Below are 143,447 nucleotides of genomic sequence, written 5' to 3' on the forward strand. Positions count from 1 at the left end.
TTGGGTCATTTTTTTATAGATTATTTTCAGAGTATCTCCACTGAAAAAGATATACTCAAACAGCAGAAGAGGTTTTGAAATGGTTCTGTTGCACAAACACTGAGTTACACAGTGATCAAAGGGTTAGTGCATAACTGTAACCAGCATCATTAACAATTCCCTCAAATACAAATTTCCAAGCTTTATACTAATAAAGACAATCCACAAGTAATTCACACAGAACATTCACCAATGTCAAACTGCACAACCATGAACTGAAAGGATCCTAGGTATGGTTCCTGGACTGCTCCTTCTTGATAACACAGGGCATCTTTGGCCATGGTACCTGCTGGCCAACTGAACCCATGATGTTTCAGCTCTTGTCATTTCAAGTAGCTTCCTACTTCAAATGCATCTATGGCTTTTGGTTTAATTGCAATAATGATAAGCTTAAAGAACACTTGTATTTGGCCCTATACTTTGTAAAATGGCCTGACTAGGAACATTGTCAGAGTTCATACACAGGTACTTTTAACTCCTGAAGTTTGCAGAGAACAACTTTTGCATTCAATAAAAACCTTTTAAACATAATGAGGGTGAGATATAGCCCATTGCTTCAAAAAATCAGGCTGTTCCAAACTCATGGGGACTATTGCAAAGCAAAACCATATATTCCTCAAATATATAACATGAATTTTCATTGGTATCCATGAGAACTCCAGCTCTGGCTCCAGGACAATAACAATAAATATGCTTTGTCTTTCTTTTCTGCAGTTGCTCTGAGAATCTCAAAGTGCTCAATAAACATGTATTGGGCATTAAACATGTATTAGGCCTTTCAATGCCCTGAGAGGTCAGTTTTATTAGCCTTATTTGACAGATGGAGAATCTAAAACAGAAAGAAGCATAATTTTAGGAACTCAAGAGTCTTCACTTTTAAAGCCCTGTTCTAGTTACCTCTTTCTTTTCTAAAGGGTTGAAAGTGCCCGATTCTCTGTATATGCAATATCAAGGCCCAATTTTCCTCTTAATTACACAGGTACAGCTACAAATGCACTAATTTACCTGACAGGGAAATGTCTGTTCAATTAAAAATACTGAAATGGGCTAGGTATATCACACAAGGCCAGAAGGACCAATGATTGTACATTTCATTTGCATCTGTCTCCACTGCTAATACTCTTGCACTAAACATATTTACACATGTTGATAGATTTCCTCCAAAATGGGGCTTCCATGCTGTCACAATCATACAGCTTTCTCACACTCAGGATGCAAGTTCAGTTCTTAGTTACAGATTTGGTACAAAGTCTTCTGAAATAGCCTCCAAAATTTTAGTCCTTAATGTTCTGCCTCCAGTTGCTGGTGTCTTGAAACTAGAATTGTACCTGGCTTTTGGATTCTCTCTCATCTCAAAATAAACACCAGACTGATTGAAAAGGCCACTTTTCTAAGCCCCTTGGCTGAAAACATGGGTGGACTTCAGTTCACTGACAGCTTCAACCCCGTTGTTATTTGTTTCTCCTTCCATCTCCCAAGTGATTGCCTCCCAAGGGGCTGTATGGGAGTAAGAGAAAGAAGAAATTTGGCCCATGGGGGGGGGGTTTTGAATGCTATATTTTTTTCTCCTGACAACTGAGGGCTAAAATTGACCCCCAAAAACATATTATAAAGATATCAGACCCAGGCTTCTTCATCTTCCTCCGTGAGCCACATTTTGACTTCACTCAGGGATGACTTTATCTCCAGATTCCCAGCCTGGGGGGAGTCACTCTGTTCTGAAAGCCAAGTTTCCTCCTCAGACCCAGCATTTTCTGTACTGTCTTTCCAGGTGCCAGCCAGGCTTCCCTGACTTGTCCGACTCTGGTGTTTTGAGCTGTGAGCCTTCTCCTGGTCTTTAGCTCTGACTGTCTTTTGTGCCTGTCGATGTGCCACCGGAGTGGGGATTTTGGATGGCCGCTTCTCAGGTCTGTTGTCCCTGCGGGGGCGGATTTTGGGTCTCAGCTTGAGCTTATAGATGGATGGCACTCGTTCAGGCTTTTTCAGTGCCCTCTTGGGCTTCACTTGAGGCAGTTTGGACTTTTCAGGGCCACCTGTAGGGCTTTCATTGGATGTTGCCTGTGGGGCTGTACCGTTTCTGTGGACATCTGCAGATGCTGAACGTCTTGTTGGCTGTTTCCTTGACCCACTGTCTCTGATTTCACTGGATGCATCCTTCTTAAGGCAAGTCCCTTCAGACCCTTGAAGCTTTTTTTCTTGGTTTTCATCCATCAGGAGTGAGGTTGCCTGAGGAGAATCTTCCCCAGCCTGCTTTAGTGGCATTGCAGCAATCCCATTCTCCACATCCACTTGGTGAAGTGTCTTGTGGCCCTTGGAGAGTTCATCAATCACATCATCATAGTGCAACACAGCAGGGTGCCATTTTGCCTCTCTGCTTGGCACATAGACACCACTACGAGGCACACCCTCACCACAGGAAAATGTGTGCCTAGAGCTGGCAAGGGGACAGAGAAAAGGTGTAGCAGACTTCCAGCGTCTGAGGTCACAGACAGCAGTGTCACTTGCTAGGCTGCAGTCTGGTGGAGCCTCATCTAGCCAGCTCCTCTCTAGATGGTGGTTTTCAGCAGGAACAGCCTCTAGCTCCTTTATGTTGGCTAAGATCTCGTCCTCTAAGCTCCTGTAGAGTGCCTGCTCCTGGGCCAAATTGATGGGCAGAGGTGTATACACGTGCTCCCTCTCCCCTGGGTGGCTCACTGAAACTCCCCCACTTACACTACTGTTTTTAGTGTTTCCTGCCACTTCCTCTTGCATTGATTTGGCACATGGAGGCTTGTCTTTCCCCTCTGTGTCTGACTGACTGGCTCTGTCCCCTGGGCTAGTGGAAAGGCTAGTAGATGACATCTCTGGTTTGACTACCCTACAGCAGTGCCTGTGACCCTGGCAGCTATCCTCAGCTTTGAGCACTGCCCTGCACTTGTAGGGAGCAGGAGCTTTTGCTGTGACACTGGCTGGGGCTTTGCACTCATTGCTGAGATGGGGCTCCCCCTGGTAGCTTTTATTAGGTGTAGGGGGCCTGCTGAAGGGAGAGCCAGCTTTTACTGGGATCTTTGTTCCACCCTCCATTTTTTGCACATAGCCCATGTGTTTAATGGGAGAAGATGACTTCACAGCCCCAGAGTCCCTTTGACCATGTGTAACACTTCCTTCCAATTGTCCTTTAAGACTCTGTGTAGCTTTCTTGGCATCCCGTTGCGGGAAGGGATGAAGGGCCTTGACTGGGCTGGAAGAACGGACTGTACCAGGCAAGTTCTTGACACCTTGTTCCCGTGGCTTGTGACCCTGTGGGATATATTTCCCTCCATTCAGGGCACTTTTTGAAGACTGAGCTGAGCTGTCCTTGAGTACTGTCATCTGGGTCTTGGATTCTGTATATCGGGCTTGTGCCAGGCACTCTGGTTCTTTTCGATGCACCCCAGGAGTTCTTCCAGACAGCCTTCCTCTCTGTGGCTCTGCAACGGTTTCTGAGACACCAGAACTGTCCTGTTCATGTCTGGTTGGCTGGGAGGGCATGGAAACATGAAGTGCATCCCTCCCATACTGAGTAGAAGAGCTCTGTCGGGAAGGAGGCCTTTCTTCAGCAAGCAGCTGCTTCCGGGTAGGTGTAGCAGACCGCTCCCTTGTCCTGCAACATGAGAACAAGCATCACTCCAGTGTGGCAATTGCCTCTAGCCCCTGGTGAATTCATTCATTGCTGTGGGTGTCAAGACAGTACTGAGCTAATGGGCAGCATGAGGCTGTAAAAGCTCCTTATTATTGTCTTTCAGACATATGCTACAGTAAAATCCCTGTTATCCAGGATTTTACTAACCAGCACAGTCTAATAACTGGAATTTCTGGCTGGCCGGACATAGCGGGTGGGGGGAAGCATGCACGTGGTCACCACCGCCACCACCCACCACGCTGTGCTGTCGCCGCTTCACGTGCAGCCACCCCCCACATCTGGGAGGAAACCTGGGCATTTTTACATTACTGGCACCCTGCCATTCCCCACTCACCCTGGATATCAGGGATTTTACTGTATAACCATTTCCCCTATGTGTAATATGTGCAGAGGCACTGGCACTGTCATTCTGGTACCAAGGCTTGTTGCCCTGGGGCCCACAACATCGGCCTTCAAAGTGGCTTAAATGCCTTTTTGAACGGGTTTAATGGCATTGCTGTTTACACCTTCAGCAGCGTATTACATTTTAAATGACACTCTGAGGTGTTTTAGTTTGCTACCCTAAGGAAGTGCAACAGCCGTGGGGGGAAGCACTGGGCTCCCCGCAGCTCAGGGACTACTCGGCTTGCCAGCAGCTCACCCCTCCCCCTGCTGCCAAAGAGGCAAGTAAGGATCGGGCTCCCACCCTTGTGTACACACCCTGGGGGTTTAGTTTGGTTTAAAGCTGTTAAAAACCCACTTTCAATTTAGGGATAATTAAACCAAATTAAACCCCCATGGCATGCACAAGCACCCCTTGACAGTGCATGTCTTCTCTGGGAGAGACTGACAAGAAAACCAGAGGCTACTTGTATATGCCACAGGGGTTTAATTCAGTTTAGTTTTCCCTAAATTGAAACCATGGGTTTTTAAAAACACTGGTTCAATTTGGGGAGAATTAAACTGAACTAAACCCCTGTGGCATGTACATAAGGGTGGGGGCCTGATCCTTACTTGCCTGTTTGGTGGTGGGAGGAGTGAGCTTCCGGGGGAGTTGAGCTATCCCTGAGCTGTGCGGTGGGGGGGGGGGGGGGGGGGGGGAGACACAAGACCAGGTGGCAGGCAGGCAGGCTCCGAGGAGAAAAAAAAAATCAGGTCATCACTTTTTCTGTTGTTGTTCAGTGGAGCCTGCCTGCACGGGCTGCTGTCGGGTCCCACAGGCCCTGAACTGCGTGGGGCCTCCCAAGCCCCAAGCATGTTGGCTTCCAGCACCCCATGCACAGTTGCATTTTGTTAGGTATGAAACTAAAACACCTTGGAGGGATTTTATCTTGCTATGTACGAAAGTAATTTAAAGCGGAATACACCATTGAACAACAATGCCATTAAAGCAGTGAAACAGCAAACAGCAATGCCATTAAAGCAGTGAAAAAGGGCATTTAAGCCACTTTAAAGGCCAATTTTGTGGTGTGTACAAAGGCCCAGAGACCCCAGATGCTAGCAATCATACTGAAAACAACACCAGGTGCCGTGAGTCACATTTTGATGCTCCTGAGAATGCTGCCAGAGGTAGTGTTAGCACATGCTCCAGCCCAGCAGAGACAAAGGCACCTGTATCCTGACCTCTCATCCATCCCGTTACGCCTAGGACATCACACAGACATATCAGGCTACCTCCACCTACTAACATACAACCCTCTGCTCTTTCAGAATTAGGATTCATTCTCCAGGACTGTCCATTCACCTCAGTCCTGATATACAGTATCTCCAATATTCAACTCTTGGGGTCTCACCGAAGCAAAACCCTAGAACAGGTGAGTGACTCCCTCCAGCTGATCCCAAGATGACACTGATAGGCACTAAATAAACATGAAGTCAGCCTGAATCAGGCCCACTGGGGTGGAAACCAAAGGAAAAATTGAGAGGCACGGGGGGTACCACAGTGTGTTCAGACTAGAGAGGCCTGGCTAGCACTAACAGGCAGTGTTCTCCACCTTCCTCCAATGTCAGCTGCTTTTTGGTGTCAGCAACTACTATCAGCTGCTCAGCACAGCATCCTTAGGAGCTGGGCTGAAATGAAGCCCAAGATCTGTCACTAACATCTCTTCATTACCTGGCAGAGGGGGCTTTCCTGGCTTCTGATTGCTCCTGAGGGGTCCCGAGTCCTGAAGTCTTCTTGTTGGCGCTATCTGGCGATGAGGATGAACAAAGCTTCTTACTGGTGCCAAGGCTGCATGGTGTGTAAGTCCTCCACTCCACTGGGGGTAACGGGCTTTGGGATCTGCTGACAATCAGGGTTGGCTGAGGCTTGTTTGAGTGATCAGTCTTGGATGCCAGACAGACCTTGATCTCATGTTGCACTTGCATTGCCTGTAGCCTCTGAGGACTCGCCATCTTTAAAGCCTGCTTGTGAGCTGTGAAGAGACGCAGAGTCTCAGCACAAAGACAAGCACCTTTCTCCACATTGCTGTGGATTAATCTTTTGGAATCATGACACCTGGTGTAACAGGCAGCGTCTGCCACGTCCCATTCAGCTCTGAACCCTCTAATGCCATGGAGACTGGGTGGGACTTGAGTTTATACCAGCCTTGTCTAAGCATCATGTTGCAAACCTCTTGTGAACAAGCATAATGAATTAGAAAACACAGCAAGACTTTCCATGTGGGCTTTCATTCCCCCAAAAAACATTTCTGAGTTGTAATAACAGAAAACCTGACTGTTTCCCATGATTTCTATTATCCAAGTCTTCAAAGGGAACAGTTACTCTGCATCCCAGAACTGACTCCCTGAGGCATTCAAAATTGCAAAGTATGCATAGGTGGATCTAGGATTTTGAAACAGGGAGTGCAATTGGTGAGGTGTATCATGCCATATAACAAAGCACATATTTTTTTCTTGGTAGAAAATAAATTAGAAGCTTTAATAATATTCTAGGGACCTAGGGCTATATTATTCAGTTTAACATTGAAGCAAAAACATCTATAACTTTGTTGGAATGATTTTAAAATAGTCTGGATGGCTGTGAAATAGAAGTTACCAGGAGCAGCTACCAAAGAGCTTGATTAGTGGAATATCAAGATCATTAAAAAGGAGGGAGGGTCATTAACATCTCTGCAATGAAGACTTCAGAAGGAATTTGATAGATTTTAATGAGCCATGAATTTACTTGATGTTTTTGCTGCTGCCTGAGCATAAATGCTGCTGCCATTGGCGACACGTAGGGGGTGCACACAGGTGCACCCCCCACCGAGACTGGTTGCCGCCACTGGTGGCACCAGCAGGTGGGCAGTGCTTGCCACCCTCTCCCCCCCCGCCCCGACACCGCTTTGGGCACCTGCGGCAGGTCCCTGCTTGGCCCACCCTTGCCACCGACATCACCATGGCTGCCTGCAGGCAGTCCCTGCTTGCTGCCGCCTCTGCCTGCCAGTGGTTGCTGTGCCCCACCCCCCAGCCTCAGGTTGCACAAAGCATTCATGGCTGCTGCCACTACCAAGCAATTGGTTTTAAACTTTGGGTGGAGCAGGAATCAAAGTGGGGAGGTGCAAGTGCACTAGGGCATCCCCACCCTCCACCCCCAATTCACCCTGAAAGAATGTGAACTGAAACAAACACTGCACTGGGGTAGGACTCAGTGGGATTGCACGTGTCTCTTCTGAAATGCTAGTCTGACCTCTAGTGGCCACCAATAGCTTTAGGCGAGACAGTGTACCACAACCCTAGCTTTCTTAGAGTCTTCTCTGTGTTTAACAAGACATCTGACTCCTGCTACCAGAGGACAGTGGCCATCATAGAGGACAGTCCGGTTGTCCTCTGCCCTCTATTGATACGAACCTAGACGCCTTTACGTCCTCTATTTTTCTCTTGAAGAGAAAAAAAGAAGACATAAAGGCGTTGGGTTTCGTATCAATACAGGACAGAGAATAGAGTAGCAGAAAACGGGAATGTCCTGTATGATGGCCATCTACCAGAACCCAGAAAACAACGAGACCCACCAAAAATGTGTTGTGGCACCATTTCAGCCGCTGCATTGTTTTCCACTCTGTATAGTAGGGATTGGTGAACCTAGAGGTATGCTTGGATATGCTTCTCCTTACTTTACTGTGTTGTTTTTTTCCTCATTTGACTCTGACTCGTGTAATCCCCTGTTAGTGAAGGCCCATAGTCCAACCTAATTCCAAGAGAAAGTGCCCCCCATCCTCCATCCACACCTGAGGTTGGAAAAATGGAGTTGGCACATGTGGAGACTTACACAAAGAGGTGCATCGACAAGGATCGTGCTTATCCAAGTAATGTTCCAGTGTGTCCCAGCCCCCTCCAACCCGCACCATCACATGATTCCGTAGGATCTGAAACAAATAAAGCACCCATGAGTGGTGAATCTCCATGATCTGTGCAAGACATGAGCAAAACATGTCACCATTCTACTGTTTACTTCCTCAGTGTGCTATGTGTGGCATTGCCCATGCACACACAAAAGCCCCAGACTGTGCACATGTGCATAGATACATGAGTTCATGCACACATGTGGCACATTTTCACAGTATAAGTAGACTCTAGTCTTCATTGCCAACAGCAAGGCAAGAAGGGAGGCTGTCTAACACCAATGCACAACTCTACCAGTAGGGATAGAAGAAACTATCTCTCTTTGGTTGCCAGATCACTTATCCCAAGCAGAGGGTGTGCAGGATTCTCAGCACCCAGCAGCTCCCAGCATGTACCCAATGCACTGAGCTTGTCTGAACACCTGGCCCCAGTTGTGCAAGTGCTCAGCCTTTCTGCAAATTGCAGTATCAGGGACCGAACTTGATAGATGCAATGTACCCTCAGTTCCTGATCATTTCATTGCTCAGCATACCCCAGACTCTGTATTTTGCTTTGTAACATACAATACATACAGGCAAACACATGCACATTTTTGGTTTGCATGCCTCCCTATGTGTGCACATGCAGCCATACCTGTGGTTGCATATGTACATGCACAAACAGCTGCTCTTACCCAGCTATACATTACATGTAGATAATGAGTAAAAATCTCACTTAGTCCAAAGGACATTTGCACACATTCGAATGAACAGGAAGCAGTGGAGGACCATCAACCTTGAGGCCATCACCAGCGTTATCTGATTCCTGCTTTGGAAAATACGCAGGGACTCAAACATGGCACAAGGACAGAGCCTGCTCCTGCCACATCTTATTCCAGGAGAATGTCTCTGGAGACCAGAGATTACCCCTGTCATTGCAAGATGCATGTGTAGGTCAGGAGGATGCACAGTCACCTGGGTGGCATCCCTGACAGTATGAGAGGCGTCTGGGGGATAACATCGGTGAGTCCCACAACAAAGGGTAAAAAATCTGAGGACCTTTGATCACAGTTTGCAGGTTGCTGCACATTCACATAAACAGCTATCAAGAAATGTATGTGTGTATAGTGTATACATTCACCCAGCAGCTATCAAGAAAAAACCCCTTCCCCTCAGGGGAAACTTTAGAGACCTCCTATATAAGACATTAGATTAAGCAAAAGGGAGGGAAGGGCCAGCTTGCTAGCAGCCTTTCCTGTCCTGCAGTGTCTGCAGTAGTGTGGAAAGGTACCAGATAGCCCTGGAGCCTGGGGTCCTGTACTCATCTGTGTGGCACAGGCAAGGTCCGCTTCCCTCACACTCCCCATCTATATGCTTTGGCTCTGCTCTTGAAAGGAACAGAAGGAAATCCATCCCCCGGAGGCCAGTCAGTCCAATAAGGGGATCAATTGCAGTGGTGGGCTTATCCTAGCAGGAGATGGAGTGACTCACTGTATACAGGGCACAAGAGACCTACAGTACAGACCTAGAGCTTTATATCACCACTGAACTGCCCAGTCCTACTCAGGGTGACAACATGCCCTCTGTATTGACACATCCCAGCTTTTGGGATGGGGCCAAACACAATCAGATGGGTAGAATCTACATTTGAAGAGCTCCTATCAGAAAGACCCAACATTTCAGCAACAGCAGCTAGCAGCAGGGTTCCCCTCCTACCTGAGAGCAGTTTAGAGCTCCTGGTTCCATCTAGGCTGCAAGATTTTCAGGAAAGAGACAGTCTTTCACTATACACACATACAGCACTTAGCACAAGGAGGCCCTGATCTCCCTTGGGCATACCCAAATACAGTTCTGTTAAAAATGATTGAAAATCTACTTTGCATAATCAATAAAGTTCTTCCTGGAAACCCCATGATAACAAAGTAGTACACATACTTTTCTCTTGTCGTAATAGTCTCTCACTCAGTGTCCTGTCTGGCAAGGAGGCAGAACCATGAAACTCAGCTGGATCTTGACTAGGGAGAGCAGGGCAGCATTCTGGGAAACTTCAATTCATTGCCTGGCCTGCTCTAACTAATGTAGCAGATATATTCAGTACGTACAGAGAAAAGAGACCTGAGGAAGGCTGTGGCAAAGGAAGTACCTGTTTGAGGCAGCCAGTAGATTAGATTACGTTAGTCTGCACTGTCCCTTTAGCATTTCCCTTCCAAATCTTTAGCTGGCTGCACTACGCCCCGGTGCTTCAGTAGCTCTTGTGTCATTAGCCCAGCATTGCTTCACATAGCGTCCATATTTCCCATCCTCTTGGGACTGTGTGCAGTGTGTTGCAGACAGGGCCTGAGAGGAGGAGTGAGGGGGCGTGCTGTAGCTGCATCTAGATCATTGCCTGCTTACCTGCCATGTGGTGCCTGCATTGCTGTGCCTCCTCCTGAGTCAGGTTTTAATCCCTTAGCCAAAGTTGGCAGCAGTCCTCCTGGTTACAGAGGGGATAATTCTCTTCTTATTTCTCATATGCAGAAGCCACCCTCAGCTCTTCAGGCCTTAGAATTAGCCAGTGGGCTTTATTGATCTGGCTTAACAAGTCTGCCAAAGCAGTGGTGTTGCCCAATGGCTGCTTAAGACGTCCTCATCATCTAAAGATGAGTTAGGCCAGTCTAGAATGGCATAGGGTACATTCACACTGCAATTGACAGTAGGATTTAAAAGGGGGTAGACAAACCCTTGCTGGCTTCAGTCCAGCTACTTCAGGCAACAATAGCAATATAGTGGCATGGGTGTCACCAAGGAACCTTTGTATATGCCCACTGTCCCCGGTGGGTTCATACTTAGGTTGCTGCCCTGCACTGAAGCCTGTGGTTCTGTGTCTTCACTATGGTTACCTGTGTTGGAGAAATCAAAGCTTTCATCTTATATTACACCTTTGCTTGCAATATAGACATATTTGCAAGCAAAAGTGTTAACAAATTAATATCACAACAGCATCTTGAAAGCTGGACTTACTCTGACAAAAATGAGGGTGTTTGAATCTCCCACTCGGTACTTCCCTTCTGACACCTTGATCATAGAGAATTGGACTGGGCAGGTGCATCGGCTCACAAGGTGCTGGACCTGAGGAATGGAAAGCAAACTATTCTTGGTCAATAGCATTTTCTTCTCCATAGGCAGCCTGGGATAGCTCTATAGCCTTGGAGAAGGTATATGGATAAGCTCCCTGGGCCCACTTGCTATAATCAGTGAGAGAGACAGAGTGCCTCTGCTTATCCAACATCCCATCAGAACCACTTGATCGTGTAAATGGAGTGGGAGTCCTGCAGGAACAGCTTGCTGCTGCTGCTGCTGCTGTTGCTGTTGCTGCTGCTGCTGCCTTCTTGGGATTCGGTCTAAAGATCAAGCTTATGGAAAGTGGTAGGGAAAGGATTTCCTCACTTCTTGGTCTGGTTATCTCTAGGAACAAGAAGAGCAGAGGTCTCTTCATAAATAAAATGCAACAGGAAGAGGGAGAAAATTTAATGAATATTTTCCATCCTCTAAAATAGATTTGATTCAGGATTGGGTTGAAGATCTAGGAAGGCATGAGTTTGAGCCATGCTGATCAGACCCTCTGTGGTCTATGAGGGCCCAGCTGAGGGACTAAAGAAGCTGGTTCCTCTTGTGCTGTTCCTTTTGGAGTCATGGTCCCTGCCATCTTCTAACAGTGCTGTAAAGTGCTAGGGTACCCAGTCTTTTGCATATGGGAGCCTATAGGTGCTCTTAGGTTTGAAATGCTTATTTGCAAAGAAATAAGAATCTCTCACATGTACACGTTTTGCTTTGAACTATATAGACAACTACCACTGAAACTGCTCCCAGACAGGTCCTCCTGAAGTTCACCCCTGGATTAAAGAGTGAGTATAAGGAAGATTGACCCCCAGTGCCAGTGGGTTACACCATTCCAGCTCTCTTACCATCTGGTCCAGGTTCTTGAAGTCACAGGGTTTTCTCTGGGGTTTGGGAAGTGGAGTGTTCTCTGGGGGCAGGTCCATCTCCTCACGGATCTCCTCCTCAATCTCTTCCTCCATCTGGATCAAGGTGGGAGCACTCATTCCGAAGCGAGAAGCCCGGCGGGCCACCTCTAGCAGGCACAGCACAAAATTCTTCTCATTCTTCCTCAGCACCAGGTCCTCAGTCTCAAACATCAGGACCTCTTAGGCATAGGAGTAAAGGGATAGAAATGACAAAGTAAGTAAAATGGGCAAAGCAAGAGAAGAAGAAGAGATAATAGACAAGGGGAAAGATGGAGATGGCAGCACAATTGATAGAGCAGCAATGCTTTAGTTACCCTTGGCAAGAGCCTGGTGTTTTTCTGGTGTCAAAGCTGGTGAATTCTCTCCCCTGATGCAGCATATAGGCACTGTAACCATCATGTCTGTCTGCAACATGGTCCCAGAGAACATCCAGTCATTGCAAGATGCTTGATTAGGTTAGAAGGATTCCCTGCTCCTGATATGCCAAACAAATGGACATTCATACCTATCTTATAATGTGGGCCTGAGGATGTTTAGTCTGGCTAACAACTTGAAAAGAAGATGACTTGATTGGGATAGACAAATGCCTTCTTGGTGAAAATGTCAGGCACTAAAGGGATTGTTAATCTCACAGGGAAGGGCATACAAGAATCAATGGTTGGAAGGTAAAGTCCAACACATTCAATTTAGAAATGAAGCAATCATTTTTAACACTGAGGTGATTAACCACTAGAACAAACTCCGCAGGGAAGTGGCGGATGTTTCATTGCTCAATGTCAAATCAAGAATGGGTGCCTTTCTGGGAGATGCTTTAGTCAAACACAAGTCACTGGGCTCAGTCCAGGGGTAGCTGCTTGTCATTTCATGCAGGAAGATCAGATTACATGATTTCATGGGCCTGGTGAGTTTCAGACAGGACACTGAGTGAGGGACTATTATGGCAAGAGAAAAGTATGTGTATTACTTTGTTATTATGGGGTTTCCAGGAAGAACTTTATTGATTATGCAAAGTAGATTTTCAATCATTTTTAAAAGAACTGTATTATGGGTATGCCCAAGGGACATCAGGCCTCCTTGTGTTAGGTGCTGTATGTGTGTATAGTGAAAGACTGTCTCTTTCCCAAAAATCTTGCAGCCTAGATGGACAACACGATATACAAGTGGGATGTAGGGAATATTAATGGGTTCAAACTTCTTAATGCCCAACATATGAGGCAGCACCCCAGCTGGTGGCTTAGCCACAAAGCCCATCCTCCCTTTTCTCCCACTTTTCTCCCTTAAGATGCTTCATCTCAGATCTGAATATTCATGATACAGTTTCTGGTTTGTGCTTCATTTAGTAAAAAGGGAGGCAGAAACTCTTGTGATCCAGGCTCAGGCCCAGGAACATGCAGACTCAGGATCTTCTAACTTCTACTTTGTGACCTTCATCAGGTGACTTCCCTTTAGTTTCTCCTCTGTTAAATCTCCTCTGTTAAACAGGCATAATAACAAGGGTCACAAAGCTAAATTAACAGTTGCAAGATGCTTCAAAAGCCTTGGCTCGATGCTGGATAAGAACAAATTATTACTAGTGTAAGAAAAGTCACTGCCAAACAAATGGTAGGAAACCAGGTTAGAAAGGAAAGAAACTGAAGAGAGCAATCTGGATCTTCCCTTACCTTTAATATCCATCTCCTTCCTGCACCACTGGATGAAGTTGGACACATTGTCCCTGGCCTGGAATGTGCCTGGCTGGGCAGACTCATTGCAGGTAACCTCAGATCTGGGCAGCTGGAGCTTGTGAGCCAGGCCTGGGTAATCCTGGTGGAACTCCCTGGCCACCCGGGTGACATTGTTGGCATGAAAGCACAGCACAGAACCGGTCTCCAGCACCTCCAGGAAGGAGCCAACGTCAATGTCCAAGCTGTAGAGTTCCTTGAGCCACTCAGCCAGGTCCTCCTTCATGGCATAGAGATACTGCTCACTGGATTTGTAAGAGCGAATGCTGCGGACTGTGGCCCCCTGGATCCCAGACATCTTGCCATGAGAGGGGGCTAGAAAGAGACACAGAGCAAGGGCACTGGAGATTTCCCTGTGTGACACTTAATAGCCAGACCTTTGATATGATTCCTGACTTACCCAAATATGGTTAACTTCTACCTTGCTGTCTCCAGAGCTGCTTCTCATAAGCCTACCCCTGCTCCCTGCATCTCCATCGCTCTCCCAACGTGAAAAGGACACTCCAGAATCATGTTCAGACAGCTGCAATATTTTTCCTTGTTCCTACAGTTCTTACAGGATCACAGGCGACAGCAGCAGCAAAGCTTCTCTCAGTCTCTTACTCATTGCGATCAAAGCCACAAAGCAAATTCCTCTAGGCAGAGAAAGTTCCTCCATCCATTGCACATGCAGCCGGCCACTCTGCTCCTCTGAGCCCAGATCCCTGAGGGTGTCTTGTTTCCTCTGATAGATGGTGCTGTCCTTACTCCGGACACAGCATACTTCCTGCCCCAGACCCCTGGGTCCTGCCTGCAGTGGGTCCACTTTGCTCCAGGACACGCACTCCTTTCCTGGGAGCTGGGCTGTCCCCCCACACAACACCCTGCCTCTTGCTTTAACGAGTTGGGGACTTCTTTCACTCTACCAAGAGCTGCCACTGCTTCCTCACCCCCAGCCCCAGGGAGGTGTCAGCAACCCCTCTCTTTCCCCACTCCCCAGGCGTGGTTGCTGGAGCCAGCTATGATTCTAAAGGGAAATCACCCCTCCTGGAGAGCCTAGTGTTTTGTTTCCTTCCCTAAGTGCTGTTCCCTTCTCCTTGGTGACAGAGACTTGCTACAAACACTCCCCATTAACTCTTTGGACTGCTGGTCTGCCAAAACAAATGCTCTTTGCTCCTTTTTTTTTTTTTCCAGTAGTGACCAATTCAGGCCACAAGGTTTCAGTAGCAATCTGCATCAGTTCAGGAACATCTGGGTCTGCAGTAGTGGTTCTGAAGCATGTCTGCTATTCATCCCTATCCTAGAACCACAACGTGTTTCATCCCAAAGCGCTTCACAACCACTAATGCATTGATCCCCATTTTCCTCCCCCTGCCCTGTGCTGTAATCATCATTCCCATTTTACAAACTGAGGTACTGTGGGGGAAGCAATTTGGTCAAAGTCTTACTGGGCGTGTCTACAAGAGACATTTACTGAGGAGCTGACTGATTACTTCCACAGTAAATGTCTCAGCATCTACACATGCACCCCTATTAGGGTGAAGGAAATTAATAAACTCCACATCAGGTCATACTTGTACATACAAGTCCTACTCAGTTGCAGAGTTTTTTCATGCGCAGCAGCACACGTGTAGACACTGACCCAGCTGGCTAGGGCATGAGAGTTATTCAGTGGCTCACCCCATGCTGAAGCACCCTCATGCCCCAGCCCACCCCTCCACAGCACATTAAGCCCACTCGGAGCAGCCTAGGGCTGGTAGACTGACCCCCTGGGTCCTCTGCCAGTTAAGACTGCTCTGACCCAGTTCAGTGTGCCGTGGTCCAGGGGCACATGTAAACAGTGCACTCAGGAGCTTCCTGGGAGCAATGAATTCCAAAGCAATAAGCTCCAGAGTTTATTGCTGCACATTAATGGCACATGTAAATGTGCCCACAGGGAATCAGTGACAGAGCCTGGAGGAAGGAGTATCCAGGGGCTTCTATAGACATGCAGCAAAGCTGCTCCGACGTGCTGTAAATCCAGTGCATTGGAGCAGACTCGATTAATCGAGTCTGCTGGAGCACGGAAATTAACATGCTCCAGCAGCCTCCAGCATGACTTGTTTGATGAGCTTTACTTCAAAGCACCCCACCGCCACTTTTCAGCGTGGGGACGCTGATACACGTGATGCTCGGTAGCTTTTAATTAGCACCCCCTGCCTTTCAGAGCACATCTATAAATGCCCCGGGAGTCCTAACCTGCTCTAAATATTAAGCAGCCTTGATTAAACTACATTAAATCCATAGAAATATAATTAGGTCAATCAAAACACAGAGAATAACTGAAACTAGAGTTTGGTCCTCTGGCTCAAATGTAAAGAGAGCTGGATCCTCCACTTGTTTAAATCAATCCACCTCCACCAGGATCAGTAGAGATGTGCTGATTAACACCAGCTCTGGTTCTGGCCCAGAAACTTTTGAACCCAGACAGCAGGACGGTTGGGTCCATCTGTGTTTAGCAGCATCAGAAGTCACATATTCCAGCAGAGGCAGCAACTTAAGACTTGCTGATATTGCAGGGCACAGATATTTTGGTGTTTGTTTTCTAATCCCATGGTGCCGTGCTGCCCTATTGCAAGCCCTGCACTTTTGTGCTGAGGTGATACTCCATTATGTCACGCCCTCCTGTCATGCATGGACATAGATAGCATCACGTGGGGACAGAGTCCATCAGAACCGAGGGACGCTGCTCTGGAAAAGTGGCAAAGTAGCCATTCTACCAGAAAACAGTGAGGACAACCACTTCCCTAGCTGTGCCTGCCTCCTTACAGAACCTAAGTGTAACAAGAGCAGTGGCTTTGGCACTCTCATCATCAGACTGGTCCTCGCACAGTAACCCAGGTGATCTCAGTGCTTGGATAAAGCTGTTCGGTTCTCTGGGGATTTATAATTCGGAAGGCTATAGCAGAACACGGAGGGCTTCACTTCCCCCTGCCTCGCTGTGGAGCGCTTACATGGATGGAAGCTCAGCCAGAGGAGCTCAGAGGAGGCGCCAGATACACTTAGGTGGCCCTTCAGAGTGAAACATTTTCCTCCCTGAAACCTAACTGAAGAGGTGGCTACAATATTAGAGTGGAGTTCACATGAAGCTGTTACAGGACTCGGGCTGTTTCAAAAGAGACTGCCTTCAGACAGGTCATTGGGAGGTGGAATAGACCCAGGAGGAGTAAACACAGGATAGACTAACTATACGTGACTGGATGAATTTTACTTCATGACTGCTCCTGCTCCTATCAATGTGTCCACTGTTCTCCAAAGAAGAAAGACTGGGCCCTTCAGGCCTAATGCCAGAGAACAAGCTGCCTCTCCATGATCATTTTGCCTCAGAGTCCCCCGAAAGTTGGATTTGTCTAGAACTAACCTGGAGAATCCTTGCCGTGTCATAATAAATGAGGTAAATGGTGCTGGTGACTTGGGTTGTCTCTGAAACAAGCAGCATATATTGCAGCAGGTGAGATTCACCTCATGGGCCTTCTTCTAAAGTGCCTTGAAATCTGGTCCTCAATCTATGAACAGGAATTAAAAATGGTAAAGCTACATGACTGAGAGGGTGTGGGAGCAAGGTTAGGGGCTGTGATGTCCTTGACTACAGCCCAGAAAGGGGGCAGGGGGTAGAGATGCCTTCCCCATACTGCTTAACTCTGCGATAGACTTGCACTTTGCTCCTAACCCTGCACAACTCTTGTATTAATGCTCTTAAATATATTCCACTATGTGCGTGTGGCACCTTGAATGCAGCCATTTTAATTCAAGATAAATCTCACAGAGCAAAGGGGCGGGTCCAGCTGCCTCTGCTCCAACAAAAATAGGTTGAGGTTTTGCTCAGAGTCTATACTCTTCTTGCTCCTCCCTTTTCTGCTTGGAGGAAAAGGTGAATTCTAGTGCATCCTTGCCTGCCCCATGATGAAAGGAAGAAAAGACAAAGTCATGAATGAGTTTAGAGTTTAATGGTTTAGTGCTACTTGTCACATACTAGCCTGAGCAAGGAGTGTTCCTGGGATCAGCCCTCCATTCACCAGGATGGAGTGGGTTGTGTGGAGCTTGCAAACCAGGGAAGGGTATATGGATTTGGGTGATTTGCTGCCTACCCCCTGGGACCTGGGCAACATTAAACAATGTAACAATCAAAGACCAATCTGCCAGTTTCAAGCTCCTCCTGCACCATCCTCCTAATATTTGGGAAGCGCATTTTTAAAATAATTTATAATATACAAATTTAATTTATAAATATGTTAATTCAAAACCTTGGTCCAAATCATTGACATGCAACTGTTTCCTCAGCCTTCTCCACCTTTAAAGCCAACTCCATCTTGTTAAATTTTGATTGAAGCCCATAATGTTCTAGAAGGCAAAAGCACAGAGCTGAAGAACTAAGTTCAGAGGTGATGGTCTTCCACTGGGAAAGCTCTGTTTTAAGATATTTAAAGCTCAACAGCCATCAGCCAAAGCACCCCTACTGCTAGGCTAAACTGAGATAAGGGAGGAGAAGTAAGGGTTGGTCTTTGACTTTACACCAGTGCCCAGAGGCTTTTTATGGTCAACACAGGTAATCACCATCCCAAGAGTTGAAAAAGAAGGCGCCCCATCTGGTCATCAGCATCACTGTCAAAGCAGGAAGTTTGGGTATAAACATGCCATCCACTATAACCCCAAGTTCATTTTATATTGTTCTTTGCTTCTCTCCTGCCTTTCCAGTAGAAAGGAATATATATTCTTGGTGGAGAAAAGAAGAGATGACAGAGGAGGAGGTAGAAAAAAAGGAGGCCAAAGGGCTGGAAGTCAGAGATGAGAGTGGGGAGGAAGAGAACATGGTTTTTTCCGCTCCACTGTCACCTCACATGTCAAGCATGGAGCAGGTCCAAGAGCCAAACAAATCGGAGGAGAGCTCATTCTGGACTTGGCTCTCTTCTTTCAGTTTCCTCTCTGGACTAATCACCATAACAAACAGGTATAAGCATAAGGCAAGGGTTTTTATGGATGACATCTTTTATTGGACCAGTTGCATGGTTTGGATAAATTTAGACAAGCTTTCAAATGCAAAGCAGTCTCCATCAGGTATAAGCATGATAAGCATCCTCATCCTCTGAAACCAGGGGCATACACTCTGGGCACACACTCTCCTCCTTTAGCCTCTAGGCTAGTATCCTTTCCTGAGGAAGAAGCGTAGAACAGGAAAGGAAGCCCTGTCCATCAGTGCTGTTCCTTCGTCGGCAGACAGGTTCACAGCTGTGTTGTTTTGAGGGCATCTGTTTCCTAATATTAAAACACAAGATTGGATCCAAGTGTAAGAATTTTGGAAGTAGGTTAAATTTAGCCTTAAGACCCTTATCCCCCAGGACCATGAGATCTGCCATACTGGATCAGACCACTGCTCCACAGAATTCTGGTTTCCTATTGCACTGATTGGATCACTGACTTCTTTTCAGGTACTCTAGCATACTGTTCCCAAGTGCCCAATGCTTCAAAGGAAGGTATGTATCCAATCAATTGTGCCATGCTGTATGAGAGGACATATTTCTTCCTTAGCATGGCATAGCTGTTGCCTGTGAAGCAGAGACATTAAAGTCCTCCTCTCCCAGGTTGCATAATGAACATTCCTAGTGATTGCGGAAATATCCTGCCATTTAAAAAAGATGAGTCACGTTGTCACCAGGAAAGCGATGGCCCTGGAACATGCCAGATGTGGTTTGATTTCATGATCAATGCCAAGACATCATCTGGCACAGTTGCAAAGAGAGATCAATTGCATGGAAGAAGCCCTGAGGCCTGCTCCATCACGTATCCTTTTTCTGTCCCAGGAAAAAGCCTCAGCAAGAGCCTATCTGTTGCCTACTGGACAAGAGGAGGTCACCAAGCAAGATGTGCTCTGAGTGCAAGATCTTTTTCTGCAGAAAGTGTGAGGTTTTGCACTACAACCAATGCTTCATAGAGCATTCCATCTTGGGGCACACCAAGGAGGAGCTAGGGAACAGGGGCTTGGGCATCATCCAGCCCATCCTGAGTGCAGGTGAGTTGGGCCAAGAGCCAGGGGGCTGGGACTTGGCAGTTGTGGACCATTGCTTAGCTTAGCAGGAGCTCTTGTACTGCAGTGATGTATCCAGGGCTGGACTTAGGTATGCAGAGGGTTTGCTGGCTCTTCAGATCAATAGCATAAGTCTTGATGTCTTGTCCATTCATCTTTTCTGAGTCTCTTCCCCTCATTTTATTCCCTTTGTCTTGCTAAGAAGGGGAATTAAGGCCAGCGATTCTGTTAAACAGATTAAAAATCACATCCTTCCCATGTGCAGTTTCCAACCAGCCTACCCATAGTGCTCCCAGAGCAACAGGCTCCTCCAGCCAGCTGGCTTTCCCCTGCAACAGTATTGTGCCCAGAGTCCAGGTAGCCTCCAAACAACTCAGCCTGCGCTGGCTGTCCATTCAGCTCTGCTGAAGGATGATTCGAGGGAGGAACATGGATAGGTATCAATAATAGGGTAAGGCAGAGACACTGGTTTGGTGCTGGCTTCTCCGCTACTACAAAGAATGGTGTCTAGGCAACTATACCGACAGGAAAACCCCTTTGCCACCACACACCAGGTCTCCATTAGAGAGCTCAACCTCCATAGTAATGCACAGGTATCATGGCACCTGCCACATAAGGTAGACAAGCCCAGAAAGCTTCAGCCATTGACAATTGAATGGTGGAAGGAGAACAAAAGATACTACATTTGCAGTGCAGACACCCCGCCGCTGCTGCGCCAAAGAGTGATTTTTCTTTTGTCCCAGATTCCATCAACTTGGCTGCAGCTGCAGGGGGACAGAACATGAAGAAATAAGGAGAAAATGAAATGGATCCAGTTGAAATTGTCTGTGATTTTATGCCAATATGCAGAAGTGGGGCAAAGATGTATCATTGTGGTAGGACTCAGTGTCATCAGTATTCATTATTAAAGAAGGCCACAGAGCTGCTTCCATATTGACCTGTCTACTTGCATCATGAGCTCAGTGACTTTCCTTAGCCTGTGAAGGCGGGGACAGAGAGTGGGGAGACTTTCCACCAGGGCTAGTTACAAATTCATTATTTCCTGACAGAAATTTGCGCTTTCAGTTCATCTGTATTTTGCAGAAAGTTTCAGTTTTCCTTAAAAAAAAATTATTTTCCCTGAGAAAATGAAAAATCAAAACCAGTTTTGCCTAACATGCATTCTATTTTTAAAAATTTTACTAGTGTTTGAGTGAAACAAAAAATATTCCTCAGCTTTCTCAACCAAAACATTTTTTTCAGTTTTTGGCCACCCCAAATTTTGGGGTTTTTAAGGGTTTTTTTGGGGAGGGGGGAAGGGGGGGTTGTTTGTTAGTTTGTTTTACAAAGATTGAGCATTTTCTGTCTAAAAATATCCTCTCTGCCCCCAACATTTTCCAGCCATTGCTGCTGTCCAATGCCCAGCAACAAAGGAGAAAAAGAATATGAAGTTTTCTCCTATCTATATCTCCCCCCTTCTCCTTTCACTTCAACATATGACCATTACACCATACATAATAATAAAGGTATTATTAAAATTGTGTCAGCAGCTGAAAAATACGATAGATTCTTTTTGAACTGAGAGGATGGGAGAGTCCTTTCATGTGAAGCATGTAGACAAATGCCAAAGATGGGGAGTGTTTAGCTGGGCTGCCCCAAAGCTCTGTAATGAGGAGCTGCAAGATGAGAGTGGGTAAGGCAGAGTCTATGATGGAGGAAGAGTCATTGGAAGATGGCTGGAGATATATTGAGACCAACCCTATATTGAAATGGCCTGTGCTGGGGGCCTTTGAATCCAGCTACTGGAAATCTATGCATTGCCTACAGTGGACTTTGGATCAGGCCCTGTGCAATGTAATAGCGTTTTATCATTTCTGTGAAAGGCGCCCTTCAGCCTACATTCACTGCTATAATTCCTCTCCCTTCCCAGGAGGCTAAACCCCTCCTGGTGGTCTGAAACCCTGTTGCACATGTGTAAATGCTTGCTTGCTTGCTTACCAGGCAGATTGAACGTTGGTTCCCTTGTGGGAAAAGAAACAACAGCTTGGGCTGTCAGCATCTGGATGGAACAGACCTGGTTCTCAAGAGACAGAGCATGAAACAAGTCTTTTAAGACTGCAGGTAGTCAGCCTTCATTATCTGAAGCCACATTCAAACCACACACAATTGAATTCCAAGGCTTTTTCAATACATCTGAGTTCAATGCAAGCCCTGTGGGAATTAATATGATCAGCCCAAAGCATACACAAATTAATTAATCCCCCCATGTAGTCATGTAGTCATGATTGGCATAAAAAACAGGAGATTTTTTTTAAGTTGGGTCTTTTCTATTTGCACCTTTACCATTTGTACTTCCCCTTTTAAAGCTTCCCTCTGCAATCACAAGATCTATACACTTGATTCCTAATTCCTTTTAAATGAAAAGTTAAATTCCAATATAATCATATGACTGAAGGAGCTGGGACTTTGAAGGACCCCCCACCACACACAATATATAACAAGAGATGACAACAGTGGGAATGTGACTAGTTACAGAGACATATGATGGACAATGTCTAGGTCACTCACTACAAACAGTCTATGGACAGTTTCAACACCCAGGACACAGATTTAAGCCTTACTTGTTCTTGTTGCATCACTGTTGTAAAACTATTCCCGTTACCTTCAGGGTTAAGAACCCGAGGCAACCATTTTATGAAGACTCATGCCTTGCTGGCTAGCATCATTTTGGGGGAGGAGGTCTGCGCAGCTCAGGAATCTCAAATATTCCCACGGGCTCAGGAACGCCTGACATCCCATCGTAAGGAATGCTGTCTCTGACATACCCAGAGAGGCGAGCAGTGGACGAGAAAAGGTCTATTGTAAGTCAGGCTCCAAAGCAAGCCATGTAGCAGCTTGGAGCTTGTCATGTTGTTTGAAGTATGAACGCCACCTTACTGAAAACCCAAGTTACGATGCAACATTAGACTAATACGGCTACAACCTACACCCCTGAATGCAACATAGAAGGATCTTCAGCAGTCATCTGAGGTGCTGCTAGCCAGCAGGCGCCCTGGAGCTGTCTACCCTATCCAGTCCCAGAGTGATTCCCTGTATCTTCCTGTTACTTTGTAGACCTCTCTCAGGGATTCTGCTGTTTCTGTCTCTGCTTCTCCACCTTGATGAAGCCTACCTATGTTGAAAAGCATGTGTATGGTATCAAACAGCATTTGTAGCCCAGCAATAAAAGAAACCCCGCAGCAACAAATTGTGGCATGCAATAAAGCAAAAACAATATCTCATGGCAGAAGAGATTTCCATGTAAAGCTCCACAGGGTAACTGAGTGACGGAGAGGGGAAAACGAGATTTAAAATATTATTACACACATGCTGGCTGTGTCTTTTGACACAATGGCTTTCCTTTGAACTTGTGTGCCCTGGATCAGACCTTCTCCACAAAAGCTCCTAAGAATCGTCAAGAGCCGTTTGAAACCTTCACAATGTTTGTTCTCAAGGGCTACCTATACGGATAGACCAGTACAGCTGCAGAGGCCATCTTCACTCTCCTCAGAGCAAGTTTCTATTCATTTTTGAGTCCAGGTGTTTATCCTTGTCCTGTGGCTGTCTCCACTACAGCATTGTGCTGGTACAACTCAGGCTCTGCTGACACAGCTCTGTGTGGGCCCATATTGAAAGCCCCTCTGTCAGCAGTTACTCCACCTGGCAGCATGCAGGAGGTGCATGTAAGGATTGCCACACCTATTGCTGGCTGCTGTGGTGCCCTCAGGGGCATCTCATGCACTGGCAGCCTGCTCCTTGCACGTGGAGCTCTACAACGATGCCAGAACTGCACTGATGTCCACTGCCAGAACTTCTGAGATAGGAGAGCCTAAAACATGACCCCAGCTCATAGGACGAAGCATATACTGCAAGAGAAAAATGAGGCATCTACTCAGTCTAGCAATGCCACCAAAAGGATGAGCAGGTTTACTGCTGTATAGCGGGCCCTGAATGGCACTGCCTAAAGCAAAATCATGGATACAATCACAGATCTGGTGCCAAAAATAAATCTCATCCCAAATGACCCCACTATAAGTCTTGGCCCACTCTCTCCTAGGAGCAGTCAAGAGTCTAACAGTCCCCATAATCAGAATCATTGAGGTGTACAAATGACGGCACATACACACCAACCTCTGACCCAGGCTGGAATCAGCCTCTGAAAACATAGTGTTTACTTTCACTCTTAAAGTCCATTTACTGGTTTGAACAAAAATGGAAGCATCAGGAGAGCTGGGTGCTACTCCCAGCTCTGCCACTGACTGACTGTCTGGCCTTAGGCAAATCACTTTGCCTTTCAGTGCTCCCATTCACCCCACATGGAAGAAGAGCACCACAATACTTACCTACCTCACAAGAGTTGCAGAGATTGTATATTAGGTGGCAGATCCTTGGAGAGAAGATGCTAATCATTGGGCACCTATACATGTGACAGCTCTGCTCCAACGTGTGCTAATTAGAGTGTGTCAGAGAAGACTCAATTAATCACATTTTAGTTAAAGCACCCTGCTGCCATTTTGAAGTGTGGGATGTTGAATACATGTAATGCTGTGGATGCTTTAATTAGAGCAGCTCATTGTCTCTAACCCTGACTATAGCTCAGTGTAACAAAGTGCATGGCTCAGGGGCTGGAGCCCAGCTGCAGGGGGATAATAACCTACCAGCTAAAGATTTCTGGGTCAGCTGACAGAGATAATTGACTGGGCTCAGAGGAAGTTAAAAGCTCCCAGGAAGGGAAGCTGGAGGTGGGGACTTAGGGAGAAGTATAGGGTTTGTGTTGTCTCCTTTTGGTCTGAGGAAAAACCCAGTGTTTGATTTTGTGTTTGTTCTTTGCACCTGCACTGGTTTTGCTTGCTGTGGTGAGAAGCTGTCTGCATGTATAATAAACAGACTGCAAAACTCTTGTACTAGAGGTGATATCTTTTATTAGACCAACTAAATAGTAGCAAAAAAAGTCTTTCTTGGCAAACTTTCTGGTCCAAATGCCCTTCTTCGGGCAGAGGCGAGTTCAAAGGTTGTGAAAGTTCTCCCAGGTACAAAATAAACTTCATCTTGCACAGGAGAGGTAAAGGATGGTGTGGTTCTCCTGGGCTTCAAAGTCCATTTGTGAAAAAGTTGCTCTGTGAATATGCATGAAGTTTCTACCTGAGAGAACTTTTACAATCTTTGAACTCTCTTCTGCCCAAAGAAGGGTGCCTGGACCTGAAAGCTTGCAAAGAAGGAATTTTTTTGTCTACTATTTAGTTGGTCTAATAAAAGATATCACCTCTAGCACAAGAGTTTTGTCTGCTTCTGCTTTTTTAGACCAACATGACTACAAGCTATATCTCTAATAAATGGACTGGCTTTTATGAGGAAACTGGCTCCTGAGTCTGCCTAAGGGAGTGCTAACCTGTTATACTCAGCCTTGGGTAAACTCCAACACTGCTTGAGATACTATTTGTCCTTCAAGTAAAACAAATCCAAGCTACCACCAGGAACATGCTATTTCATTAGTAGTTCTCTGTTTGATTCCTCTGCAGGTGAGGGAGCTGCTATCCTTTTTGAGTAGCAAGTGTGGCCTGCCTTCCCAGCCTCCTTTATTTGCATAAATATTTTTTCCCTCACCCTTTCTTAGCCTTGACTGACTCCCATCTAGGGTTCCCGTGCAAATCATACTGTCCATGGAGGTGTGTTGGGTTGGGGATGGGGCGGGGGATCATTTGAAGTAGGTGGAGTCTGTGCAGGAATGATTTTAGCCAGCCTGTCCTCTGCCCACCTTGTGTGCGGTTCTGCAGCTTGTACCCTTTGTTGGGTAGAGTTTTACCCTCCAGCATCCCAGCACCTCAATAGACAGCAAACAAGGAACACCGCTGGCATGTTGCAGCATGAAGAAAAGCAAACAGGAGCACAGGCCCCTTTCTTTGTCTCTCCAGAAAAGGGTGGGAGACTGACTGCAGGGCCAGAGCTGGAATGTGCTGGGCTCTTAAGGGGCCAGTGCTGCCGTATTAAACCAACTCAAGGGAATGGGCATCACACATGAACTCTACCTGGACACTCAGGAGTTAATTCTCCATGCTCTCTACACCAGCATGGGGAAATCACAATCAAAGCCTGGAGATGTCCCTGCCAGTTGGAGTGGAGCGGGGTCTGCAGATCTTATAAGGAGACGGACCCCTCACTGGGGAACTGAGGGAGTTCAGCACCTGGCAGGATGCTGCCCTCATTTAGTATAAACTTTGATGCAAATCCCAGAATGCTTTGCAGCATTCAATTTGCTCTTCAGTGTTGTTTCTAAAGTGGGGAAGGTTGCTAAGCAGGCTGTGGCCACTGATAAGAGGAGCCCACAGGAAATCTGCACAATCTGTCAGTGCTGTTGCAGTTTGAACAAAGCTGTTTGTGATACATCCGGATCGAGTTGCTGACAGGCAGATGCCACCATCAAATCAGCCGGCAACTTCCCCACCCAGAAATAATGTGTTTTGTGTGTCATCATTTTGAATGCTGAGTTTCAGCCTTCATTAGTACACAGCTGTGATATGTACCCCGCGCACACCACTAACACAGCCGACCTGTCCTCCTGCTGACAGCTATCTCTTAGGACATGCGTAGCAATACCAACCCTAATTATTCAAACAAGAACCAAACCAGACTCCCCTTTATCACCGCTGCCAGTCACAAGATTGACTTTAAATCCATAAAATAAAATAATAACCCCTCAATTCGGGTCCTTTTTACTTGCCATCAGTTTTTGAGGCCTTCCAGGCTCCCGCCGGTGAGTCTGGTCACATTTTCAAGCTTTTCACTGCAACCCAGAGGTAGCAAGGAACTAGGGTGCCTATAGACATGCAGGGAGGCTGCTCCAATGTGCTGTAATTACAGTACATCAGAGAAGACTCCTTTAAATCAAGTCTGCTGTAGCATGCTAATTAGCGAGCTCCAGCAGCCTCCGTGGGTTGTGCATCAGCATCCCTACACTTCGAAGTGGCAGCGGGGGCACTTTAACTAAAGATTGTTGAATGAGCTTGACTTGAAGTGCTGCTGCCCCCATTTTGAAGCACGGGAATGCTGATGCATGAGATGCCATGGGTGCTTTAATTAGAGCATCTCCACCCCCCAGCACGTGTAAAACACCCTAATTTTCTTTTAAATAAAAGCCAAGATGCTCACTAAATCACATGACTGCAGAAGCTGGAGCTTCAAGGAAGACACAAATGATTGTGAGAGCTAGCTGTACAGTAAACTAAGGGTCCCATGTTGAAACCTATGTAAGGGATCTGGATACCCATGTCCCATTGATTCTTATTTTTTTTACACTGGCTTTCAGTTACTGGGGTTTGCAATGTGGGTAATCTGAAAGATTACCTTGTTCCTCAGGATGTATTGGCACAGCTGCAGGGAGCACAGAGGTTCAAGCTGGGTCCACATAGTCAGGGTTTTCTCTGCAAGGGTTCCAGGACTCTGGGACTTGCTCCCCCACCAGAGTCCAAAATAGTTCAAACCTGGTGATCTTCAGGGCGCAGCCCTTTGCCAAAGATGTATGTGAGACTGTTCACCAGAGAACCAAGGGGCTCCCATAATGAGGACAGGAGCCTCAGTGCAATCTCTCAGCCATGGACTTGCTTTGCTGACAGACAGAGGGAATTACCCAGTGGGAGGAAGCACAGTGCCTACATGTCATTGCCTGGTTCTGTAGAAACATGTAGAGTATTGGCTGATCCCCCTAACTCCCTCCTGTATCCACCCTTGTGACCCACCCACATGGATTCAGGATTGATTTACAAATTCAGGGCTACATTCACATCTCCACAACTCACAGGGGAAGGAGGACACAGCCCCAAAGCTCATGACTGTTGTGGAAAATTTCGGACCTTTGGTCACCTCAGCTCAAAGAACTGCTGCTGCTAGTCTGCCTGAGTGAAGCAGGGTATAGCTCCTACTACATAGCTCAGGAATGCTCCAGGCCCTGCTCTTTGGGACAAGGGGAAGGTCAAGACACCACCCCTCCCTTCTCCACACAAAGCCCTTTTACTCCAGGAAACAGGCATTTGGCTTTTCTCAGGAAAATGCTGCTTTACTGTTAAGTGCTTGAAAGTCCAGGAGTGTCCTCTGCTGGAGTGAAATGGGAGCCAAGGCAAAGCACAAGAGCAAAGCAGAGCAGCGGCAGATAGGAGCTGGTGGCTTGGAGTCAGGAGGGCGCTTGTACACATGACGATCGTCACCACATACACATGACAAAAATTTCCTTTGCGTGGCTTAATAGTATTATACATTATGTGTGCGCAAGATTTGGGGGTTTCAAATGAATTTCCAATGTTGCAAACTAATCCCCATGTAGTTTAGTTTGCAACATTGTTACTTGAAATATTGCAGCCTTTAATCTGACAGCTCACTCTGAACTGCTCCGCTGAAAAAAAAGGATTGGGCCCCTTGACACTTCTCCTTGCAGTAGGTACCTGTCTACCGCAGGCACGCTGAATGCAGAAGTCCCAAGGGTCCCATTCCTCCCCCCCCACACTGAGGCTGCTCACTTCTCCCACGGCCAATTAAAAACCCACCATTTCAATTTAGTCAACATAGAATAAAACCCTGAGAACTAAATGCCTGTCACATGTGTAAGTGCCCACAGAGACCTCCAGCGTGGGCATGAGGCAGGGCTGCTGCAGGTGTGGAAGCAAGACAATACAGAGGGTTGGCTGACCTTTCACAGCAGGCCCCACACAGATCCCATGTACCTCCCCAGAGACATTCAGCTCCCCTGGGCTCAGGGGTCAGCACAGCCACAAACTGCCCAAAAAGCTAACAGAGAAACATGCTTACAGGCCCTCTGGGGCACAGAAGCACATGCTGCTGCGTGACTTCTGCCATGGAAGGCCAGTGCTATTGCTCTGGCTTCCTGGGCTATCTAGGCCATGACATGTTGGTATGCAGAAAGGATGTCACTTGTGAAGAGCCTCCAGGCATGGGCCTTCTGCTGCCCTTAGATGATACCTTCTGCTAGAATAGTCCTGGCTAATTCAGAACCACAACCAAAGACATTTCAAAGGTATTTTAATAGGTCTGTGCAGTGTTTTATATGACAGTATAATCTTGCAGTTGTACAGTCAATCACACATCCCCAGGCCCACTCATTGGGACACTCTCTCTCAACATCCAAGCTGTGCACAACTGCAGCCTGTAGGCACCCATATGTGGTGCCTGAATTACATGGCAGCAAATGGATGCCCATCTAAACTGATGCTGTTTGAGCACTCATGGTGCTCTGGCCAGGTCCCTGAGGACTGGAAAAGGGCCAATGTGGTGCCCATTTTTAAAAAGGTGAGAAGGGATGAGCCGGGTAACTTTAGGCCAGTCAGTCTTACCTCTATTCTTGGAAAAACACTGGAAAAAATCATTAAAGAGTGCATTTGTGAAGGCCCAGCGGGGGAAATGATGCTGAAAGGTAACCAGCATGGGTTCGTCACAGGTGGATCCTGCCTGACAAACCTTATAGCCTTTTATGACCAGGTAACACACTGCCTTGACACTGGAGCTGAGGCAAATGTCATCTACTTGGACTTTAAGAAGGCCTTCGATGCTATTTCGCATCCTATTCTCATAGGGAAGCTACCAGGCTGTGGAGCGGATGCTTACACAGTCAGGTGGGTGGCAAACTGGCTTAGGGACCGTACCCACAGAGTGCTGGTGGAAGGGTTGTTTTTGGCCTGGAAAGAGGTGGGCAGTGGTGTCCCACAGGGGTCAGTCCTTGGATCAGTATTTAATATCCTCATCAGCTATTTGGACCAAGGTGTGGAGAGTAACCTGTCCACGTTTGCAGATGACACCAAGTTATGGGGCAAAGTGGGCACAGTGGAGGGCAGAGAGTGGATTGAGGCCGATCTGGACAGGTTGGGTCAATGGGCAGAATGAAATAGGATCCAATTCAACAAAGACAAATGCAAGGTACTCCACCTAGGGAGAAGGAATCCCCAGCACACCTATAGGTTGGGGGATGACCTCCTCCTCTCAGTGGCTGAGAGGGATCTTGGAGTCATAGTTGACTGCAAGATGAACATGAGCGGACAGCGTAACAAAGCCAATCGGACCTTGTCATGCATTAGCAGATGCACGACCAGCATATTGAAGGAGGTGATGCTCCCCCTCTACGTGGCACTAGTCAGGCTGTAGCTGGAGTACTGTGTCCAGTTCTGGGCGCCGCACTTCAAGAGGGACATGGAGGATCTGGAGAGGGTGCAGAGGAACGTGACTTGCATGATTAGTGGCCTCTGTACAAAACCCTACAAGGGGAGGTTGAGGGATCTGGATCTCTTCAGCCTTCACAAGAGACATCTGAGGGGAGACCTTGTAGCAGCCTGTAAGTTTATCAAGGGAGGACAACAGAGAATTGGAGATGCACTATTTACCAGGGCACCCCTAGGAGTAATTTGGAATAATGTGTACAAACTGGAGGACAGGTTAGACATTAGGAAGAAATTTTTCACAGTAAGGGTGGCCAGAATTTGGAATGGGCTTCCAAGAGAGGTGGTGCTATCACCTAACTTGGAGGTCTTCAAGAGGAGGCTAGATAGGCACCCAACTGGGATCATCTGACCTGCCCGGGGCAGGGGGTCAGACACAATGATCCTTTGGGGTTCCTTCTGACTCTACTATCTATGAATCTGTGATGCAACTCACACCTTCCTTTGGGGTTCCTTCTGACTCTACTATCTATGAATCTGTGATGCAACTCACACCTTCTTCTGGATCTCCCAACAAGTGAGTTATGTCACCGGATACTGGTCTCTGAAACTGCCCTTTGAAAAGATAAAAAAAGGCAAATTCTTTCTCATTCATCTCCAGCCAACACAGCCAAGACCAGAAATGATGGGAAAATGGAGGAAATCAGGCCAAATTCACAAATAATTTTCAAATTATGTTTGTTTCAGAGATTTAACATGGGCCTATTTTTTGCTTGTGTGTTTTTTTTACTGAAAGTGAAAATACTACCATGATTCTTCATTTACCAAAAACCCTGGAGGGGGTTTCGGTTAATGGTCTAGTGAAAAAAAACAATGACCAATGTCAAAAAACCATTTTAATAACAATTCCCATAAAAACATAAAAAGCAACATATTTGGAAAAAAAATAATGGGTCCTGAGGTGGACTTTTTAATATTAAAACAAAAAGGATGTTTCTGGACAAAAGAAACACCTCAATTTTTTTTCATCCAAAAAGATTCCAACCAAGTCAACCCTCACAGCTCCGGATTGTTTATTCCAGATTGATCGGGCTTCCCCAGTTACAGCACCAGTAGTCCCTATTTGCGAGTGGGGACGTCTTTGAACTGGGAGGTTGGTCTCCTGAGAACAGCGTCTTCTCAGTGCTCTGTAAAAGGGGTGCCCTTGCCCATGTATAGGGGGAGGGTATGCACAGAGGAGCCTGACCCACAGAAGAGCACTCAGGATGAAGGGATAGGTCCATTGTTTCTCAGAGAGCAAGGGACTCTGATTACATCAGGCAGTCACTGTGATGCAAACCTGAGACAGGAGTTCAAGTAGATGATTGACAAGAGGTATTTGGGTAAAGGACCCAACCTGGCGAGCCATGTGCATTGTGGAATAAGAGTCCTTCTCCTATAAGCAGAGGAGAAGACAGGGGATCCAGCCACCGTCACATATGTCTGTGCTCATGGCAGTCAGCACCTTGGTGTCATGGTCCCTTCAAGTGAAGCTCATAAGAGAGTCCGACTGGAATTCACATCCCAACAGCCCATCCATGGCAGCTGAGTGGCCCATTTCCCAGTCACCACCACCTGCAACTTGCCCTGGTCAAATTTCCAGTACTGATCATCCTGGAAGAAGTAAACAAAGCCATCGTGGTGGGTCAGGGCACCATTCACTTCAGCTGGGACCCCATTCCAGTCCCTCAGGCTCCTGGGGTAGTAGGGCTCCACCTGCAGCGTCTCCTCACTCACCACGTAGTACTTAGGACCCTTGAAGAGGACGAGGTGGTGGAGCTGCTGGAAGTACAGGGCTGCGTTGGGGTGTCGGGGGAGGTTGCTAGCACTGCACTTCTGGGGGAACCCTGCCTCCAGTGTGGAGCCTTTGTATCGCCAGCATCGGCCACCTGAGGAGGAGCCAGAAACAAAACTGGTTAGGTCAGCATGGACAGAGACAGTGTAGGCAGCAGGGCACAGCCTGGGGAAGATGGGAGCCAGGAGATGAATGACAGAACTACCACAAACTAATTAGGCAGGAGAGAGGAAGGGAGAGAGGGGAAACTGAGGCACAGAGAAAGGCCCATAATCACCCATCAGGACAGAGCAGAGCAGGAAACAGAAGTCAGGCCAGTGTGCTGTTCATAAGGCTGAATTGTGTAAGCTAGGACACCTGCTTGACACGAGAGATAACACCAATGCAGTCCAATAATCCTCCTCCCTCCACTCCCCATTTGTTTGTCTCACCAACCTGTTGCCTCATCACTGCCTTCTCCACAGGTGCCCATGCCATACTCAGTACTGCAAGGCCCAGAGCCCAAGCTAGTGCCTCCAGCAGTGGTGGTGATACAAAGAAATAAAAGCAAGAAGAAAAGCATCTCCATGTCATCCCTGGCTTGTGACCATTTCCTCCCATGCTTTAACTCCAGCACTGGCTGTTGCTGGCCACTTGCTTACCCTGGCAGGGCTGGGTTATGGCAAAGAAGGGAACAAAAGCTCTTTTCAAACAGCTTGTCCAGCTCACAGGCTGTGCCTGATCCCAACCCCGCAGAAAGGGGTGGAGCAAGGGGGAAGAGGGGCTGCTGGCCCCTGCCCAGCTGTAGCAACAAAGCCCCCATTCTGAGTGGCCTTTGCGCGGTTTCAGTTAAGAGCTCATGCTATCCTGACAGCCATTTTCCTCTGTGGCCCAAGTCTGTGCAACTACCTGCCCTGACCACTCTGAGCCATCTCTTGGGACGCATAGAAATCGTGCATGCATGGACAGAAACACAGTACCCAGCATTTCATACCCAGGGACGAAGGTTGCAATTTCCAAGCCAATGAGACCCTTAGCCCATGTGGACAGCTCAGAGCTCTACACTGGTGCCCTGGGTAACTGAAAACCTATAGAACTTGGGAAGTACTTTCTGTCCTTGGAGCTCAAAAGGTTTTGCAGAGCTGGGGCAGTATCACTGCTGCTTTCACAGAGACAGCTGAAGCACAATGAAGAGAATGGGTAGAGCTCCCCCAAGAGCACACGGTGAGTCAGTGGCAGGCTGGGAATAGAACCCAGGAGTCCCAGTTTCCAGTCTACTGCTATTTATTATGTACATTATGGTGGCATCAAAAAGACCTAGTGGTGATTGGGAACCCTTTGTGCTAGGTGTTTTACAGCTCTAGTGCCCTGCCCCCCCGGCACTGCTGCAGATGGGCAGATAGACAGACAATACTAAGAGAGAACAAGGACATAAGGGGGAAGATTTTTGTTGCTCCCCCCTTCCATCCTCAGGTCTCATTACCTTTGAAGAAGTAGAATTTGCCATCTGCCTCTGACCAGGTGGCCGCATCAATGCCAGCTGGGAGCCCTGCCCATCGGGTCTGCAGGGGCTGTGGCTCTGTGGCATTGCCCCTCTTTGACACCAGCCAGTAGTGGTTGCCCTTGAAGATGTACAGGTTGTGATCTGCATCTGTGCAAACAAGGGGGAACATGAGCAAGGGGCCTTTGGTAAGAACCTGAGCCAAGGTTCCCACAACCAACCCTCATCCCTGCAGCACCAATCAGGGGATAAAGCTGTGTGTGGAAGGGCACTGCAGCAGTGGCTCCACCACTGCATCTACCACTACTTCCTCTCTGCCTCTGGACCTGCACTCAATGCCCTCCACTTCTTCCTCACCACAGAGGACCCTTTCTTCTCTAGTATCAACACTGCTGCAAGTCCCCTCTCCCTGTATCCTCACCTCCACCTGGAGGCACTGCTGCCACATACACCTGGCATGTCTTTCACTACACATTGTCTTTCCTGAGCCCTCTAATATCTCAGTCCTTTCCACCTCTGACTTCCATAAATGACCTTGTGGAAGGCAAACAACTCCAGTAAACAGGGTGGATCAGGGGGAGGGCCCCAGGAAAGGGCCCACCATTGAGAGGCTGGTTCACATGCACACGCTCACCAACAGTGATGGCATCAAAGAAGGAGTGGCAGTAATAAGAAATATGTCTGCCTTGCTGCTGAGTGCCACCTGGGAAGGTATGGCTCCAGTCCTGGAAATGAGCAAATACTTTCCCTGGAAGCTGCACAGCTGAGCCCTTGGAAGGCTTCCCTGTGATAGGAAGAGAAAGCAGAAGATATATCCAATGCCTGGACAGGCAAAAACATAGGTGGCTTCTCCCAGCTCTTTGGTAAACCCAGGCTGTATGGTGACCCTGGATTCACACAGACTCCACCCAGGTGGGGCTCTGACCAAAGATCTTAGGTCCTGTTGTCCCTGTCTGTAAGGCTTCATACGCTATTGAAGCCCTTTAAATAGGAGGTCCTATTGTGACTGGTACCCTGCCTCCCTGGCATTCAACATGGATTTCCCTTCGAGGGTAGGACCAGGGGTCAGAAGAGGCTCTGAGAAAGCTAAGCTCACCGTACAGGTTCTGGACTGCGAGGATGTCGTCCCAGCTCAGGACAAAGTCCTTGCTGAGTTTTTTATAGTAGGGAGACATCAAGGCACTCTTGACGGGCGAGTGCTCCAGTCCCAGGGTGTGCCCAATCTCGTGTGCTGCCACGATGAACAGGTTGCGACCCTTGCCGCTGTGCAGGGACCATCTCTCATCACTGTCAAAATGGGCCTCCCCACGACGGGGGAAGAACGCGTGGGCCAGGGCCCCCCCTGGTGAAACACAAGAGGCACAGGAAGTTAGACTCCCCACCCAGCTCTGTACTCTGGGCTGGACGCCTGGGCGCAGCAGGGTTAAGAACACAGCAGCAGGTCCATGCGCAAACAAATACAGTGCCAATGTGAGACTGACAGCCACATAGCCAGCCCCCTCTAGGCAAGTCCCACCCCGGTGCTGCACTGGCAGGGTGGATTTCCTCCACACCCTCCCAATGATGAGGGAGAACCATACTGAGGAACAAGTCTCCTGAAGGGACTGCTGCGGCCTGGATCACTCTACAAGCATGTCAATGGTAGTGGTGATTTGGTGAGGTGCAAGTCTCTCCACCAGGAGCTGCCATCAGTTCACACAGCCAGTGAGACCTGTGGATTAGGGTTGACCCAGGCTGGATGTGAAATGCCAGCCCCGGCTATTCCACCCTCAACTTGATGCTCCACAAACATTCACTGAATATTTTTAGGGCCTTGTTGCATGTTACACTTAGGATATGTTTTATTTAGAAAGTAGTAAGCATTACTATGAGTTAGAAAGTTTTCTGAGCAGTCGCACAGTAATGCTTACTATGATCCCAGCCCTCTGAACAGGGTTGGAAGCCAGGTGTGCAGTTGACAAACCACTGATTGTAGGTCCCAGCCCTGGCCCTGCATCAGAACCAGTAAGGACTGCTAACATTATCTCCGTAGAGCAGTTCCACTGTAGTGTAACATGCATAAGCTCTTAGCACATTTACCTGCTTGAATGCACTGATGCTTGTTTTAAGTGCGGTTAACACATCATAACTGTAACGTGGGACAAGGCACTAAGACACCAACAGACCCACAGCAGTGCTATTCAAGCTGGTGAAATTGAGGATCTAACACAAAATTTAGATTTAAAAATCTGTTTCCAGAGATGATGAAAAGGAGCTCAGCCCAAGACAACAATGCTTTAAAATTAAATGAATTGATCATTTTGATGGCCTGAACTAGCTGCAACATTGTTTTGTGTGGGAATTAAAAAGCCTTTTGAAAAAGGCTGATCTTGGATACTGGGGACTAATCTTTTTAACAACAGAGAAGCTAAAATGAATTCTGTTATTCACTGGTAAACAGTGGGTGTGGGACTAAGTATGTTGCAATGACTCACTGTCTACTGCCTCAAGGCTCTATGAACTGAAGTGATACCAGGGATCTCAATACCTCAGAAAGGGTGTGATGGACATGGAAGGTAATAGTCTGAGTTTTTAAAAATCTACGATCCGGAGTTTGTAAAGGAAGAAGATATACCACATGTTAAATAGATTTTGTACTAAAAGCAAAGAGGGGACAGAACACAGGGCCTCACACTAAAGTAAATCACTCCACTCTGGGGTAGAGTAACTAGACAGTGGTGTGAGTTGCACCAGTATATCACCAATGAGTCTGCTCCTTAAATCACTTTCATCCCTGGGTAGTGCTCCTGCACAGTGCAAAATAGCCCCCAGCACCTACATGCTGTAATAGTTTCATAGTTTCTAGGGTCGGAAGGGACCTAAGCAGATCATCTAGTCCGACCCCCTGCCATGGCAGGAAAGAGTACTGGGAGTCAAACGACCCCAGCAAGGTGCTCATCCAGCCTCCTCTTAAAGACCCCCAGGGTAGGAGCCTGCACCACTTCTCTTGGAAGTTGGTTCCAGACCCTAGCCGCCCTGACTGTGAAGTAGTGCCTCCTGATATCTAAACCTAAACCTACCCTCTGCCAGCTTGTGACCGTTATTCCTGGTCACTCCTGGCGGTGCTCGGGGGAACAGTGACTCCCCTCAATGCCTGCTGATCCCCCCTGACTAGTTTATAACAGGCCACAAGATCCCCCCTCAGCCTTCTCTTGTGGAGGCTGAACAGGTTCAGGTCCCGTAGCCTCTCCTCATAGAGCCTGCCCTGCTGCCCCCTGATCATGCGAGTGACCTCCTCTGGACCCTCTCCATGCTGTCCACACCTCTCTTGAAGTGTGGCGCCCAGAACTGGACGCAGTACTCCAGCTGCGGCCTGACCAGTGCCGCATAGAGGGGGAGGATCACCTCTTTGGACCTGCTCGAGATGTATCTGTGGATGCATGACAAGGTGCGGTTGGCCTTCCTAACTGCCTCCCCACACTGCCGGCCCATGTTCTTCTAGGAGTCAATGATGATCCCAAGATCCTTTTCCGCCTCCGTGCTGACAAGAGGGGAGTTCCCCAGCCTGTAGGTATGGTGCCGGTTGTTCCTCCCGAGGTGCATCACCTTGCACTTGTCTGTGTTGAAACCCATCCTATTCTCGTCCGCCCACCCTTGTAACCTGTCTAGGTCTGATTGTAGCCTGTTGCATCCTTCCAGTGCGCTCACATCCCCCCACATCTTAGTGTCATCAGCAAATTTGAACAGGGTGCTTTTTACCCCCTCGTCCAAATCCCTGATGAAGATGTTGAACAGTGCGGGCCCAAGGACCCAGCCCTGCAGAACCCCACTGTCCACGTCCTTCCAGGTTGAGAAGGACCCATCCACTACCACCCTCTGGGTGCGGCCCACCAGCCAGTTGGCGACCCATTTGACTGTGTGGGTGTCTGCACCACAGCCCCCCAGTTTCTTAATGAGAACGGGGTGAGAGACAGTGTCAAAAGCCTTCCGGAAGTCCAGGAAGACTATATCCACTGCTACGCCTGCATCTAATGATCTGGTGATCTGATTGTAAAACGCCACCAGGTTGGTCTGACAGGACCTGCCACTGATGAACCCGTGTTGGTTGCCCCTAAGCATGCAGTCTCCTGCTGGCCCCTCCTGGATGTGTGCCAGCATAATTTTCTCAAACAGCTTGCCTAGGATCGAGGTAAGACTAACCGGCCTATAGTTTCCCAGGTCCTCCTTCCTGCCTTTTTTGAAGATGGGAACCATGTTGGCCCTCTTCCAGTCCTCCGGTACCTCACCAGAGCACCACAAGTGCTCGTAAAGCCGTGCCAGGGGACTTGCAATGTCCTCGGCCAGTTCCTTTAGAACTCTAGGGTGGAGATCATCCGGGCCGGCTGACTTGAATACGTCCAACCCCTCCAGAAGCTCCCTAACTAAATCCTCGCTAACCCGTGGCCCAGGTGTGCCTCCCCCGGGGCCCGAGGGGGGCCCAGCAGGGAGGTGGCTGTTCTGGTCCCTACTTAGGAAGACGGAGGCAAAGAAATATTGCCTATAGCAGGCAGCAAGGTTGGAAAAGCTTGTTGTGCATCCAGTTCTTACTATGGAGTAAAATCCAGAGTAAATCATGCTGTAGTAACCATATTGTGGGTCCATTCTCAAATCTGTAACAGTGTAATGACAAGCATCACCTATTTTATCAGAGCCAAACATTGAGAATGCAGCTCACCCCAGGTCAGGAAGGTATGGAAATTTGTAGCAATCCCCCCAGTAGGTCAACACTTTAATCATCTTTGAGGTGGCACAGAACTAGCATCCTTATTCACAGCAGTTGTATATTAACCTCACTCCACTGTAATCCACGGAGCTCCCATGATTCACACCAGCTGGGGCTGGGCCCCTCATCCTTAAGGGCCTGTGGTCATGAAAGGCTGTGAGGCACTTATCTTTTCCAGGACAAGTCATTCTCTACTTAGATTGGAGCATTACTCAAGCACTGCCACCCTTCATCCCAATGTCCTGGCTCAGGTCCTCCTTAGAAAGTTCTACCTCACCTATACTGGCCTCACATTGGTGTAAATCAGGAGGAACACCATCAAAGCCCAATGCAAGAGCAGTCAAGCCCAGCCTTTTTCTTGAAGCATAGCATCCTATTCATCGTTAGCAGCTTTATTGAAGGGATGGAGCAGCCCTGCCTTGTCCCACCACCCACTTCTCGCTGCCTGGTAAGAGTCCACATGGTAAAAGAGCAGCTTACAAGGAGGGAGTGATTAGCACCTGGCCCATCAAAGGCGTTGCCAAGTCCATCGTTGTGGTCACCATGGAAGAATGTCAGGCGGATGTCAGCAGGGCCGTCCTGTGCCTCCCAGAACACCAGGGAAGAGACGTTGCTCCAGAGCTCAAAGGCTGCTTTCACTGCCAGCTGCACCTGGTGCTGGGGTAGGTACCATGGCCAGTTCACAATCCGATAGCTGAGGTGCCGTTTGTACCACTTTCCACCTGTGAGAGAAAGGAAATGTTGCAGAGAGGCTGCTAGGACTCGGTTCTGCTCCTTGGCAGCAGTCTTTTCTATGCAGAGATCTACCTGTGCTTCGCAGAGGATGGCTCACGCCCACTGAATGACCTTTCTGTTCCTCTGCTTCCTGACTATGCAATGCTTGCCACCACCCTCTACATCACCACTAAATCAGCCCTGGTCTCTCAGGGGCAGGAAGGTCTGTGCCCCCTGGTACTAGAAATCAATGGGGATTTTGCCTGAGTAAGGAGAGAAGCTGGATCACAGAGGCTGACTGATACCTTTTCAACTCCTTGCACAGCTACCCAAACCAAGAGAAGCAACTGTATTTGGACGAGAAGACCGTCTTCCCCTGGATTCCAAGGCTGCAAACACACAATCCACTTACTCTGCAACAAATCAGTTAAACCTAGGGCAAAGTTACCCCTTAGTACACAGTAGCACGTAGAATGTGGTGTATGCCCACTCCCTTAGTTCAGTGGTGCCCAACCTTCCACCCTGCCAATCAGATAAGCATGGGGTTGGTCCATGGGCCTGATCCTGTGTTGGTTTGATCCAACTTCATGCCAGCCCAAATCTGTGCACTCAGATCCAACTGGCCCGACCTGGACCTGCTCCAGCCCAATCTGGCACACAGGGGCCATGTTATCCAGCCAGTGGAGTTCCTCATGGGTCTGGAAGTTTGGTGACAGGGGAGCGGCAATTAATACTGCCACTGCTTTCCTGCTGTTAACTTTGTGGACCTTTGGGGAGCCCCGCATGCTGGATGACGTGGTTCTGCAGGCCCTATCTTGCCTATGGGCCAGAAGATTAGCACCCTACCTTAATCTATTTCATTCATGGGGTAACTCTTTGGTGCCCCAACACCTAGTGGCCAGACACTGTAAAAGCACCTACTGCAGACAGCCAGACAGCCCAGCCTAGTTATGTATCCACTATTTACAATGGAATAAATTTACTACAGATTAAAATACAGGGTAAATTACTTCATGGGTATCATACTATGTGTCTGTACTCTTAGTGCAGTTCTATTGGAGTCAATGCATCTACTCCACTTTCCCCCAACTACTCCACTTTCCCCCAACTGAAGATTTGACCCAATAACTTAGCACCTATGGATTTCAATGAATGAAAACATGGTTGCTTCTCAAAACTAATATCCCACAGGGGGGGAGGAAATACCAAGGATGTAGGAACCAGAATGACTGTAGCCACATGGGGAAGGCTGGATGCGACTGTGGCTACAACAGCCTAAGAAGAATGAGATTTCTGGCACCATTAACCAGAAAAACTGTGGACTGGGGGTCAGCGAAAAAGATCCAGTCCCTGGAAAAAATACTGATAGGTCTGAAACTTGCTATCAGGAAGGAATAATATTCAAGTCTGTAACAGACCCCAAGCTAAGGTCACATAGGAGGCTGCAGAGAAACAGAAATGGGAGCTCCTACTGCTCTTTGTTGGGATGAAACCCAATTCTGGGAATGAGTTGCTTCACACAAACCCTGCTGGGGGCCTATGTAGCAGAGATCAGATCCAAGGTCATCAGGCAACAATGCTGCACTTGAAGCCGCTAACCTATGGCACAGGGCAGGCTGGGGTTTGTGCTCATCTGCCTCTCGCATGCTGTGTACCAGGTGTTGTGTAACATGCTTTTGATCTCTCAGTCAAGCTGCACTTTCAAACACAGGCAAGAATCAGGTCATAGACAGATGAACATGTTACTCCAGGGTAATTTACATTGGTTTTGTATATGGATGTAAGTTACATCTGAGTCAGGAACAGACACAAATGCAACTATCCCAGCGTAGCTGAATGTCCTTGGCACCTATTGCTGCATTTCTCCATGAGGTGGGAGGGGAGCATATCCGCATTTAGTGAACTGCTGCCCTGCAGTGCAGTGGATATGGACAGAGGAGACTGAAACCAGGATAACATACAGTTCTCATTACTGTGGTATCTATGTGCCTCAGTCTATAGGGTATTTATCTGAGTGGTAGAGCATGGCAGTGGTATTTGCATGACTGAACTGACTGTGACTTGTCTGAGGTCACACACGGAGTCTGTGGAAGAGAAGAGACTCACACTCAAGTCCTCCAAAGTACTGGCCTTCCTAAGGATCAGGATTGCCCTGTGAAATGGAGTTGCACTGATTTACCCATCATAATTCCAGGGAACCTTGGAATGCTATACATGCATATGCAGACGCCAAAGAACAAGGAGAGTGGGTTTTATTTGGTTGTGAAGAAATTCCTGGGGTGACACACATGCTTTATATAAGGGCTGAGCATCTTTGTCTACAGCCAGAGCCAACAGGAATAACCAACCAGCTGGCTAGATGCAATGCCTGGGAGCTGCAACTCTGGAAATGCTTCACATAACTTTGCTGTATGGGTGGAGCATTACCCAGGGGAGATGCTGTGCTGAAGCCTTACTTCAGAGATAGACAGGCACTCTCCCCATTGTGTTTCAAGCCATATTTAGAAAGCGGTGCAGGGCTTAGCATTTTGCACCAGCTATAACTGTCCAAGGCAGTTGACAGCAAGAGATTTTTTGAACATCTAAATAGATTCTTATGACCCTTCCACTTCTAGGACCCCTTCTCCAACCCACCAGGCTGAACAGGGGCAGAAATCTGCGCTCACTGGTCACTAGAGTCCAAACACACAGTTTGGCAGCAGTAGCCCTAAGGCAACACTCCTTCAGAGACCCACTCAGACTCAATATTTAGGGCTGGTGAAAAGCAGGGAGAGGAGACTACCATACTGAAGAGAAACAGGCCTGCGATCCTAGGCCAAGTCTGTCCCAGGCTGCCCCAGGTTAACCCCTGCAGAGCTCTTTGAGATTTATCCAGGGATAGTTCTCATTGGAATTTGGTCCTTAACAGTGGGTAGTGCTTTAATGCACATTAGTCTATTTTAATGCACATTAAAGTGTCACAAAAAATCATGCACTTTCGAATTAAAATGGGCTAATGTGCCTTTTTCTAGTACCTCACAATGGAGGTACTAAATTTAATGTGCATTAACAAAAGTGAATTAATGAATGTGTAGATGCAACCAGTGTGGATGAAAATCTAGTGCCTATCCTGCAGCTCTTCTAACCCACCAGCACAACAAAATGATAGTGAAACGGACTTGGAACCCAGATGAAATCAACAGGGCCTCAGTTCAACAACTGGAAATGAAAGACAAGATGCAAGGGGGGCTGGGGGCAGCCCTGCCACTGCAGCAGGCAGGCACCAAGCTCAGGCTGGTGTGGGCGATAGGTGTCCCTCACTCCTTAGCATCAGCCCTTTCTACTTTAAGCAACTGCAGACAGAGCTATGAGCTTGCTCCTGAATTCTATGGGCTCAATTCTAATCTCAGGCTATGGTAAACCAGTGATTTACACCAGACTAAGAGCCAGTATCTATAAACCCAAATAAGAGCAGCTGAAGGCGAAGCTAGCAACAGGATCCAGGAAAGACCAGGCCCAACCTTGACAGTTGGCTTTCCCCTAGTAAGTCTTGCCTATTTCCTGGCACTTATTCTGTTTTGTTGAGGCAGCACTTTCATAGCAGCCGATCCCTCTGGTGTTAGGGGAGAAGATCAGTTTTTCTGCAGCCGGCAGAGTGAGTTTCAGGCTCTCATTATGGATTCCTCCATACACACATATCTCCTGTCACAGGCACAGCTGGATCAACTCCTGATGCTGAAGCCAAGAGGATTAATGCAAGGGGATGCACATTTCCAGCAGGCTCCCTTCCCTCTTGCAAGGGCAGCCTGGGACTGGGGCTAAAATTTATAACCTCAACTTGTAGAAAGTGGGGAGGTGTTGGGCATTGTCCTGGATCCTGTTCTCACTCCATTAAAGTGAGTGAGGGCACTGCACAGAGGCAGCTGTGACCATTGCCATGATGGCTCTGAGGGGTCTTTAGGGAGAGGCCAAGCCAGGGAAAGCTTCAGGAAGTAGGTGTGTTCTGTGGCTTGCTACCTGCTGGTGCTTTAATCGGCATTGCTACAAGCAGCAAGGTTGATGGGCAAGTTATTCTCCCTCCCTGCAGGAGACTGCAAGGGGTATTTGCAGTGGGGAGGGGATCCAGGCTGTCAGGAAGGAAGGGGACAGGGAGAGGTGCTACACCAAGTCCTGGCCCTATGGTGAGCACAAGCTTTGAATGTCCCTTCTTCAGAGAAACCCAAGATCCTGTTTTGTGCATGGGAGGGCAGCTTCTTACACACAGGCTAAGTGTCCCAAAGTGCAATCAAAACATTTATCTCCTGGCTTAATTAGTAAAGGCCCACTAGGCTGGACTAGGGTTCAGGCCCCAGCTTCCAGCCACACTGCATGGTTCATTCCATCATTTATGTTCACTCAATAGGGGACTATGCAGCTTCTGCCATGCCAGCTTCCTCTCCCAGATTGACTCATCCTGGCTAAACTTGTCCAGTGAATTGGCTTTGCTGTCTCCTCCGAGATGCCTTCACACTTCAGGGGACTCTCCAGGCTTCAGTGAATAGATTGGGGCTACAAGGGCTCAGTCTGGGACCAGACAGGCACCCCTCACTCCCTCTGACCCCATGGGCTTCTCTTAGGGACAGACATTACACATAAACCAGTTTAAGTGATCAGAAACTGGTTTAAACCTGTAACAGAACAGATGTTCAGTGCACATAAACCAGTCTGAGAATGGCTGAAACTGGTTTGAGATAAATCTGGTTGAATCTAGTATCAGACTTAACTGATTTGGCTCAAACTGGTTTATGCAATGTGTGCTGGAGATACCCCAAGCATCTGGGCATGCTCTCTGGGCTGGGTGGGGCTCTCTGCTCCACAGCAGGGCTGGCTCCACCCCTCTGCTCCCTGGCTGCAGCCTTCCCCCACTCCCTGTTAAGCAGGAATTCCCCCCTCCCTCTCCCTTCCTAAGAAGGTGTCCGTATTAGCTAGCTGACCACATGCTGGCTAGGGTCCCTGATGAACTAAAAGGCAGAATCAACAAGCAGCTGGTAATGTACTGCCTTGTTTTCTAAATTGGCTGATAAACACTGTTATCAGTTCCCTGCTGGGCTACTCACATCCTGCAGCAGCCTGGCCACGCCCCCCCTCCCTCAGCTCCATGCTGTGGAAAGAAGGAAAGGCTGCTCTAGCGCCCCCAGCTTCTAGCCTGAGCCACTGCAGGCATGTGCCTGCACGTCTAGAATGTCTGTCCAGTTACAAAACTGATTTAGCTTAGCCAGGTTAGACTAACCTACAAAGACTGCATCAATTCAGGCTCAGGCTTTTTGAATGTCTGACCCTAGCCCTAAAGCAGAATCCAGTCCTAGATGTAAGTTTATAGGAAGTGGGAGCAAGGGGATGCCAGCTGAAAGCAGCAATTCTTGCTAGCACAGAGGAGTGGTGCCGCCCACCACAATGCTCTTTCCCTTCAGTCTGTTTCACCCACTGCAGTGAAGTCCAGGTGGTGCCCAGCAGGAGGGAGGATCAGGCTCTGCACTCCAGGACCCTCATTGAGACCAGCACTTGCTCAGCTCACTGCTATCCTGCCAGCCACCCCCTAGAGCCAGCAGGGCCCAGCTGTTCACTCAGTTCCATGGGACTGCTCACACCAGCAGGCCCTGGCTAATCGGCCCAACCACCATCTATGTCAGCTTTATGAGCAGATGCACATAACTAGATTACGGTGTGAACTGGGACACAAGGGCACTGCGTGCAAAGGACTGGGGGATGGAGGACATGAGATCCAACCCAGAGCAGACACTGCACCCTGCACTGTTCACCTCAAGGTCCATTTGTCTAATCACGAGTATTTCAAGGAACTTCCCCTCTGCACCACAAAGCCAGATCTTTCCTGTCATTCAGCTCATTCCTTCTGCACCCACTGTACTTGCCTACTAGCCTCAGGGGTTCCCTCTCCACATTCTCATTCCCTGTCTGTACCCACAGGGAACACCAAAGCTTCAAGTGCAAAATCTCCAAGGCTTGGCAGGTTCTGCTGTGCTGCTCATCACCATAATATAGAGGTACAACTTGACTCCCATGGATCTGATGGACAAGATCTCTGTGAACTCAGAACATTGCCAAAGATTTCTGTCAATGCTTCCTCTTTCCTTGCATTTTGTGTAATCTGAGGCAGCTACCTTCCATCCCAGAATCAGCTGCATATTAGTGACAGGCGGATGGGCTTGCTGTATGTATGTATATGTGATCAAAGAAACATCCTGTGTGGCTCTGCAAGATGCAACATGCCATTTTCCACCCCAAGACTCTAACAAACTCCAGGTTTAATCATTGGGTTTCTTCTCCAGCATCTCACAGCAGGGCCATAAATCTGTCTCTTGGTTACCTAGCTCTCCAGTACTTCCCTGAAGTCCAGGAGGATCCGTTCTCCATGGCTCTTCACTAATCTATCCAGGTTCTACTATACCCATCTATGATGCAATGTTCTGGGCTCACCTACTCTCTAGTGACACCTTGGCACCATACCACATGATAGATCAGCCTCCCAGTTACTGTGGGCATCCCAGGGAAAGACATAGCAGTTGCTGTGATGTTTCCCCAAGAAGGGTGACAGCCATGTTTTTTTTGCAAACCCACAACCCACCCACAAGGCTGTACAGAGCAGCCAGCACAGATATTCCTCTACTCACATGACTTAATGGAGTGATCTGCAGATGCTGCAGTTGTCAGGTATAAGAAACCCTGATTTGTCTGGAGGAAAAAAATCTGTAGGAGCCCTGCTTAGATCCCCAAGTGTTAGAGATAGACAGACCCTATTCCAGAAAAATCAGACAGATGGTAGTTTGAGTGGTGGGAGGGAAAGAGGGGGAGGAGCCCCTTCAGCCCCTGGAACTATCTCCAATATCAGAAATCCCAGAGAGAAGATGCTGGTGGCAGGAGGGATCTTTGCTTGCAACTGCCAGCTCTACCAAGGATCTATCATTCTTTTACGGCCCACAGCTGTCATTACTAAGCAGTTGGTTGTTTAAAGACTGTCACCCATGGCTTCAGAGCCCCAGACACAAAGATTAAAGCCAGACATGGTTCAATTCAGGCAGGTATGTGTAGCCACTGCAGATGGTAGCAGCATAGGGGAGCATGTCCATAGAAATGGGGCTGGCTTAGGGCAAGGCTGGGCAACCACAGGCAGGACTTCTCAGAGAAGGGGATATTCTCCTACAAGACCAGCAGTGCAAGAACTATTGCATGAGATGAACTGTCTGAGTGCAAGTCCTGCCAGGCTGGATATTTCACACATTCTGTTAATTTTTCCAAGGAAATAGGTGCAGCAAAGAAGCAGCAGCTGCTATGTCTTTCCCTGGGATGCCCACACTAACTGGGAGGCTACTCCATCATGTGGTATGATGCCAAGGTTGTGTCCTGGACATTTACTACAGGGGCTTCAGCAGCAACACAGCCCATGGAAAACCAGAGGTGGGGAGGCAAAGAAAACTGAGAGGGTGGCACAGTAATCTGGGGTGAGAGCAGTGGTCTGAGGTCTGTGATGCCTCATGTACAGCAGGGATTCTCTGTTTAAGCTCTGGCCTTAGGCAGAACACTGCTGTTCCCTTCCTGATGCATTCAGAGCAGCAGGGCCTAAGCACCCTTCCCAGTGCAGCCCAGCGTCTCTCCAGTTAGTTCAGGATCCAGCTCCAAGTTACCCATCTCCTCCATAGATCTGCTCCTGCCCATCTCCAGCTATGGCTCTTCCTGATCTTTCTCCATGAGGAACTCCTTGCCTAGCACACAGTTTCTCCACTGCTGGCACAACAGCCATCTCCTCTGCAGTCTTCCTCCTCCACCTTCTCTCTCTGTCTCAGAGAGGGCATTAGGTGCATCAGTCTTAAGTCAGGTAGAAAGCAGGATAGATTTGCCTTTTACAGACAAATCAAATTAGAGATGCATAAGAATCCCTCACAGCATCCACTGCTTATGAAATCTTATGCATCCCTGATTTAGTCTATATGGTAAATAATTACCCTGTCTTCTCTCCATCTCTTCACACATTGCTTCTGCAAAGCTCCCTTTCCTATGTACCAAGAACCCCCCTTCCCCTCCCTCATGCCTTATGTCTGTAGATCCCTTCCAAGATACAGCCTGTATGTAAGATACTAAGATTCATATTCTGTTTTTGGGAAACTAGGCATGTGCAGCCATCCCATGGTGAGGGAGAGCAACCAACCTGTTCCCATGGTTGAAACCCAGCCCATTTGCCTTTGCCTCGGCAGCTAGAACAGCTGCAGACTTCTCGCTGGCAGCTTGAGCCTGCACAGAGCACTTACCTCATCTCATTAACTTTTCCCATGTCCCAAGCACAGCTGCTCCAAATCTGTTCTCTCTAGGGAGAATGTTGTTATCCTGTGGATTGGAAGGCAGCTTACAAGAGACAGGGGACCTGATTCAGCCCCAGGTAAATATTGGCTTCAGAGGAGTTAGTTCTGCTAACCTTAGTGACAAATCTGGTCCTGCAGCAATAAGTACATGATGACACTCAGAAAAAGTTGATTCAATGGACAAGCCGGCAGCAGATGCTTCCTTCTCCCTCCCTGCGAACACTAGGGGATGCTCAGCAGGTTACTGTTATAAAGGGAAAGGCCAACATTTTCACTGCCAGGCACCAAGAACAAAGTATCCCAGTTTTCAGAAGCAGAGAGAATCTACAGCTTTCAGTAACAGCTGCACCATGAACAGCAAGATGCTTGGACTGAGGTGCCCAAAGGCATTGCAATGGGGCACCATGACAGCAGCAAGTGTAGCCAGGTGTGCACTTAGTCTCAGTAAAGGGAATGGAGCTTACTCAGGTCCCAGCAGCAGTGAAGATGCAGCAGTCCTGGCCTGGCTGACAACACCTCAGATGAGTGATAGGAGCTCTGTGAATCAAGTCACAGTATGTAAAAGTTCAGCCACCTGTAGGTGGGCAAGGGCTCAGGTTTTACTGGCTCAGAGCCTGCACTAAGGAAAAATTTTTGCAAAGAGTGAGAACACCTACCCTGCTGTGCATAACGCCTTCTGCGCCTTGCCTCGGCCCTTCTGCCGGAGAATACAGCACGCACTCGCTTGGCCCAGGCAGTGTGGCTTTCCGCGTCATTCACCCCACAACGGGGCAGGCTCATCTGATGGACTGTGGAAGCATCCAGGACTCCACTGACTGGCAGGTGAGTCACCCACTGGAACTCCCTGGAAAAGAAGGGGAAGCATCAGCCTCAGTGCAAAGGGCTGCATCCCCTTTCCATGCTGAAAGGCAGAGGAAAGCAAATGGCTGTGCATTGTGACAGCAGAACTTGGTATCTTCCAGCTCTCAGGCACTGGTTCACAAGCACAATCACTAACATGGAACAGCTGTGTGGTACCTTATGGAAAATGTGACAGCACTTTACACCTGTAGGGTCAAATCTTATATCCACAGAAGTCAACGGCAAAGCTCTCACTGACTGTACCGGGCAGTCAAGCCCAGAGAACACCGTTTACTCTTCTCTTAGTTTGGATATACATTGTAATACACAGGTGCAGTCCATCAGTGGAGCTTTTATCCAGCTAGCTCCACTGCCAATAGTACTGTGAAACTCCACTTGAGCTGGCTGCCCAAGTATTTCCCCAGGCTCCTGAGCGAGTCACATAGCCCATGCTAGACCTCAGGCTGCCAAAGGATTCACTGTCGTGGGGACCCAAACTAGAGAGGATGAAGCTTGCTTTGGTGGGTCAGCAAAAGCTGCCATCACACCAGTGTAGACATAGGCTAACAGGTGCTGGGTTTGCTAGTGCTAAATTCATCTCTCCCTGCTGTTCACATATTGACTGCATGGGGAGGGGAAAAGCTGTGTAGCCAGACACCCTCCGAAGGAGAAAATCCTCTGCATGACCTGAAACTGATGAACGAGAATGTGCTGGGGGTGGGAAATCCCAGGCTGGGCAGTGACCAGTTATGCAACTCTCAAGAGGAGCACAGCTCCCTGGAGACATCATCAGCAACCTACCCTCTATGCCATCATATGCCAGAAGGGATCAAGTGACCCAGTGGATACTGCACAAGACTGGAACTTGGGACATCTGGGTCCTGCTCCCAGCTCTGCTGCTGGCCTGCTGAGTGACCTTGGGCCAGTCATGACAGCTCTGTGCCTCACTTTCCCCACTTGTAAGAGACAGAGGATTGCCATCTCCCTTGTAAATCACTCTGAGCTCCTCTGCCAAAAAGCATTCTCTAAAAACCAGAGGACACTTCCTAGTGTGAATATCATCCCAGCAGTCGTGACGTATTCCAGTCAGCCCTAAACTGCAGATATTATTCTAACTAGGACACCAGACCATATAAGGCAAACAATCAGGGTAGTAAACACTACACTGAAGGGACTAGGCCAGCCCATTTGGTGCTGGCAGCTGCATTTTGTAAAAACAATTAGTTGGGATTTCATGTCTGGTCCAGAGAGGAAGATCACAGCTCAGGACCTTAGCCACTCAGAGACCCCTTACAAGGGCTTGAAGCCCTTCCAGTCCCAGAACCGGGGGGCTGGGCGAGGGTGTCACAGTTTGCTACATTCCTACATTTGGATTTGTTGTTGGAAGGAAGGCTCTTACCTCACTGCTGCTCGGAACTGAGCCGGGCTGTGAATGCGTGGAGCCGGCTCCTCAAAATAGCCATACTTCTCCAGGAACATCTACCATGGAGAGAGAAAAAAGGGGAGTCTTAACCAAAGCACTACTGGGGCAGCAGGGAAGCATCAGAAAACAGCAGCCATTTGCACATGGTTATTTGGAAACAAGAGATTTGCATTTAGGATTCACAGTTATCTAGATGTCACATACATGGTCATAGGGAGACAGAAATTCCCTTTCCCTGCTTGCAAAACACAACTCCCTACCATTTGAGCTAAAGGGACTTGCTTTTACCTGTTGGCAATCTAAAAGGCTTAAGACATCATGGAATAGAAATGTGTGTAAATGGGTGTATGCATACATGAATCTATGTGCTGCCTGATTGCAATCCGCACCCCCTCCCCAGGTTATTACATAACACTGTGATCATTTTTTTGTGGGTCTTCAAGTTTTTAGCCAGGATGTGATGGAGATCAGGGAGGAAATACTGCTAGGTGCGTCTCAGACAATCATGTGCTAACATGATGCAGACTGTGGTCAAAATTTACCACGCTTACTGAAGTGGGTCAAAGCATCAGGGGAAAGAGGAAAGCTCTGAGCTCTCTGAACTTTATTTTGTTCCCAATGAAGTGGACAGAAAAACTTGCAGGAGCCTTTAGCAGGGGTTGGATTAGGTCTCAGGAGAAATCTGTTGAGACAGCATGATGCCTCTTCTGGCAAAGGAGCTGAGCATGTTCTTGAATAGAGCAAGCATGCGGCTTTATTGTGCCAATCAGGAGTGCTCTTTAATTATTATTAAATTTTAAATAATTAAATTTAAACAAACAAAGGAATGTTGTCAGCTGCTACCTGATACAAATGTAAGTGTCTTCTTTTAAGTGCAATGACCCTAGCATTTTACACAACCCAAAAACAACAGAAATATTCCCAGGAAATATTTTCCCATCTGGATGGAAAGTTTTATTTGAAAAACAAACTTGCCCCCTGCAGTATCCTGCTATAGCCTGAGAATGGGAATGAAACCAACTAAAAACCAAAGAGAAATGGAGCAGTTTGCTTTCCTCATTCTAGTTAAGAGAAATGTCAGAAGCAGGAACTGAATCAGTGATACAGTCTGACTCCAGCAGTGATGGGAGCATATTTCCACTTACGGGCCCTGATTTAAAAACCTCTTCAGCTGTAACTACCATGTTCTTGGTAGGTAAATCACACTTCTTGCTACTAACTGAGTTATAACCTGCGCTGATAGAGCTAATGGGAGATCCGACAATTTTTTGGGACCAGGGTCAAACCATAGTCATCTAAAACACCTTTTGCAAGCCCACTCCCTTCTCCAGTTCTAAATGGTTTCCTCCGGTCTTTGGAGGTCTTCTCTGAACTCTTTGCCCCACTGCAATTGGCCCACAGCTCTTTCTACTACACATAGGGTGAACAAGGAATCTGTATTTACCCTCAGAGGTGCTTATACCTTCTTCTCACCCTATAACTCAATTCACTGAGCAGCTCTCCTCAGAGGTCATATTCTCCAGTACTAGTATCTTTCTCATTGTCCTTCAACTCAGCTGTTCTAAATCAGAAAGGATGGTCTAATCACAGATGGGTAATGGGATCAAAATCCTGGGTTCAATTCCCTGTTTTGCCAGCTATTCCATATACATGGCCTTGGGCAAGTGATTTGGATCAGACCCAAATAGGTATAGAAGCACTTCATTTTCCAATGATTTCACTTGGGAATTTTGCTGACTAAGCAGGAGTTAAGCACCTAAATGCCTTGGGCGTTTAGGCCCAGCCTACACTTAAGTCTTCCTAGCCTCATTGGCTGCATACAGATGAGAGCGGACATGGTGCTGCAGATGTGTTTGCAGTGCCACATACTGCACGGCAATGCTCGTCTGGACGTGCCTGTTGTCAGCTAAGGGTGTGGGTTCTCTCACAGCCAGCAAAGGCCTTGGTGCAGGCAGAGTCCTACAGCAGAGTTGATTTTACTTTGCTGAATCATATTACGCTAAATTAGTATAAACCCTTTTAAAAGAGCAAGATTCCCCTCCAGGGTGTTTCTGCCATTTAACTGTATCAGCATGATTGTAGCACCAAAAATAATGTGCAGGTAAGACCTTCTCTCTCTGCCTCTGCTCCCCACCTAGAAAATAGCAGCACTCTCCCTCACAAAGGTGTTGCAAAAATAAATACAGACTTTCCCTATGCCCAAATAAGGGCATCTGTGCCCGAAAGCTTGTCAAGCACAATTTTTCCAACTATTTAGTTGGTCTAATAAAAGATATCACATTTACTCAAAGAACCTTGCTTGAAAGAATAAATACATTAAGGGTGTGAGGCACTCAGGCTACAACATGCAAGGGAGAAGAAGTTAGGTTTTACATTATCATCCTTAAGTGCATGACATTAAATTTATTAGCACTATCTCATTTCATTGCAAGCAGCCCTCCTGGTTCCAACCACTATTTGGACTGTTTTTTGTGATCATCTTATTTCAGTAAGAGCCAAGCAGTTTCCATTTCATAGTTGCCAAAAGGAGAGTACAGTTCTACTCAATTCAGCTTTTAGCCAAGACTCAGAGAACAGCAAATCCAGTGACCCCATAGCACTGTACCAGCTCTGTTCTCCCAGGCACTTTCTTTTCCTTATCAGCTTTTCTGCTCAGATTCCTGCAGGAACACCCTAAATGAGGAAAAACAGAGACAGGCTCCAGATCTCAGTGCCACAGCCATGCCAGAGGCTGGTCCATCATCAGAAAAGCCAATCTTGCTCAGTGAGATTCAGTACCTAGACTAATCAACAAGGAACAATGTCTTTGTGATGCCTTTGCATTTATTCTACAGAATTTAAAGTATTGCCAGCTCTTCCTTTAGGTGTTTGACATTATTATTCAATACTCTGAATTATTACTTCATTGCAAATAAATGCACTCTGTAAAGCACTCAACAGAATGAATTAAAGCATATTTTTAATGAGGTCTAAAAACCCTTCACAAACATTTTTTTAAACACATGCTGTGCTTAAATGTCTTAAGTATATTTTCTCATCTGGGTTTGAATACTACCTCATTCATTTAAAAAAAATCTAATTTAAGTTTTTATTCACACAGGGCTCGTCTACATTTGAAAGTTTGGTGGGTATGAATTAAGGGGATTAGCTATTCCTGTGCATCTGTGTGAAAATACATATGTTCTGGAATAACTACTGAATGATGCCACATGTATTCTATTCCTTGTTTTACTTGCTTTGAAAATCAAAACAGATGAGTCCATTTCTCTTTAGTTTCTGGTCAGTTTAATTTTTAAAGTCTCAGGCACAAGGCTGCAATATTTGGGTTGTGACAGCAGCAAAGGAATTTTGATTTTCTGTAACTCCAGAGATCTCTGTCCAGTAACAAGGTGGCAAACTGTGGATGCTCCACATATGGAATTATTATTTATAGGGGTGACAATAAGCCAATTGCAGAGAGCTACTAAAACAGAAGCATAAGCCTTATGCCAGAAGGGATGAGTTCTGGTACTGCTGTCTATGGCAACAATCAGATTCTGAAGAAGCCAAAGTTTTTGCAGCAGAAATCTTTACGCATAATGCCTTCCCAGCTCTAACCAATAGATGATACACTCCCTGGACTTTCCAGGGCTCTTAATTCCCATCCCAAAGACACTGGGAGTGGGGAGGATTTAACATGATTAAATCTAAATGCTCCAACCTCATTAAAGTCATAGCTAGTGGCTGTAACTAAATGCCTTGCAAAGAAATGGGAATTTCCCTTAGGGATTTGCCTGCCCCTTAGCCACAGAAGGGGAAATGCTATTTCCATACGGTATGAAAAACAGCAGGAAATGAAGAGCTGAGCAGTAAAGGAAAATCTGCCCAGCTCCCTCTCTGAAGTAGACGGATGCAGCAGAACAAGGGAGAAATTCTTCTGGCTGGTGTGGAGTGGGGGCTGTACTTGGAAGGCAGGCAGCACCCCAGGCAGCAGGTCAAAGCATGGCAGAAAGAGGCTTAATGTGCACAGGAGGATAGCCTTACACATGCGGCTCAAGGCAGGCAGGCAGGCAGGGAACGAAGGTGGCCAAGGTAATTTAACCCTTCCAGGGTTAAAGTATCGTTCACTGAAGGTAAAGAGTGCCTTTGTGAGGCGATGCACACTGCCTTCAATTGGCTGATGGGGGAACTGAGGCAGGGCAGTGGAGTGACTTGCCTGAGCCCAAAGGAAGAATCAGAGACTGAACTAGAATTCTAAAAATGCAGTGCTTTCCACTAAAGCCCAGTGAAGATGATGAACTTTGCCGGACACTTTTATAGGGAATAGCTGTCCTGTGTTAGAACAGCCTGACAACCCAGTTCTGAACCAAGTCCTGCCTGGGGTTGCACTGCAGGAGACTGCAGTGTCATGGATACTGTATCCGTGTCCTTTCCTACAGCTCTCAAGGGTAACTACAGTTACTGTTCTGAAAAACATCCCCACTGATGGCTTAAACTGAGGAAACACCTTGCTCTAAACCATCAAGTGTCCTGGGTGGAACACAGCCAAGAAGCTCATACAATTAAAACCACCCTCCCCCTTCTTCTCAGAAACAGGATCAGGACAGTCAGAGGCTACAGATTTTGACCCTGAGACAGATGGATTTCTGGCAGATTTAGAATTGATTTGTATCCCAAACACCCGGACTGCCCTCCGCCTCGGCTGAATGTCAGTTTCAACCAGATGCCGTGTCCTTTATGCTTCAGCCTCTCCATCTGGATACCAGTCCCACCTGGCACTATTAAAAAATCCTCAAGGAATCTCAGTTTTTTTCTCCACTTCCCCATACTTCCAAGTCCAGACACCAACATCTGAATCATCTCAAGCCCACTGCCAGGGCATTGTGTGCTCGGTTATATTTTGTAACAGGAAAGCTGGGGTTTTTGTGTGGATAAGATGGCTGGCATTTGAGTGAATGCAGGTGAGTCCTAGGTCTGTACTTAAACTACTGCATTCCTTATTGCAAGACTGGAGCTACCAATCAGTGCAGTGAAAGACTCAGGACTACTATGCAGGAGCAGACCTAGAATTTTGAAAGGAGGGTACAGGACTGCAAGGTTGGCTGCAGCCATACACATGCACACAGCCCTGTGGGCAGAATGCATTGCAACAGCAGCTACCGAGGACTTTGAGTGCCTGAAGCAGGTATAACTGGGGGAGTCCCCTCCCTTCCACCTTCCCAGTCCACTCTGGGCACTTCATCACCTGCAGCAGTCAGTGGCCCCTCCTCTCCCCTCCCATTTTATCTAGATGTAAGAAGTGGGGACCCACCCACTGCTGCTGCTGTTCTGGGGTGACCCAGGGCTAGGGGAGCACCAGGGCAGCTTGTGTCCTGCTCCAGTCAAAGGCTTTGGTGAGCACCTGCAGTGTGCCAGGCTCAGCTCAGGACAGCAGTGGAGGTGGGTGGTCCCCCCCTTCCAGCACCCATTCCTTGCTCAATCCCCCGAGATGTCCCTCATTGGCTGACAGCAGGTGCTGGATTGGGGGCGGGGGGGGGGACCACCCCCACTGCCACCTTCCCTGACTCAACCCAGCACCCCATGTAGCTACTCCCCAACACTGGAGCCTCCCAGGCCAGTGTGGGGGTAACATGGGGGAGGAGACAAGGAACAGTGACCCACCTGCTGCTGAGCCCAGAACCCCATGCAGCCACTTCCTGCAGCCCCCAACTGGAGCAGCCTGTGTCTTTCCCCATCCCCCATCAAATAGGGACAGAAGCAGTGGTGGCTGGGTCCCCTCTTCCTCACGTGCTTCCTGCTTGGTCCCCCTGAGTATCCCCCATCAGCCCACAACTCCAACCACACCTCAGACTCTGCAGGGGACCCAGATGTCGGCAGCCACCAGCTCATTAGATGAGCTACACCACTGAGGGGGTGTGATTGCATCAGTGCAGCCCTCTGGATCCACCCCTGCGCCTCTGGAGAGGGGAGAGGGGATATGCCCACTGTCCTACAAGGAGATGCACAGGTGAATTCTTAACCTAGTGCAGTGTTGCCCTGACACTAGCAGAATCCCTTTACAGGATCAGGGCTTAAAATTATAAGGTACAATATCTCAAATGCCCCTCTGGACTCAGCCCCTCTGAAAAAAAGTCCTTACTGTGCCTTTGTTTCCCCATTGCCAACACCTGCTTTCCATGGACACTACCAGGATTGCTGAGTTTTTATAAACGATCATAGCATCCTTGGATGGCTAAAGGCTGCGACAAGAGGACACGTTTTAACTGTGTTATTCTCATCTGGTCCCTTGCTGTATAAAAATCTGGTTATATAAAGCCATCTTAAAAATGTCAGTCTTCTTTCCCACACTCCCAAGCCGCATTCCTGTTTGTGTTCATAACCTCTTGGAAAGATTCCTCATGGGTTTTTTCTTTAGCGCAGACACACACACAGACATATTACTGCCACGAAGAGTACTAGCTTCTTCCATCACTGAGAAGACAGTAAACTCCTTAACCAAGACCTGTTACAGTCACAGATTAAAATGAAAAACAGCTTTACCCTTCCCATACATGGAACACTGTTCATGAACTGATGGCCACAGAACATCCTGCCTTACCTGTCCCTCCTTCAGATCCACTCCTACATGAAATTAACCAGCTAACACTAGATCAGGAGGGCATGTAGAGCATGATCATGCTGTGCCAGGCAGCAATGCACTCAGACATGCCATGTTACTCTGTGCCCACATTACCCCCCCAACCAGAAACACTGTAGCTGCATTTGTGTGGAGCTGCCAGTTTAGCTCACCTATCTTTGCGCTGCATACACCCAGCTCTACTGCTTTTGGATCAGAGCACTGCATATGCAAAGCTGCATATTGCGTCTGAATGCTCAGTGGCACCAATACACAATAAGCCCTTAATTATCTAGGAGCAGCCATTCACTGGACCTCAGTGGCTCTGCAACATCTACCCCCATGCCCACTCTTACCTCACAATAAGTGGTAGTTAAGTTAAACCAGGCTGATTTAGCCCAGTTTCATTCAGGGATAAGATGCCCTGGGTTTAACTTGTACCATGAGGTAAAAGCAGGCATTGGAGACAGAACTGCAGAGAAGCTGAGGCACTATAATCCCATTCCTTGTTAACTGTAAGGCTTACAGTAGTAAAAGTAGTAACATTATGTATGGACTCAGATGAAATTACCCAAATGTAAATAATGGCTGGAAAAGGTTTGGGAATTGTTGCGCTAGATCAACTGAAAAAGATGGATCTTATAACCTAGGTATAACCTAGTGTGTCTGTATATTTTAAATTTCTTCAGGTTTTAAATTGATCAGGGCAGGGACTGGGGAGGGGGATGCTACATTTACTGATGGTGTGGACGAAGTAGTTTTATTGATCAGTTCTTCAAGGCCACTGCCTACTGAAAAGCTGGATTGCTTCACAGTTAAAGATGACAGATGCTACTGGAACACAAGTACTTAAAATATTACCTGCTGCTGAAACACAAGTCACTTAAGATATTATCTGAATTTCAAATGCAGCCACAAGGGAAGCTGAAATCACTCCAAAAATTAAATTAAAATAAAGAAAATATAAAAATACAGTCACCAGGAAGAGGTGAACATGTGCAGAATGTCAGGGCTGAGTGTCACTGAGGTCCCATTCTTTTCTGCTGTGCCACCACAATTTGATTTCTATTGTTTCAATACAAATACATTTCACAGCAGAAATACTTCAAAATTTCCCCTTTGACATGGGTACTAGACCAGAGCAGCACCTCCCCCTTCCTCCTTTCTGACTTAATCTCTCTGACTCCAGACTCCTTTTACTGTAAACGCTATCACTCAAACACTGAGCTGGGAAAATGAGCGCTGTTGTAAATAAATGCAGCCCTTCTGGTTTGCTCTGAGACTGCAACCCCTGACTCTTGAGACCAATCCAGCTGGCCCCACACTGGTAAGCTCAGTGGTGATTTCTCTCAAAATCTTGAGGATAAAGACCAAGCTCCTTAGGGAAGTTTTGCCTGAGGACAGAATATGGTCCCTCACCTCAGATACCAGAATACCTGACAAACCAGTTTGCAGAAGCTGCTGTGCACATCTTTGTCTTTTAAAGCGATATCAAGGAGGGGAAAAATTCTGGCCTTCAGAAGTCAATATTAAAATAATAATAATTATTATTGTTGTTATTAACAAGAACGTGAAATCTGCCTGGCTCCAGAAGCTTTCACATATTTGAATCCTGAGAGTTATTTTCTGCAACAAGTGATGATTGTTCTGACTGAATTGAAAAGAAAGTAGGATTGTTCCCACTGCAAATTAGCATCTGTGACTCATATTACTAGGTTGTTGTTATACGCATGGAGGTACATGTTAAAATCTTTTGAACTCATTGGCACATCAGTGCCTGTTTGCAGTTATAATCTAATGAACCTTTTATTCCTCCTCCAATTACAGGACATTTCCTGTGGGGAATGTATAGCATCTGACTAATTGCCTCTCATCCCCTGCTGTAACACTGGTCCTGGTAAGGTAGGAATTATACCAGAGCTGGACTGAAACAATTCTTTTCCAGCACCCAATTTTTTTTTTTTTTTAAATAGAAATGTTTTATTGCCATATAGTTTGCAACCAAAAAGTGCAGGGACCTCCCTATTCGTCAGGTACTGTATTGGCACGTAACAGGAGAGAGCTGCCATCCCAAGGAACTTCTGATCCACATAGGCAAGACCAAAGGAAAGGACACCACCCTGTTCAGACCTGCATGCCAGGAGACCTAAGGCATTGACTTAACTATGAGGCTGTTCTTCCTCTGCTACAAACTACTCATTCAGGATGGAAAACTTGCCAGTCTTCTCACACCAGCATCCTCTCCTCTTGCCGTGTTAAAAGCATGTAGTTATTCCACCAGGTGCCTATGCCTTCAGTTCCTTTAAAGGCTGCTTCAGCCTGTGTTGCTATACTAAAGCCACACACAGGACACCAAGGGAGGAGAAACACAAGATGCATCACACTGCCTGGCAGGCTACCCCCAGCACTTCATAAGAAACAAGCAGGCAATATCCTCTCCCACCACCGCAGGCACAATCCGTTCTGCACATACAGAGCCCGTGTTCTGGAGACCTAATAGACCAAGGGTTTAGGAACGCTTGGGTGAGTCCAGACAAGCCTGCAGCGTTCACGTGCTGCACATGCAGACATTCTCCGTACTACTGATTTGCAGTGCTGGGGGGAGGGAGTTGATACTGGGAGATCCCGGTGCAAACCCCTCCATCCCAGCACCTAAAAAAAGCAGGGTGGTGCATGTGGCAGCAATGTGCATTGTCCGAAACTGGAGTTTGGCCAGCCAGAACCACGCTGGCTGCTAGCCAGACTCCCTGCTGCTGGATCACTTTGGCTGCAGCCCCCCAAGGCCCCTACAACCCCAGGTAAGGCTGCGGGGCCAGCTCAGGTGCTGGCTCCAGCTCCCCTACCCCACCAGGGGCAACTTGCCACATACTGTAGTACACACGCACGGGCATTCCCCGAGAACAAGGAGCAGCAGCACAACTTTATACGGCTGCTATCTGTCCTCAGGGAAACATATCTGCGTGCTCATCTGGATGTCCCCCTTGGGAGCATTTCTTGGCAAAGACAAAATACACACAGGGCATATTTGAAATCAGTGCACAGGCCTTGCACTGGGTGGGGAGGGAAGATTCAAGAGGTCCGATACCACCATGATATTGGGGGAGAGAAAAAAAATAAACCCTAGATGAAAGAATCTCCGTGATACCCCAGCTTGCCCATTATCCCCACTTGCCTACACTTCACTCCTTTTGTCAGACTTCCTTCTAACAGTTCCTCTCCCTATTTTAATTGGTCTCCTTTGGGAAGCTGACAGGGATTTTGCCAATTGGGCTGTGCACAGAGCCAAATTCAAGGAAGCAGGGAAGCATTTGCTTAATATGAAGTACATGATTCAGTCTCCGCAAGACAAACAGGACTTCAGCCTGGGCCGTTTGTTTGAATTGAGTCTTGCTGGCTGAAGCAATTTAGAAATGTGCCTAACTGTTTTCCCAATCTAGAGCTAAGCGTGGTCTAGTTTCTTCAATGCGGGAGTAGGACATGCAATATATCCCCTATCCTAATCCTCTCTAAATTCTAACCCTCCCTTTCTCCATCTGGATAGTGGGAAGGAGTCATCCTCAATATTCACATTTTTTAAGTTTACACAGGGGTGGGCAAAATATGGCCCAGCAGCTGGACTGAGCCTTGCAACTGATTGGATCCTGCCCCTGGGGGGCACCTGTCAGTTGACTGGATCTTGTCCATGGCTGCTCCCAAGGCACTATGCATGGAGCCAAGCCCCACCCAGGGCAGCCAGGGCTGTGCTCCCACCCACAGCTTCCTGGTGGGGCTGTTCCCAGTACAGCTGCACCCAGCCAGGTGCTACTCTACTCCCCTCCTCACTGGTCCAGGCTGGCAGGGAGGGGAAGAGGGAGGGGGATGGGAAGTTGCAACTGGGCAGCTCCTGCACCAGCACACAGGGCTCCAGGTCCTGGCTGCCTTCCACCCACTCTGCCCACCCAGTGCAATGAGCAGCAACCTGTGGGTGGTCAAGCGGGTAGATGGCAGCTCGGAGCTGGAGCCAAAGCCCCATGGGAACTGGAGTAAAAGCCCCACACACTGGGATAGAAGCCACCTGCCTGAAGTTTCATCCCTGCCTGGAGCAGTGCAGCAGGGGCAGGAGGAGGAGCTGCTGCAGGCAGGGGGATCTAAGCAGTTCTTGAGTGACTGCAGCAGCACTGGGAGCAGCCCCACTGGGAAGCTGTGCATGGCTAGGGTTGAGGCGGGAGTGCAGCACTGACTGCCCCGGGCAAGGCTCACTCCCATGTGGGGGGAGCTGTGGACCCCACCACCCAGGTGAACTCTGCTGTTTGCACCTCTGCCCTCTTCCTCCCCCCACCCCAGCCAGCCCCTGGGACCTAGCACCCAGGAGCCCCCCCACTACATACAAGAGTAAGACCATTTTGAGCTGTTATCCAATCTCTTCTATATACATTACTCAAAATAAGTCAGGGAAAAACATTTTTAAATAAAATCAAAATGTTCTAGTAGATATTTAATTTTTACTATGCAATTTGTTTTTCATCTAGGATTTGTTGAAATGATATTTTCTAAAAGATTGTGTGTGAGCATCCTTCAGCAGCTTGCCAAGACTTGTTAAGTGGCCCTTCAGACAAGATAACTGTCCACCCCTTTGATAAGCCTTATTTTTTACCACAGTTTTCATTTGGGACTCTGAAAAAAAGCAAGAGACAAGCCAGGAAACAAAACACAATGAACAATTTTCTCACTCCTGGTTAATGCAGTCCAAGTTGGCAACTTATGCCATTTTAACAGCAAGTCTGGTGCTTTCCTCAGGGCCAGCCGATGGAGCCAGGTTTAGGCAAGAATTTCAGCTTTCATTTAAAAAGAAGTGAACGCTGAAAAAAATGAAAGCTACCTCTGTTTCTAACCCAGCCTGCTGTCGCCACGCTATCGGAGCGCCTCACAACCGCTCGCGCACGCATCCTCTCAGCCCCACTGAACACTGTACTGCTGTCCTGCTGGTTTGCCGATAGGAGGCTGCGGTGCAGCGAGATCAGGTGACTTGCCAAAGGCCCTGAGGGAAACACGTGGCAGAGCAGGGACGCAAGCCCAAGTCTCGTTAGCAACCCAGTTGCTGGATCAGCCCTTCTTTGGCTCCCGCTGGAGAAGAAGTGTTCAAAGACGCAACTCCCGAGGGCTGAAAAGCCCGAGAGGAAGAGTAATAATAAAAAAGGTTTGTTGGTTTTTTTGAACGGCTCACCCTCACGTCCGCGGAGCGAGCCGCTCACCCGGCGGCCCCCCGGGCGGGTCCGTGCGGGGCCCCGGGCTGGACCGAAGCCAAAGGACGCCCGGACGCGAGTCCCCCGCGCGGTGCCCGGGGCCGGCGCCACCCGGCGGCAGGCGAGCCCCGCTGGCTCCCGGCCGGCCCGGCTCCGCCGCCGGGGCGACCCCGACTCACCTCGGCTGCCCCGCGCTGCAGGCGGCTCCCCGGGGCGGGCTGCGCCAGCGCCAGCGCCAGGCACAGCGCGGCCGCCGCCTCCATCCCGCGCCCGTGCCCGCCCTGGGCGGCGCTCGCGGCTCCTCCCCGGGCTGGGATCGCGGCCGGCGGGAGGCAGGGCCGCTGCGACCCGGCGAGCCCTGCCCCCGGCACAGCCCTCCCCTGCTCCGACCGCGGCGCGCGCTCATCTTCTCGTGCCAGGCTCGCCCCACTCAGCGTGCATTCATTCAAGGCACAAGTGCCGGCTTTGCAGTGCATCTCGGGGCCCGGCCCGGAGGACAGCACCCTAGGGCTTAGGGCTGCACTCCTTTGCAGTGAACCACTCCTCATCCTCCCTGCTTGGGTGAGGGGCACAGGACAGGGTCCTGCACTGGGTCTTAGAGGATCTTGCTCTTGAGGAAGACACAGGCAGTCCCTTTAACTCTGCCCGCTTCTCCACTTCCTCAGTGAAAGCATCTGGCGCAAATTCCATCTCCAAAAACCTGTCGCTGTTCCTTTCTCTCCGATTAAAGTCACCCAGTTGCTCCCAGATTGATATCGGCTTCATTTTCGTCCCCTGCTGGAGCTCCCCCTACCCTCCAGTACAGCATCTGCACTAGAGTTAACTAAACCCAGGTGCAGCTCCAAACTCTTCCAGGGCATTAAAGGAGACTTAAGCCCCTTTCCTTAGGGCACAGCCCAGACTCCGCAGCTCAATGACACATGACCAGAATTTACACTAGATCCAAGCCTCAAGTGACCTGTATCAGGGTAGTATGTAAAACTGCAGCTGAGACTGGGCTTCCAGCCTGGTAAGGTGTTAAGAAGAAGCTTGCACCCTGCAGGAGGCAAAGCAGATGGACCCAGCAATTCCTTCCTTACGCTGGTGTAATTCCACAGATTTCACTGGTGCTATTATTGATTTACAGGATCAGATGTGGGTCCTGTGACTTTGTTCTGGGCTCTAAAGGGAGACAAGGTGGAGAGGTGGAAAGAAAGCAAGCAGCATTCTCTAGCAATGGATACCACTCCGGGAAACAGGCTCAACTAAATTATAATGGCATGCAACACATGGTTTTGTTTTTTTTAAATCTTGGGATCTTTCTCTCTAGCTTTGTTATTCATTCACGCTTTATCTACAAGGGGCCAACAGGGTTCCTGGAGAAATACAAGACACAGGTAAGGAGATGGGAATTGCCTAAAATAATTTTAATTCTTTAAGATATTCATCATCAGACAAGGCACGCATACAGGTTAAGAGACTGGATACTGCTCTCAGCTGGAAGGCTGTTGAAGTAGAGTAGCATCTGGGGGCCTTGAGGACAGATTTAAATAAAGAGAAAGGGGAGTGTGGGGGCAGGGGACAAAAAACAGGGAAGTCTTTATACACATAAAGGTTGGTAGAAGGCAGGAAGAAGGGAGGGGCGAGACTGGAATTGTTGCAGGCACCACTGCAGAGTGAAATTACAAAGCTTAGATCCCTGGCAGAGCAAGACGGGAGTGGTCAGAGATAAAGAACAAGAGGGGAGATATAGGCTGGAGTGGTTCAGGATGAATATTTGATATTGATTTGCTCTCCAGTAATGGTCAGGTAATCAGATCCAAGCTTTAATGCAGCTGTAAGTAACAGTTCCTTTAAAAACAAGTGCATCTGGGGATGTATCTAGGAAGTAACTGATCATCTGCTGTTCCACTTAAGACCACTGACCAGGGGAAAGCAACTGGCTTAGAGCCAAACAAAACAGAGAACACTGTCCCTCCCTTATTTCACTGTATGGAGCCATCTGGAAAGATGCCTCATCTTGTACCTTAGAGATGGTCAAGGGAACCACCTTTCAGCTCTGACTCTGAATTTCCCAGCACTACTGGGTTAGTCACTGTAGTTCTTGGAGGATGGAGCCTCTCAACAAGTTAGAGGAGGGCCAAGGAGACTGTGTTCAGCTCAAGGCTGATACAGGGCCAAGGAATGGAGTCTGGATTGTAGAATCTCAGAAATTGCTTCTCCTGATGGTTTTGGCCCCAGAGAACAGAAATAAGAGTTGAGCTGTTCTGGCAAATCATGTGAACCTGAAATGACCTGAAGACCTTCCACAGCTGCGATCAAACTCAAAACTGACAGAGGGAAGGTTTCAACTACCTTTTACCCTCCCACACTGAAAGGGGCTCAGATTTAGCAGGCTCAAAGAGCTTTTAATTACTGAAGAACACAAGAAACATTATGGGGACCTATGGCCAGGAATCATTCAATTCAGCACTGAAAACCAACCACCGCTTTGGAGACTAGCAGACAGGCAATCGACCTACTGTAGGGGAGCACAGGGAGAGAAATTTTGGTCAAAATAAGTGCTACAAACCCTGAAGCATGGCCTGGGATTCCAGTGTCTTTCTTCAATCTCCAGATAGTTCTTTATAATCTTATTACAAAACATAACAAAATTAACTTAATTCTCCAACTGCTGAAAAGATGTCCAGAATTTAGACCTGTGGCTCCAGAGAGAGGGTAGATCTATCACACACTGAATGTTCACCACCCCCCCTCCTCATGTTGTTTTTTTAATCTAAAAATTTAATGGGAGAAGAGATTTTATTGCCAGAATATCAGGTCTGGAGCCATTAGGATTTATCGAAACCTATAGCATATAGAGAGTGCCAAGCCAACAGCTGAGCAGCAAATGAATCATTGTCTGATTTCAGCAGAGGTGAGCTGTGGAACAAGTTTCAACAGTGTGAATCATGTCAACAGTAATGCCAACTTCTCATGAAAAAATCCTGAGACTCCTGATATCCAAGTCAAATTAACTCTGACTCACGATCTCCCCAACAGAGAGATCAAATCTCAGGATTTTTTCTTCTGGTGCATATAGAGTGCCATTCTGGTAAGGGAGGGGAAAGAGCTGGGGGAGAGGGAAGGGGCCTGGAGGTGGGGGGAGGGGGGCAGATCAAAGCCCCAGTGGTGAGGAGGGAGTGCAACAAAGCCATCGGCAGCTGTGCGTGTGTGTGTGTGTGCGCGCGCGCGTGCGTGCGTGCGTCTGTCCTTCACTCTCAAGTCCTATGATGGACCGAGATGGACTTCTCTGTGGCTGCAGGGAACAGGATAAGGAGCAAAGGTCTTAAACTGCAGCAAGGGTAATTTAGATTGGATATTAAGAAGCACTTGCTCACTATGAGGGTGCTTAAGCACCTGAACAGGGAGCCTCTAGAATCTTTATTTCTGGAAGCTTTTAAGAAAAGGTTAGACAGACAATTGACAGGAATGGTTAGTCAGGGATGATCCTGCCTTGAGCAGGTGTTTGGACCTTCCTACTTTTCCATCCAATCCAGCCCCACTTTTCGATCATTCAAGGTTTCCAAGGCTTAGCCTATCACAAAGATAACATTTATATGCAAGAGACAGCACTTTCTTGCAGGCCAGTCCTTGAGCATGAAACAAATTCTCTCACAAATCCCACCAGCTTCTGCTAGAAGTGCTGTGTGCACAACCCCAACCTGCCCTGTCTGCTAGAGACAGGGATCAGCAAGGACATTGAAAACAAACCACTCCAAAATAAAACATTGCCAGAACAACATTCCTGTCCCCCTCAATTCTTCCTCCCTCCTCCCTGGGGAGCAGATACAAGAGACACGGAGTCACAGAAAACCATCGCATTGTTTTGAGGATGCTTGGATACTCTAATGATAAAGAGAAGAAAAGAACTTCTATGGACTAGGAAAGTATGTTTATTCCTTTACCCTTTTGCTGTCAGATTGGCATGACTGATAACAGAGGTGGGTTTTATAATGACACTGGGGGAAGAACCCCAGCTGACTACCTAGGGGCCACACCTAAATGACAAGTTAGTTACCTGTGGCACAGGACTGGATTTGAACACTTGGCTTGTGTGCTTTTAAACCAGCCACTGTGCAGAGTCATGCAAACTATTTTTATATTAAAGTAATCTGGGCCGAGGGTGTGCTAAATACCAAATACAACACCCTGCAGAATTAGCTCCGGTCCCACACACTCATGCTTGTGGTTAAGTGTCTGTGCTCTGAGCAGTCCCACTGCAGCCAATGGAACTCGTTGCTATGCAGTGTAGTTAAGCATCTATCTACTTCATGGGAATCAGGGCCCTATTTGAATGACAGAAGAATCTGTCATACCTTAAAACTGATTGGTTATTTAAAAAAAAGGGTCTCCTAACCTTTAGTGAATTTTGACAGCTGTGTTACCTTATAAAGCCTTTATAAGGTGATTGAAGGCTGTTTTAAGAGAACATGAGCTGGCACCATCTACCGGGGGCTATGTAATGCAGCATGGTGATAGTCATTCAGGAAACTGGATGGCATCTCTTGTCTAATGTAGTTGTTTCCAGTGGGTATAGTCCTGACTCCACTGGACTTGAAAGGCCTTAGTAGTACCAAGATTTCATCCAATATTCCCGTGCTTGTGGTATATGAGCACCTTTCTGGGATGGGTTGCATTTGGCCCCCCCCCTCTGCAAAATTGGCAGCATGTTGCAAGTTGAGCGATTTTCATTGCATTATGGCTTCTGTGCTGGCACCTTTCTACAGGGATTCATTTAATAAACTTGTTTTTCAGTCTGGTAAGCATTAGATGCATCTTTAAAAACATCCTGCTAATGTTTTATTATATTCCCAAATGGTAGCTTCACCAGTCCCCCTCTCCTCGCCTCTCCCCGCCCCCCAAAAATGCAAGGGACTGAGGAAAGGACCAGATGATTTGCATCAGAGATCTCAGCCCCCTATATTATGCTAATGTTTCCCCTTATGACCTCAGCCACTAGCACCTGAGCTACAATACTGCCTTTGGGCTGCTTTAGGCCAGAGACTTCACCCCCTTGGTATAGTACAGTTTACAGCAGGACTATCCAACTTCTGGACAGTGGGGGACCACATGCACCAGACCCTGGGCTACGCACCACAAGTCAAACACCCCAAGGTACCCCCACCATGCAAGGAGCCCAGCTCTTTCCTCCCTCCTCTTCTTTCCTGCCTGCAGGCAGTGTGAACAGCCAAGGTCTTCTCCCCTGCTCACCATGTGCTCAGTCCAAGCAGCCCAGGTCTCCTGGCCACATGCATAGTGCAAGCAGCTCAGGTCTTTCAGCTTACAAGCAATACAACTTTCCTCTTGGCCACACATGCAGTGGGGGCAGCCTCTGCCTCTTGCCACAGACAGCCCAGCTCTTGCTCGTGCCACACACACACACACACACTGCCTTCCCACTGACCCACCCCAGAAACAGAAAAGGAACCAGAAGTCAGAGAAGGGAGAGGGAGCCTGGGGACCCCGGCTGCTGTAGCATCAGGAAGCATGGGAGGTGGGGTGTAATGGCTGGGCAGGAATGTGGGGGATGCATGTGAAACCCTTGCAGGGTACCACTTGGCCAGCCCTGGTCTTGGAGACAGCACCAAACAGACCAAGGATTTCTGCATTCTTTTTAGCTCAGTAACTGGCCTTGGGCAATTCCATGACCTGTGCCTCAGTTTTCCCCTCATCTGTAAAATGCTAACAACCTTTGTTAAGTGCTTTGAGATCTTCCAATGAAGAGGAGCACTAACATCTAAATAGCATTTATTTTTATAAATGGCTCTTATTTATAGAACATCATTAGACAAAGAGCCAGAAATCTTCAAATAATGTCATAAGGAGATGCACTGGCTTTAGTTTGCTAATTTGCTCAATCTGGCACTAAATCAAACATGTTTTCTACCATGGGTGCAAGACAGTAACTGGAAGGAACAGCAAATTTGTTTAATTAGAAGGCAGTTACTAGCAGGTGTTACCTGGTTTGGAAAAAGATTCACTTTGGGTCCAGCTCTTAGAGTCACCAGCTATGGTTTTTTCCCTACACCTGGATGCCAGTTGTTTCCTCATTCAGTCTTGTTCCACTGATCTTCGGCAGGTCACTTCTGTGAAGACCACTGTGCTGAAGGACCTGGTAGAAACAGCAGGGCACTGATATGGTTAAACCAAAGCCAGTCTGTACCTCCCAACTCCACATTTATCTTGCCCTTGAAACAATATCCTCTGAGAGCAGTCAATCATTTTGGCTTATGCTACACCCTTACCTTTATGTGCCAACTTTTCTTGAGACAAAGCTTTCAATATAAAGTGCCTTAGCTTCATGAGATATCAGTGTTAACTGTAACGATGATCTTCTGTTACCAGTGCTAAATCCAGTAAAAACAGAGCAGATGTAAAAGCTCACTGCTGACTGGGAGGCAGTAAAGTTGGTATCAGCTTCAGCAGTTTTGTGGTTTACTTGGGAGACTTAATTGGTCATTTAGCTGCTTAAAAACAGATTGCCAGCCTCCAATACTGCTATGATTTATAACCCTGCACAGCAGCATCAGACTTGACAGTTTTTAAGTGTTCTTAGTTAAAGGGAAAGGGAATGAGTTACTATTTGGGCCTCAATAGGAACTACAGCCAATATGGAATGGATAGGGTTGGTAGGTGACTCAAATTCCAGATGAAGATGAGGGGGGACTTGGATTAAACTGTCCAAAGGAGGGTGCAATTCAGTTTTCCCCAGTTAGGTGAATGACTGAGGCCAGGTGTATACAAACCTGCTGCTGTGACAAATGTGCCAGGCAGTGACAGCTGCTGCTAGACACGAGCACGACCTATGCCACAGCAATTCAACTCCACAAAAATGAACTATTACCAGGACAATGGGGTGCAACATTACACCAGTATGAGGTACAATTATGCTGCTACAATCAGAATAGGATTCCAGGACTGCTAAACTGCAAAAGCTTTTTAGCATAATCATGGCCCGGCTGTTCTCAACCTTTTTCAACTCTAGGCACCCCTGGTTAGATTTAAGCATTTTCCAAAGGGGTGGTGCCATCTCCTAGTTTTCACAGATTTTTTTTCACAACCACAAAATACGAGCGATTTTTCTATTGCAAAGAACTCAAAGACCACAGCAGGTCAGAATATTAATGCTAGGGATTCCTATTTGAAATCTCTGGGTTTGTCTTGCGAATCATGTTTGCCTACCTTACAGTGAATGCTCCACAACAATCTGGAAAAGATCTCAAGGAACCCCAGGGTGCCACAGCACCCTGGGTGAGAATCATCACTATTGCCCTTTGCTCAGCTCCCACATCCTCATCCTTGATTAGGTTCTTCCACAACAGTGCTTCCTCCTTGATGAAGTAACTGTGCTAAACAAACTGACCCCTTTTCCCTTCTATCTTCTCATTCATTCTTAAATTTTTGGTCTCTTCTCCACTTTTGCTAACCTTCCTCCCTTTCTTCCTTATTTTTCAAACCTCTGCTTCCTCTTAAACTAGCTTGTACAGCAAACGACATTTCCACATATTGCAATAGAAGGCTTGCTGTTGCATTGCTTGGAGATCAAAGCCTTCAGGCAATGGGCACTTAACAGCAAAATCTAAGTAAAATATTTTTTAAACTTACGAGTGGCATAATTTCACTTGGTTCAAGTCATTCTACATTAAACAGGTTTTAATTCCAGTCCCTCAGCCTGAATTGCCTGCCATGCTTCAACTGGAGTCCTACAAGGGTCCATCTTGGGCCCAGTGCTGTTCAACATGTTTATTAATAATTAGGATACTGGCATAGGAAGCTTCTTCAGCAAGTTGTCAAACCAAAGCGGGAAGGATTGTAAACATTGGACAGGAGCAGAATTCAGAAGAATCTTGGCAGACTGGAAAGTTGGGCTGAAAGTAACAGGATGAAGTTGAATGCTCACAAATGTAAGGTACTACAGTTTGGGAAGAATAATTATAAATACAAATATAAAATGGGCGACTCCTGGCTGAATGGCAGTACTACAGAGAAGCATTACAGATTACAGACTTAGGTGAGTCTGCATGATGCAGCTGCGCAGACAGTGAATGCGGGTTCGGGATGGATCAATAGAAACATTAAGTGCAAGACACAAGAGGTGATAGTACTTCTCTACCCTATTCTGGAAATTCCTACCACACAGGCCTACCACCATTTTGATTTTTAGTTTTAAACTAGAATGCACTTTGTAACCTACAGAAAGCCATGCTGCAAACTTTGGTCAACTGATGCAAATCTCAGGGAAAAATATGCATTAAGACTGTAAAAAGGGAAAATGCACCTACACATTTCATTTTCCCTCCTCTCTATTCCACTTCATGTATTTTTGGAAGCCATTTCAAGGAACATAAGGTTTTATAAAAAGCAGTTAGGTAGGGGAAATAGAAAATGCCCCACCACTGTGCAACTTCATAAAGCAATGAAAGGTTCCTTTTTACTGTTCCTTTGTTTCCTTTCCCTTAGCCCACATGGCAGCTAGTCATATATATTCCCCCTCCCCCTAAATTATTTCAGAGTGGTTGGAAGAGCTCCAATGCATAGAAAACATTCCTTCTCACTAAAACCAGGTCAGGAAACAGAATTTTGCTTAGAGTTGATTTGATTTCTACAAGATACTTATTTCACTTGCATTTGGCTGATTTGCCCTAAAATATCACCACTCAGGTACAGTATTTCACTGATTTTTTATTATTATTCAACAGCAAGACATGCTAAACTTAGGTCTACACTACACACCTTTGCGTGGATAGCAATGCTGGTCAGGAGCATGACACACACTCACCAGTAGACACTTCTGCTAATGCAGCATGTCATAACATATTTTATTTTGCTCAGGGACTGAAATAAACTAATAAGCCGTATTGACGCAAGTACAATTTTGCCAGCATAAGCTTGGTACATGGTTGGGGTGCTGCGTTGGTAAAGTACACGGGTATGGCTGCATTGACAAAGCGCTTCTAATTTGGAACCTGGACTAGCAAGAATGTCAATACAATCTAGAGTAGGGGTTGGCAATGTTTTTGGGCAGAATACCAACCTTGACTTGTAAGGTGTTAGCATGCCAGGGGCAGATGGTGGGGAAGCCATGAGGGGCCCAATCCTTGTTGTGGCAGTGAAGCCCCAGCCCTTCCCCACCATCCGCCCTGAGTCTCACATGCAAAACAAAATGCCTGTGCCCACCATGTTCTGGCACCCGTGTCAGGGGTTGCCTACCCCTGATCCAAAGGGGTTATTTCTCCTTTTAGCACGTGTGCTGGTCATTGGTATCAAACAAAGCAGGAGTTAACAGTGCACCAATTCAGAATGATGGCTCCCCTGTTGAATGCCTGGTGCAGTTTGCACTGGTACCAATCTCTAAGACGACCAGGACTAGATTCAAATTCACCTTGAAGATGCTATGAAATACCTAGTTGCCACACTAATTTCAGTTCATTTCTATCTGGATTTCAAGAACAGATCACATTCCTAGATAATAACGTGGGAACACACTGCCACCTTCTGTTTTGCAACAACAGTGCATACCAAGCCTGTGTAAGAGAAATCTCTAGGGCAGTGTTTCTCAACCTGTGGGTCATGACCCAAAAGTGGGTTGCAAGAATATATGAAAGGGTTACAAACAGACTTTAAAAATGGATTCTCTTTTAAAGAAGAAAAATGTGGGAAACTGTGGCTTTTCCCTTGCAGGCTGGCAGAGTTCCAGCCTGCAAGGAGTGCTTGGGGCCCTCCCTGCCCCACACACCAGGGGCCTGTGTCCTGGGGGTGAAGAACAGCAGGTCAGGAGTGAGGGGCACCAGCAGGGGTGGGGGGGCTGTTTTCTACTTAAACTATTTACTGGGTCAGGACTGGCCGCTGATGTTTATAAATGGGTCCTGGTACAAAAAAAGGTTGAGAACCACTGCTCTAGGGAAGGTGACTCCAGATTCTGCTCAGGAAGTAAACAGGGGGAAAAAGAGGGGAAGGGCCATTAGCTACATAAAGTTTTGCGATTGAAGATGTACTGAAAGTGTGTTCTCCAAGTACTAAGCCACAGAGGGCCTACATAGCTAGGTACTTAGGGATATCTGCCATTTAAAGTAAGGAAAACTCTTATTTATTTCGTGGGTAAGCTGCAGAATGTGGAGTGAAAACATACAGGACTTAGTTATAAAGCGATTGGAAGAAACTATGTAAGATTTCCCAAATAAAACAATCAGCTTTTATTGTTGTCTTACAAAACATGTTAGATTTTGGCAATATTTTACAGTTCATCCAGTTGAAAAGTTGAAAGGAAAAAAAATGGGAAAATGTTGGAAATTAACAATTTCAATGGACTTGCTTCAAAAAAAATCCCAAACCAAAAACTGCCCCAGTCATTCCCACAAAAATAAGAATCCAGTTTCATGTTATTCCATTATCCAAAAGATGCCAAGGGCAAAGCAGCAGGTGAAACTGGCGATTTCACTACTAAACGGATCAAAAGGACAAATGGAACATTTGCAGTGGTCTTTAGTATGGTCTGTTCCGCTGGTCATTTCTGAAGTCATTTCTGAAAGAAAAAAAGATAGTTCTTTAGCTCTGCCTGTTGTAGCATGACTCGCTCCTTACAATCAGAAATTACTCACTCCCACAAGGCTCCACTATACCATCATGCCCACAGAACACTTTAAAGTAGGTCTGCCTGCACTTGCCTATAATATACGCCTATATTTTGTGCATACAACTAAACTAAGAAAAAATACATGCATGTAATACTGCTACACATGGTTCATGGACCTGCCTTTTCCATCTACCTCAAGGTGTGACACATTCCTGAAGTCTACATCCCACAGGTAGGTATGAAATAACAAATACTTACCTTCCTCCCATTTTACCACCATAACTACTGCCCCGGTCACTGCCTCTACCACCATGTCCTCTGTATCCTCTTTCACCTCCAAAGCCTCCCCTCCCACGAAGGTCTGTATGGAAGAAGCATAAAAGCAAAATTTCAGCCAGGTTTACAAAAATGCAGCAAATGTCATGAACACTCAAAGCAGCAACTTCTTACGTATGTATTGATCTTGTACCCACCTCCTGATGGACGCAAATCTTCTGGTCTGGGCTCATTACACTGATTGCAGGAATTCCTACGAGCAAAGTTCATGTTACTGCAGGTCCTGGAAAAGATAAAAAGATTCCACATGCTCAGTTGCTTAGGAAACTCAATGAGGATACATGAAAAACCACTGCTCAATTAAAGTAACACTTACGGGTTAGGACAAACCCAATCACCATTTTTGGGTTCCCCACTTCTACCCTGGAAGCCCCCACCTCTTCCATATCCACCTCGTGAACCTGTAGACAGAATTATAATCAGAATAAACTAGGGGAATTGCTTCTATGGACCTACTCATGAGAAATGTTTACTGAAGGACTATCACTGGTTTCAAAGCCCAAGTGATACACTTTCTTGGGGGAAGAAAGTAGCCGGATGCTTTAATAGCTCCCTGTTCTAGATTAGTTTCAGGAAATGAATTGGGAACTCCAGAAATGGGTATCAGTCTGTCAATGACAATAAAGTATAAAATTGTATACTTTATTAAAGTATGAAATTGAAAAACCATTAAAAAAAAAAGTCTCCCACATAATGCTAGACTTTAAAAATAGCCAAGAGGCAATCATCATTATGTTTAATATTTTAAAAGACATAAACATTTCAAGGTAACTAACGCTTAGAAGTTGCAGCATCTGACCAGTCTCTAAATGTCAGTAAACCCAATGAATACATGTTGTTAACTGTAGATGTGTGTCAGATGCAGAGTTCAACTCATGGCAACAGGAAAAAAAATAGTGTGTGGGAACAGCACCTGGCAGCCAGAGAAATCTGCTTCGTATGGTTTCTGTACAACTTCTTACCCGCACTACAACAGCTTACCCTGTTTGAATCCTGTATCTGGCAGTTAATTTTCTTTTTCAAATGTGCATTACTAAAAATGTCACTGTTTGATACAATGGCAAACAAATATGGGCAGACCAAGTCACTTCATAAGAGCTAAAAAAAAAAAAAAATATATTACCTCTGGCCAATAACTGTAGTGTTCTTCCTATGTAGACACTAGAACACCACAACACTTGCTTTTAGCATAGAAGTGGTGAACTTTCACACCAAACACAGCTGTTAAAAGGATTTGTTTTTTAGCCTCCAAAACTGCTTGGCCAGAAACTAGTGTTTCTTCCCAGTCACTGGGCAAAATGCTCTTCCTGCAAAATGAAGATTAATATCCAACAGACTCATCTGATAAAGATATACTATGCAGACTGCCTGGGATTTTCAAGGGGAAGTGAAGGAATTACATACCCAACTCCTGTTCAGAGCTAGGAGGAACTTGGCTGCCTAACCTGCTTAGTCTCTTTTGAAGATTTTGGACAAAAGTGTTTTAAAATTCAAAGGCAAAAGGCAGACCCACAGTGGAACACAGGGTTGTACACTTCCATATGCCCAGCCTTAAAGTCAGTGCTTTATCTTAAGCCAAGATAAGCTTCAAACTACAATATCTCCAGATCAGAAGGAATGTGCAAAATTGCAAACAGCCCAAAAAACCTGAAGTACAGAATTCAGTTTTACTTAACTTGCACATACTTTGTACCACCCCTAGTCCCTCCTGTCCCAAAAGTCACCCCTTTCTACTATGCCTTCCGGAAGTCCATGCTATAATGCAGTATATAATTAAAAGTCACTGTTATGAAGCTACTCTTTAAAAGAGATCACAAGTGAAAGCATTAAATTTTCAAAAGGAAAAGGCCTTCTAAGTTTTAGTACCACCTCGACGGCCACCACCACCACCTCCTCGCATGAATTCAGGTCTTCTGGTTGCAAAAGACACTTTGATAACGTTGCCATGGAATTCTTTACCTAGAATAAAAGGAAAAGGTGAACACAGCTCACAGGACCTCAATAACGAACAAGTTCAACAGGCAACAGTAGTCTGCACTGTTAAATTACTAGAAAAAAAAGACAACGGGGCAAAATCCTTATATACTTCCGAAAGTATTAGCTCAAATATCATGTCCACTAGGGGTGTGCAAAGTGGGCAGTATTTGATTTGGATTCAGATTCGGCCCAATTCAGGGGACAATGATTCAGTTAACTGATTCAGATCACTGTCCTGATTTGACTCGGTTGAATCTGAAGATTTGATTCCGATTCAGAGAATCAGTGATTTGACCATAGACATGGCTTTATATGGTTTTTCTATGTACCTCAAGGTACCAGGCACGGCTCGTGAATGCTGAGACCTGGAAGTGGATCAGAAGTACTTAACAGGCATGGTGGTGACTTGTCGTACCCACAGGCATCCTGGTATCACTGAGACCTCCACCCAGACAGAGCCTGTGGCCCTGGACTGCAGGGGCTGCCTGGCATGGCTGCTGGCAACTGCATGTTGGGGCACCCCCACTTGTGGGGTATGCTCCCTGGTGGAGTCTCTGGAGGGCTGAGTGCAAGAGCTTGAGGAAGAGGTACATCAACTATGCACCATCAGGGCCCACAAAGATTATATCGACAGTTACTGCCGGGCCCTACTCCAGGAAAAAGAACAAGTAAATAAGAAGGTGGAGGAAAATGTGGCCACAAAGAAGACTGGCCACAAAGATCCTCCCAGAGCTACCTGGAAGATAGCAGTCTCCAGATCCAGAGCATGCAGAGCTAGGGGTACTCCTCCCCTGATGATGCATAACAGGTACACTCCCCTCATCATGCATGAGGAAACTCTGACAGAGACACCAGAGGAGGTGGTAAGTACTCAGGAGGTAAGTACTCCCACCCCTAGGAGGGGACACTAGGTTCAGGGAGGACTCTCTCCTGAGGGTCATGGACCCCTTGGCCAGAGAGGCATGCTGCCTTCCTGGGGCCCACATCTGGGATGTTGTGGAGAGGAGCCTATCCCCAGGCTCGTCTGTCCCTCCAACTACTACCCCATGCTCCTCATCCATGTGGGCATGAATCACACAGCCAGGAGTAATCTGGATGAGTCACAGGTAACTACAGGGCTCTGGGGGCTGGGCCCAAGGGACTAGGGGCTCAAGTAGTTTTTTCTTTTGGGCTCCCTGTTGCAGGTCACGGACGCAAAAGGGAAGGCTGTGTAGAAGTAAACAGACACCTCTGACAATGGTGCTACTGCAAGGGCGTTGGTTTCTTCGACCACAGCACACACTTCAGGGAAAGAGGACTCCTGGGACAAGATGGCATCCATCTCATACGGACAGGTAAGTCCCTGTTCTCAGCCAGGATGGCTGATCTTTTAGACAGGGCTTTTAACTGACTTTGCTGGGGGATGGGAAAACTCCAAGTGGAGCATGCCTGGGGACTGGCACACAGGAAATCTCCCACATGGAGGACACCAAGGTAAATATTTTTGAAAATGCTAACAGAACTGTTGTCCCACAGCATCTCAGGAAATCGAGGGTGTCAGTTAGGTGGCCTCAGCTCCCTGTACACCAATGCCAGGAGCAGTACACCTCGATAAGCGGCTTGAAACCCTTTGGGTCAAGCTTCGGCGGGGGTGGGGGTGGGGGGGCAAGGTGAGAGGGACCTAAGTGTGGCCATTTACTACAGGCCACTGAACCAAGGGGAGGAGCTGGATCTGGAGATCTCTCAAGAACTGACAGAGGCTTCGCGTGCAAGGGACTTGGTTGTCATGGGCAACTTCAATTACCCGGACATAGATTGGGAGGAACCCTTGGCTAGGTTGGATCGGTCATGCAGCCTCTCAACTGTAATCGAGGAGCTCTTCTACCAAGGAAGTGCAAGGGCCAACCGCTCTCCTAGACTTTGTCTTGGCCAAAGGAGATAATTTGGTGTGTGGCTTGAACACTGAGGGTAGCCTGGATGACAGCAACCATGAGCTCAACAGGTTCACTGTCTGCCGCAAGGCTGACAAATCAACTAGCAAGACTGAAGTCCTGGGCTTCAAAAATGCTGAGTTTGACAGGCTCAGGACATTAGTAGGAGAGGCGATGTGGGACCAGCAATGAAAGGCAAATGGGATGCACCAAGTTGTTGTTCCTCAAGGACACAATCCTTGAATTACAAAAGAAAACCATTCCCATGAAAAGGAAAGGTAGCAGAAGGGCTAACAAGCCCTCCTGGCTCAATAGGGACATTGCGGTCCTCTTGAAAATGAAACAAGAGGTGTACACCCGGCGGAGTCCTCCTTGAGGACTGTCCCAACAGCGGTCCGCACTTGTAAGGAAATGATTAGGAAAGCTAAGGCGGTGACTGAGTTTAAATTAGCCAAGGGAGTCAAGGACAATAAGAAATCCTTCTTTAGGTATGTAGGGATCCAAAGGAAAACAAATGGAAGCGTGGTGCCTCTGCTTAACACCTCAGGACAGCTGGTAATGGAACCTCAGGAAAAAAACTGAACTCCTGAACGCCCACTTTGCTTCAGTATTTCACCTGACCAAGGGGAAAGACACGCGAGACAAGGATCACAGGGGGTATGGTGAGAATTATAGTCTTCCCACTGTGGATGCTGAGCTGGTGCAAAACCAACTAGAAAAACTAGACATTTATAAGTCAGCAGGACCAGATGGACTTCACCCGAGAGAGTGCTGATGGAACTGGCTGAAGTCACTGCAGAACCCCTGGCACAACTCTTTCAGAAACTGTGGCACACAGGGGAGATCCCAGAGGATTGGAAGAGGGCCAACACTGTGCTCATTTTCAAGAAGGGGAAGAGGGAGGACCCAGGCAACTAGAGGCCAATCAGCCTAACCTCCATCTCAGGTAAAATCCTGGAAAAACTTATTAAACAATCTAGGCTTATTGAGGGTAAGATTCTGAATGACAGTCAGCATGGCTTCATTGCAGGTAGGTCTTGTCTTACCAATCTCAGCTGCTTCTACAAACAAGTCTCTCGCCACCTGCACACAGGAGAGGAGGTCAGCATTATATACCTACACTTCCAAAAGGCTTTTGTGATCTAGTATCCCATGATATCCTTGTGGAAAAACTGGGAGATTGTGGGCTTAACTGCTCAACAGTTCAGTGGGTGGAAAACTGGCTGCATGGTAGGACCCAGGGAGTTCTCATGAACAGATCTGTGTCACCCTGGCAAGAAGTAGCTACTGGTGTTCCTCAGGGGTCCGTGCCTGGACTGATGCTTTTGAACATCTTTATCCATGATTTGGATGTGGGGGTGAAAAGCTCTAGGCCAAGTTTGCAGATGATACCAAGTTATGGGGGAGCGTGGTCATGCCAGCAGATAAGTTGCAGATACAGACAGACCTAAACAGGCTGGAGAGCTGGGTGGACTGGAACCAGATGAAGTTCACCACTCAGAAGTGTAAGGTGCTCCATATGGGGGCAAACAATCCCCAACATACCTACAGGCCTGGTGGTGACAATTTGACTTGCGCCACAGCCAAAAGCGACATGGGGTCGTGATCAACCACCGCATGAACATAAGCCAGCAGTGCTGATGTTGTGGCCAGCTGGCATGCATTAACCATTGCATCTCATGCAAAATTAAGGAAGTGATACTCCCACTGTACTCCACACTGGTGAGACCGCAGCTGGAGTACTGCATCCAGTTCTGGGTGCTGCACTTCAACAAGGACATGGAAAAACTTGAGAGGCTCCAGAGAAGAGCCACCTGTATGGTCAGGGATTTGCAAGATAAGCCATATGAGGAGAGGTTGAGGGACTTGGGCCTCTTCAGCCTACAGAAGAGAAGGCTGAGAGGGGACTTGGTAGTGACTTACCGCTACATCCAGGGAGTACATCAAGAACTTGGTGAACAGCCAGGAGCAATGGATACAAACTCCTGGAAAGCTGCTTCAGGCTCAATCCCAGGAAAAGCTCCTTCACAGTCAGGGCATCCAGACTGTAGAGGTGATGCAGTCACCTACCCTGGAAGTCTTCAAATGGACACTGGACAGTCACCTCACCGGGGTCACTTGACCCCAGTTGTCTTTTCCTGCCTAGTACAGGGGGACTGGACCTGATGATCTACAAGGTTCCTTCCAGCCCCTAACAATCTATGAATCTACTTCCAGTCCACTGCCAAATGCGCGAGGACCCCCCACGCAGGGTCAATGATTGGCTGTGGGGGAACCCCCGGGTGCCCCCCCCAGACCCAGGAGGCACCAGTCGCTGAGCTGGGGGGTAGGACCCCTGCATGCTTTGCGGTGGACCTGGAAGTCTGGTCCACTTCCGGGTCTGCTGCTGAGCACGGTTGGGACCCCCCCTTGCTCCTGTGGGATGCTCCATCTGCCCCACCGTATCAGCGTTCACAAGCTGCGCCTGGTACCTTGAGGTATGTAGAAAAGCTACGTCTATGGCCTAACTGTCGAATCTCTCCCAACTGAATCAGAGGCTTCCAATTCAATTCAGAGAGATTAATGGGTCTCCTGATTTGATTTGGATTTGGCCACCAAATCGGGCCAAAACTCTTCCAAATCAAATCAGTGACCGAAGCTTCGCACAGCTCTAATGTCCACCACAGATGGCAAAGATGTCTTGTGGAATTTAGATTAAAAGAGCCTAAGGTGATGGTTTATGCATTTCCCTGGCATTCTTGTCACCAGTACTGCTTACAAGTTAAATAATCTTGTTCCCCAAACAGATAGCAAAGTTCTTGTATATTTGAACCTAGGTTTCCACTTGGAAACCTAGAAATGCACTTTCGTATGAGGCCAGTCAGAAAGTAATGCCTAGTAATATTTATCTCCTGTGCAAGTCATGAACATTGAGGGTGCTCACTCTCCTTTTTGATTCTTGCTTCAGGAAGCCACAGGAAACTGAGTGGTCTATGTGGAGATCCTGAAGGAACTGAAGTATTGTATCCAAAGAGCCTGACAGAGACATGTCTGTGGTACTCCTTCCACATGGCAACCCTCACCCACACATCAGCTTGTGCACCAGAGACAATCCCATAGTCTGGACGGGCGGTATTGCCCCATTTTCTGTGCAGCCCAGAAGATGAGACTGACGACAAGGGCAACATTTTCAGGATGCCACCAAAAAGACAGAGGTTGTGTGACAGGTGCTTTGCAACAAAGACAAGGGCTTTTACAATGTTGGGATGCACACTCTTGTTTACCAGTGGAAAAAGGCCACTGCTGAAAAAGGAGACCACACTGAAAAAGAATAGTCACCTGTATGTTCCACAAAAATCATTCATATTTTATGTGCAAGTTTTTTCAGTAATATTCAAAGCATTACTTTGATTGGCTCTCTAAAGAGGAGTAGTTAGCTGTGTTAATCTGAAGTCAGGCAGAGACTAGGGACTAAAGTCACAATTAGTAGGCTTTATGAATTTAAGGTTCATCACAGGGTGCTTGGGACCTATTACTGCTTGGGTGCATAATACAGGAACATTTAAACTGAACTAATGTGCATTATGTTATCCAAAAAAGGGCAACAGTGAAAACTGCTATTCGGTTTCTTCTTGCTTATTATGTCAGCTCCAGAACTGGGCACAGATCTCCAGAACTGTGTGCACCAAGTTCCACTAAAAACACAAAGCCATTAGAATAGTTATTGATATTATCTGAAACATTATTATAAAAGGGCATCACTAGTAGCAGCGCATTAGTGGAGAGAAGAAGAGATCAAGTTCCAGAAAACTCAGCATCTGTAGAGCTTCAGTACAGTATTAACAATTGTTCAATTGTGCTTTCAATTAGCTACATAATAATTACTAACCACAAGGCAAACGAGATGTTTGTTTTGGTTTTACTAATTGCCTCACGATTAAAATAATAAACAACATGCTTTTATGAAGTTCTTAGGAAATAATAAACTAGCGTGATAACTTCAAGTTCTAATCAGCTATTTATAATGCAATGCCAGAGTTTATGTTCTAATTTGTATCAATGTAGTGCTAAAGTATCCACATTAGCCTGACAGACTGAGGGGAAAAATGGGAGTGGTGCAAAATGCAGGTAAAAAGAGCTACTGCAAAAGGGCTTAAGACACTGCTGTTTGCTTAACAGGATTTGGTTTGAAGCATTAGGGAGGCAAAACAATCTAGCAGACAGGGCACCAAGAAGAGAAGTCAGGAGTTTCCAACTCTGCCATTGACAGGAAACTCACTTTGCTTGTCTTGTTTATTCAGATAGTAAGTTCTGAAGGACAGGAATTATTCTCTTACTTTTAAAATGCAAAGCGCCAGCACAATCAGGCCTTAACATGGAGCGGACCTCTAAGCACTAACAGAATACCGTAATACCGATACTGTTGTACTTTCTCCCGCTTTTAAATCTGTATTCCCCTGGTTGCTACCATTGTTAATTTGACGTGAGAAGTTGTGCTGTCCTGAATAACATCAGACAACACCCACTCTCAGACTAAATGGCACATAGTAACAACTGGCATGTAGTTATACTATTCAAATGTTTTATTTCTTAATGACTAAATTATCACACTAGAAGTGCACAGGAATCTCTTTGAAATAGAATTCCAAGAACTGGAACAATCAAAATTTGAGCAAGTGTTAATATGTAATCTCTATTTTTCCCCCTGTCCGTAACAGGAAAAAAATATCTTACCATCAAACCAGTCAATAGCTGCTTTAGCAGAAGGAGGATCATCAAAAGACACTGTTGCTTCTCCCTTTGATTTCCCAGTATCTTTATCTGTATAGAGGTTTATCATAGGTTTGCCAGTCTTTTTGTTGGTCTGGAGAAAAAAGAAATAAATTATTTCCTCAACATGTATTGAAGTAATGAAGAAATGACCAGTTAAACAAGTTAATGGTAAGAGCAGTTGCAATTAAGACACTATTGGTAGAAGAGAGTCTTGGGTCTACTGAACTTACTGAAACATGAGAGACCTGCTAAAGGAAGGGATACATCTGTGCATTTAGTGGAGGAAAAAAGAATATAGAGCTAGGAGTAGAACAAGAAAAATGACAGCTAAGATCTGGGCTACTAAAATGGTAGTGCTCACAGCTCCTTTGAAGTAAGCTGTCATCTGTGAATTGGGAGCATAAAATGATCTCCAACTGTTGGGGAATGATAGAGAGAAAACACCCTGAATGGTAACAGCACAGAGGGAATCTATTATTCTAACATGTTGGCAAAGCCTTTTCTTAATAATGTATCCCCTTACACACCTTTATAATACCTATTTGCTTGAAATAGTCAGCCACTTGATCGGTTGAAACATCCTCTCCGAGTCCTTGCACAAAGATGGTGTTGTTATCAGAGTTATCAGACTCCATATCTATTAAAAAAATTAAGTTATTTTTAACTAACTTAGCCAGAAGGGATTAGCCAGATGCAGCTGTTACATATCACAGCAGTTAAAAAATTGATATGCTTCCACATCAAAGAAAATCCCCTCCATTTTAAAAACTCAGATGCACAAGGCCCAGCAAGTGCCTTTGAGATCACGCATTTTTGGAGCTCTCCGGTTAGTTTGTGAAGTCAAGAAATCTTTGCTGTTGAAGCTAATAGTATCAACTTGAGAACTGCAGGAGCACAGTACTTGATTTGGAGCAGCTTAACAGAAGGCACGCTAGATTGACTGACAGACAGGCCTTATAGTATGCCTCTAACTGGAACACTCCAGTTGGAATATAGTTGAGATATATTTTTAAAAATGCAACAAAGTTTGGAAGTCCCAACATTGTTAGGAAAATGTTGGAGTCTTGTTCAAAAGATGCAATTATAAACAAAGCAACACCATTTAAATTTAGTTTCAAATTCAACAAAGCGAAAAAGTGAACAGCAATAATGGAGAAAAAATATGAAGAATGCATTCAAGTGTAAGAACTATCTTACTATGAGTGTTCTTTTAAGAACGGACTCCTATCTGAACTTCAGCATCTACAGGGAAGCATTAATACTGTTACACAGAGTCAAGCTGATCCAACATTCACTAGAAAAAGTTTGTTCCAACTTGCTCGACATTGTGACACGTAAACAAGGAAAAACCCTAATTTATCAAGTTCTTATATACCATTAACAAACTTGATCTTTCCCAGAAGAGCCCATTGGGTTAAACCATACTGAAATAATACATTTCACCTCACATTTCCAGGCATGAATTTTAGGAGTACATACATTCCAAAAATTCTGAACTATGATAAGATGCAATCCAAATTTCTTGTTTTCTTACCAGCATCTGATTTCTGTCCATAATCCTTTTGACCTACAGAACAGGACAGGTAAAAAAGGGAAGACTATTTTAACCAAGGAATTCTTTTGTTTGTTTGTTTTAATATAACAAGTATTCAAGCTATATTTGCAATGTATCTAAAAATATAGGATTTTAACCAGAGATTTAGAAAGTATTTAGACTAAAATGTTCAGCATCTGTAGAATATTAACATGTTCTTTAACTTGCAGTATGTGGCAGCTGCCACACTGACATTATGCTGGTGTTATCTTGCAAATGCTGGTTGTCAGATTACCAGGCAGTTTACCAGTTTTGTCACTAGTATCTTTCTAAGCAGCATTTGTAACAAAACAAAAGCCAGGAAAGGTCACTGGTCCCCACAAATTATTTCATGCAATTTGACAGAGTAAAAATCCATCTTATTGTTAAGACTGATTTTTAAAAGCACACAAACACACCAGCCTCAGCAAAACAGAAATGCTAGAATGCGTTTATTGGATCGTAACAAAGTATCGGTGGCTCTTAGATTTATACAGAATTTCCACTGAAACATTTTTGATACTCGGCACTTACCACCAAAATTTTTGAAGCCACCACGGTCACCACCACTGCAGAGGAAAAATTGAAGAAATGATTTCTTCCTTAAGTCTCTATGTGCTGAGCCCAAGGCTCAATCTACACTTAACTGATCACAAGTTGAGAGTTACTGCCTAAAGCATCACTTCTGTGTTTCCCGTACTAATTATTTAAGTTAAAAAATTAGCTAACTGGAAGTGAATCACTTCAAAGAGCATAAAGTCTAACAGCTAGGCTCCCAATGAGTTGCTGAAATAAAGGTACGTAGATGCGTTAAATTAAATGCTTTTCCAAATGTATACTATTTAAAGGTGGGTTTTGAAGAGAGGCATACTTTAAAAAAAAGTTAACAGGCTTTAACTGTACATACAAGTAATAGCTCAGAGTAATTATCACTGTGTGTTAGGAATAAAATGAACTAAAGTTATACATTCATTAACTGGGAATAATTAGCATTAATAATCAGGCTCTGGGGAAAAAAATCTGGGAAGATGTTAAAATTTGGCTATATGGTACTACTAGAAATTTCAGATTAAACAGAAAGCATGCATATATAAGAATAAGCTTCAGTGGCCGAGTTGTGGAAGTTTCAATTAATTCACTCTGAGACCTGTGGCATAAGATGTAGATCAAGTTAACATATTAACACATTAATTTGAAAGACTGTAAATGGAGTTTAAACAAGCTTATTATGCCTTCCCAAGCCAATTTTATCACAAGTAAAAGCCTGATATCTCCCCAGGACTACTTTATCAAGTGTGATTTCCCTGGTGGCAGTATTCTCCAGAATTTATTATTTTAATTACATTCATGTGAAAAGATTTAAATATACTCAATATTTAAAACCACAAAGGGGGGAAAAATATTAGTAGAATTCTTTAAGTTAAATTGCCAGATCATTTAAATATTTTAGAATTGTCTGCTCAAAGTTAGGGAGTAGAGATTCTCTCTAAGAAACTGTTATCTATAAGAAACCTGACAAGTTCATCTATTCTTCATCCTAAGAACTTCCAAGCTGAGTAACTAAGATAAAGAAAAAAAATACAAGTAAATACTCAACTAATTGAACATTCCCAACTTTCACAGAGTCTTCAGCAGAAGGAGCCTCTGTAGTAGCGTCCTGACAGTAAGCAGTCTCTTCAATTTTTAAATCAAACCCATCTCAATCTGTCAGACTGCAAACATGAACCCAAAATAAAGGATACCAAAGATAGCTAGGACACTTCAGCATGGGATTCATTGTTTTAGAATGTGGTACACACATGTTCTGTTGTAGAAAAATGTAGAATACTGAATGCAAGATATATTCCTTTTTTTAAAGTTGTAATCTATAAGCTTTCTATAAAAGGGGGTAAAATTAATGTCTGAAATTTGGAGGGTCAAAATGTTACTAGGTACTATGTAATTTAGTTAGGAGAACTTGTATAGTAACAGCTAGCACAACATGACATAACCTGACATGGTATTTCAGTCATAAAATATTATCTTTAACTGAGATGTATTTTAATAGATTGCTGCTGCAGATTTTAAGTTGTTATTGTACCATGTGTTATTTGGAAAACTAAGTGGCAATTACTTACACATAAACAATTTTATTCAGCTATATAAAAAGGAAAATGTATGTGTTCCAAACACATTTAAGGATGGCCTCTCTTCAAGGATAGATCATTTTAAAGACAGATGGTACAACCAGAAACAAGGTCATAAAAATTCTATTTGAAACCTGCTACCCACAATTCACTCCAAGCTAAGGACAAGGTTCTCCATATCCTCCTTATTACAGGCCACTGAATAAAATTTGTTAATTTACAACTATGGACACTAATTTATAGTAAATGAAATCAGACTAATTTCATGTTCAAATTCTGTATTACTCCCCCAATTCATTAGGCCTGGACTATAAGCCATGTGCATGTATTTTTGATTGCAGATATGTAGCAGAAAAGATGTGGGTAGAGACATAGACAGGACATAATTTATAGTAAGAAGCCAGGATTTTATGAAACGTGAGAACTTTGACAGGAGGGTGAAAATGGAAAATGGATACCCCATCATTCCAGAATAAAACTAAAAAAAAAAAGCGTTTTGTCTTAATGTGCTTTGCAATCAATAATCTGCTTGGTTTCATGTGACCAACTAAACTAATGCATCCATCTACATCAATCAGATACCATACACTGAGAATGAATACAAGTTATAAATTTTGGTCCATTTTTCACATGTACTCTACATTTGCTACACTCCTGGTATTGTTGAGCACTGTTAGATTTTAGTCTCATTAAAAGAGGTACATGAACATGTACCCCAAACAGCCTATATGAGGGATCAGTTCCCATACAGATGTTTCCTTTAACCAGCTAATACAGTACAGCCTCAAGTTTATACTGTACTAAGACTTCTAATTTAGGTCACTTACAGACTCTTAGTAACTGGATAGTTTAGCAACTGAATTCTTAATATAAATATACATTATGTATGTATACTGTAACTATGTAGTGCCACACTGTGTACTGCCTTATGTGGACTGTGTAAAGGAGCTGAACAGCAATAGTGCTAGGTTTTAACAATCCTTTAAACCAGTCAAGAACCAGCAAAAAGTTCAGCAATGCCATCGGTACGAAAGTTTGAATTCCAGGCAGCCATAAGGAACACCTGCCACTTCTCCTGAAAAGTATACCTACTAATGCTATGAAAACAGGATCATTAGAAGAGCTTTTTTGTTGTTGTTCTAATAACTCATCCAGCTTCATTTTTATCATCAAACCTCTTGGTATATCCCAGAACCTTAGGTATAATGGATATACCACTGCTTCACAAATCAAGAATTAAAGGAGGAGGATGTGTCAACTGGTATTACTTCCAGTTGAAGAAAGCAGCATCATTCTGTTAAAACCTTTTAAACAGCTTTTCTACTACATTTTTTTAAATCAATGGTGCACACTATCATCATTTTTAGAGAGCTCTATATCAGAACTACTTTAAGAGAGAAAAAGCAGTGTATACTGGGAACGGTGATATTAAAAATCCAAGGGCTAAATTCTTCCTTCTGATATACATGGATCTCTCCAGACATAATTGAAATAATAAAGTATAGCTACTAAGGTAAAGATTTTGCCACAGGCTTTTTATTGGTGGCTGCAAATCCTTAAATATGGGCAAGCCTAAAGGAACAGAACTAGGAGGTAATCATTGAAAATGTAATAGATATGACAACAGGTGAAGCGTATGCTGTTAAGTATAGAGTTTCACATGGACACACAAATTATTAATATTACTATCTATTTACTGAACAGTGCCCCTGCTTATTTTTTTCAAGCTCTATGTGAAGATTGAAGACACTACCTTAAAACATTAGGGGGTACGTCCAAACAAGCACACACGTGCTTTTCCCCAGGGACAAACAGCAGTGGCACAATATGTGCCACTGCTACTTCTCCCCAGGGAATGCCCATGTAGTTGCACTCTGGCATGCAGCAAATTGCCCTGGGTGGGGTAGGAGAGACTGGGGCCAGCACCTGGCCCAGCAGCCTTACCTGGGGGCCTGGGGGCCTCCCGGGCCTCCAGCGGTGGCAATCTGGCAGCAGAAAACCTGGCCAGCAGCTAGAGCATGGCTCAGGCTGGCAAGGCTCTGGTTTTGGGTGGCAGACTACCACCATGTGCATCACCCTTTTTCAGGCATGGGTTTTTTGACACTAGGATCTCCCAGTATCAAAAAAACTCCCGTGCTGCAATGCAGCGCTGCATCTCTCACGTGCACACTTGTCTGGACCCGCCCTTGTTGTGCAATTGAGCACAAATCACTTTGGTTAGGCCACAATTTTGTGATACTAGCAGCAAAACAGTTTTCACTTTTAAGAAAATAAACTACTTGTAAGAAAACAACCTTACAACGAGGTTTAACTTTAACATTCTACAAAAAAGTTCTACATTAAACAAAATGGTAATTACATTTTTGGAGAAACTCTGTTCTAATTTCACCCATACAACTGAAGTGAAAAAGGACTGCACAAGTATAACAAAGGTAGAATCATCATCCACTAAGGCCCATGCATTCTGATACAAAAAATGGAGTTGTCATAATCATTGTTACACTGCAATAATGGAGCAAACCTTTTCAGATTTAAGGTAACAAGCCCACTCTACATCTGGAGCACCTTTCAACTGATGGAACTAAGACAACTGCTAAAAATGACTGATTTAAACAATAAACCCGTAAGATAAACTCATTTCTCAGATGGGGATCCAGCATGAAGAAGTAATTATATTCAAGAAACTTGGGAGGCCAAGCCAAGAACAGGAATCAGAATGAGCCCCAGCATTGTGTTCGATCCACAAGCCTACAGAAATCCTGTACTGCATCTCCCCATATTGGATTGGCAGAGGTAGCAGAGAGAAGACAACAGAACAATATAGGTAGCATGCAATCTCCCAGAAGTCCATGTGCTTGCTAAAACTACAAAGGTTTTGCTTGGGTTTTAGTTATAAACCTGTTTTTTAAAAGAAAGTTTACAATATAGGTGTAAACACTTGCTTTTTGCCAAAATTAGACTGCTGAAACTGAGCATCAGTTTTAAAAACTAGAACATGGCTTGAATTAAATTTTATTTGGCGTATAGAAGTCCGAAGAGACACACCAAAAAAACCCCGTTTTAAAAGAAAGTCATTCTGAAAATGGTAGTTACTGAGCAAAATTACAAAACAGTAATCATCCTAAGCAAAAAGTAGTAGTGATCTAGAAATCCTGAATTAAGGAATATGGGTTACTGAATTCAAACAATGATTTTCACAAGCTATTAACATTCTCCCTACTACCACCACCACAAGTCATGAATTTGAACTTTACAAGTGAACTGTATGCTGTTGACTCCTGAATCATAATACCAAGTGAATCAGATCCGTCATGCTAGCCCAGAGCATTTTTTTAGCAACTTTTATCCAGAACTTTAATGGAAATACACTATCAAATTTGTTTAAATAAATAATTATTAGGCTGTGACCACAATATCCTGGAATTTCACAAGCGCACAAATACCTCTACAATGGGAAAACTCCCTTGGTTAAAACAAAAGCTAGCCTGGCACAACCAGTTATTGGCATTTTTAATCATTATGTTGTTCAACACTGCTCAGAGTAGGATTAAATGACAAAATAGCAAGAACATCAATAGCTGGGCAACAGGGAGGAAATGCTGTCACAAGAAGAGCTGCAACAGTGACAGCCTTTTGTGTTTGCTTTTTTATTTTACATGCCAGGAGAGAGAACTTTTGTGAATAGCTAATGGAAAGGACTTTCAAACACCATGATCTCAGATTTGGTAGAAATATCACACATCATAATACAGCAAAAACATTTTGAGAGAAAAGCATTACACCTAATGGGCAGAATTTCAGAATTCTCAAGTACAATATACATATTCCCCACTTCCTATGCTGTTTAAGCCTATATTGTTGCAGGAATACAAAAACTGTGTTTAGGCCCGCCTTTCTAGTTAACTATTTATGCCAATGGAAATACCCAATTAAAAGACAAAACACTATTTATAGAAAAGTCACTAGAAGCAGAGGCAACAGATGAACACAAGCTGGTTTTTGTAGTTTTAAATGTTCTGTTAACATTTTCCCTGATACTAGAAGTTGCAATTTGTTACTTACTGAAGTTGTTCCCCACCACACACTTTTTTTTTTTTTGTTATTTAACCTGAAACTTTTTTTTTTCTAGGAAATCATAGAATCTGAAGTAAAAAAAGTCATTAGAAGTGGACTCCTTTATCTAAGTTACAATAGGCAGTTTCATCTGGGATAAAATATTCAATTACACTTCAGTTACAGAAATTAGAATTTAAATTCGATGTCCATAGCACTGAACAGAAGAAGACAACAGTACTGAACGGAAGAAGACAACTTGTAAAGGAATTAGAACTGTTTTGTTATATTTCAGTACTTGCCTTGATTTTCAAATCCCCACTCCTCTTCCCTTTCCATTGACTTTTTTGTCAGCCTGATTAACTATATTGTTATAGTAAATGGTGCTTAAAACAAAATATTGCTTAAGAAGTTTATTTTCACTTATTTATTTTCACACCTATTAATTTATTTTCCTTTTGCCTTGTAAGCAAACAACTTTGGAATAGACAATGTCCATCAGTTCTGTGCCACTTCTTCCCCTTTCATTTAAAAAACTTGTTATAAATCCTGAAAATACATGTTTTATGATGAAAGTACTGACTCTAGCCTACAATGGATCAGCTACAGTTTTTAAACTCAATTCTAATTGAAACTGAACATTTGAAGAGACTTTGCTGCCGCTTACGTATGTATTAGTGGAAAAAAAACACATAAAGAAACATGAAGTTCTTTAACATTCATCTACTATATATTAATGGGCTTCTAGACATTTTGCCATCCATCTAGTAACAAAACTCAGGGTCCGTCTATACTATTGAAGTGGCCACAGTGAAATGCAACTTGGGACCAACCGTATTAGAAATGACACAAACTTGTTCTACATGACTGGATTAGTTTAAAATATATTCTAGAATGGGACACGCCCCCCCCCTCCCCCAACGACATGACACAACCATTTTGGAAGGTGTTACAAATTAAGCCCTGAGCACTCCCTAAGCACCACACCAATCTCCTTTCCCTGCCTGATGTGCCACTCTGCCCCATGCCCCATGCTCCTTGCCTGGTCTGATGGGCTGCTTTCTGCTCTATGCTGCTGAGGTACCTGCCCCATCCCTAATATGGCACGTGCCACACACAGAGGTGATCTGTGCCACTTGGGGCCCACATGTCAAAGACTGGCCACCACTGCTACAAAACACAATTTCACTTTTAGCTCAAGCATATAAAACACACTACAACAGTCATTTATTTTTATAGTACAAGTTAAACCTACCAATTTAGTACCGGACAATAATTTATAGACAATTTGTTCAACAAAATACACATCCGCACAGTGTCATTTCACATACAAAACGTGACAGAACTGTCTTGAAATGTTGAGATTTAAGTGAAAAAGATCCTAAAGGAGCTTGCTTAAAAAAAATTATTTCCCATTCCACCTCACAGGGTTTAGCAATAAAAACAGCACAGCATGGTAGTGGAATGGTCATGTTAAAACAGAACAGTTTATGGGTAACCAAGAGCTTTGATTCCTGACTTAGTTTGAATTCCTGCATATTTTTCACCTACAGAATTACCTGATCAGGGATGAAAGCATACTTTGCAGGAAATAACTGTGATATACTAACCTTACTTCTAGTTTGGACAATTTACAGGGGTATTAAAAAGAACCTAAGCCCCAATCCTGCTGGCCTACACACGTGAAATCAACTGGATTACTAACACTACTACTACTATTATTAAAGATAAATGTAGAAAACTAAGGTTTTCTAGCTACAGCAAAAAATGGTGAATTTCAGAGATTTCATAGACGTTAGGGCTGGAAGGGACCTCGGAAGATCATCAAGTCCAGTCCCCCGTCAGAAGGGCAGGAAGTCAGCTGGGGTCATGGGATCCCAGCAAGATAAGCATCCATTAGGTTGCTATGACTGTTTTAGCCTACTAGCCCAACTAGTGGCAGATAATTAGCCAAGCCATGGGTCTGAATTCCATATTTAAGTCCCCTCTCTGTCTTTTAAATGAATACGTTTATTTTTGTAAAAATGTTTAATGGCTTCAAGGGCTGATCTTTTTTAAAAAGAGCTGTTCCATAATCGTCAGCAACAACATTTAGCCAAGTGCTGTCTGAAAATGCTTTTAAATCTTGTCCTACATAATGTAGTTTTGAAAGTCGACTACATTCCAAGTTCATAGTATGGTCTATGTCAGGGGTGTCAAAGTTATGGCTTACAAAGCCCTTTCATCCAGGTCATGGTACTGCCTGCAAGTCTGGAGCCACACAAAGCAAGTAATGTGCCCTGGACCACCCTGAGTGCTGTATCTGGCATGCATGCTACACATGGGGTTTAGGGATGTGAACAATTAAATGATTTATTGTTTAACTGATCAGCTCAATAACTGGTTCTAGCTTGCCAGTTATCATTTAGCCTGGGGCCGGCCACAGTCCAGGAAGGAAGAGAAGCCCTACAGTGCCCCAGCAGGAAACAGATGGGGTAGGGGGGACAGGATGGAGACTACGGCGTGCCTGCTCCCTTCCTCGCAGTGCACCAGTTGGGGTTACCATACACCTGGGTTTTCCTACATGTGCTCTTTTTTGGCCCCCTGCCCACAAGTGCAGCTGTTTTTTTGAAATGCGAACAAATGCCTGGGTTTTTGCTCTGCCTCTGCTTTCCCAGGCTGGCTGCTTGGGGCTGGGAACAGTGGGCAAGGTGATTGGCTGTCAGGGGTCAAATGCATGCAAGTGCATGAGTAAGCATGCAGACAGGAGCTGCCTGGGCAGCAGGGCGGGGGGGAGGGGCATATCGCTGCCTCCCAATCATATGCCCCTCCCTCCTCTTCCCCCACTTCTCCCACCCCCTCACAGATGTCCTCTTTTTTGATTCTGGAAATATGGTAACCCTAGGCCCAGCACAAAGCCCCTTGCTGGCTGCTGCCTGCTTCTCTCCTTCTTCCTGCACTGCTGCAGGTGGCCCTGGGAAACTGAGGACCAGCAGCTGTCACCCCTCACTGGCTGCTACCACCTGGGGCTTCCTGGGTTGTGCTGCCAGTCTAGCAGGGTTGCTATGGCCCCTGGCTCCTGGTGCTGCTCCCAGTGGGTGGATGCATCCCCTCCTCCACAGCAGGGCAGGGCAGGCACCGGCCTGGTGCTCAGCAACCCCCACCTCCCCCATCACATGGCAGAGCCAGAGGCTGAAGCCCAGTGCTGCCATGCCCATCTCCAACCCCACACTAGACTAATTAATTGTTTAACCCATTATAATTACAACAGGTTAAACAAATATTTATTTAATTGGTATTTTCATCCCTAGTGGCAATAGGGATGAACCAGGGCATGTGCTGCACATGTTATGTGTGGTTGGGGTGTGCTCTGCATGCAGCATCTGCACCAAACAAGCCACAGGCCAGTCTGTGGGCCTGATCAGGCCCCAAGCCACTCATCTGGTCCACAGGGTCCATTTGATAACTCTGGTCTAAATTATACACTAAAACTAATACATTTACAGAGCAAGCTATAAAAATGATGTTTGCAGATATCAGGATTAAATCACTTACCTTAATCCAGACATATGACCTCTTCCATCCATGTCATATCCCCCTCTACCTGTTCCCTGTGACCTGTCATATCCTCTATTCTCTTCTCCATACCTACTTTTTTCATGACGATCGTCTGAGGAAACCACAAAACACAGCTACGATGTAAATTATGATTAAACAGTATGCTTAAAATTTGTCATTTAAAAACCATTAAAGTCTAATTTATAGTTAAATTGTTATATCTTTTCCAAAAAGTCACAAGGACTTAAAAAACCAAGACAGGCTCCAATGTTTCACTCCATCTTCTAGAATATTCCTCAGAATCATATGATGATTACATAATTTCTGTCTAAAAACCCCAGGATGAATTTTCCTACCCTGGAAAAAGGATATCTGAGTAATATGGTGTGAAAAATTAAAATTCAGATGCCAATCCAGTGATTCTCAACCAGGGTGCCAAGTCTAAAAAGATTAAGAACCACAGTGCTAATCGCTTATTTACAGAGATCTACCAAACTCACGGCAGGAGTGGGCTGCACAGCAGCTCCTTTAATCTTGCAGGTTCCCTTGTGCATCCCCCACCACTGATTGGTGGAGGGGCTCTGATACTCGTTCCTGATCAGAAGGGAGGCAGAAACTGCAGTGTTAAATATGGCACCATTTACTGGGGGGGTGGTGGTGCACAGGGGAACCTGCAAGATTAAAGGAGCCGCTATGCACCCCACTCCTGTCATGAATTTGGTACATCCCTACTTATTTATCAAGTGAAGAGGTGCATGCTGTCATGACCAGAGCAGATTAGAACACTATGCAGGGAGCTAAAGACAGATTTCAGGGTGCCTTTTCTATACCCGAAGAGATTAATTTCCTTCCACCTCTAACAAGCTCTGACGAGGAAGCAGCAAAGAAAGGGAGGCACAAAGTTTCGGGAGAGAGATCTAATGCTAGTCAGTTCTGAACCTGTAGCTTCTGTAATGCCACTTAGAGGAGACCTCTTTCTCAAGTTTTTAACTCCTTCTGCCTCTTTGGCAGTAGCTGCAAGTCTCTTGGTTTTTCTGCTAACTAGGATGTAATTTTACAGAGCACCTGGTATTCTGCACTAACTCTGTGGACAGACACTTTTTTGTGCACACTGTGTGCAAGGTAATGATAAACAAGATTTTTTCTGCAGGTTCCATTGCTCCTTCATTCGTTCCCCATACAGTTTTAAATTGCCTATGGTAATACCCCCCGTTTCAACCACTGTGAGCAGAGAAATAACACAACAGTAGCAACATTTACTATACAAACTTTAAGTAAATTTCTCCATTTTTATCTTGCTAGCTAATTGAATTAAGCATTGCAGAAATTTGGTCCCTAATACCTTTTGGGTGCAACTCACCCTTTATACATACTTATCTATTCTCTCCCCTTAAAAACACACTTTAGACTGAAAAACAAATACTAATAAAAAGGGGTGCTGTTTTTCAGTCAGTTGTGCTCCTTTCTAATCAACAGATATTGGTTAATCCAGCTAGGGCAACTGGAAAGACAGGAAAGCCTTATAAAATCAGCACTGAACGTGACATATCATGTGTGTCAAGAGCTACTCTTTCAAGCTCTGTGTTTCCAAATACACACACAAGAAATAGGTTAACAATAGCTTTATACAATATGTTCATCCAAGAATCACAGAAAACCCTAATCTACCAGTTCTCTCATTCACAGACACATGGGTCTACCAAACCTTGTGAAATTAGAGTTCTTCATCTCTGTATAAAGTGCTACAAAAGCCTACGTCAAAATGAAGAAAAAAGGGCTTTAATCACCCACCAGTAGGAATAAGCCTAACATTTTTCATGGGACAGAATATAAAAGTCTTCTTAATGTAACTTAAAATCACTGCACTCATTCAATATGCTTCACCTTGTGTGTTGAGGTTGTAGTTTGCCTTTTGCTGAGATTGATAGGATTGCTGTGGTTGACCATATGAGCCTTGTTGCTGGCTGTAGCTTGACTTCTGATCATAAGAACCTCGGTTCTTCCCAAAATTTGACTGCTGATCATATGAACCCTGGTGCTGTCCAGAACCAGACTGCTTATCATATGAACCCCAGTGTTGCCCATAGCCAGACTGCTGGTTATATGAGACTTGGTGCTGTCCGTAGCTGGACTGCTGGTCATACGAGCCTTGGTGGTGCTCATAGCCAGATGACTGGTCATAGTTTGACTTCTGTTCATATGAAGAGGATCTTCTACTTAAAACAAACACGAATAACACTTGAATGAGTATTAGAAGCAAAGGAAGTTTATACTCAAATACCAAAGCACAGTGCAATGGCTGTAGGAACACAGTAATTCTGGCACAACTTCCTAGTCTTGATTTCGTCCAGGACTCAGCATTTTAAATAGAATAACATTTCACTGTTGACTTGGATAGAATCTAGGTGGCTCCAAATAAAGAAAGCAGAAAACTGTAAACCGTTACAATCAAAGACATGCTATTACATTAACAGCAAAAACCAACCAATGGAAAAGAAAAAACAAACTATTAGAACCACATGAGAATACAGTTTATCACATTGGCTCATTATATGGTTCATCACAAATCACAGCAAGACATAGGGCTATTTGTGGCCCATTCGCAATGCACAAAGCCAATTTTGCAAGGAATCTGCAGCAGCCCTGCCCCTTAGTAATGACTGGCAGAAAGGCCCTGGGGGAAGGAGGAATGAGGGGCCATCTTGATTGTTGGCTGCCCTTCATGCTGCCCCGCTCTGCCCATTGGTGCCAACTGGTGGAAAGGCCCTGGTGGGAGGGAGGTGAGACCTCATATGTCTTCTGGTATTCCAGTTTCCACACAATTATACAGAGTTTTTAAAACGTACTGCATTATGGGTATTTTTTTAATCTGATTTTATTTATGCTCATAAAACAATAAATTAGCTTTAGTAATCTGGACAGAGAACTGTAACAAAAAACACAGTAATTTAAGAGTTTGTCATTTAGCTTACACTTCCATTTAAAGTTTTCAGAACTTGGAGTTGTAGAGGATTTAATGTTGTTATATTAAGGCCCTAACCAGCTATCTCTGTCCAAGAAAAGTTGAAACTGACAAAGTTAATTTGTCTCCTCACCCTCTAGATGATTCTTTTTGTTGTCCCTGGTTGCCATAAGACTGTTGGCCATATGAGCTCTGATTTTGATTTTCATAATTTGATCCCCTGCTATATCCTTGTGAAGTTTGTCCATAACCTGAAAATTGAGCAGGAAATTATTTACTCAATAGTCACAGATTAACCACAGAAAATAAATTCAACAAGCTAGCCAAACCTGCTTGATTTTGTCCACAGCTTCCATGATAGCCTCCATAGTTCTGTCCATAAGAGGAACTTTCTTCACTCTGTCCATAGCCAGAATATCCCTACAATTTAGAGACAGATTTTCATCAGGAGTAAATGCTGCTAGAGAAACCACCCCCCCCATTACATTTCTTTGTCTAGACCGGGGGCTACACCAGCAAAACTCCAATGATAGATGAAAATAGCTCTACAGCCCAACACAGACAGGGCCACATAAGAATCACTTCTTGCTCACAAAGAGTTACTTTTTTTGTGCTTCAACCTACCTGCCCTTCTCCATAATTCTGATTGTCTTGACTGCTGTATGATGAATAACTGTAAAAGAAATATAAGGGATTTTATTTAATAAATGCATCTTAACCTATACTACCTGAAAAAGTAAATTGCAGGTTTCTTGTACAGAATCTGCATCTGGTAATATTTCTAATTTAACCATTTGTTATTTGTGTTTAACCTACATACTGTACTACAGAGATCAGCACATTAGCAATGCATTGATAAAACACTGGTTGAAAAGCACAACAATCTGTAGAGGCCATTAAGGAAGAGTTCAAATCAATACCCTGATCAAAACTCCGCTATTATGGGATCTGGGCCTTATTGGAAGCTGCTAAAATACTTAAAGTGAAGTTTATCACATGAGTCCAGATCACTTAAAAAGCCAAATCTAAAACACATACAGATGTTTGAAGTCAGTTGTTTATGAATTCCTTTTCATCTAATATTTGCTAAAGCAGTGGTTTCTCAACCTCTTTAGACTCAAGGCACCTCTCTTGAAACGCCAGCTCTTAGTTTTCACTCTTTTTTTTTTTTTACCTCCGGAAGAAATAATAGAGCTGTTTTTCTGTTCCAAAGAACTCAGAAAGACCACAACTACAGATTTTTATTTGAAATCTCTGGGTTTATCTTATGAATTGTATTTGTAAACCTAATAGTGGTAGTATTGTATGACATCCTTGAAAGGATTTCAAGGCACCTGGTTACTGTGCTAAAGGACACAAAAAACTTCAAGGGGTAGTTTGTAGCAGAAAATACTGTTGTAGCTATCTTCTGAATCCGTTCTTAAAAGCCCTTAAATTTTACACATATCAATTTTAGAGCGGTGGTTGGAGGAAAATTTACCTCTGTTTTGATCATACATACCGTACTTGCACTACCTCTTGCTGATACCCCTGTGAACAACTTTGGGCAGTCAAAAAAAAGGGAAAAATACTGCTGTATGTTTATGACATTGTCCATGTCCTTAAGTGTTAGCATCTGTGGCCTGCTTTAAGCATGTTTGCTTTCTTCCTTTCATATATATTTATACTTGAGCTTAAGACTGTAACAAGGGCTCAAAATAAGATGTCCTGTGCACCTGAAGCTTCCTGAGTATGTATCATCATGCACATCAAATGTCATGGTGGGAAATCCTGAATTAAACAAAACACACTTTCCAAAGAAAACTAATAAATGTGGCACAAAAGAAAGAGGGAGAGGGAGGGAAAGAGCAACCACATACATACCTTTGCTGCTGGCCACCAGATTGACTGTAACTTCCAGAGTCTATTAAAAGAATAGACAAGAGAAAAAAAGTATTTCCAATAAGTGGAACTAAGCACTTACAATTTACTCAAATAAAACCCAAGCTATAGAGTGCCAAGATGAGAGAGAACAGGAAAAATGCTCTCTTCTTCAGGGTCTAAGAGCTGTAGGCAGTTAATAACAGTTAATTAGTAATACAAATGTCTCAAGTCAGTAACTTTTCAATGATTTTCAAATGGGTTCTCCATACAAAGGTTAAACTGGATTTCTCCATAATTCCTCTTCAGACCTGGAGTTTTTAAAAGACAATAATTAAGAAAAAAGATCCTCTTGAATCTTGTATTAACTATTGTTAAAAGTAGCTCCTAAAGTTTTAATTAAAAGGAAAAAAATGTTTATTTGCATATTGTTTACTTTTGCATTTGACATCACTCTGCATGAGTTTATTTTTTTTGTATAGCACTTCTCCCTCATTTGCAACAGAAAATAGGAAAGAGAAATTTTATGCAAATAGAAACTCACTTTTTTGTAAGAACAACAAAATAATGTGGTCTCAGATGCCCTGGCACCACTTTCACCTATTTTGTATACCTTTCTGAAATTAACTGGAACAGGGGTGCTCAATCCCCTGCCCACAGGCCAGATCCAGTCTCCAGAGTCTTGTTATCTGGCACATGGAGCTCCCCATGGTCTTGTGGGGAGCCCCGTGAGATGTGGCCCTGTAAGTCAAGTTGGGCATCCCATGCAATTTGGGGCCTAATCCTAGTGTGTAAGATTGTGCAGAGGTGGCATAAGCCCCTAGAGCACAATCCTGGGGCGCAGGGCTGGATGGAGACAATGTGGGGCTCTGGAAGCTGACCCTTGCATGCAGGATTGAGTGGAAATAGCACAGGGCAGAGCCCCAGGGCATGATCCTAGCACGTGGGATTTGATCTGGCCCATGGAATGGCGCCACATCCCTCATTTGGCCCCTGGGGACAAAAAGATCAAGTCTCACTGAACTGACGCTTTACATTCCATTGATAGGTTGATCTTGAGTGGGCGTGTTCCAAAGACTAGAGAATATAAAATGATTTCAGTGAAGAGTACAACATAAGCCTCTTAAAAACAGCTAATCAGGCAAAACCCAACCTGTTACTCTCACTTTAAAATAATGTGTGATAATAATATGAGAGAGCACTGCCTGGAAAAGGAACTTCATAGATTTCCTGTGTGCAAGCTTAATGCAAGGAACTCCTCACTCTGAGAGAAAAAGTATGTTCTCTTGAGGCTAGTGTGGTGGAACTACAGCAGTGAGATGCATAGAATAGGCTTTCAGGTACGCTGTAGAGCAGTCTCACTTCCACTGTAGCACCCCCTCTGTTGCTGAGGAGGATGACAGCCTCAAGGATGGAGAACAACAAGCCGGGAAGGAGAGAAGCTATTCCTTAGATGGGACCCACCTTCCAGCTGATGTCAGTTTCCTCTTGCACCAAGGATACTCCTCCAAGGGAGGGGACCCCACAGGACAGAAGGAAGCAGGTGATCGTAGTATGGGATTTGATCATTAGGAACATACAGACAGCTTCGTTTGTGACATCTGGGATGACCACATGGTGACTTGCCTGCCAGGTTCAAAGGTAGAAGACCTAATGAGTTGTATAGATAGGCTACTAGTAGGTGCTGGGGAGGAACTAGTGGTCGTAGCCCAGATTGGTATCAATGGCATAGGAAAGCATAGGGGAGAGGTTCTGGAAGCTAAATTTAGGTGCCAAGGCAGGAGGTTGAAGTCCAAGACCTCCACTATAGCATTCTCCAAAATGCTTTCCATTCCATGCTGAGTGCTAGAGAGATGGGCAGAGCTCCTGAGTCTCAATGCATGGATGAGACGATGGCAGAGTGAGGAGGTGTTTACGTTAATCAGGAACTGGGGAACTTTTTGGGGACAAGAACCTGTAGAATTGTACTACCAAACACCTGATCAAAAAGGTAAAGGTGATTATGAAATGCCCAGGGAGATTAGAGTAGCTGCTAGAATGGGACAAGCAATAAAAAAAGAGGCTTCAGCTACCTGTCCACAGACTGGATAAACACCTCATCACGGCAAAATGTGGAAGCAAGATTTCTGGCTGTGATAAAGGAATACTTTCTATCTTGGAACCCACAAGAATAGAAGCAATTCAAGATCTAAACCTAAGTAACACACAGAACCTGGTCGAAGAGCTATCTGTTGGTTGCACTCTACAATAGCAACCATAACAATCACATTCAACATTCTGGCAGGAGGGAGTAAGCCAGCAGTGGGCAATTATTTTGGCTGGAGTGCCACTTAATGAGTTTTGGTGAGCCATCAAGGGCTGCACACAAAATCTTTCAGAAGATATAATTAAAAAAAAAAAAAAGCAACACTATAGATACAAAAAATAAATCATACACTAAAAAAAAAAAAAAATCAAACCTCTGTAACACCTTTAAATTCTATTTCAAAAAATATTTTTCTCCCAATTAGTTTTTTTGAGTACTGTAGAGTATACAGAGGCAATCTTATAATAGCTTGAAATAAAATCATATTCTTGCATATTGTGGAGGGTGGGCATGGGGTGTGCGTGAAGGGTGGGGTGACCACAGGGTTGCCTGCATGCTAGGTCCCGGGAGCTGGCCAGGATTGAAGAGAGGAGGGGGCAGGTGGCACATGCAGCAGTTTGCCTGCATGGTGTAAGTGCAGGTGCAGACTGTCCCTCCCCACCCCCACATCTAGCCCGTGTTCCACATGGGGCTGAGCCCTGTCTGCACTCACCTTGTGCCTGCCAGACAGCACCACCCCAGCCCCGGTCATGTTGCAGCTGCCTAGGTACTGCTCAGCTCCCCCTGCCTCCAGCAGATCCCTCCTCCTCCTGTCCCTGCTTTGGGCAGCAGGTAACACGGGGAAACCGTGTGGATGCAAGCCAGGCAGCGATTCAGGCAGCTCATGCTCTAGCATGTGGGGCTCCAGCTCTAACTCCAGGCCATCTTCCACCCACTCAGCCACCTGCAAGTAGCTACCCATTGTGCCAGGCAACTGAGTGCGAGGAAGGCTGCCAGAAGCTGGACCTGAGTCCCATGTACTGGGGCAGGAGCCATCCAGTCCCCCCCCACCCGCACCAATGCACACACCTGACTGGGCATCTGCTGCATGGCACACCTCCCCACAGCTTCCCTGCATTACCTGCTGCCTGAAGCGGTTCATAGATTTCATAAACATTAGGGCTGGAAGGGACCTCGAAGATCCTCAAGTTCAGCCCCCTGCCCCAGGGGCAAGAAGTCAGCTAGGGTCAAAGGATTCCAGCAAGATTAGCATCCAGGCATTTCCTGAGTAATTCCAGAGTAGGTGCCTACAGCACTTCTGGAGGGAGTCCATTCCAGGTCTTGTGGGCTTGGACCATACAGAAATTTTTGCTATGTCCAGCCTGCAGGTCTTTGTTTTTATTTGGACGTCTGTTCACCAGAACGCTTCTCCCAGATCCTGATGTACACCCCTTATGTACTAATAAGCAGCTACCAGGTCGCCCTTGAGCCTGCACTTTTCCAGGCTGAAGTCCCATGGCTGGGGCTCAGCCTCTCTTCATAATGCCTATTCTCTTGCCCTCTGATCGTGCACATGGCTCTCCTCTGGACTCTCTCAAGCTTCTCGATATCCTTCTTGAATTGTGGAGCCCAGAATTGGATGCAGTATTCCAGCTGCGGCCTCAAAGCAGGAGGATGAGATCCTGAAATTTACTTGAGAAGAATCTAGAGATGCAAGCCAGGGTTCTGTTTGCTTTACCAGCTGTGACATCACGTTGGTAGCCCATGTTCATCTTGTGGTCAATCGTGACCCCCAAGTCTCTTTCAGTAGTGGTGCTAGCAAGTGTTGCACTGCCGAGCCTATAAGTATGCTGTGGGTTCTCCTCCCCTGCCCCCCCACGGTGGAGTACCTCACATTTATCAGTATTGAATGTCATCAGGTTTGTGTCTGCCCACTTACTAAGTTTATCCAAGTCAGCCTGGATCACTAGGCTGTCCCCAGGTGCGTTTCCCAAAATGCCCCAAAGTTTAGTGTCATCAACAAACTTAGCCAGTGCACTTCTGACACCAATGTCCACATCGTTGATAAAGATGTTAAAGAGAACCAGTCCAAAGACAGAGCCTTGGGGGATGGCCACTACTGGTCAAGAAGCACCATAATGATTCACTACCATGGACCACTACTCTCTTGGTCTGACCTCAGAGCCAATTTCCCAGCCATTGGACTGTGGTGTAGCCGAGGCCACAGTTGGCCAATTTTTCCATGGTTCAACAAGGGCACGAGGAGGAAGAGCAGCTAGTTTCATGGTTTCTAGGGTTGGAAGGGACCCGATCTAGTCCGACCCCCTGCCATGGCAGGAAAGAGTACTGGGGTCAAACGACCCCAGCAAGGTGTATATCTAACCTCCTCTTAAAGACCCCCAGGATAGGAGCCAGCACTTCTCTTGGAAGTTGGTTCCAGATCCTAGCCGCCTTGACCGTGAAGTAGCGCCTCCTGATATCTAACATAAACCTACCCTCTGCCAGCTTGTGACCATTATTCCTGGTCACTCCTGGCAGCAGTGCTCGGGGGAACTTCTCCAGTGCCTGCTGATCCCCGCCCGACCAGTTTGTAACAGGGCACTAGATCCCCACTCAGCCTTCTCTTGTGGAGGCTGAACAGGTTCAGGTCCCTCAGCCTCTCCTCATAAGGCCCGCCCTGCTTCCCCTGACCATGGGAGTGGCCCTCCTCTGGACCCTCTCCATGTTGTCCATATCCCTCTTGAAGTGCGACTCCCAGAACTGGACGCAAGTACTCCAGCTGCGGCCTGACCAATGTCGCAAAGAAGGGGAGGATCACCTCCTTGGACCTGCTTGAGATGCATCTGTAGATGCATGACAAGGTACAGCTGGCCTTCCTGACTGCCTCCCCACACCGCCGGCCCATGTTCATCTTGGAGTCAATGATGACTCCAAGATCCTTTTCTGCCTCTGTACTGACAAGAAGGGAGTTCCCCAGCCCGTAGGTATGGTGCCGGTTGTTCCTCTCCAGGTGCAGTTGTCAGTGTTGAATCCCATCCTATTCTCATCCACCCACCCCTGCAACCTGTCTAGGTCCAATTGCAGCCTATTCCTCCCGTCTAGCGTGCCCACATCCCCCCACATCTTAGTGTCATCAGCAAATTTGAACAGGGTGCTTTTTATCCCTTCGTCCAAGTCACTGATGAAGATGTTGAACAGTGCGGGCCCGAGGACCGAGCCCTGTGGAACCCCACTGCCCACATCCCTCCAGGTCGAAAATGACCCGTCTACCACCGCTCTCTGGGTGCGGCCCTCCAGCCAGTTGGCGACCCAATTGACTGCGTGGGTGTCTACGCCACAGTCCCCCAGTTTCTTAATGAGAACAGGGTGAGAGACAGAGTCGAAGGCCTTCCGAAAGTCCAGGAAGACTATGTCCACTGCTACCCCTGCGTCTAATGATCTGGTGATCTGATCGTAAAAGGCCACCAGGTTGGTCTGACAGGAACCAGAGGTGGGGGGAGCTCAGTAATATCCAAGTAACTGCAGCAGCAGACCAGCTGAGAAGCTGGATGTGCTAGCCAGCGTGGGAACCCAGCGGGAATGCAGTGCAGGCTGCCCTGGGTGGGGGCTGGCCCCACACAGAGCACCACAGGGGTAGCCATGGGCCAGATGCAATCAATGGATGGATGCCTGCAAGTGGGCCAGATCCAATTAGTTGGTACGCCATATCTGGCTTATGGGCCTTATTTTCCCCACCCCTGCAATAAGCCAAACAAGTCCACCACTCCAATAAACAACTTCAAGAAGGACAATTACACAACAATTAGGAAGCTGGTTAAAAAAGTTTATAGGAACAGTCAAAAATGTAAAAGAGTAGGGCTGCACTGATAAAGATTTTGGGGGCCAATACTGATATCTGATTTTTGAAGAGGCATATCGGCCAATACGATCCGATTTCTGATACACCATAGAGAGCTGCCTCCAGCTGGTAAGTCCATTGTGGTGGAAGGGGAAAGAAAGGGGGGGTGATGGGCAGATCACCCCACCTCTCTGTAGTGAGGAAGGGGGCAGCAGCAGCAGGCACTGCCTAGATGGGGCCAGAGGGGGAGGCTCCTGCATCTGCTTATACCACAGAAGGGCACCTGGGGGGAGGGAAGGGGGGGACATGTGCCCATGGACCTGCGCAGGGCAGGGCAGGGCAGGGCAGGGCAGGGCAGGGCAGGGCAAGGTGGGTAGGCTGCAGCCGGGGCTGCTTGCCAGCGGCTGGGCTCAGGGCAGGGCCTACAACCACCCCAAATTTCACCGTAGCTCCCTTCCAGCACTGCCACCGCCAGCCACGTGGTGCAGCAGTTCTGGGGCTCAACCCCTATCTCCACCCACACGCCATGGAAGTTCTGGGGCTGCGCCAGGCGGCCGATGGCCGCGGCACTGGGAGGGAGCTACGGCGAAATCTGGGGTGGCTGCAGCCCCCTCCATAGCCCTCGCCTTTACGAGAAGAGCCCAGCACAACCCTGGCTTCAGCCTGCCTACCTGCCCCGCACAGATCTGGGGGTACACCCCCCCCATGCCCTCCCAAGGTATGGGAAGTAGCTCCCACCACTGCTTCACCCCTCCTCCCCCTGATGAGCCGTGGCTCTGACCCGTGGTCCCCTCCTCCCCCCGCCACGGCTGGGCACTGCCTGCCTGTGCCCTGGCCCTCGTCGTGAGGGTGAGCTGATCTGCCCCCCTTATCCCTTCCCTCCCCTCCCCTCCCCTCCCCTTCCACCACGCTGGACTTACGAGCGCTGCTGGGCTGTGCTCCTGCTGCCTGCATGCTTCGCTGTGGCTGTGCACATGCACGACATTTACTGGCCAAATTATCGGCCACATCTAGCCGATTTCCTTTATACCAGTACCAATCTGATACTGGGCTGATGTATCGGCGCACCTCTAGTAAAAAGTCTGCAGGCAGCTTGAAAGCTGTTTAAAAATAACATATTAGAGGTTCAGAAAAAGTGTATACAACTATTCAAAACAAGTACCAAGTGGACCAACTTCTGCCTAGTTCAACAGCAAAGTTAAGGAGGCTGTTGAAGGCAAAAGGGCATTTCTTCAAAAAAAAAGGAAGGCATGCCCAAAGGAGAAAAACAGGAAAACCCACAAACTCTGGCAGGTCAAGTGTAAAAATGAAAAGTGAGGAGTATCTAAGCAAAAGTTGTTGAAGTTAATAAAAACTTTTTAGATGTATCAAAAGCAGAAGGCCAGTAAGAGATTTGGTGCGACCACTGGATGACTAAGGTGTAAAATGAGCATTCAGAAGGTAAGGCCACAGCAGAGAAGCTAAATGCATTTCTTGCATTGGTGTTTACCACAGACGGTACTGGGAAAATTCTCATGCCAGATCAATCCTTTTTAGTAGGTAGTTCTGAAGAGCTGGACCACATTGATGCGACAAAACAGGGAGCTTTAGAACAAATCAACAAACTAAATACTAATAAGTCAGTACGGCCAGATGGCATTTGCCAGAGTTCTGAAAGACTGATGAATTGCTGGCAATAATATATAACCTATTGTGAAAAACAGCCAGTGCCAGAGGACTGGAGGGTTGCCAGCATAATGCCCATCTTCAGAAAGGGCTCCAGAGGCAATCCTGAGAACTAGAGACCAGTAAGTCTCACATCTATCCCTGGCAAGGCAGTAAAATCTATAATGAAAAATAAAATCAGCATCTGCACAGACAAATATGATCTGCTGGGAAAGAGTCAACATGGTTTTTGTAAAGAGCAAGCCCGTATCACCAATCTGCTGGAGTTCTTTGAGGGTGTTAAGAAGCATGTGGACAAGAGGGATCCAGCTGACATAATATATTTGGACTTTCAAAAACACATTCCCTTTTGGTGAGCTTTAAAGGCTTTTAAAAAAGGCTTTAAAAAACCCAAAACACTTCTCTCAATTTGTATAACATTTTTTTAAATACTTCTTGAAGTCATCTATGATCTAATTCAAATTTGAAGACCAACTCAAGAGATGAAAAACAGAAGCACAACACTGTTAACCTAATGCTAATGACAGCATCAATCTCTCCCCTCTATCCTTCATGTCTCTTTCTGGCACATAGTCTGGGAAAGATCATCTTAAATTTTGCATATAAACCTTGAACTTTTCTTTCCTGTTCCATCAATGCCACTATTATTGCCACTCAACCTGACAACCTTGAGATTCTCTCTGATTTTTTTCTTTTTCTCATCTAGGACCCTGACAAATATTGTTACTTTTCACTCTAAAAAGCCAGCTAATCATCTGCCTCTTCATGTGTGTCCACACTAATCAAACTGAGTTTTGTGCCATGATTCTATCACAGCTGAAGTACTGCAACTCCTTTCCCAGCTTCTCAAACCCACACTTCAAATTCCACCAATACAGGTGACGTTATTTCCCTATTCCTGGCATTCCCATATTCCCCTCTAAAAAGCTTTGCCTCACAGGGTCCTCACCTTGAGGATATTACGTGATTCTACCTGGCTCGCACCTCTATCCCATGCCATGCTATTCCTGTTCTTTTTACTATGTCACTCTTTCCCCACCTTCATGCTGTTCATGATGCCTCCTACACACAGACAACCTCCCTGTTCCCTCACTAGTAAAATCCTCATTTACCATTTTATCAGTCCAGTTCCTTTGACTGCAGAAGAATAATAGGAATAGGAATAATAATAGTAATAAACTTATACCGCAAAGAACTGAGAACGACCACAAAATGTCACAATGTTTGCAATACTATAGATTCCTAGTTGAAATTTCTGAGTTTATCCTCTGAATCACATTTTCATACGCAACACTGCTAACATTTCATGGCACCCTGGAGCCCCCTTGGAAAGATCTCAAGGCACCCCAGGGTCCCAACATCTGGCTCAAGAATCATGGGTTTAACATATTTAAAGATATATCAAAATGAATTAAAACACTGAGCTAAAAAACATGATGGAGTTACAGCAAAGGGAGCTCATCAGATAACGTAATCAGCTCTAAATTAGAGGACTGATTTTGATCTCCCCAACTTACTTGCAACCTTCTGCCAGACTAAGGCATTTTTTGTCAAAGTCCAGGTGTACCCAGACAAGAAGACTGTAAAACAACCCAATACGCTAGAAAAAATTATTTGGCGTGTGCAGTATGATAATAATGATTAGAGGCCCTTTATGAACTTCCACTGTGATTTAGTTCAGAAAAGGCTAACAGAGGGGTGAGCCTTGGAGTATTATTGGAGAGAGTAGGTATTCTGGGATTATTGGTGTATCACTTTTTCTGAACCTTCGAAAAATTCACGGGGGCCCTGGCTGGGACCAACATGCTGCCTAAACTCAGCAACCAGCACAAAAGACCTGTCCCATTTCCCAAATTTGAAGGGCCATTTTTAAAGCACGCTTTTCTTGACAATAACTTGCAATAACTTTCTGGGAGACATGCTCCTGTGTGTCACGCAGAAGTAAGACCTGGCACAGCGGGGAGCGCCCCCCCAAGCCCGGCTGACCCTACTCCCAGGCAGCCTCCAGGGCGCGACAAGGGGCGGGGCTGCTCGGCGACCCCTCCCCCTCGGGGGGCCGCACCACCACCCCGAGGGCTGGGGGCGCCCCCCCAACATGGCGGCGCGCAGCCTATTCTCACCTGCGCCACACGCCCCCCGCGACCCAGGGGGCGGCCACCTACCCGCAGACATCGCGCCGCTCCACCGGGCCGGGCCAGGCCGGGCCGAGACGACGCAGCGGGCTAGAGCGCCGCGCACGCACTGAGGAGCCGCAGCGCCGACTGCGGGGCCGCACGGCCAATCCGCGAACGCGGCGCCTACCACCCGGCGCGGGGGGGGGGCTGGGCAACGCCACCGGCCAACGGCTATGGGGGGGTGGGGCAGTACCACTCTGTGGGACTGGGGGTCACAGTGCAGCGCCCCCGCGGCGGCGGCGGCGTGTGCTGGTCTCATGGCTGTTCCCCGGCGCGGGACTGAACCAATGGGCGGCGCTGGGAGGGGGCGGCCAGCACGGCCTGGGCAGGGGAGCCCCGCACCCTGCTATCTTTCCCGCGGCAGCCGCAAGCTGACCACGTGCCCCTGTCCTAGCCACCCGGCAGCTGCCGGGGCATACATCTGACCCCACTCCGCATACAAATCTGGGGGGTACGTGTCTCCCTATGGCCCCCACCTTGAGTGTGTGCAGTAATGGGGAGCAAGCCCTACCCCTGGAGGAGCCCCCAGGAGTTTGTCCCACTCCCAGCCCCCACCCCATGGACCACCCTGGCTGGGCAGCACTCCCAGCCCATCCTACTCCCTCCCTCACTGGGGGGGAGGGCTTAATCTGCCTCCAAGCCACCTCCCTCAGCTACTCTGCAGGCTGCCTGGCTGTAATCCCAGCCACCTGCATGCCCATGGCACCCCCTGCGCCCAATTCCCGGCAGCCCCTTGCAGGCTGGAGTGAAGCCAGAGTGCAAGTGGGAACTGGGGTCGCTGCACAATACTGCAAATCCAGAACAAATGCTGTGCTGGAGTCATGCAGCCCAGGACTGGACTTGAGGTTGCCATTCGGGGGGCTGCCCTGCCAATTAGGGACAAGTCACCCTACAGCTACAGCAAGCTCCTTGTATGGCCCTGCTTAGTAGGCATGTTCCCAGCAGGTAGAGACTGTTTAAGAAACTGCACTGGACAGAAGAATAAATTAATGAAGCCAGTACATATACATTGAACACCAGATCACTATGCAAATTCACCCCAGGGCTTTGGAAACAAGAGCATGCTTTTATAGGCCTACCTCTTCCAGTCAGCAAACCAGCTCTTCAAAATACTCGTTCTTGCCTTTACACCTGGCCCCTTGGGGACAGGCCGTTGATATGACCTGTGAGGAGGCCTCAACCTGTAGCTGTCTCTCTGGTCTGCGGATGAATAGAGGATGCGTGTCTCCAGGGATGTCAGTCTGACACTCATCAATTCACTGAAAATAACCTTCCTTATTAGTTACTTATCAGCAGCACTCCATAAGGCCAACTTACAGTGCTGGAGTCATAACCTCTTAAAGGATTCTGTTGGAATTATTAGCAGTATTTCGATGGGCTAGACAACAGATTTTTAAAGTGGGTTATGCCATCTTGTTTACACAGAAGCTCAGGAAATATTATGGATATCCTGGTCCCCAAAACAGATGAACAGTCAAAACAGCCTTCCATGATGTCATTTGCCAGTACAGATGACTGTAATGGTAAGATACATGAGGAGACAATAATGGTAACGGTTTCTAAACTGGAACATCCTTGATCATAAGGAAGTCAAGTGAGGTAAATCACCAGACTGAATCTTATCCATTTAAGGATTCCCTTCCTGCCCTTCGTGGTAGAGAAAATATAGGACTTGACTGTAATGAATACAAAAGGAATTGTACATCAAAGCTTTTGGATGCCGACAGACCCTGTAATTCTCATTGATTCTAGCCCTCAGATAGATTAATGTAGCCTCTGCTGCTGAGATGCATCAAACCAGTACCTTGGCTGGTGTAATCGGCATGAATCCCTTCATAAGTACAAAGAAAGTAAAACACAAAGGTTAGATCAGGCAGTGCTAGTGAGCAGACTCCCATTAGGGAATTGTTCAATGCCTTGTTTTGAAACATTTAAAAATAATCTAGATAGAGCCCTGGGCAATATACAGATAGAGAAAAAAATCCTGAACAGTGTCTAGAGACATATAACACTAGGAGAGGGGAGGACGCTGAATCAGGCAGATGAGTGTCTACTACACCTGTCACTTCAGGGTGTTAGAGACATTTCAATAAAGATATTGCGAGTTTAGGTGACTAAATAACCTTGTGAATCTGGCCCTGATTTGTTCAGATCAAGCATTGGGAGCTTCTACTTTTCACACTAAACATCATGGATGTGAGAACACTGCTGATTCCCCAGGTAGCATCAGGTATGGATTCACTGGGTCCTAGGCCTGTGCGAATAGGGAACTATTCAATTCAGGTCTGGATTCAGCCGATTTGGATGCTGGCAATTCGATTTGGAGGTCCGAATCAGTTTTCCACTTCGATTCGGCTGAGATTCGGAGATTCGGCCATAGAGTATAATGGGGAATCAATGAAATATCTATAACTTTGTTGTTTTTTGTCTGATTCGGATGAAACTTGCAGGAGAACATTAAGCCTGCCAAGCTTCAAGGTGATAGGTGCAGGGGTTTCCGGGAAACTGCACCTTAAAGTCATGAAAGCAAAACTCATGTCACGTCTGTGTGTTACACCACAGTGGAGTGAAAACTGCAGGGGTGGTAGCTCTTGCTGAGGCCACAAAGCCTGCTAAGTTTCAAGGAGATAGGTGCATGGGGTTCTGGTAAACTGTACCTCAGGCTCTTGACAAGCAAATTCGTGATATAGGTGACACTGTGTGTGTGTTAAGGCACACGGGGTTGAAAACTGCAGGCCTGCTAAGCCCTGCTGCAGCCACAAAGCCTGACAGCTGTCAAGGAGATAGGTGCAGGGGGAATCTGGCTTCTGGGGCCCTGTACCTCTGGCAGCTAACAGGCAAAACTCGTGACATGGGTGCTTCTGTGACTATGTCTCTCTTAGTGCACAGGGGGGGTGAAAAAAAAACTACTGCAGGCCTGGATGCTAGGCCCTGCTGCAGCCATGAAGCCTGCCAGCAGTCAAAAAGATGGGGGGGGGGGTTGAGGGGGGTTCTGGGGCCCTACACCTCTGGCTGCTAACAGGCAAAACTTGTGTCGTGGGTGCTTGTGCAACTGTGTCTCTCTTAGGGCACGGGGGGGTGAAAAAAACTACTGCATGCCTGCCAGGCCCTGCTAAGGACACGAAGCCTGCCAGCTGTGTCAGTCTGTCTTAGGGTATGGGGGGTGAAAAACAGTACTGCAGGACTGCTAGGCCATGAAGCCTGCCAGCTGTCAAAGAGATAGGTGCAGGGGGAGTCTTCATAGACTTCATAGACATTAGGGCTGGAAGGGACCTCAGAAGATCATCAAGTCCAGCCCCCCACCCAAAGGGCAGGAAGTCAGCTGGGGTCATAGGATCCCGGCAAGATAAGCATCCAATTTGCTCTTGAAGGTGTTCAGTGTAGGTGCTTGAACCACCTCCGCTGGCAGGCTGTTCCAGACCTTGGGGGCTCGGACAGTAAAGAAATTCTTCCTTATATCCAGCCTGAAATGGTCTCGCAGTAGTTTAAGACGGTTCAACCTCGTCATCCCTTGGGGCGCTCTGGTGAACAAACGTTCCCCCAGATCCTGGTGGTCACCCCGATAAACTTATAGGTGGCCATCAGATCACCCCTGAGCCTGCGCTTTTCCAGGCTCCCAGCCTGTCGTCGTAAGGTCTGTTTTCTTGACCTCTGATCATGCGCGTGGCTCTCCTCTGGACTCTCTCCAGCTTCTCCACATCCTTTTTGAATTGTGGAGCCCAAAACTGGAGACACCAAGGCCGAGTACAAAGGGATGTCCCGGGACTTGCTTGAGAAGCATCTATGGATGCAAGCCAGCATTTTGGTCGCTTTAGTAGCTTTAGTAGCCACAGCATCGCATCGAAGGCTCATGTTTATCTTGTGGTCAATGATGACCCCCAAGTCTCTTTCTTCTGTAGTGCTAGCCAACACTTGCTTCCCAAGGTGCAGAACCTTGCGTTTTTCAGTGTTAAACACCATCAGATTCTCATCTGCCCATTTGCTGAGCCTGTCCAGGTCAGCCTGGATCACCCGCCTGTCTTCTGGTGTGGATGCTTTGCCCCAAAGTTTGGTGTCATCAGCGAACTTGGCCAGTCCGCTCCTGACTCCAATGTCCACATCATTAATGAAGATGTTGAACAATATGAGTCCGAGGACAGAGCCTTGGGGGACCCCACTGGTCACAGGGCACCATGATGAGTGACTGCCATCAATTACTACCCTCTGGATCTCACCACGGAGCCAATTTCCCAGCCAGTGGATCATGGTGGACCCAAGGCCAGATGATCATGGGATACCAGATTGACGGCTTTTCTGAAGTCAAGATATATGACATCAATCTCTTCTCCCTTGTCCAGGTGATAGGTCACCTGGTCGTAGAAGGAAATGAGATTGGTCAAACAAGACCTACCCGCAACAAACTGTCTGGCTTCTGGGGCCCTGAACCTCTGGCCGCTAACAGGCAAATCTCATGATGTGGGTGTGTGACACAGTGTGTGTGTTAAGATGTGCCCTCCCTGGTGCTGAGGCCTCTACACAACACAGTAGTGTGCCCCAGTGAGGGCTCCTCCTCCTCTATAGCCTCAGTCCGGTCCACTACTTTACATGACAACAGGTAAAATAACTTAGTGACTGACTGAGAACTAGCAGTAGCACCAGCAGCATCTCAGGTAGCCAACTACTCAGAGAGCCCTTCTTTCCTTTCAAGTAGGAGCTGCTGCTTCTCTAGTGTGTCTGTTAAGGTGTGCTCTCACTGTGCAACTGTATGTGCATCTGTGTGTGTGTGTACTTGTATTCAGGTGCACCCTCACTGGCGCTGGGGCCTCTGCACAACACGGCAGTGTACCCCAGTGAGGCCTCCTCCTCTCCTACAGCCTAGGCCTGGTCTACCACTGTAAATGATAGCAGGTCAAAATAACTTAGCTGGCTCAACACCAGTAGCATCAGCAGCAGCATCAAAGGTGCCCAGATGGAACTGTCACAGAGCCCTTCTTTTTATAAAGGAATTGACAGCAAGAAGTAAAAATATTGTGTTGTGTTGGATATATGATGTTACTCATGGTGTGTGATGACTTACCTTGTGTTTTTATGTCTATATGTTTATTATGAAAAAAAAAGGGAATACTTAAAAAATATATCTTAGGAAGCTTTCGGGTTGAAAAACCCTTTTTCAGGCTGAGGAAGTACCTGCAGTTGTTGTGTCTCCTGGTCCTGGATGGAAGGAATAGTAAAGAAGCCAGAGGCTGGCCTGGCATGCGATGCAAGCAATAAATGCAGTCAGTGAAAATGGAAATGGAGGCATCAGGGGATGAGGGACAGGTTGGAGTGGGAGGTGGGGGGTAGAAAGGGGGATGTAGCAGCACAGATAAAAGTGTAGAGGTACCTGGGGAGTCAGATGTCCAGCAGGTCGCAGTGTGCCGGAATTCCACTGTCTAATCTATATTGAGTCCATGAGTTTCTGTACCTACTACCTAGGAGGTTGATGAAGTGCAGTTCATAGGCCCAGCTCTGAAAAGCGGTTTGTACATTCAAACAAGCACCTAACCTCATCACCAAAAATGAAGCCAACTTCCTACACCTCAAGACACAAAACCTGCCAATTATCTCCAGCATCCCCACAAACTGCACATCAGAATCTATCAAAGACAACAATACCCAACTACCTGTGGGGGGGGGGGGGGCACATTGCTCACCAAAAAACCACTCTGCCTCCAGTCTCTCAGACCTGATCCTGAGAGGGAACAAATTACAGTGCAAACCACTTTTCACAGCCGGGCCTATGAACTTCACTTCATCAGCCTCCTAGGTACAGAAACTCATGGACTCAATATAGATTAGATAGTGAAATGCCAGCCTCCCTGACATCGTTGACCAGCACCACTTGCATCCAGCACTTGATCGAGGGTTTTGGTGCTGCCAGTGCACATACTCCCCTTCACCCTCCCCTTCACCATTGAGTCGCACATAACCGTCATCATGTGGACCATACTGGACTGCAAGGGATCCAGCTGTCTCCTGATGCTGTCCTTCAGCTGCCTCATCAGTGCCTGCACATCTGGTGTTAGCAGCTTGCCCCAGCCAGAAACATTGATCCCATGGAACTTCTCCATTTGGTTCTCAAGTTCCCTCACTACGGGGATCACATGGCTGAGGAGGGCATCACTGGCACCAAGGGTGTCAGTGGTCTCAAGGAAGGGCTTGAGGACCACCAAGATCTGGGAGATGGTACCTCACTCAGCTCTGTTCAGGGGGCTGCTGATCCTGATCTCCCCAAGCAAGGCCATCTCATGGATAGTCTTCTGTTGCTCCACCAGCCTTTCAAGCATCAGGTACGTGGAGTCCCACTGAGTCTCCACGTTCTGCATGATTTTGTGCTGTGGGATGCTCAGCTCTGCCTGTTTCTCCTGCAGCACCTTGGTCCCCTTGATGCTGCAGTGGAAGTAGCCCGCCACCTTCCTGCATTTCAAAATCACCTGGCTGGTAGCAGTAGTGGTGGCGGTGTCATCACTGGCAGCGCTGTCCCCCTCCAAGGCATCCCTGACTACGTGGTGCAGCCTGTGTGCCACACAGCAGATGCCAACAAAGTTGGCATCATGGACAGCCTTCACCATATTGGCCCCATTGTCAGTGGACATGAACCTGTGGGTGAGCTTGGCCTGCCCAATGAGCCACCCCTGCACCATGTGGTTCATGGCCCCCATGATCGCCCTTGCCGTGTGGGACTCATCCAGCACCTCAGCTTGGAGGAGAGCCCACCAACAGCCTCACTGATTGAACCAGTGCCCTGTGAGGGAGAGGTAGGTGTGATCGCCAGATGTTGGAGGTGAAGTGCAAGGCTACCTTTGGCCCTGCCTTGCACAGCTCCTCTTTGAAGTACTCCCTGAATGTCTAATACAGGGAAGGCACCACTGTCCTGCTAAAGGTGGTGCGTGCTGGCACTTTGTAAGATGGGGCCAGAAGTGCTATGAACCACCTGAACCCTAGCCCCATAACTAGGGAGAAGGGCTGGCTATCCACAGCAAACATCTCCCCAGTAGTGTGGGTAATCTTGCTTGCCTTTGCAACTTTCCCCCCTCTGTCTGCAGCTTTCCCCCCCTGGTCCAGGGTGGCCTGCCTCTGCTTTGTGGGGAAAGGGGCTTTGGATTGAGCAGCACACTTCCTTTTCGTCTCGCTCACACTGGTGCCAGGCTGAGGAGCAAGAAGGGCAAGGGAGTGCTGCCTCCTTAGATTCAGCAGTATCACTGTGGTGGAAAGGTGTCTCACATCCTTGCCACCGCTGATGTGCCTTCGGCAGTGCTGGCAGATGGCAAACCTGGGACCACCTGCCAGCTCAAAATGCTCCCATGCTACGCTACTCACCTGCTTCTGGGCTGAGGGTGAGGATGCTGCCTTATCCCATTCCTCAGCAGGCTGAGGCACAACAGCAGGAGGAGCTACCTCAGCTGAGCCACTTGCCTCCACAACCTCCACCACCTCCGAGGTGCTGCTTTCCGGAGGAGACCTGGGTCTAGGGGAAACTTGAGGGGTGTGGAACACAAACTCTGATTCCCCCTCAGTCCCCAGAATTGTTTCAGCCAGGGCGCTCAGCATCCCTGGTTCCAGCATCAGCTCCTCCTCTGGCAGTGGGAGGTTCATGTTGAGAGATGACATTGGGGTGGAGGAGACAGTGATTTCACTGTTGGTGCTTATTTCTGGACTGAGGGGAGGTGGTGCAGGTGTAGGGACATCAGGTGCAGACACTGCTCCACCTCCTTGCTTCCACTGGTAGCAGAAGTGTTACGGCTGCTTTGGAAGGGAGTGCATCTATGTTTCGGGGGCGGGTGGGGGTTTGCAGTTGTAGCTCTCCCCCTACCGCCTCTCCCTCCCCTGCCAGAAGACCTGGCACCTGCCTTTTCAGCACACATCATATTAATCTTTCCTGTGCTGCAAAAGGTGTGTGTGTGTGTATGTGTGAGTCCTTTGGCGTTGTGTGTTTTCTTCTTTTGCGTTGCGCTTGTGCACTGGACTCTGGTATGATTGTTTGGTTCACTAGTAAGTATGAAAGTCTATGTAGAAAATGTGTGCTGTCTATCTTCTCTGCTGGGATATGTTTATCTTTTATGAATTCTGAATGTGCAGTGTGACTCTGTTGTGTGTTTTATTCCCTCTGTGTTATGTGCGTGCACTGGACTCTTCTTTGAATATTATTAACTATATATGGTGTCTTCTGTGATGTTCTATTAATGTGAATGTGTGACTACTACTGTACTTCTTGTTCTTCTGTGTTGTAATGTGTACCTAAAATGATATAGCTCCTTCTCCTAAGACCCTGAGTTCTGTGATAGTCTCAGTCTGAATCTGACTTGCGTGTTGTCTTCAGTCTCTATGTAAATATTAATAATAATATTAATAACTAAGACCTACTATATATAATCTGAGTCTCTTCTTCTTCTATGAATATTTGATTTTCCTTCTTTTATGTGTGTATATTATAAGTGTATGGGTGCAAGCTGTGTGCCTCCCTACACAGTGATGGATCATGCTGGCAGGGAAAACACTGAGCTTTCTTTTTTCAAAGTTTGCACACAAAACGAGAGAGCAAATATAAATTGAAAGAAATGAATTGGATAGTATTAAGTAAAGAGATTCTAAACTAAGCTAAGCTAAATCCTATCCAGTCCTTTCTAACAACAAAAAGGAGCACGTGAGTTGCAACTCCTGACTACGAACCAAGCCTGGCAGTAGCACAGTGCCTTTCTGATGCTGTTCTTCAGACAGAACCAGCTCACAAAAGGCACAGCAAGCCTGCACACAAAGGTTTTTATGCTGTTTGTATGTCCCTCCCCACAGACACTGTGATTGGCAAGGCAGTCAGAAAGAGATCATGCCACTGGCCATCTAGAAATGTCAGTCTTTCCCCACCTACCTCCCCTCCCTGCTGCTCCCTGTCCCTCTTCTAAGTTTATGTTTCCCCATACAGGCAACCTCCAAATCTCTGAATCACCGAATCTTTTCTGAATAGATTTGGAAGCTCCAAAGAAAGGCCTTCTGACAGTTCTCTGAACCATTTGGTACTTGGTGCAATACATTCCACGTGAGTCGGGCCTGATGGCCTCACCAAGAGTGCTTCTCAGGAATGACATTATGTGGCAATGGGGACCTGAGCATCAGGCAGCCCTGGAGAAACTCAAGCAAACCATCACAATGGCACCTGTGCTCAGGTACTTCAACTCGGCAGAGCAGCTGGAAATCCAAGCCCACGCATCCAAAGACGGCTTAGGAGCATGTCTGCTTCAGCAGAATCAACCGATTGCATAGGTTTCGAGGGCTCTAACACAATCTGAGAGAAATTATGCATAGATTGAAAAACACCTTCTTGCAATTGTGTTCACCATGACAAAGCTCCACCAACATGTGTATGGCACCCAGGTATGGGTTCAGTCAGACCACAAATCCCTGGAAGCAATTTTTGCAAAGCCTGTAGGAAAGGCTCTGGAACGGCTGCAGAGGATGCAGTTGCAGCTACAAAAAGATGACATCTAGATTCACTAAAGCAAAGGCAAAGACATGTTAGTGGCTGACACAGTTTCTAAAGCCACAACACTCACTCCTGCTCCTGCACTGCATCTATTCCACTCAGAAAAGGTGAATCACAGTCTGACAGAAACGGAGCCACTCAGTGACCAGTTACTCCAGCAGTTACAGGAGCACACGCAGTCTGATAAGGACCTACAAGCCCTTATAGTGCAGCGTCTTAATGGATGGCCAAACAGGCAAAAAACAGTCAAATCTGAAATCTGGATTCAGGATGATTTGCTTATAATTGGGTCCAAAATAATCATTCCAGGTGATGAGAGGATGAACATGTTGACATGAAAGTGCAAGCTCGACAAATCATGTATTGCCCTAAAATGAATGCCCACATTGAGCGATGGATTGCGAATTGTGCACCTCATCAAGAGCTCCAGCCTAGTAATCAGAAAGAGCCCATGATCTCACATAAGATCCCAGATCTGCCTTGGCTAAAACTGACAGCAGACATTTTTGACCAACGGAGACAGTCTTATTTGATCCTAGTCAACTATTACTCCAAGGACCCTGAAGTTTTGCACCTGCCAGACAAAACAGCTGGCATGGTAGGCAAAATGAAGTCTCTGTTTGCTCCCCATTTCATACCTAGAGAAATTGTCTGTGATCACGTGCCATTTGCAATCACACGATGAAACCATTTGCGACTGACTGGGGCATAACCATAACCCATTCTAGCCCCGGGTACCCACAGTCCAATGGCCAGGCTGACTGCACAGTTCAGACCATCAAATCAATGCTTAAGAAGACATTGCAGGATGGCTCTGATCTACATCTGGCTTTTCTCAATCTGAGCAGGATGTCCATTTCTGGTCTTGAGTAAGCTCCAATACAGCTTCTGATGGGGAGACTTTTGCTCAGTCCCCTCCCTCCTACAATGGTGGTGCTGACTCCTAGACGACCGTTGATCACCTCTCACAATTTGTGGGACCTTCAAAGGCACCACAAGGAGTGCTATGACCGCACAGCTGCACTCCTGCCGCCTCTATGACACAGGGAGAAAGCAGGCATGCAAACAAATGCAGGTTGGACACCAGCGCCCGTCATGGCAAAATCGGATGAACCGTGCGACAACCCCCAGTGGTAATGTCTACAGGAGGAACAGAAGTCACTTAAGAAAGGATTACTCGTCAGTCCCAGCAGCACGTGGTAGTGTACCTCAAGAAACGGCAGCAGAGCAAAGTTCAGAAGACAAACCAGACCACCACAAGCAAGAGTTTCATCACACTGTAGAGAACCCACCAGTCCCCACAGAGCAACCTGATGCCACCACACCAACTAAGAGTGGACGTGTGGTGAGATTGCCTGTGAAGTACAGGGACCATAATGGGATGGCCATAAGGGCTAGAGCCCACCGGTGAGCCACAGTCCTGAAACGTTCCCAGTTCAAGTAGCGCCTGCTGAACGTCCAAGTGGTTAAGAAGGAGCTCCCCGAGTAAAGAATGGGGATGTGGTATATGGAAGGTCCCTTGAAGGGGCCAGCAGTGGGACCACCCATTCTCTCCCCATGATGCCCTGCGGGCACGGTTTGTGCTGGTGGGTAGTTGTAGTTCTCCCTGCATGCTGTGAGCTTCTGAGTTGCTGAATCCTGTTCCTAATAAAGATCAAGATGCTTGCCACCCCGCCAGTCTCAGCTGAATGGTGACTCGCGGACAGGAGCCCAAAGGCATGGAGCTCTCAGTGAGTGCCCCATCCCTGGCACCCAATACCATAGAGCAAACACTATTGTTGGGCCCATCCTTGGCACTTGGGCTCATGTGAGGAGCCCACAAGTGTCCTGTTGGCAATTCAGTCATGCCAAAAATATGAGCATACCCGTCCCTGCTCCCCTTTCCCCATGTGGGGTGACACAGCACAGGGAGCGTCCCCCTGAGCTGCACATATTAATCCCACACCCTAGCTGGTGGCGGGGGCATGTGCGGGGGCAAGAGGATCATCCAGAAAGTCCACTCCTAGTGACTGCACCATGCTGGGGAGCTGAGCTGTATGTGAGCAGGGGCAAGAGGAAACCCCCACGGGGGATCATATCAGGGGGCTCCTGTAAGAGTCTAAGAAATGGGAGCTTTTTCTGTCTGACAGAAGAAGGGGTGGAGGGTTCAGAGGCCTTTGTAACTCTGGATTTGCAGATGGGGCAGGGTGCATGTGTTTGTGTGTGTACCTGGGTGTCACTGTTCTGTGTGTGTGTGCACACGAGGGTCACTGGGGGGTGGGGTGGGGCGGTGTGCACATATATATGGCTCTATACGAGTCACTGCTATGTGCAGCACAGGGCACTGCCTATGTGCTGCACTGGGACCAGGGCCAAAAGTGCTGGGCAGGGGAGGCAGCACTGGAGGTAGGTGCCTGCTGACCCTTGCTCTGGCCGGCCTCTTCTTCCCGGGATCCTGTCACCCCGCCCTGCACGGAAAGGGGCTGAGGTAGAGCGGGGCTCTGTGTGCCCACCCCAGCCACTGCCCTGATGAGCCCTGACCCCACGGGGCAGTGATCGGAGAGGGGCCGAGATCTGGCCACTGTTTAACCAGGACTCCCTGGACCCGGGCTGTCACTGCGGGGACCCTCCAGCCAGGGCTGTCACTGCCTGGGCCACACAGACAAGGAAGGACAATGCGCCCAAAGAGTTCAGGCTCTCAGGTCGTCCCGGGCCGGGAGCACCCCCCCAGCCAGGCCAGGCCAAAGGCACCCACGGCCCCACCACTCAGCACCTTGCCCAGGTGGGGCGGAGACCCCTGGTTGCTGTGGCAATGGTGCTGTTGTGCCCAGTGACATCACAATCCCCAGGTACCGGCTCCTGCCAGTGCTCTCCCGCCCTTCGCCCGAGCCACTCGCTTTTCCTTGTCCCTCGTGCCTTGTTTCTCTTGCTTAGTTAGCTCCGTAGTTTAGCAGTTGGTTAGGTAGTTTGTTAGTTCTTGAGGTTGTTTCTTAGTTGGGTAGCTAGTTAGATTCTTAGTTGGTTAGAGAGTTACTTTCTGAGTTTATTAGGTAGTTAGTTAGTTTGTTTCTTCGATAGATAGTTTCTTAGTTTGTTAGCTAGTTCCATAGTTAGTTAGTTAGTTCATTAAATCCTTACTTACTTCGATTGTTTGTTTGTTAGTTTAGGTAGTTTCTTAGTTAGCTTAGCCCATTAGTTTGATAGTTAGGTTGTGCCCATCTTCCTATCCGGGCGTCGGACGTGAGCGCCAGCTGCAGCCGTGAGTGCCCTTTCTCATTCAGACAGGGCAGGGAGAGGGGGAGGGGGAGGGCGGCGCTGGGGACATGGCACGGCTCCATCCCGGGGACTTTTGGGAGATGTGGCAAGTTGTAAGCAGGGGCTGAGGTTGGGCAAGGGCCCAGCGCTCGGCCCCATGCCTCGTCCCTGCTCTCGGCAGTCAGGCTCAGGGCCGTGTTTCTTTGCAGATGCTCCGGCGGGAGAAGCTGCCCCCTGTGTGCCTGCACTCCAGCAACCTGGGTGAGCCCTGGGCACGTGCCCCGCCATGGGAGCAGCGGGGGCTGGGCAGCACGAGAGTCCACAGGGCTGTGTGGCCTCCCCTCCCGGCAGGGTTTGGCTGGCAGGCCAAGCCCAAGCTGTCCAAGGTCCAATCTGGACAGCCCCCGCCCCGTGCCCTCCCCGCCAGCTGTCACCTCCTGCTCTTCACCAGCAACTTCCCTGGGGCAGGGGAACACACTGGCCCCCACGGGCTCGTCGGCCTGAGCCGGGTCCTGGCCCTGCAGCCTCTGCCCATGCCCCAGCCCTGGGAGCCTTCCTCCTGGCAATGGCCCTGCTGCCCTCTGCTGCCTTGCAAGGTGGGGCTCACGTGGGCTCTGGGCTCCCCGTCCTAAAAGTGGTGCTCAGTGCCACCCAGCCTGATGCTCAGCCCTCACGTCCTCTCAGCACCAGATGCCAGCCTGGGCGCAGCCGGGTGGGCCAAAGCAAAACTGCCCCCCATTAAGGGGTTCCCATCTGTCTCCTCCGTTGGACAAGTCCAGGAGAGGAGGGACCCTGCACCCGGTGAGTCTGGGTCTGGCGTGAGCTGGGAAGGGACTGGCGCGCTTGCATGGGGAGGGCCTCGCACCCGACCCCCGTGGAGGAAGGCCCTGCCCTTGCAGCACGCAGGACTCCAGAGGGGCTGGTCACCCCGCAGCAGAGTGGGCCCGGCTGACGCGCGGCCCCTTGTCTCCCCGCAGGCCCGGGAGCAGTGCCGGGGGCAAGCGAGGTGAGGGGCCAGACGTGGCCGCGCCCCCCTGCTGCCGTAAGTGTTTCCCCTGCCCGGGGAGTGGGCCGGGTAGATCTGGGGGTGGGGGTCTCTCGCCATGTGCCCCCTGCCCCTCCCAGCCCCACGCAGCACATGGGACCCCAGGGACAGTCTCCATCTCCCGCCAACTCCAGGGGCCCTCCAAGAATAAGGGAGGGTCGTGGGCTCATCCCCAGTCACAGGGACAGTCCTTCCCAAATCCAAGTGTCTGATGGGACCTGGGACCTTGAGCTGGGAGGTGGGGACTCACCTGAGACAGCTGGTAACAACCAAGGCCTGGCATCCCCGGACCCAGTTCTAGGAGCCCCGCCCGGCACCGGGCCCCGGGGGGCTGCCAACCCTGCACCATGGGGAGATGGGACCTCGCTGCCCAAGGGAGCCCATCGCCACAGACGCTCTTTCTTTCCCAGGAGGAGAAACCCCGAGGCGGGTCCCGCCACCAGCAGGTGAGCGGGTCCCAGGCGGGGCGCAGGGCTGTGAGGGAGACCAAGCGGGCTGGCCGATGGCTGCACGGAGGGCTGGACCAGAGGGACAAGCCTGGGGCTGGGCTGGGCTGGGCTGGGGGGTGGAGGGCGAAGGCAGGGCCAGAGGGACAGATGGGGCAAGAGGTGGCTCCGTGAGCAGGCAGACGGGCAGGGGCGGGAGGCCTCTCTGACTCGCACGGTCTCCTTTGCTGCAGCTGGAGCTGAAGGCGCTAAGGGCCCGCCTGGCTCAACAGGAGCAGGACGCAGCTGTCCTCCTGTCCCGGTAGGTGTGGGGCTGGGAGGGAGCGGGTTGTTCCCGGGCTGCGGCGCAGGGCTCGGGGCTGAAGCCCAGGGCCCGGCCCTGCTTCTGGGCGAGACTCTCCTTGGCGAAGGGCTGTTTTGTGGCATGGCGCCGTCAGTCTCCCTGAGCCCGCAAATGTGTTTTGTCTCCACAGTGCTCGGCAAAGGGAAGAGCAGCTCCTGGTGAGTTCACGGGGCGGGGGCCGAGGCCGGCAGGGCCGTGGGGCAGGGGAGGGAGCAGGCTGAGGCCCAGCTTAGGCAGGCAGGCGAAGTCCCAGAGGACGTGAAAGTGGGGAACAGAGTCCTGGCACCTTGCGTGTGGGGACAGGTGGGGCCTGACGGGTGCCTCGGGAGGTACCGCTGTTGGGTGCACAGGCCCGATACGCTCGGTGCAGCCGTGGGCATGGTCTGACGGGCTGGGCTGATTCTGGTGCAGACTCAAGTGGAGGAGCTGCAACGGGAGAATCGCGCCCTGGTGCTGGCCCTCCAGGCACAGAGGGAGCAGGGCCGGTCCGTGGAGGACAGCCCCACAGAGGTGAGCCCCTGCGCATGCCCCTGCCCAGGGAGAGGGGGAGTGTGTGTGCGCCTGTGTGCACCCAGGGGAAGGCCCTGCACTGGAGGGGGCCGGGTGCTGCCCTGGCTCGGTGGGCGGAGGGCTTGTGTGTGTGGTGCTGGGCGCCACGTCAGCACTGTCAGATGGGTGGGCTGACATGTCTGTGCTGCACTGACCTGCCCTGCTTCGTGGGTGGCTGTCCCCGCCTGCCATACTCCGCCAGGTGCCAGCACTGGGCCAGGGGCTTCGATTTTGTCCTCACCGCCACTTTCTTGTTCCATTTGCAACAGCCTCCCATGGAGGGGGTGGCGGAGGAGCGCCCGCCTCCTACCGCAGAGGCCAGCACCCAGGCAGAGGGCCCCCGCCACGAGCACGCTGGTACCCAGACCAGGGCCCTCTGCCTGGCCGACGCGGGCTGCCAGGCGGAACCGCTGGCCAGGACAGCGGCGAGCACACAAACAGAGGCTCGCCGCTGTCCAAACGGCGCAGGACACAGGGAGACGTGTGGTGCTTTTTGTACTCTTAGTGTGTGGGGGCACTGGGGGTGTCGCGCGCAGCGTTCCCGCTGCAGGGCAGGCTGGCGGGGCTGGCAGCAGGGGTGTTTGCAGGTCGGGGAGTTCTTCCCTCAAAGGGCCTGTTGGGCTTGAATTCAGTCAAGGATGCATCTCCGACCAGTGGCTTCTTGTGCAAGCAGGAGGAAACGCCCCGCCCAGGGGGTTGAGGCCGGCACGCAGGCCAGCGTCCCCCCCACCACGGAGGCCAGCACCCAGGCAGAGGGCCCCCAAAACCAGGACGCCTCCACCCAGACCAGGGCCCTCTGCCTGGTAGATGCGGGCTGTGACCCCCCACCCCCGTGGCCCAAAGCCTTCCAGGGTCCAAAGGCGACAGGGCAGGGGGAAAGGTATGATGATCTTCCTAGTTGTTTTGGGTTTCTTCTAAAGCAAGGGTTCGTCTTCCAAGACAAATCAGCCAGATCCACGACTCAGTGCAGAACCATAAGTGGCCCTCCAGCTGGCAAAGATGATGCTTTTCCTAGCGTTAGGTTATGAGCGGAGGGTCAGTGAGGGGAGCTGAAGGAGGGCTGGAGCCAGGAGCCCGTTCCTGGTCCTGCGAAGGGTCTCCCAGGTTGGAAGAAGGCCGGGGTGGGGGCGCCCTGGGTGTCTCGGTGGGGCAGGGGCGCTGCAGGCCTGGGATCTCTGTGCTGGGAGCCGCCCCTGCTGTGTGCGTGCAGACGGCAGCCAGGAAGCAGACCTAGGCGCAGGCGGCGCAGAGGGAGGAAGGGAGCTGGGTCTGGCAGGGCGCCCAGGACCGGTCCCTGCTACCAAGGCAGGCATGGAGAGAGGGGAGGCCTGGGCACGGGGTGGTGGCAGTGGCCGGAGCCTGGGGGCTTGGGGTGAATGTGAGGTGACCAGTGTCTCTGCCTCCCACCCCCAGGCCTGACACGGCGGCAGAGGGGAGGAGGAGAAGGTCGGGGGCAGCAAGGAGGTGAGTGTCCCCCCTGCACCCCAGCCAGCCCCAGGCCTGGGGGGCTGCCCCTCCACCAGCCCACACCGTCCCGCCTCTCTGCCGGGGCTGTAGTGCCCTGCAGGGACCGTCTATGTCCTGGGTTGGCCCCTCATTGCCCACCTCTGGGCCCGAGGACCCTGTTGCCAGGGCTTCACCCTGGGAATCACAGCTTCTGGCCCAGGCCGGGCCTGCTGGGACAGAAAGCCCCACTGAGCCACGTGTGAGAGCCACGTCCCGCTCCCTGCTGGGGAGACTCTCCTCTACCCTGGGCGTGTTCCCGGGGGTGAGCGGAGGGGCCCACGCTGAGCGTGCCCCGACTCTGCCCTTCTGCCGCAGGTTCCAGCTCGCCTGGCTGCTCCCGTGCTGCTTCACCCTGAGGAGGTGACGACCTGCACTCCTCCCCTCCCCGTCCACCCCGTTGTCCCCTCCCTCCAGCCTCCCCTGCCCCATCTGGGAAGCACCCACAGGATGACTGCCTTGGTGCCTCTGCCGGTCTGAGCGTGTAAGTGGCTACTCACTCCTTGTCGGTTTCTGCAGCCTCTTCTCTTGTCTCCTTGTCTTGGGCCCGCGCACGCCAAGAGAGGGGCCTGGTAAGTCCGAATGTTGAGACTGCCCCCTCACTCTCATGTCACCTTGTCACAGGCCCCCGCCCGACTCACCTGGGCACTGCCACTCAGGTGGCCCGGCTACGTTCAAGGATCCAGTGCCACGGCGAAGAGCGGAGCCTCGCCCATTGGCAAAGGGCTTGCCTGCAACGGGCTGAAAGCGGGCTTGGAGAGGGAGGCACGCCCGGGAGCTTCCCCTGAGACACTGTCAACTTTTGTAGATGCTATCCTCGCAGCCAGGAGGGACCCGGTGGTTTTCCCTAATGTCTATGAAATCTATGAAACTGGAGGTGAGGGGCAGGGGGTCTACAGCAGCACCAGATGGCTTGCGAGCACACGTACATGTACCCCAGAGGGCAGGACCAGCCTCTTCTGCCCCTCCCACTCTACTCCGACCCACTCACAGCCCAATAGGGAGTTTTGGTGAGATGTTAGGGAGGAGCAGGGGAAGTGGCAGTGCTGACCTGGCCCACAGCTGCTGATCCCAACTCCTTAAGTGGCCCTCAGGCCCAAAGAATTGCCCACCTCTGGGCTAAGGTGCCAAGACTCCCGGAGAAAATGTCTATAGAAAATAGGGAGCCTTAGGAAGTGTTGGACTTCCCTCTTGTGGGGTGACTCACTCAATGACTGCAATTAACCAAAGGGGTCCAGAATGCGACACAGATGTCCGAGAGCATGGCAAAACAGATGAAGAAGGATCGCAACGAAATATCCCCCGCCAACAATTAAGAGAGTCGGTAGATGAAGCAGAATATGGCCACTGCTTGCCAGGTTCTTACAGCATAGAGTATAATTTGAATCAGAGGCAAATAGCACATTCCGGGGTTGCTAAGTGTCCCCAATATTTAAAAAAATGGTTACTCAGGGAAAGGCATTGCTATGTTATGCTGTAGAGTGAGAGAGAAGGACAATTCTGCCACCCTTCACGAGAAACAAAATGAGGCATTTCAGGCTAGAGGCATCTTTCACAACAGCAGAAGCCATGATGGGAAATGCCATTGTTCTTGACAGCATGCGTTGCTTTTCTGGCTTGGAAAGATGCGCCGTATTTGGCATCGATCCTGTCCCTACCTATGAGGCGATTTCTGAAAACCTCTTATTATGTGTTGCGTCCCGAGCTAATTTACAGCTTCATTTGCTGTATGAAAGAGAGCGGAAGGCTGGAAAACTTCATGGCAAAGCTGAAGGTGTTGTCTGCAACCGCTCTCTGGAATTCCTCCCATGACTGTCCGTGCTGCTGCTGCTGTTTGCGCTGCACTCAAGCTGTTGTCTGTTACTAAAGCAGCAACTCCCGTGACCCCTTCTCGGCCCATCCCCAGGCCTATACTGCAGTCTTGGACCCCCTTGATCCCCCTTGTATGTGTTGATGCGGGCAGTCACACCTTACACTTCTTAAAATCCTGCCCTTTATTGGCTTGCATCATCGGTGGTTCCAGGAGTTTTTAAAAGGCGGACGGGGGGTGGGGCGGGCCAAAGTAAAAACGGGCACGTCGGGGTGGCTGCAGCCCCTGCTCCTAGCCTTTCCCCCACTCCAGGGTGGATGGTCCATAACACAGGAGCAGCATGCAGGGATTTTTTAAAGTTCCCAGATCAGGTACGAAGCTCCCCGTCCCGAACCCTCAGGATCCCCTCTCTTGCCCTGTGTGCTCAGCAGGACCTCCCCTCCCCTCCCCTTCCACTCTCACTTCTGCTTTGGGGCACAGGAATGGGAGACCCATGTGCCATTGCTGCTTCTGCCTGCTCCCGCTGCAGGGGCTGCAGGGAATGGCTGCAAAGGGAGCCAGGCGACACTGTAGACACCGGTGCCAATGGCTGGGTTTGCCCTCCCTATGCCTGCTCCCCAACCGGTGGGGAATATCTGGGTGGGCCAGCAAGGCAGGGGAGCCCACATGCTACCACTGCTACTGCTGTGCCCACCTGAGCTCAGCTCCCATTCCCCACAGCCCTAACTGGAGCAGGATAGAAGCACATCTGAGGCTCCTGCAGCCCTGGGGCAGCCAGGGACAGAGATGGGCTGGCTCTCCCCTTCTCTGTGTTCCTGTGTGGAAGTAGAGAGGGGTTTGTGATCTCATCTCAAACTTACGCTGGCGAAAACCGTGTTGCTTGTTGCTCTGGCTACATGGAGCTCCTCCTTGGCCCCTCTCTGGCCTCCTCACTTCGAGTTTGCATCAGGACCTTCAGAACGGAGCTGATCTAGTCATCTACCGCAACGTGGACGCCAGCTATCGCTCCCCTTGAAAACCTCTACCTTAAACCTCCTTGCCATCTCCTCCCCCTCTTACTCTGTACAGACCTTCCTCAACTGCTCAATACTGAGAATTTAAACTGAAATAGCACGTGCTTGACTAGAGCTAAGCTAAGAGGAGAAGCAACTAAGAAAATGGTGACGGACGGGGGGGGGCAATGCTAGAGTTCAAAAGATTTTAGAAAGGAACCTAGGTTAAGGTACGTCAATTTTGGGTCACTTAGAGCTACTTTGATGATTTCGTGCCAGGCAAACCGCATCTACAATAAAACTGGGTTTTATGTTAGTGGTTGCAAAGAGATCTCTACTTGACAACAAAAAGGTGCATTTGAGTCCCATGTTAGAATAATGGAGCTTCATCTTACTGAGTAGATAACATATTAGGTATATCCAAACATCTACTAACCTTATTTGAGATCTTTTAATTTCGTAAGTTTTTACAGTCTGGCAAAGGAATCAAGCATAGAACTCAGATCTGTTAGAAATTGAATATTGTTAGAAATGCACAACTTGCATCTTGCACCTGATAAGAAAGAAACACTGCCAAGGACTTTTATCCTTGCCCAGCCTTGCCACAGCTCTTCTTATACTAAATCGCAGACTCTCCCCCAGCTTCTCCCTAGCCTTTCTCATGCAGATTACAGAAGCTGGAATTCAACTGACTGTGTCCTTGAAAGTGGGGGGTTTAAACTCTTGGTGACCTATAATAGTCTCTGAGCATGCTCAATTAGCTGATGCATATTTACCTCTCCGCCCTGCATACTTAAGTAGTTAATTATAATATACATGCGATGGATGTAGTGATGTAATCACATGTATGTTTGTATGAAACAGAAATAAGCTGTAAGAGTTTCTGTTTCTGCACACGTGCCCAGGAGGAAAAAGATAAATACAGCCTGCAAAAAATTCCTTGGTGGGTTCAGAGTAATCTGAGTTTTTGACTCTGCTCTGACCCTATTTGCAAATACACCTTTTGTGCTGCTAAATGACTGTGTGTCTGAGATTCTTTGCGAGCCTCCAAGAAACAAACCGCAATCTTTTGCATTAAAGTGGCGAGCTAGGCAGGAGATTTCTTGGACTACCCCGGAATTCAGTGACAAGATCGTCTCTGCCACCACGGGGAGTGCGCACTGAGCCACCTTTTTGGGCTCGCCCAGGGGGCTTAAGACATGAGTTGGGATATCCGGGAAGTTAAAAGGTCCTGTGCAAAATTTTTGGTTTCTGAGGACGCCAGACACACATTCCGGCATTCTGATTGAGATCTCTGGGGTATCTGAGTGAGTATATGAATTCCCTTGCCCAATTTGGTCTGGATCCGGGAACAAAGATGCGTTCGATTTGTTTTAATACTGGGAAATTTTCGGCCTGGTACATGAGAACCGTCTGTAACTAGGATCTTTTGGTATTTGGTGTGCGTTGGGCGCACTCTTGTGGGCAATGGGTGCAGATCGCTCCTGTGTAGAAAACTCGGATGCGCCTTTAAGTTATATATTACAAAACTTCAGTAAATTTGCAAAGCAGGCAGATTATGGAGTGAAGATGAAAAAGGGTGATTTAATTAAGTTTTGTCAACTCGAGTGGCCAACATTTGGGGTCCACTGGACCCCGAAAGGATCCTTTGTAGTAAAAGAAGTGATAGCTATCCATTAAATAGTTATGCAGAACGGATATTGGAATCAATTTCCTTATATCGATTGTTGGCTGTGGGTGGTTCAAAATCAGCCACCTTGGATTAAGAAATGCTTAGTAAAGTCTCATGTGATGGTTGTTAAAGGAAAGACTCGAGGAGGACCGCCTGTACTCCCTGAGTCTAATGAGGGGGGGAATTCTGAATTGGCTGAGTATTGGACCCGGTTTCCAGTCACCCTGTCAGGTAGCGAGGATGAATCAGACACCTCCTCGGGATCCAGTCCCTCTGCACCACCGCTCCCTCCCTCAGGGAAACCACCACCGGTGTATCAAAGCATACCTAATTATTCAGAGCGTAAGCCTCAGCCAAGTGCCCCATCTGAATCAGAGAATAAGGGCTATTATTTGCGCAAGACTGTAGAATAACAGCCGGTGCTGAACTGCCCGATGCGAGAGGTTATCGGAGAGAGGGGCGATGCAACTTTTGTCTACACCCCATTTAGTACTTCAGATTTATTTAACTGGAAGAATCAGAGCCCCTCTTTTCGTGAGGACCCTGAAAAGATGAGGGACCTGTTTTGATCTATTGGGGAAACCCATTGACCCACTTGGGCTGATGTCCAGATGATGCTTCAAACCCTCCTGACCCCGGAGGAGAGGAGATTAGTGTTGGGGATGGCAGAGCGCATTGCAGCAGCCAGGGTAGAAGCGGAGGGAGCTGCTGGTCGTACCTTGCGTGATACCTGCTCTGTTGAGGAACCGAGATGGGATAATCATACTGCAGAAGGAAGATAGCTGAGTGCACGGTATCTGGGGATTATAGTGGAAGCAATGGGGAAGGCAGTGCCTTGGGTTACTAATCTGTCTAAATTGTATGAAGTGAGACAGGGAAGAGAAGAGGATCCCTCAGCTTTCCTCGGGAGGCTGTATGAGGCATTCCGCAGGTTTTCAGACCTAGATCCAGAAGCCCCAGATAATCAACGCATGGTAAATCTTATGTTTACTGGTCAATCCGCTGCTGATATTCGTAAGAAGTTACAGAAAACTGAGGGAGGTGCTGGGAAACCGATTTCAGAGCTGGTGGAAATTGCATATAAGGTGTATGGGAATCGTGAGCATATGCAGGAGCGCAAGGAGGATAAAAAGGCTCAGCGACAGATGGCAGTGCTGGCAGCTGCTATAACTGGAGGTAACCCTGGAAAGGCTGGAATGCCCAAAGTTAAAGGAGAAGAGAGGGGTGAACCAAGAGGTCACTTCATGCGGGCAGAGGAAAAGGGTGAGGACACAGAATGAAGGGGAGGGGATCTAAGACCACTACCCTTCGGGTTGGAGCCCGAGAAGATCCCATGGTAACCATTAGGGTTGGTGGCAAAAACTTTGAAGCCTTGGTGGATACTGGGGCTACATTTTCAATGATTCCGGAAAAAACCCCCCTGTGCAGGAACTAGTGAACAGCATGTACTTGTGGAAGGGATTGAGGAAACGCAATCCCGACTCCCTGTTTGTAAACCACTCCTCACCAAAGTGGGGGACCATTTGCTTGAGCACTCCTTTGTATATTCTCCAAATTGCCCGGTTGCATTACTTGGGCGGGACTTACTCACAAAATTGCAAGCTGAGATCTTTTTCAGAGACGACCAGATGGTGGTCCAGCTACCTGTCAAGCAGAGCTCGAACTATCAGACTGCTGTCCTGGAGGACCGACGCCCTGTAGTAAGTTCTGAAGATCACATGACTGGAGTAGACCCTTCGGTATGGGCTGATGAAACCCCTGCACGAGCTAAGTCGGTCTCCCCAGTAAGGATCATACTCAAGGATGCGAAGGAGCCCATTCGGGTAAAGCAGTATCCACTCAGCTGAGTGGCCAGAGCTGGACTCAAGCCGTTAATAGAGAAATACAAGAGGTGCGGATGGCTAGTGGAAGGGTCCTCACCATATAATACCCCCATTCTTGAAGTGCCAAAGGCAGATGGGGTCTCATACAGACTGGTCCAAGACCTGCGAGCAGTAAATAAGAAGGTCCTTTCAGACCATCCTGTAGTCCCGAACCCACACACGATTTTGACACAAGTACCAGGGGAAGCTGAAATATTTTCAGTGCTAGATTTGAAAGATGCTTTCTTCTCCATTCCCTTTCACCGAGAGAGTCAAAACTTGTTTGCTTTTGAATGGGAGGATCCAGATAATTTCCATAAAGCCCAACTCATGTGGACAGTTCTTCCACAAGAATTCATAGCAGCCCCCCATATTTTCGGACTTGCCCTTCAAAAGGACTTGGAGGAGTGGAAAGAATCACACCCTGCAGTGACTCTCCTCCAGTATGTGAATAACCTGCTAGTTGCAAGCCCAAACTTGCAACTCTACAAGAAAGCCACCAGGTCACTGCTAAACACTCTAAAAAATATATATATATATAAAATCTCTAGAGAAAAAGCCCAAATATGTCAGCCTCAAGTTACATTTTTGGGATATAAGGTCTCAAAAGGAGTCAGAGCCCTGAGTGCAGATCGCATACAGGCAATCCAAGGTCTAACCTCACCTAAGTCACCCAAGAAGCTGCGGGCATTCCTAGGGCTAACTGGGTTCTGTCAACTATGGATACCAGATTATGGTAAAAAGGCCACTGTATGACTCACTGACTAAGAAAAGTCTCACTAAATGGAAATGGAATAAAGAAATGCAGCATGCCTTTGATCTGCTTAAGGCAGCATTAACCCAGCCCCCTGCCCTGGCCATCCCAAATAGTAAAAAGCCATATCGACTGTATGTTCATGAGAATCGAGGGGTCGCATCAGGGGTGCTGACACAGCCATCAGGCCCCACCTGGAGACCCGTGGGATATTACTCAAAGGTTCTAGATCCAGTTGCAGTCGGGTGGCCAGCCTGTCTTCGGGCTGTGGCAGCCACAGCAGTGGTTGTTGAAGAAGCCCAGAAGATAGTCATGGGTGCGGATATGGAAATACACACCCCACATGGAGTTCCCCAGATTCTAGGGACTGAGGGAGGAAAGTTTCTTAACCCCTCCAGACAATCACGGTATGAGATATTTTTGCTCTCTAATCCAGGACTTACTTTCAAACATACTACAGCCTTGAACCCTGCAACCTTGCTGCCGGAGCCAGGGAAACCGACGCATGACTGCCTTGAGGTCCTGAATCAAACCACACAGGTGCGGCCTGATCTTGCTGAGGACCCAATTGAAGACCCAGATGCTGAATACTTCGTAGACGGCTCCAGCTCTGTCATCGATGGAAAAAGACGAACAGGATGTGCAGTGGTAACCTTGGATAAGGTAGTATGGAGGGAGTCATTGCCGAGCTCATGGTCGGCACAGGCCGCGGAACTCACTGCCCTCACCTGAGCATTACAGCTGGGAACAGGCCAGTGGGTTAATGTATACACTGATTCTCGCTATGCTTTTTCTACGGTCCATGCGCACGGACTATTGTGGAAAGAAAGGGGTTTCATTACGGCTTCTGGGAATAAAATTGCTAATGGCCCTCAGATTATCAAGCTACTAGAGGCACTCCACCAACCTAAAGAGATAGCAGTCATTCATGTGCGGGCCCATGGGAAGACTGCTGAGGAAAAGCATAAGCTTGGAAATGCAAAGGCTGATGCGGCAGCAAAGGAAGCCGGATTTATTGGGGGAGAAGCGGAGGAAGTATCCCTTGTCCCATGCCGTATGGCCATACGTCCAGGATTTAGTCCCGCAGTATTCCCCTGAAGAAGATAAATTTGCACAGAAAGCTTGTGCAAAAAAGAACTCCCAGGGGTGGTGGATAGTACCGGGAGGAAAGGTCATGATGCCCAGGCCATTGCTTTGGGAAGTGCTGCATCAGCTTCATGCAAGAACCCATATGGGAGGCTTGGCTACGGGTGATCTAGTGATCCACCAAGCAGTAGCCCCAGGGCTATATGTAGAAGCTCAGCGTATTGCTACCAGGTGCATCACATGCCAGAAAGTAAACCCTCGAAGGAAACCCCCCGTGCCAATGGGAGGTAGACCCTGGGCAGCGTACCCTGGACAAGCATGGCAGATTGATTTTGCCGAGCTCCCACGGTCCGGACATCATGGGTTTTTACTTGTCATGGTAGACCAGCTCTCTGGTTGAGTCGAGGCATGGCCCACCAGGACTGCCACTGCGGCTACAGTAGTGAAGTATTTGTTGCAGGAGATCATTCTCTGGTATTCTCTGCCTGAATCCATCGAGTCGGATCAAGGACAACACTTTGTGGGAAAGGTAGTTCAAGAAGTCACACAAGCTCTCAAGATCACTTGGAAACTACACACACCATGGAGACCACAGAGTTCAGGACAAGTGGAACGCATGAATAGGACCTTAAAGACTCTACTCACCAAAATCTGTATTGAAGCACGCCTTAAGTGGCCTCAAGCATTGCCGCTAGCTCTTACTTGCATTCGAAACACTCCCCGACGGGGCATTAAATTAACCCCATATGAAATGATGTTTGGCAAGCCCCCTCAAGTCTTACCCCCTGGGATGCGAGAAAATGTAACTTTTGAATTAGGTAATAGTGAGCTTCAAAGGTACGTTATTGCTTTGCAGTCTGTCTTGTCTTCTCTTCACAGGTATGCAGCCTCCTTTCAGCGTCTGCCTTTAGACGTACCGGTATATGACTTCTGCCCGGGAGACTGGGTCTTGGTGCAGCGATGGAAAAAGGAACCTTTGACTGAGAGGTGGAGTGGCCCTTTCCAGGTACTTCTAACAACCCACACCGCTGTAAAGATTGCTGGCCATGACCGTTGGATACACCATACCCGTGTGAAACGACATCCACGAGCGTCAGAGGACACCAACTCCCAGGACGAACTCACTCTGGAAGCTGAGTCATCCTCGGAACAAGAAGCCAGCAAGTGGAGCTGTGAACCTACTGGTGATCTCCAAGTGCGCCTGAGATGGCTTAATCAAAGTTCAGAAAATTAGACAAGAGAGTAAAAAGAAAAAGTTTAGGCTGTATTTGATCTCAAGAAAGGGAGAATATGGTGGGAATCTTAATATGCCTTGTTGTTATCTATGTAGTAAGAGAAGCAGGATTGAGCAGCCCTAGCCGCCAGCCTATATCCCCGTTTCCCCCAATTGCTCCCTCAGGGACAAATTTGTATGTTGACATGATGGAAAGAATTGCAGGTACCTTCAATCTTACCAACTGCTGGGCCTGTGGGGGACTCCGAGAGGCCGGAGAACAGTGGCCTTGGAGGGCTTTTCCTTTGGCCCCAAAATGGTTGGTAAGTGATAAGGCGGATGTTAAGAGTACTGGTCAAGAATGGGATGGGAACCGCAGCTGGGATCTTTCCCAAGTGGCATTAGGCGAGTACTGTATTAGCAATAATGGTACAGGGAGGAGTTTGGGACATAGCCAGTGTACATGGACATTGAAATGGGTCCGAACATGCACTACCTGTTATGCCCTTAATTGCAGCAAGTATGCAGGTCAATGGAATTCTACTGCTGTTAAGCTCCCAAACTCCACGTGGATGAAATGTAACCCATCCACTCCACAATCATCCCCACATGATGAAGACACCTGCTTCAAAAAGGTCAGAAGGGCAAGAGTATCACGTTTCGATCCTAACATTACAAAATGTCAGGCATATAATGAGACCCGAAGTGAACGATTCATACCTGTGAGGGAGCGGGCGCTAGGGGCGGCCGTGAAACTCCCTAGCGCCACTCACCGTCACGTTAGGGCGAACGTAGCACCCTCAGAATCTCGCCCGCCACAACTTTGATGACTAATATATAGTGTGGAGGCTGCCTGTTTCCCTTCTGGACGGTACCGATGTTCCTGTCCCTGCTCCACAATGGGGTGTCTATCTGCGCCCCGCCTTAAGGGCTACGCGTGCCTCCAAACCTCCCCTTCAGCACGCCCGAAGCCTCGCAGCTGTTCCGGGGGACGTTTGTCTTGTCCCTCGCCCGTTGGGTGCCTCTCGGCCACCAGGCGCCCCACAGGGCCTATAGCGCCACCGCCACCCAACTCTCAGCGCCATTGGGCCAGCCTTACCACCGCCCTAGTCTCGGCGCCATTGGGCCGGCGCTATCACTGCGGGTGCCTCTCGGCCACCAGGTGCCCTACAGGGCCTACAGCGCCACCGCCACCCAACTCTCGGCGCCATTGGGCCGGCCTTACCGCCGCCCTAGTCTCGGCGCCATTGGGCCGGCGCTATCGCCTCTGCGCCACGCCCCCTCTGGGGCCTCGCCCCCTCTGGGGCCCAATACCGCGCACCCTGCGCCTCGCCCCCTCTGGGGCCTCGCCCCCTCTGGGGCCCAACTCGCCCCCTCTGGGGCCCAATACCGCGCACCCTGCGCCTCGCCCCCTCTGGGGCCTCGCCCCCTCTGGGGCCTGTGCCTCCCTGGCACGAACTTCTGGAGCCCCCAAGCTGTTGGGGGGGCCCTGCTGAGGCCTCCTCACTCCCCAACAGCCTCGCCCAGTCCTCCGAATTTACCTGCCCTTGAAGGCGATCTTGTTCCCTGCATCATCGCAGCCGGTTAGTATGGTAAGGCTGCCACACTTGCCTCGGGCTGCTCAGCTCAGCCGCAGAGCTCCTGCTCCTGCGGCAGCCAGAAGGGAACTGTGAGGCAGGCTCCGGCCTAAGTTGTTTATAAAGGCCTGGCCCTGCCCCCTTCTGGCCATGTGACTCACCTGGTCACCCTGGCAACCGGCACCTGAGCTGCCTGGGTGATTGGCAGCTCTGCCAATCACCCTCACAGTCACGGGGCACCTATGTGACTCCGTGACAATACCTTACTTCTATAATTGGCAATGGGCGCACCCGAATGGCATGATGGCGTGGTTTAATAGATATTGGAGTGCCTCAAATGACACAAATGAAATAACCGAGTGCGAGTATAGGGATAAAGATGGCGTTTGGAGATGTTAGCTTAAACCGAGTGACCATTACACCGGCCCTTTAGGGCATAGGGACAACAAATACTATCCCCCTCTTTTCTGGAGGAACCGTGACCCCCTGGCCTTGGGAGGGGAGAACAGGGCCGTAAAAGGACATTACTGGATTAGCAGAAGGCGAGCCTATACGGTACTGCCACAAAGGTGGACAGGAACCTGCTATATTGGGGTAATTGTACCAGCTTTCTTTTTGCTACCATCTGAGGTTGGAAATAAGTTGGGAGTCTCTTTGTATGATCATTGGAAAAGGACCAAGAGAAATATTGATGTAAGTTTGACACGGGGTGGCTCCCAAAAGTGGAAGGAGGATGAGTGGCCCCCTCAAAGGATTATTGAGTATTATGGACCAGCTACATGGGCTAATGATGGAAGTTGGGGATACCGGACACCAATATACATGCTAAATAGAATCATCAGGTTGCAGGCAGTCTTGGAAATAATTACTAACCAAACTGCCACTGCTCTCAAGTTACTGGCCCGACAGAGTTCTCAGATGAGAGAAGCCATATACCAAAATTGAATGGCCTTAGACTATTTACTCGCAGAGGATGGCGGAGTCTGCAGAAAGTTCAACCTTTCTAATTGTTGTCTCCAAATAGATGATAACGGAAAAGCAGTCTTAGAGATTGCCAAAGAGATTAGGAAAATAGCCCATGTACCAATACAAATGTGGGAAAACACATGGGATAAAGACTGGTGGTCTAATCTACTTGGAGGACCCTGGTGGAAGAAAGTAGGGTTTGTATTTTTGTGTGCTCTGACTGGTTTGATTTTTATTCCTTGCCTTACTCCCTGTCTCACTAGATTGATAACCACCACAGTTGAAGGGATGCAAGTTGCAGCAGTCCCCCTCAAAGCCCAGACTGTAGCAAAAGTCATGGTACTCAGAAAAATTCCTCGTAATTATCTTGATCTGCCTAAATGAAAATGGGGAGCAGAAAGCATCTTGAGGGGGGAATATTGTTAGAAATGGAATATTGTTAGAAATGGAGTATTGTTAGAAATGCACAGCTTGCATCTTGCACCTGATAAGAAAGAAACACTGCCAAGGACTTTTTTCCTTGCCCAGCCTTGCCACAGCTTTTCTTATGCTAAATCGCAGACTCTCCCCCAGCTTCTCCCTAGCCTTTCTCATGCAGATTACAGAAGCTGGAATTCAACTGACTGTGTCCTTGAAAGGGGGGGGTTTGAACTCTTGGTGGCCTATAGTAGTCTCTGAGCATGCTTAATTAGCTGATGCATATTTACCTCTCCGCCCTGCATACTTAAGTAGTTAATTATACTATACATGCGATGCATGTAGTGATGTAACCACATGTATGCTTGTATGAAACGGAAGTGAGCTGTAAGAGTTCCTGTTTCTGCACGCGTGCCCAGGAGGGAGGAGATAAATACAGCCTGCAAAATTCCTTTGTGGGTTCAGAGTAATCTGAGTTTTTGTCTCTGCTCTGACCCTATTTGCAAATACACCTTTTGTGCCATCTAATGAGTGTGTGTCTGTGATTTTGGTGGCCTCCAGAGAAACGAACCGCTTCAAGCATCAGTGGTATATATGTACCTTCAAGGGGCAGCAGTGGGACCACCCAGTCTCTCCCCATGATGCCCTGTGGGTTTGGTTTGTGGTGGCGAGTAGTTGTAGTTCTCCGTGCAAGATGTGAGCGTGTGAGTTGATGGATCCTGTTGCTAATCAAGATAAAGCTGTCTCCCACCCTCACCAGTCTCTGCTGAATGGTGACTGGAGGATAGGGCCCCAAAGGCATGGAGGTCTGAGCGAGTCCCCCATCCCTGGGACCCAGTGGCATAGAGCAAACATGGTACTGTGTCGCAAGTGACCTGTCTCTCAGTCGAGTCACTGGCGTCCTGATTAAGGGGGTTGCAGTGTTTATGCAAAGAAAAAATGGAGCATTTCAAGCCTCCACCAGCATTCTCCTTCATGGGAAATCTTGGGGAGATTGGAGGAGATGGGAACAGAAGCTTCGATTGCACCTTGCAGTCACAAAGGCTAAGGAAGAGGCAGAGGATTATAAAATTGCAGTCATGCTTCACTGCACTGGGGATAAAGCCCTACAACAACATGCAAGGAGTGTTTGCAGACCCTAATAAAACCCTTCCAGAGGTGCTTGCAGCATTCAAGAAGTACTGCGAACCCAGGAAAAACTGTCTTTGAAAGGTGTCAGTTCTGGCAACTTAGAGACAATGAGGGTGCAGCCATAGCTGATTTTGTTACAGAGCTCAGAAGCAGAGCACAGCATTGTGAATTTGCACTTGCTGAGGATGTTATGCTGAGGGACAAAATTGTCTTCAGCATAACTGCCTGCAAACTCAAAAAAAAACTTCTGGAAAATCCCTCCCTCACCCTAGCCCAGGTGCTTAGGCCCGAGTTATGTCTGCAGAAGCCAGCTTGCATACTGTGGAGCAAAAGCCAAGCGGCCAGAGCACTTTGCAAAAGCAAAGCAAACCATCAGTGAAGTTTGCTCCACAGGTGAGCAATGAACCTGACAAAGGCAGAGCCTGCAAAAGATGTGGAAGCACACACAAGCCTGGGTCCTGCCCAGCTCTTTGAGAAACTTGTTACAAATGCTCTGGGGTGAACCACTTTGCAAAAATGTGCAAATCAAAGGGAGAGGGTCCAAAATCTCCAATAGCTTTGTGCTCACACAAAAGAAGGATGGTTCCATATGACTTGGTCTAGACCCAGGAGACCTCAACAAGGCAGTGCAGAGGCAGCACTTTTTGATTCCCACTGTAAAGAAACAAACAAAAAAAGCCCTGCCCTGCGCTGTGTGGGGGGCTCTGCCAAAGCTTCTACCCCCCCGCCTGCTCTCCCAGCCCCATCAATGGCTGTTCCACTTGGCCCCAGCACCACAGCACATTAAAAAAAGAAAAAAAACCCACACTCACCGGCAGCTGCAGTGGCCTTCGGGGCTTCTGGGACCTTATGGCAGAGCATTGTTAGAAATATTATTAAAAATGCATTATCAATAGCTGTTAGCTCCCATCAATAGTGTTGTCCTTTGAATAAGCAAGGCTGCCAGCCCTCCTTGTCTCCTTAATGAGAGAGGGAAGGGGGGGGTTGGAAACTGAAGGAAAAACTCCAAGAGCTCTCTTTGTTCTGCAAATTTACTATCTCTTTGTTACACTAAATCACACTTTCTTTGATGGCTCCCACAGTTCTTAGGCTAAGATAAGAATAATTGCAGTCTTAGCCTTGAAGTTAAACCCTCCATAACCTCCAGTGCTTTCTGGGCAAGCGTAATAACCTAATACATATTAAGCCTATCCGCCCCGCATACTTAAGTAGTTAATTATAATACACATGGGATGCATGATCTGACGTATTCTCATGCATGTTTGTATGAACCGGAAATGAGTTGTAAGAGTTCCTGTTTCTGTACACGTGCCAGAAAAGAGGGGATAAAAGCCTGCTAATGATTGTACTCAGGGGCAGAGGTTTTTGATCTTTTGTCTTCTCCCTCTGACCCTATTTGCAAATATATACCTTTTGTCTCACCAACAATGTGTGCCTAAGGATTTGTTATTCAATGAGCCTCCAAAGAAAACGAACCGAGAGAGAGTTTTTTTTACCTCAGCATCCTCATGCAGAACGGGGAAGTGGGGTGCAGCAGGGACAGCCTCCCTCCCCCACCTGGCAGGAGCTGGTAAATACAGGGCTTTTTTTGCTTTTTTTTTTTTTAAAGTGCCAGGATGCTGGGGCTGGGGGGGGCAGCCAGTGACGGGGCTGGAAGAGTGGATGGGAGATGGGGCCTATTGATTTAGAGATTCGGCTGATTCGGCAGCAGCCATATCTCCCAATCAGATTCAGCTGAATCAGTTCGGGACAGTGATTTGAATAACCGAACTGAATAACGGCCCCCCCAATCGGTCGAATCCAAACTGAAAGCAAATACTAGCCACTTTTCACAGGCCTAATATTTTCACTTTTTGACTAGGTGAAACTGTGGAAGGGCTAGGAGTACTAAGATGGAAGTAGTAGAAAGGGAAGTTTTAAGCTGAATGCTTGAAAGGTTTTGTGACAGGAGGGTGACCCATGGTACAGTCTCCAGAGGGAAGTTGTTGAGTAGGCTTGGTCAGTGTCACATTGGGCATTTTTTTCTGTAGACTTGACAAGGAATCAGAACTGTACTGTATGGCTCAGCTGAGTTCTGAAGGAAACGACAGGGAAGCTCCTTAATATTTCCTATCTGAAGAACTCCTGTTAACTTCACCCCATGTGGAAACTGCCTTTTTGTCAGCCTCTGGAAGATACTTGGGCCCCAAGAGAATATCCATCTAATCTATATTTCTTTAAATGATTAATGAAAATATCATGGAAGACAGAGTCAAAAGCCTTGCAAAAGTGAAGAAACTGCTCTCTCTCTGTGCAGGGCCTGTCATCTTATCATAGAAGGTGGAAGTTGGTCAGGCATGACTTGATCTTGGTGAATCTATGCTGGATGCTCCTGGTCACCTTGGGTGCTTATACACATTCTCCAGGATGTGGGGGGTGTGTGTGTGTGTTGGGGGGGGGCAGCGTTTTAATTAGAGCAGCTATTAAAAGGCCTGAAGCATCTCATGTGTTCAGCATCCCATGTTTCAGAATGGCAGCAGGCATGCTTTAAAGCTCAGACACTGCATCATGCTGGAGCATTCTGATCCAAATGCTCCAGATTTGATTAATTGAGTCTGCTCTGACATGTTGTAATCAGGATGCATCAGAGTACATGTACAGGCACCCCTTGTTTTTCTCCAGATGCTTTAAAATAGATTCCTTGAGGATCTGCTCTATTGTCTTTCCAGGTTTCAGGGTCAGACTGACCTATCTGTAATTCCATGGATCCCCCTTCTTCCCTTCCAGCACTACATTTGCCCTTTTCCATGCATCTGGACCTTACCCAATCTCCATGAGTTCTCAAAGATGACAGCTAATGGCTCTGAAATTACCTCATACAACTCTAGGGGAGGGGTTGTCAATCAGGGGTATGCGTACCCCTGGGGCTACTTTGAAAGATTCCAGGGGGTACTCATGGGTGGGCGGGGAAGGAGCACTGCCAACCCCATGCTGCTGCCTCACAGGAGCAGGCCTGGGGCAGGGTGAGAGCAGGGCCACACAGATGCTGCGCTGCTGCCATTCTGCCACTTGCCATAACCCTGCTCCGCATCTGGCCACTCACCACCCTCACCTGCCCACTCAGTGTCCGCTCACCAACCAACCTCCCCCCCCCCCCGGGGTACACACTAAAAAGGGCACTGCTGGGGGTACATTTATTTTAAAAGGTTGAAAAACTGTGCTCTATGGTATATCCTGACTTGCAAACATCAATATGCTCTAGGTAAATAAGGTCCCTAACCTACTTTTCCGCTACTCAATGCTGTTTGCCTCCTTCCTTGTCTTTGCTGCTAACTAAACTTGTTACCAAACCGGGGCCACAATAGTGGACTCTTGTTGCTGTTTCTCAGCTGCCAGCTGAAGTTTATGTTGCACAAAGCGGTTCGTTTCTCTGGAGGCCCGCAAAAATCACAGACACACAAACATCAGCTGGTACAAAAGAATGTATTTGTTTGCAAACAAGGTCAGAGTGGGGCATTGATGCCCAAATCAGCTTCTGATAAACTAATTGTGTTTGCAAGCGGAATTTATCTTCTCTCTCCTGAGCATGTGTGCAGACACCGGAACTCTTACAGCTACTTCCGTTTCATACAAGCATACATGTAGTTACATCATTACATACATCACATGTATAGTATAATTAGCTACTTAAGTATGCAGGGCGGAGAGGTAAATATGCATCAGCTTATTAAGCATGCTCAAAAACTACAACAGTTTGCCAAAAGTTCACACTTCAAGGCCATAGATAATTGAATTTTAGCTCCTGCAATCAGCATGAGAAAGACTGAGGCAGGTGAGGGGGGAGAGAGTGTAATCAGCATGAGAAAGACTGAGGCGGGACTGGGGGAGAAAGGAGTCTTTGGCAGTATTTCTTTCTTATCAGGTGCAAGATGCAAGCTGCGCATTTCTAACAATATTCCATTTCTAACATTTATTCCATGTGTTTTGGGTCTGTGTATGATGGGGCAGCAACATTTTCAATTCTTGGTATTGGTTGTGTGCCTGCCATTACGTGGCACTGGTTTGCTGTTGAGTTAATAGCCAGAGGAGGTGTTCCATGCTGCTGGTGCCTCCCTGCTTAAGGATATGCTGGCATGAGTAGACACAAAATTGGCAGGGGCACAGGTCACACCCTGTGTTACTATAGCAGAAAACAAGAAAAAGAAGGCCCCACTTTCAGCAACACACGTTGAAATGTAATTTCCCTTTCCCCTGGCTTATATTTAGCCTTCTTCTTAATGTTGTCTCCATGAGCCAGTTTCACATGGTAGTATACACAGCAGTATACTACACAAGGGGAGTGGGCAGAGGGAACGCTGCAAGTCTTTGTCTCTGAGTTGGCCAGTACCATAGTCATCCACACCTCTGTGATCTTCCTGCTGAGCTGCCTCATTATGTCCTCAGAAAGAGTCAGAACAATTATTACTCCTCTGAGCTGTTGCAGTGTGGTCTGTTCCTTGTTATTCATGCATGTTTATCAGTGGGGCTATGTGTAAATTGTCTGGTATTCACAGATGTGTGAAGCTTTGAAATGATGCAGACAGAATGTAACACAGAGATCCCAAGATAGTTCTTCAAGCATGAAATATAAACTCTCTGATATTCCCTTTTTGGTTTGTGATCTGAAGATTATGCCCATGAATGTGCAGACTGTAGCTGCAGAAACCACACTCCATGGCACCATGTCAGCATGATATATAAGCTCCCTCCAGCAGGGCCGGATTGAGGACGAAAGTGGTTTTCCTCCCTCTAGTCATCCCCCTCATCCCCCATCCCAATCTCCCGCCCCAACAAGAACAACTTTTAATACCTCCAGTATAACAGCAGTATGGCATATGGAGTAGGATTACACATGAGTCACACTGTGCCAGCTTCAATGATCAGAAATAGAACCGTTCAGTGTCTCACCAGGATTACAGCGATAGGTCTAGGGAACCTCTATGACTTCTGCAATTGCCCACGCATCAACCTCTGTGTCTCACTCTGTCCAGGACCCGGTGACTTGGGGCTTGCTTCATAGGCTGGGCATGTCCTGTGCTGATCATACGCTTACTCTAGTCTTACCCAAGTCACATGGTCCCTGGGAAAATACTTCGTATCATTCCACACCAGTAATTTAACTAAGTGAGAATCTCTGAATCTCAATGTTTATTACCACCCGACTTTACGCCACACAGCAGGCACAAATAACATTGTGGCAATTCTGTTACTATCACAGTGCAGAGATGTGCTGTTACCTGTCAATGGTAAATGAGAGGAAACAATCAGGACTTTTGTCCTCAGTGCACTCAGCCATCCTCTGCCTGAGTTCAAAAGGTTTTAAAACTCATTACAGAAGCAGATCTTCCTTCTTGCAGGAGTCAGAAAATTGCCCTTATTCCCCCACTGGACTGATGGTAAAACTGAAGTACAAAACAGGGAACTGCCTTGCCAGAAGGAGTAGGAGAGCCAGAGAGAAGCCAAGAGCCATGAATCCTCCACTAACCAGGAGACAACAATTCTGGCTGGAATGAGTGGAATCCAGGGGCCTGATTCAAGTCCCTTCTCCACAACCTTCCTCTTCCCATCCTCAACAGACTGGAAAGCCTTGATTTTTTCTGTAGAGTGTGGCTTGTCCCAACTGCCTTACACATGCTCTGGAATGGATCTTCACTGCTGCCCAGTCTACAGGTAGAGAATGTAATGGGACAGGCAGAGGAATGTAATGGGATTTTTGAAGGTCAAAACGCCAACCATTTGTAGAGATCAGAGAACTCAGGAATCCTGCTTTCTTGTCACAGATTCTTCCCAGCTGCCAGCAGGACCAAAATAAACAACTCTGTTCATATTATAGACATGAGGCGCTCAAACATAATGTCTACAAATGAGCTATGGATTTGGGATTATTCATAGAAATTATTCACCGAATATTTTAGAACTACCAAATCAAAATAACCATGAGCTGCCCATGGTCAGTTAATGTGGAGAAGTTCCCAAATCCATCAAATCCATTTGGGTAGGCAGTATTTGTTTGGCCTCACAAAAGAACAGTGAAGTTCCAAGTCTCCTCCCTGGCACCTCAACACTCACCCCAAACAGTGTGGAGAATCACAGGGGCTGAAAGCCAACAACAACCAGCAAGTATCAGAAAGGCTGGTGCTGCTCCCGAGGGGCAATCACTGTAAGAATATGAGCAAGCCTTTTTATATATGGAGACAGTCAGAGATCTGAAAAGCAGCTTGGCCTTACCTCTGGACTAAGAGAAACAGGGGAAAGGAAAAAAAGAAAGAGAAGAAAAGAATGAGGGAAGGAAGGAGGGCAAAAGGAGTCTGAAATCACTAGTAGTTATAAATGGAAGAATCTACAGTGGAACATTTTCTGCCATCTTTGCCTTGTGTCTAGTCTTCTCCCTAGAGTTCAGCAGGAGGTAGGCAGAGTAGACAATCTCCAAGCCCCCAGTGAAGCTCTTATCTGCTAAACTGGGGAGGTGCATTTTCTACAGAGAGCACGAACAAGAAGGGAGAACGCTCTGCAGAGGTTCCTTCCTAATGCTCAGGTGCATGAGTCTGAATCCAGTGTAATCCTCAAAAGAGGCCTTGAGAGAGGGATGTGCTGGGGCAAAGCCACTGGGGCTCAGGGGCTGCTGTTTTTGAGGGACGTGCTGGGGCTCAGTCTCTCTGTGAGGTCACAGCCTCCTAACACCTCTGTCCAATCAATCAAGGTGCTGGCAAAGCCCTGTATGATGTCACTGCCACATCCACCTGGCTCCTGCAGGGCTGCTGTCCTGTCTCAGATCAGATCCTTTGATGTGTCACCCAGCTGCTGAGTATAGCTCA

The 143,447-nt window shown here is 47.5% G+C and overlaps 3 protein-coding genes across 11 annotated transcripts; all 3 read right to left on the minus strand.

Moving 5' to 3' along the window:
- Positions 1 to 207: 207 nt before the first annotated feature.
- On the minus strand, positions 208 to 14,009 carry GAS2L2 (growth arrest specific 2 like 2). The gene is made up of 6 exons (XM_090026357.1): positions 13,646 to 14,009; positions 11,925 to 12,163; positions 10,981 to 11,088; positions 7,929 to 8,025; positions 5,793 to 6,093; positions 208 to 2,854 (listed from the first exon to the last, which is right to left on the minus strand). Exons 1-6 carry the CDS (start codon positions 14,001 to 14,003, stop codon positions 1,657 to 1,659), a joined length of 2,301 nt encoding a protein of 766 aa, XP_089882483.1. The 5' UTR covers positions 14,004 to 14,009; the 3' UTR covers positions 208 to 1,656.
- A 16,496-nt stretch (positions 14,010 to 30,505) lies between these two features.
- Positions 30,506 to 61,768, minus strand: MMP28 (matrix metallopeptidase 28). 2 transcript variants are annotated; one of them, XM_090025981.1, is made up of 9 exons: positions 61,276 to 61,768; positions 49,256 to 49,335; positions 47,673 to 47,860; positions 38,473 to 38,694; positions 34,328 to 34,573; positions 33,866 to 34,015; positions 33,214 to 33,381; positions 31,694 to 31,845; positions 30,506 to 31,570 (listed from the first exon to the last, which is right to left on the minus strand). In XM_090025981.1, the coding sequence occupies exons 1-9, from the start codon at positions 61,642 to 61,644 to the stop codon at positions 31,451 to 31,453; spliced, it is 1,695 nt and encodes a 564-aa protein (XP_089882107.1). In that variant the 5' UTR covers positions 61,645 to 61,768; the 3' UTR covers positions 30,506 to 31,450. The 2 variants fall into 2 exon arrangements, with proteins under 2 accessions (XP_089882107.1, XP_089882106.1); XM_090025980.1 differs by having other exon boundaries at positions 30,511 to 31,845; positions 61,276 to 61,763.
- Positions 61,769 to 71,281: 9,513 nt separating this feature from the next.
- Positions 71,282 to 106,792, minus strand: TAF15 (TATA-box binding protein associated factor 15). Of its 8 annotated transcripts, none has more exons than XM_090025387.1 (16): positions 106,465 to 106,792; positions 96,780 to 96,819; positions 95,541 to 95,589; positions 95,246 to 95,336; positions 95,050 to 95,146; positions 93,839 to 94,167; positions 91,952 to 92,066; positions 82,773 to 82,807; positions 82,200 to 82,232; positions 81,193 to 81,302; positions 80,627 to 80,756; positions 73,893 to 73,985; positions 72,343 to 72,427; positions 72,164 to 72,249; positions 71,949 to 72,051; positions 71,282 to 71,639 (listed from the first exon to the last, which is right to left on the minus strand). In XM_090025387.1, the coding sequence occupies exons 1-16, from the start codon at positions 106,775 to 106,777 to the stop codon at positions 71,600 to 71,602; spliced, it is 1,749 nt and encodes a 582-aa protein (XP_089881513.1). In that variant the 5' UTR covers positions 106,778 to 106,792; the 3' UTR covers positions 71,282 to 71,599. The 8 variants fall into 8 exon arrangements, 7 of the variants coding, with proteins under 7 accessions (XP_089881513.1, XP_089881511.1, XP_089881510.1 ...); XM_090025385.1 differs by having other exon boundaries at positions 93,839 to 94,170; XM_090025384.1 differs by having other exon boundaries at positions 73,896 to 73,985; positions 95,050 to 95,167.
- Positions 106,793 to 143,447: the final 36,655 nt, after the last annotated feature.

The sequence above is a fragment of the Crocodylus siamensis genome, chromosome 13 (assembly GCF_052110815.1).
Source record: "Crocodylus siamensis isolate JL-2025a chromosome 13, ASM5211081v1, whole genome shotgun sequence".
Lineage (NCBI taxonomy): Eukaryota > Metazoa > Chordata > Crocodylia > Crocodylidae > Crocodylus > Crocodylus siamensis.

Bases quoted from the DNA above. Each gene is read 5' to 3' on its own strand.
- GAS2L2 (XM_090026357.1), bottom strand. From the start codon at position 14,003: ATGTCTGGGATCCAGGGGGCCACAGTCCGCAGCATTCGCTCTTACAAA. The intron at 11,089-11,924 runs GTAAGAGAGCTG...TCCATTCCTCAG, and splicing joins TCAAGAACCTGGACCAGATG to GTCCAGCACCTTGTGAGCCG. The intron at 2,855-5,792 runs GTAATGAAGAGA...CCTTTCCACTAG, and splicing joins AGGAAAGCCCCCTCTGCCAG to CCCAGGGGACAGAGCCAGTC.
- MMP28 (XM_090025980.1), bottom strand. From the start codon at position 61,644: ATGAGGAGTGGTTCACTGCAAAGGAGTGCAGCCCTAAGCCCTAGGGTG. The intron at 49,336-61,275 runs GTGAGTCGGGGT...TCTCCATGGTAG, and splicing joins TGCAGCGCGGGGCAGCCGAG to ATGTTCCTGGAGAAGTATGG. The intron at 33,382-33,865 runs GTGAGCGTGTGC...TTGTTTGCACAG, and splicing joins CTTTGATGCCATCACTGTTG to ATGCAGATCACAACCTGTAC.
- TAF15 (XM_090025381.1), bottom strand. From the start codon at position 106,777: ATGAGACCAGCACACGCCGCCGCCGCCGCGGGGGCGCTGCACTGTGAC. The intron at 96,820-106,464 runs GTGAGAATAGGC...TTCTTTTAATAG, and splicing joins GCGGGGGGCGTGTGGCGCAG to ACTCTGGAAGTTACAGTCAA. The intron at 72,052-72,163 runs GTGGGTACAAGA...TCTTCCATACAG, and splicing joins AGATTTGCGTCCATCAGGAG to ACCTTCGTGGGAGGGGAGGC.